The 144,179-nt window shown below is 48.5% G+C and overlaps 1 pseudogene; it reads left to right on the forward strand.

The window, feature by feature from the left end:
- The first annotated feature begins 6,877 nt into the window (after positions 1-6,877).
- LOC138286955 (zinc finger protein 624-like) lies at positions 6,878-77,039 on the forward strand (annotated as a pseudogene).
- Positions 77,040-144,179: the final 67,140 nt, after the last annotated feature.

A 144,179-nucleotide genomic window follows, 5' to 3' on the forward strand; every position in this document is an offset into this window, starting at 1 on the left:
GGCACTGGCCATCATGGGTCTTCCAAGCAGAGATGAAGTGGGCATCATGCAGGGTGCATGTGGGGTGCTGCCCATCATGGCTTTTCCAGCAGAGATGAAGTGAGCATCATGCAGGGTGTGTGTGGGTGCTGCCCATCATTTGTCTTCCAGTAGAGAGGAAGTGAGCATCATGCAGGGTGTGTGTGGGTGCTGCCCATCATGGGTCTTCTAGCAGGGATGGAGTGAGCATCATGCAGGGTGTGTGTGGGTGCTGCCCAACATGGGTCTTCCAGCAGAGATGAAGTGGGCATCATGCAGAGTGTGTGGGTGATGCCCATCATGGGCATTCCAGCAGAGATGGAGTGAGCGGCATCATCGCAGGGTGTATATGTGGTGCTGCCCATCATGTGTCTTCCAGCAGAGATGGCGTGAGTAGCCAGCAGCATCTTGCAGGTTGTATGTGGGGTGCTGCCTCTCATGGGCCTTCCAGTAGAGATGGAGTGAGCAGCATCATGCAGGGTGTGTGTGGGATGCTCGGCACACAGTGGCGCAGGTCACTCCACTAGGAATTTGAAGTTTGCACCACACTAACTTTTAATTTCCTACAAAATATTTGGGATTGTCTGGCATTATCAAATAGGCTAATGACCTTCACTTCCAGGGTTTTGCATCAACTTCGAAGATATTTTTACAGCTTCTCATTACTCAAAAGCAAGGCATTTCTATTGTATTCATGTTTACTTGGACGTCATTGCTTATCTCGCAGTGTCACTTAAAGTGTCACACATTTGGTTGTAGAAAGTCATTCATATGTTCACTGAAATTATAGAAATTTCACTCATCAGCAATCTGGAAACTTGGCACCTATGCCACATCGAGAGCTCCTGTGAGAGGTCAATGCAGCACATGCTTGTCCTGACCAGGCCTCGGCTCACATGCTGGTCCTCACCAGGCCCCGGCTCACATGCTGGTCCTCACCAGGCCCCGGCTCACATGCTGGTCCTGACCAGGCTCCGGCTCACATGCTGGTCCTGGCCAGGCCCCGGCTCATGTCCTGGTCCTCACCAGTCCCGGTTCACATGCTGGTCCTCACCAGGTCCCGGTTCACAGGCCCCAGCTTACTGCCGGTCCTCACCAGGCCCCGGCTTACATGCCGGTCCTCACCATGCCCCGGCTTACATGCCGGTCCTCACCAGGCCCCGGCTTACATGCCGGTCCTCACCAGGCCCCGGTTTACATGCCGGTCCTCACCAGGCCCCGGCTTACGTGCCGGTCCTCGCCAGGCCCCAGCTCACGTGCTGGTCCTCGCCAGGCCCCAGCTCACATCCTGGTCCTCACCAAGTCCTGGATCATTTCCTGGTCCTCACCAGCCCCGAGTCAACATCCTTGTTCTCATCTGGCCTGGGCTTACATCCTGGTCCTCACCAGGCCCCACTCAAATCCTGGTCCTCACCAGGCCTGGGCTCACGTCCTGGACCCCGCAGGCCCTGACTGAGCATCCTGGACCCCCCAGGCCATGGCTCACACCCTGGTAATCACCAGGCCCCAACACATGTCCCGGTCCTCACCAGACCTTAGGTACAGCATCCTTGTCATCACCAGGCCCCGGCACAGCATCCTGGCCTTCCCCAGGACCCGACTCAGCCATGCAAGAGGAATAACAAGTTATGCATCCTGGTCCGTACCAGGGCTTTTGAAGAGAGTGGAAGAAATATCTGCACAGCTTGACAGGGCTGTACTGCTATCTCTTCCATTTCTTTGAAGCGAGAGCCGGCTGTACAGGCTGGTCTTTGCCTGGCTCTTCAGTTGAAAGAGAAAGGCCATATCGTACCTCTCCTGCCTCTCTGAAACTACTGGAGCTCCTAACACTTGTACCTTGGTGAAAGGAAGTGCAAGTGAGTCAGTCCTCAGAAGTCTTTCATCTATGTCTTCTCATGTAGTTTTCCTGATGTCATCTCCCTCTGTAGCCACTGTGTCCATTGTAGAGTGACATCATTTTCTAGAATGTTATGGACATCAGTAGGCTTAAAGGGATGTGATGCCATTTCCAGGGATGTTGAGGAATTAATCTAAGCCACTGGTAATTATTTGGAGCTGCATCCTGGTCCATCATTTTTTGGCCCACCATGCCACCTCAGACAGGAAGCAGATATGTGCTAACCAGGATTAGACTCCTTCCAATAGGAGCAGTGGAGCCTGAAAGGTCAGGCCAGGTCCTTTCTGAACCGGAACATAAGCAACCCAAGACCGGTTTCAGCCTATTTGAGCCTTGACTGTAGGATGTAGCTTGATTCCAATGGTTCAGCAAGTATGGGACCAATGTCTGGGCATACGTGGCATATTTAGCAATACGGAAAATGGTGGGTGGAATGTTTGATTTCATTTCAGCCACTGGTAATTACCCTGGGATGCTTCCCAGCCCAGTCTTTTTGTTCTTGCCCTTCTTTGTACCTTGGCATGCAACCAATTCTAGAGTTTTAGGCAACATTACTTTGCAGTCTGGAACTTGTAGTGTTATTTTTTGCTATTCTGGGCATGGGATTAAAAATCTTGGCTTGCAAAGCTTTTGGAGTAAAATCACAGATTAGTAACATTTTAAACGTTTGCGAGGGGCCTCTGGGCAGTGGTGCACAGCTACACCTTCAATGAGCTTCTGGGTGGGTGCGGCCCACTCTGTTCATGTTTTGTAAGGCAGGTGTGCTCTGTTGCTGTCTTTAGTCTTCCCATTTTGTAGGTGTGAGACTTGCACTTCTGTAGCTCATGCTTTTCGTGTTTTGTATAAATGTGAAGCCAAAAACTCAAGAAGTACATGTTTTGTGAAGGAGACGTACAGTGTTTCTTCTGTTTTGTGTGAAGGAGGCCTCCAAAGCTCCTTCTGTGCTGTACCTCTTTTGCTTGAGGGTTGTGTACACAGTTATTCACCAAGCTCCAGTCACACACTGCCCATTATGCCACACTTCCTAGACCACACCCTAACAGTTCCCCAACATCTTACTTAGTTACTGGTTAGAGTCTGCCTAGACCCACCAGGGCCCTAGTGCACGTCGCATCAATATGCTACACTCCACCCCCCCCTTGTTAAATAAAAGTGGCAGACATCAATTAAATTACATTTCTCCAGTCAGTCTGTGAGAGGCTCGTATTTGTCTACCAACCTGGGTGATCCAGAGCGATTGAGGTTCACCTTTATTGGCCAACTGGAGCACAGGCTTGGGCTGTGGAGCTGGACATAGACATGTTCACTTCCGAGGTACCTTTATGAGCTGGTGAGCGATGAGGCAGGTGTTTGAAGTGTCCTAGTGATGTATTTCCCGGAACGATGTGCTGTCAGGAAGTTTTTTTGTGGCTGTTTAAGGTTGCACAAAAGCTGCTGTCCTCAAGACAGCCTTCTGCCTTCTGCCTCCTGAAGAGATGTGAGAACGTCTCTCAGGCAGAGGACCAAATAAACTGGCAGGATGACCACAGTAGGTGTGCGCCCAAAGAGCGATCTTCAAAGATGAAGTTGCCTTTGAAGGGCAAATGTTGGTCACACATGGAAAAGCTGCTGGCTGGCAACTTGGGCAGAGAGAGAGAAGCCATTATGAAACCGTTTTTTCAATGGTGTTGCTTCCCCTCGGTTGTCACACCTCTGGGCTGTGCTAAGGCGCTCCACACAAGAAGAAAAGGGTCATCTCATGATTGGAGTGGGCTTCATCAGGCGGGAGGGACATTGGTAGTCAATCGGCTAGTTAGTCCCCACATCCCCTAAGGCTAGTAGTAGGCATAAAAGTAGCACGCCTGGCACCCAGACCTTAAATCACATCTGTACTAGAGAGAGGACCGAAGAAAGACCATCCTGCTGTTCTCAGGACCCAGCAAGAAGATGCAACACCAAAGACTGGACTGTGCCTGTGACACCTTGGACTGGCAAAGAAAGGACTGTGTTGGTGGTGGCCCACTTGTTGAACGGTTGTCTACAATATTCAGATAGGATAGGTGACTCCAAGACTCAGTTGCGTTACTCCCTGTTACAGCCACATGGCCATAAAAGCTGAGAAGCCTTCACCCTTGAGAGCCCAGTGCCAAAATGTCTGACAGCCAGTGGATGCAGAGGTGCAGCTTGGTAGGCAGAGTCCTCACCCTCAAAAGTTGCACCTGAGTCTGTTGGACCTGGGTGAGTTGTCAAAGTGTTTGTACCTCACAAGCACTGGCCTGTGCACCTCCTCTGTTTGTACCTCACAAGCACTGGCCTGTAAACCTCCTCTGTTTGTACCTCATAAGCACCTACCTGTGCACCTCCTCTGTTTGTACCTCACAAGCACTGGCCTGTGCACCTCCTCGGTTTGTACCTCACAAGCACCTACCTGTGCACCTCCTCTGTTTGTACCTCACAAGCACTGGCCTGTGCACCTCCTCGGTTTGTACCTCACAAGCACCGACCTGTTCACCTTCTCTGTTTATACCTTTCAAACACCTACCTGTGCAGCTCCTCTGTTTGTACCTCACAAGCACTGGCCTGTGCACCTCCTCTGTTTGTACCTCACAAGCACCTACCTGTGCACATCCTCTGTTTGTACCTCACAAGCACTGGCCTGTGCACCTCCTCGGTTTGTACCTCACAAGCACCTACCTGTGCACCTCCTCTGTTTGTACCTCACAAGCACTGGCCTGTGCACCTCCTCGGTTTGTAGCTCACAATCACCTACCTGTGCACCTCCTCTGTTTGTACCTCACAAGCACTGGCCTGTGCACCTCCTCTGTTTTTACCTCACAAGCACTGGTCTGTGCACCTCCTCGGTTTGTAGCTCACAAGCACCGACCTGTTCTCCTTCTCTGTACCTTTCAAACACCTACCTGTGCAGCGCCTCTACTGGTATCTCATAAGCACCTACCTGTGCACCTCCTCTGATTGTACCTCATAAGCACCTACCCGTGTAGCTCCTCTACTGGTACCTCATAAGCACCTACCTGTGCACCTCCTCTGTTTGTACCTCATAAGCACCTACCCGTGTAGCTCCTCTACTGGTACCTCATAAGCACTGGCCTGTGCACCTCTTCTGTTTGTACCTCATAAGCACCTACCTGTGCACCTCCTCTCTTTGTACCTCATAAGTACCTACCCGTGTAGCTCCTCTACTGGTACCTCATAAGCACCTACCTGTGCACCTCCTCTGTTTGTACCTCATAAGCACCTACCTGTGCACCTCCTCTCTTTGTACCTCACAAGCACCTGTCTGTGCACCTTCTCTGTTTCTATCTCCCATGTGAGCTTCTGAAGTGAAGCTGGTAATCCAGGGCAGACAACCGTGGCCTCTTGACTTACAGGCCATTATTTGACTTCTACTGAACGCTACAGAGTGAGTGCAGACATAGGGGAGCTGAAGGACAGGAAATGAAGTAAACTTGAATATTAGAAATATGGAAATGTAAAAATGCTGCGTCACCTGTGGATAAAGGACATCTCCTCCCGCTCTGCCAAATGCCCATTCAGTCACAAAGTAGCATCCTGGGCCTGAAAGAACATCATTAAGTCAGAAGCAATGTAAAGGTAGAAAAAGGGGGGAAAAGATTATTATGCACACATCTGTTGCAGGGATATGTCAGGTAAATTATTGGTTGTGATGGATTCTCCATAAGGACTAAATGACTGATATCTTTGAATATTAAATAATATGGATCAATCTTTGCCTCTCTGTTTGTATTATCTAAAGAGTGGGCATTACAATGAACCCCTCATTCTGTTTTACATAAAAAGCCCTAGAAGGAGCTGCAGCTAGCAGAACTTTATCTACCTTTGGAAGAACTAAAGACTTTCTTTTTAAGTTGTCTTTGAGGGCCAGAACCAGGCCCTGTAAGCTATGCTAGTTTAAGGGAGATGGGCAGATGTTATAGCTCTTGGAAACCCACGTCACAATGATGCTCCAATCTTCCAGGTTAGAAAAAAACAGAAATGCTTGAACCAAGAGAGCTGTTGAAAGTGTCTAAAGTTGATGTAATGAACAGCAAGGTAAAGATAGGAATTGGCATTTGAGCTGATCCAATGTGAACAGGAAAGCTCTGAAGAGTTACCTTTGTTATATTTTCCCTGAAGAGTTACCTTTGTTATATACCTCTTTAATAGTTAACTTTGTTATCTACTTTCTGAAGAGTTACTGAAATAACGACAGCCCTTCCTGATCCCTCTCTTTTTCCACAGTGTTTTCTTGTTTAAATGAAATTGTGTCCATGTGCATCTGCCTAAAACTGTACCAGTAGCTGTAGGTGCTCCGTAACCTCCCTTTCTTTACAGAGTTGCTCTGTGAACCCTGGTAAATCACCTTCTTTTCAGAATTTAATGAGATGTGACATGTTCAACAGAACATTTAGTTTAATATCCGTGTATGGTGAAATATTTCTTGCTAAGTCTCAAAGATGGTAAAGAATAGATGTTATTTACAACCAGTTAAATATTGCCTATTCACGTTCCATTATGTTTCCATTTAGTATTTGTAAATATCTTTATATCCTACAGAAACAAGCCTTGGATGCAAGAATCATAATGAATAATGAAGATAAACTGCAAATCTGCAAACAACAGTCACCAACAATGAGCTCGGGTATTCAAGAACACATCAGTGAAGTCGGCGACAGAGTGACCTGCACATAAACAGACAGATCCTGGAAAAAGCACTCAAGGGCCGTTGAGTGATTGTAAGAGTCCGAGCTGTGCAACCCGAGATGATCTCTAGAAAATGATGGCAACAACTGTAACAAACCACCTCCTGTATAAATCGGTGTCCAACACCAGCTTTGTTCATGGGATCGGTGTGATGTGGTCACAGCAGTGATCTGTTTTCTAAAGGGATAACAGCCCGTCATTCAGTGCTCAAGGTGTATTGTAAACTCTTTCTGGAGAAAAGCACAACGGAGTGGAGCCAGACAACTGAAGGGTAAATGAAAGAGGAGTACAGTGGACTGTCCCAATTTGCACCAGCCAGAAGGAAGATGAATCTTCACCCTTAAGCGTGCATAACCATAATCCAATCTAAAGGCACAATCACCTACAAAGAACCTTATACATATTATGAAAGTTGCAAGTATTTAATGACTATTGCATGTTATTGTTAAATCAGAAATCAAACGTGCAAATTATCACACACATACAGGACTTGTTCGAATAACATAAGTGGTTTATCAGCCATGTTGGCCCGTCACAAAACACAGTCTTGGGATGTATACAAATATATACCTGACCCACAGACACTAACCAAGAAAGGAAAATCATACACATTTAGTGAGAGCTTTAGTTCTGCATCTCTATTAAAGCACCATCAACGAACACACAGAGGAGAAAAACCATTCAACTGCAGTGAATGTGGGAAGAGCTTTAGTCACTTATCAACCCTACAATGTCAACAAACCCACACATCAGAAAAAACATTCAAGTGCAGTGAATGTGGGAAGAACTTTAGTCACTCAGCACACCTAATATAGCATCAACGAACACACATAGGGGAAAAGCCATTCAAGTGCGGTGAATGTGTAAAGAGCTTTAGTCGATTACAAAACCTACAAACACATCAGCGAACTCACACAGGGGAAAAACCATATGACTGCAATCAATGTGGAAGTAGTTTTGGTCGTTCCTCAACATTAAGGAATCATCAGCGAACACACACGGGAGAAAAACCATACAAGTGCAGTGAATGTGTGATGAGCTTTCGTCAGTTATCAAACCTCCAAACACATCTGCGAACACACACTGGGGAAAGACCATACCCTCAATGAATGTGGAAGTAAGTTTAGTGATTCCTCAAATCTAAGGATTCATCAGCGAACACACACAGGGGAAAAACCATTCAAGTGCAGTGAATGTGGAAGTGGTTTTGTTGACTCTTCAGGATTAAGGATTCATCAGCTAAAACACACAGGGGAAAAGACATTTAGGTGCAGTGAATGTGTGAAGAGCTTTAGTCGATTAGTAGAACTACAGAGACAACAACGAACACACACAGGGGAAAAACCATACAGTTGCAGTGAATGTGGGAGTCATTTTAGTGATTCCTCAAATCTCAGGATTCATCAGCGAACACACACAGGTGAAAAACCATACCTTTGCAATGAATGTGGGAGTAGTTTTAGTGAATCCTCAAATCTAAGGATTCATCAGCGATCACACACAGGGGAAAAACCATTCAAGTGCAGTGAATGTGTGAAGAGCTCTAGTCAATTATCAAACCTCCAAACACATCAGCGAACACACACGGGGGAGAAACCATTCAAGTGCAGTGAAAACCGAACTCCACAACTCCATAATGGCTACCCTGAATACTGGGAAGTTTGGTATCAAACTTCTCAGAATAATAAACCCACACTGATGCCAGTGTTGGATTTGCACACAGAGTGTATCTTAGAAGATGCCCCCTGTATTTTACCCAATCCTTCAGTACAGGACTGACTGTTCTGTGCCAGCCTGCCACTTAGATGAGTTTCTGCCCCCCTGGGGTGAGAGCATTTGTGCTCTCTGAGGACCGAAACAAAACCTGCACTGGGTGGAGGTGCTTAACACCTCCCCCCTGCAGGAACTGTAACACCTAGCAGTGGGCCTCAAAGGCTCAGGCTTCGTGTTACAATGCCCCAGGGCACTCCAGCTAGTGGAGATGCCCACCCCCTGGACACAGCCCCCAATTTTGGCACAAGTCCAGAGGAGATAATGAGAAAAACAAGGAGGAGTCACCTACCAGTCACAACAGTCCCTAAGGTGCCCTGGGCTGAGGTGACCCCTGCCTTTAGAAATCCTCGATTTTGGTTTTGGAGGATTCCCCCAATAGGAATAGGGATGTGCTCCCCTCCCCTCAGGGAGGAGGCACAAAGAGGGTGTAGCCACTGTAGAAGGCTGGTCTGGCTTGTAGTGGGTACCAAAGGTACTTACACCTTGTGCCAGGTCCAGTTATCCCTTATTAGTAGAATAGAGGTGTTTCTAGCAGCTTAGACTGATAGAAGGTAGCTATGGCAAAGCAGCTTAGGCTGAACTAGAAGGCATGCAAAGCTCCTACTATACCACTTATATCATATGCACAATATCATAAGAAAACACAATACACAGAGTTACTACACATAAATGTACTTTATTTTTATGACTATCCCACAAGTATCTCAGTGAGTACCCTCAGTAGGAAGGTAAGTAATATACACAAGTTATATGCACACAAACCAAAAATAGGTAAGTAAGAGTCAGAAAAGTAATGCAAACAGTGTAGAATTACAATAGGTTGCAATAGGTGAACATTGGTCTAGGGGCAACACAAACCATATACTCCAAAAGTGGAATGCGAATCACGAATGGACCCCAGACCTATGGGAGCTTGTAGAGGGTTGTTGGGACTGTAAGAAAACAGTCAGGGTGTCTAAGATACCTCACCCCAAGACCCTGAAAAGTAGGAGTAAAGTACACCTACTACCCCAAAAGAACACAATAGTCGTGATAGGGGGATTCTGCAAGAACAACAAACACCAGCAGTGCACTGAAAACGGATTCCTGGACCTGAGGTCCTGCAAAGGAAGGGGACCAAGTCCAATAGTCGCGCTGCAGGATGGAGTGCTGGGGACCCAGGCTAGCCTGTGCATGAAGGAGATCCTGGAAGAGTGCACAGAAGCCGGAGCAGCTGCAAATCACGCAGTACACAGGTTTGCAGTCTAGCGTGGGGAAGCAAGGACTTACCTCCACCAAACTTGGACCGAAGAGTCATTTGACTGTGGGAGTCACTTGGATAGAGTTCCTGTGTTCCGGGGACCCAGGGGACCAGTGATGCAGTCTTTTGGTGCCTCCGTTAGCAGGGGGAAGATTAGGTCGACCCACAGGAGATTTCTTCTGTGCTTCTGGTGCAGGTTGAAGGCAGGCGACCCCCAGAGCATGCACCACCAGGAAACAGTCGAGAAAGCCAGAAGGATTAGGCGCTACAATGTTGCTGGTAGTCGTCTTGCTACTTTGTTGCGGTTTTGCAGGCGTCCTGGAGCAGTCAGCGGTCGATCCTTGGTAGAAGTCGAAGAGGGAGATGCAGAGGAACTCTGGTGAGCTCTTGCACTCGTTATCTGAAGAATTCCCCAAAGCAGAGACCCTAAATAGCCAGAAAAGGAGGTTTGGCTACCAAGAAAGGAGGACTGGCTACCAAAAAAGGTAAGAGCCTATCAGAGGGGTCTTTGACGTCACCTGCTGGCACTGGCCACTCAGAGCAGTCCAGTGTGCCCCCAACACCTCTGTTTCCAAGATAGCAGAGGTCTCGGACACACTGGAGGACCTCTGGGCACCTCCCCTGAGAGGTACTGGTCAGGGGAGGGGTCACTCCCCTTTCCTTTGTCCAGTTTCGCACCAGAGCAGGGCTGGGGGATCCCTGAACCGGTGTAGACTGGCTTATGCAGAGATGGGCACCATCTGTGCCCATCAAAGCATTTCCAGAGGCTGGGGGAGACTACTCCTCCCAAGCCCTTCCCACCTATTTCCAAGGGGAGAGGGTGTAACACCCTCTCTCAGAGGAAATTCTTTGTTCTGCCTTCCTGGGCCAGGGCTGCCTGGACCCCAGGAGGGCAGAAACCTGTCTGAGGGGTTGGCAGCAGCAGCAGCTGCAGTGGAAACCCCAGAAAGGCTGTTTGGCCGTACCCGGGTTCTGTGCTAGAGACCCGGGGGATCATGGAATTGTCCCCCCAATACCAGAATGGTATTGGGGGGACAATTCCATGATCTTAGACATGTTACATGGCCATGTTCGGAGTTACCATTGTGACGCTAAACATAGGTAGTGACCTATGTATAGTGCACATGTGTAATGGTGTCCCCGCACTCACAAAGTCTGGGGAAATTGCCCTGAACGATGTGGGGGCACTTTGGCTAGTGCCAGGGTGCCCACACACTAAGTAACTTGGCACCCAACCTTCACTAAGTGAAGGTTAGACATATAGGTGACTTATAAGTTACTTATGTACATGGTTGTGAAATAACATGGACATTATTTCACTCAGGCTGCAGTGGCAGGCCTGTGTAAGAATTTTCAGAGCTCCCTATGGGTGGCAAAAGAAATGCTGCAGCCCATAGGGATCTCCTGGAACCCCAATACCCTGGGTACCTCAGTACCATATACAAGGGGATTATCTGGGTGTACCAGTGTGCCAATGAGAATTGGTAAATTTAGTCACTAGCCTGCAGTGACAAATTTGGAAAGCAGAGAGAGCATAAACACTGAGGTTCTGGATAGCAGAGCCTCAGTGATACAGTTAGGCACCACACAGGGAACACATACAGGGCACATACTATGAGCACTGGGGTCCTGCCTGGCAGGATCCCAGTGACACAAGGACTAAAACAACATACATACAGTGAAATATGGGGGTAACATGCCAGGCAAGATGGTACTTTCCTACAGCCACCCTCCAGGACAGTAGCCATTGGCTACTGCCCCCCAGACCTAAACTCACCCCTAAATTTAGTTTTATGGGTGACCCTGAACCCAGGAAATCAGATTCCTGCAACCTACACAAAGAATAAGGACTGCTGACCTGAAAGCCCTGCAGAGACGATGGAGACAACAACTGACTTGGCCCCAACCCTACCGGCCTGTCTCCAGACTCAAAGAACCTGCACAGCGATGCATCCGACAGGGACCAGTGACCTCTGAGGACTCAGAGGACTGCCCTGAAACTGAAGGACCAAGAAACTCCCGAGAACAGCGGAACTGTTCACCAGCAGCAACATCTTTGCAAACAAAGAAACAACTTTTAAAGAACTCACTCTTCCCGCCGGAAGCGTGAGACTTCACACTCTGCACCCAACGCCCCCAGCTCAAGTTCCAGAGAACCAACACCTCAGAGAGGACTCCCAGGCAGCTGCGACTTCGTGAGTAACCTGAGACGACCCCCCCTGCACCCTCACAGCAATGTCTGCAGAGAGGATCCAGAGGCTCCCTCTGACCGCGACTGCCAGGTAACAAAGAACCCGACGCCTGGACCAAGCACTGCACCCGCAGCCCCCAGGACCGAAAGGAACCAACCTCCAGTGCAGGAGTGACCAGCAGGCGGCCCTCTTCCTAGCCCAGTCGGTGGCTGGGCCGAAAAGCCCCCTGTGCCCTGCCTGCATCGCCTAAGTGATCCCCGGGTCCCTCCATTGCTTTCAATAGCAAACCCGATAACAACTTTGCACACTGCACCCAGCCGCCCCTTTGCCGCTGAGGGTGTGTTTTGTGTGCTTGTTTGTGTCCCCCCCCCAGTGCTCTACAAAACCCCCCTGGTCTGCTCCCCGAGGATGCACCCTATGTACTTGAATACTCCATGACTCTCATTCACCCGTACACCACACAGGCTACACGCAAATGAACATACACAACATGCATTGGAATGTTAGCACCAGGACCTGGGTTACAGCACAGAAACAGAACTTTACACAAGTGGGCCAGTAGGCCTCCATTGCAGTGACTCAGATAAAAAGGGCTGTTCACCACTACAATTTCACAACCAAGGGTACACTGCCACCACCCCTCTACATGCTAAACCTATGACAGACATCTACTAACACATGAGGGCATGCTTGAGTTGCCCCTCCAGATACAGGGCAGTTCCTGGATCTCATTTATGTGAAGGAATAGGGCCAGGCCTTCCCTCACACACTAGATTATTGTGAAATTGGAGCAAAATCTGTTCTTCGTTTTAGCACACTAGCACAACTATGATGTTGTCTTGTGCAGGCGACCTGCCATACAAGTGCTCTAAGTGACTGTAGTAAGTTGCTAATGAAGCAGGGCTAAATGCTGGTGGGTACAGGGATCTCTATGGTACATCTTTAGACATGAATGACTATTGCCGCAAAGACTAGGTCTTGACACTACCAGTGGTTGGTGACAGCTGATTAGATAAATCTGTGCAGTGTCATGACTGGGATTAGGGTCCCTCTGTTTAAGTATCTGCACAGTTATAAGGTGCTTCATAGGGTTAGCCTTAGTATTGGAATGGGAGTGTCCCCGGCATGGAGTCCAGTCATGTTCCCCTCCCCTGAGTGCCTAGGTGGGCGTATCTTGCATCCTGGTTTTTGATTATCACATAAATACTGTGCCAGGAACTTTCAACTAACCCTACAGACAGTGTCAGCTGTTCAGCCACCAGTGTGGTCGTATGTACTACAGTTTTCTAAGACCTACAATCTTTTCTTGCGTTGGGTCATATCTTGACTGCACAGCTTGCTCAGACTTTATTTTTGTGGTATTCCTGATGGTACCTGCTCCACCTATATGTATTTTCATTTCAGGTGCTGCAGGGAGGTGTGTAAAAGATATTAGGGTTATTGGAGAGAGCCTCATACTAGCCCAGCGTCTCCTAAGGTGCTGCAGGGAGGTGTGTAAAAGATATTAGGGTTATTGGAGAGAGCCTCATACTAGCCCAGCGTCTCCTAAGGTGCTGCAGGGAGGTGTGTAAAAGATATTAGGGTTACTGGAGAGAGCCTCATACTAGCCCAGCGTCTCCTAAGGTGCTGCAGGGAGGTGTGTAAAAGATATTAGGGTTATTAGAGAGTGCCTCATGCTCACCCAGCGTCTCCTAAGGTGCTGCGGGGGGGGGGTGTAAAAGATATTAGGGTTACTGGAGAGAGCCTCATACTAACCCAGCGTCTCCTAAGGTGCTGCAGGGAGGTGTGTAAAAGATATTAGGGTTATTGGAGAGTGCCTCATACTAGCCCAGCGTCTCCTAAGGTGCTGCAGGGAGGTGTGTAAAAGATATTAGGGTTATTAGAGAGAGCCTCATACTAGCCCAGCGTCTCCTAAGGTGCTGCAGGGAGGTGTGTAAAAGATATTAGGGTTATTGGAGAGAGCCTCATACTAGCCCAGCGTCTCCTAAGGTGCTGCAGGGAGGTGTGTAAAAGATATTAGGGTTACTGGAGAGAGCCTCATACTAGCCCAGCGGTCTCCTAAGGTGCTGCAGGGAGGTGTGTAAAAGATATTAGGGTTACTGGAGAGAGCCTCATACTAGCCCAGCGTCTCCTAAGGTGCTGCAGGGAGGTGTGTAAAAGATATTAGGGTTATTGGAGAGTGCCTCATACTAGCCCAGAGTCTCCTAAGGTGCTGCAGGGAGGTGTGTAAAAGATATTAGGGTTATTGGAGAGAGCCTCATACTAGCCCAGCGTCTCCTAAGGTGCTGCAGGGAGGTGTGTAAAAGATATTAGGGTTATTAGAGAGTGCCTCATGCTCACCCAGCAGTCTCCTACAGGTCCTTTTGGGGAGGTTTAGAATAGGTTGTGTTTGATGGAGAGTGTCTACTGTTCACCTACCCATCTCATGCAGGTGCTGCTGGACGTCGAATAGGGTGTGTTAGATTTAAAGGTGCAGCTAGCCTCTGTCATGTCGGCTCTCATTATACTAATGAGGCGGCTCGTTATCGGCTGCTGCATCATCTGATTTGTGGGGAACTGAGTTCAATCCCAAACCATGCGACAACTGTCGGCCTAATCCATTTCATTCCAGGTAGCAGTGCCTCACCTATGCCCAAGAACAAGGGTGATCTGTGGCAATCGAGCGCATGACGTTGTGACTTTTCAGGGAAATTGTGGTGGATCAGATCTCATCCTTTTCTCTCAGTTACATTCGTCTCACACATGCAAAGACAAATAGAAGCAGGGAATGGTTCGATAAGATTTATTGAATCAGCTGCGTCTTAGATAAAATGTCAGCATAAAGTTTTAGCACTCCATCCATCATCCTTTTGTGTTGCTAAAGTTGCCCTAAGTGGGAAAACTATGCCCAGACGTGGGTCCCAGGCTCACTGTGCCACTAAATTCAAGCTAGCTTGGCTTATGAAGGGTGTTTTGTGATGTTGCCTTGTGCGCCCTAAGTGGCTATGGTATGCCCAGACGTGGGTCCCTTGCTTGCTGCGCCACTGGATTCAATCTAGTCTGGCTGAAAAAAGGTGATACCCTGAAACCGGTCCCAGGATGCTTGTTTCCTGTCCAGGGAGGTCTTGGCCTAGCAGTTCGTGCCAGACTGTTCCCATGGGGAACAGGGTCAAGACTGATTAGCATGTGGCTGGGTTCATGACTTGGCGAGCAAAATAACGATGGATTAGACCCAGATCTGTGACTGAGGGTGAATGTTTAAAAAGTTTCAGCACTCCGTCTGTAGGAAGTTGGCTCTGTATATACTATGTCAAAGTGAGAGATAGTGTGCACAGAGTCCAAGGGTTCCCCTTAGAGGTTGATAGTGGCAAAATCAGATAATTCTAATGCTCTGTTTTGTGGTAGTGTGGTCGGGCAGTAGGCTTATCAGAGGGTAGTGTTAAGCATTTGTTGTACACACACAAGAAATAAATGAGGAACACACACTCAAAGACTTAACTCCAGGCCAATAGTTTTTATATAGAAAATATATTTTCTTAATTTATTTTAGAACCACAAGATTTGAAGTAAATACATAAAATGTAAGGTACCTCACACGGGTAAGTGGAGAACTTTGAATTAAAGCAGTAATATACACAGTATAGGTTAAAATGGCAATAAGCTATTTTAAAAGTGGACACTGCAAAAATTATCAGTTCCTGGCGGAGGTACGTATTGTTAGGTTTCTCACGTAAGTAAAGTACTTACACAGTCAGTCTCCTGGGCATAGGCAGCACCAAAGTCATCGCACCGGCAGCTCAGGGCCGGTTCGGTGCCGAGGTCCAAGGAGGGCCCAAAGCACACAGGCGCTGACTGTCCTGAAGCTGGAGGGAGGAGACCTGACAGTGAAGGGAAGAACGAGGGGAAAGGGCTCCCTTTAACCGCTGGATTAACACCTTTTGCTTCAAGGGCCTGCAGATTAGTCTTCTTGAGCACTGATTATTAGCAGTTTGTGGAAGTGAAAGGTGGAACTCTGTTGTCTCACAGTGTGAAGGATCCTTTAGCGGAGGCTGGCCTTGTGTCAGTCTCCTGTCACTGATCTGCTCGCTGCTGATAGCCAGGTGCAGAAAACGTACACCCCTTTGTGCCTCTGGTGTGGGTGATCTAACCTGGAACGACCCTGGTGTGAGGAGCATCACTTTAAACAAAAGCTGTGTTTGAAAGACAGCCTGGAGAGGACACATGAACGAAAAACCAAACTAAACATGCTGTGAGAGTGCAGAGAATTCACATCCTTTGTCTGCTTTGGCTCTACAAAGTGGAAGGTGCTGACCCACTTGTTGTTCCAGGTGCAAGTTTGTTCCAAATGCTTCTTGACTGAGGAAGAGAGTAATCCATAGAATACTTATTGGACTACTGTGCAACTAGTGCCTGCCTGACAGAGAACTTCACAGAGGTGGGGGACTTCATCTTGCGTCTGACCTGGAAGGAAGAGCTATTGTCTTGTGCTGAAGCACCTACAGACTATCCTGCTTCCTGAAAAACAGAAGCTGTGATCATTCAGAGTGAGCAAAAGCAGCTGACCCCATACATGAGGGTCCATCTACCCGCAGAGAAATTTCCATGCTCCAAGGACGCGAGTACCGGCTATTCTGCTTGAGCGGCCTATATTGTGGCATGGTACTGAGGTGGAGCCTGAGAAGATCATGCATCTGCTATCAGGAAGCTGTGCCTGAGGGGCCTCTCCCGTTGCACTGTCTTGAAGTTGTGCCCAAGTGGACTGCGCAGCTGTGAACCTAAAATTATGCCAAGTAGAATGAAATGCTGCAAATCCTCGGAGTTGTGCCAAAGCTGAGTGCATCACTGTGATGACTGAACTTAAACAAATTACACCACTGTCCCGTAATAGAGAGCTGAGTTGGGTTGCTCCACAGGCAAAGATGTGCCCTGTTGCATTTTGTGACCTCTGATCCCTTAGCGCTCTGTCCAACTCATCCAAAGCCAAGAAGAGGGTCTGTCACCAGAGAGACACCTTCAACGTGCTTCACCCTCTGGGCAGCAGGCTGTGCTGCTGTTCCTGCAGAGTTGATGCGAGTGCCACAGCACTCACAGGCTGTGAGTCTCTTAACAGAATAGGGATAGAAAGCCAGATGCATGCCCTTGGTCCCTGCTGTGGCCAGCACTTTCACTGAGCTTTGAATTGGTGAGATATTAGAACATTTGGGACTGAGGCAAGTAACTGGGTGCAGGAACTCCAGAGAGGGGGTAGCACTGCACCTGTGCCTGATATCTGCACCTGGTCATACCACACTCTAACCTAGGGGAAGGGGAGAGAGTGAGGGTCAATAGGGAGAGCTGGATTGCCAATCCTAGGATACAGTGACCTTCTACCAGTGAGAGGGGCAACATTGAGTTTTTTGAGTGTATTACTGAACTCTCCTTTTGCAAAAGACAAGTACTCTTTTGGACACTCATTTATGCACTGCTGGGTGATTGTTGAGTTCTGAGCTTGAATTGTCCCCAAACTACCTCCCTGAGAAGCCTGTGAATAATTGATATCGCAACATCTGAGAGCCAAGAGCTGAAACGGATGTTCTTGGCCCAACTGCAGTGGCATAGTAGGACGTATCCTGGGATGTCAGAGGCAAAAGATCCAGGCCCCACAGCTAAAGTCTAATAGCCCCTGCTTGTCCCATGGACCCCTAAACAGAGTCTGACATTTGGCAGCTAGCGGTGTGGAAGCCTCCAACGCCAATTCCAACTTTCAACCACAGAGTAATAAGTTCAACCTTTAGGCTTTAATACCTACCACTACATCCCAGCTGCAAGGTTAGTTTGGGTAGACCTGGACACCCTGTCCCGAGGTCAGTTTAGGGATCTTTGTTGGGAGGAAGGGTGGCAAGCTACAATGAACAAGGGCAAGCAGTGTTTGTGAGTTTCATAGGAGATCAGTTAGAGATTAGACGGTACAAACTGTGATGGACTACAGGAAGGGTACCATGATAGGGAACCTCAATGTAAATGTTGGAGCACCAGGCTCGGTTAGCCCTTTAGCACCGTTTATCTCCAGACTCACCCAAGGGTGTCCTCAAATTAGCTTTTCAGTGTTTTCCAAAGGTAATATTCTCCACTGATTTCTAGTGTACCATTGACACCAACTCAATACGTTATTCCCTTGGGTGTGTTAAGTCTAGCTAAGACCCTGCACTTGCAGTTGGGTCTCCAGGCGAATAGGGCTGAAAAAGAGGAAAAGACCAGGGATTTGAAGAGATAGATGCTGAGATTAGCTCACCAGGAACAAGTGGAAAGACGGAGGACGATACAGGAGGAATTGGCTCATGAGGAGAGCAGTAATGAGCATGATGGGTGGGAAATGAACATACAGGAAAAGAAGAATTTGAGGGTGAGAGAGAGAAGCTCAGGATAGCAGCGAAGACAGCTACATCTGGGAACAATGATTCCACCTCCAACTCTACCACGTTACTTTCCAAGGTACCAAAAGAGCTTGATCACTCACATGTGGATTGACGAGATATTTTGGAATGATTTGTGTGCTTTGGGATTGCTAGTAAGGCTCAGGCTTTGAATGATGTGTCAAAGGCAGCTACTCTCATGAGTTGGTGCCCATGGAAGGTACCATAGTAGTTGGAAGGATGACAGTGACTGAGAAAATGAATTATGAATGAATGGAAGAGTCTCTAATTAGAAGGTTTGGGCTGAAGCCAGCTCAGTACCTACAAAGGTTTAAAGATAGGGACAGAGCAACTAGTGTAGCATTCGGGACCTGGATTCATGGTGTGTTGTCTGATTGCAGTGAGTGGGTGAGAGTGATTGAGGCCAAAGGTTTTTATTCCCTTAACCTGTTAATTGTAACAAAGAAAGACCCAGGGAAGACTGCTTTATCCCAATTAGGTAATAACGGATAGATCTAACAGGGAGGAACCTAGAAGAGGTTGCAGTGTTGACTGACAAGTGTTCAGTTACCAGGGTTTACTAAAGGGTGGCCAGTATGGCTTTAAGACAAAGGGAAAGAATAATTTCCAACAGAACTTTTTCCAGACCTGAAGGTAGGGGCCAGGGCACATCTCAAGGTTTCATAGATGGAGAGAATGGAGCAGGAGTTGGGTTTCAAGTCGGGAATAGTACTAAGAGAAGCGTGCAAAGGATTTTTTTTCCAAACTCAAAGTGATTACTTAAAGTGTCACAAGAATGGGCATTAAAAGGGAGACGGTCAGGTGAAAAACCTTCCACCAGCTGTACCCATCATAGCAGGTGTATTGGCTTTGAGTGAAGGGACTTCACAGGATGCTGTTGCAGTGAACCTAGTGACTATAGCTTTTTGAGTTAGGAACCCAGATGTCTTGAAGTACAACCACTCAACCATGATGGGGTTTGTGCTGGAAGCTAGTGGAAATGGGGGGAGTTCTCCTGCCTGAATAGAGCGCAAAAACTATTGAAAACCATAACAGTTTCTCCTGATGACAAAGTATCGGGAACATTTTAAAAATGTTGTTAACACTAAAATAAATATTAATAAATTGTTTACATTAAATATTATTGTAAAATAAATTTATATATTTGTACCAAAATAAAACAAATCCTGCAGCAGTATTAATTTTGAAATACATCTTTAGTTTGTGGAAATATAATAAATTAAATTAAAATTGTTTTCTGAATTTTAAATTAAAAATAAATTCCCACCTAAAAAAAAATGCCTATGCATTAATGGTTATTAAAAGAGTTGTGCAGAATTATTTTTAATACAAATTATTGTTACATTAATCTTGGAACTCAAAATTGTCTATTAAATATGTACAATTGGTATTTTTTTAACATTAATGTATATGTATTTAAATTGTTAACTATTTCAAATAATGTAATTTCATTTTAACATTATTTCTTATGGGGTTTTATTTTAATTCAATTTAACTTCAATGGGAGCGTGTTGTAGTACCAATGGTTGGCCATGTGTAGTGCTGGACTTACTACTGTTTTTATTTTGTAGTAGCTTACACTTGCATTTGGTGAATACCAAAATGTAGTAAAGCTACTCAAAAGTGTAACTTACCTTTGTGAATTAGAACAAATACCGACTGGGATGATGGCCTGCTACATAGCGAGCTGTTGAATCCCGAGTAAGGTGCTAGTAAGAGGCTAGTGGTTTCACTTGTGCAGAGTAATTTCCTGCAGGAACTAGTCCACAAAGAGCCCTTGGATGGACACTTAGGCATTAGAGAGACCCAGGATGGGTTGGGCACTCCGTTCTATGACCTGGAATACTCAAGAACAAAGAGAGATTCTGCAAAACATGAAGGTAAAATCAAAGCACCATTGGTGCCTCCAGCACATCTAGGTATTTGGTTTGAGTGGGTGGAGAAGAACATTGTTGGTCCATATTAATCGCCCACCCTCAGCATCAACACATTTTGAATGTGGTGGATCATGCCTCTACCATCCAGAGGTGGTGCCTTTGACTAGTACAACTCCAAAGGTGATATCTAACTGTCTTCTACGCATTTTTCTAGGGTTGGATTTTCTAAGACTACAGTATGATTTCTGACCAGGGAACCAATTTCATCTCCTCTTATATGAAAGAGAAGAGGGAACAAGCTGGTGTGACATATTACTGTTCAACTATACACCTTCCACAGACCAGTGAGTTCAGTTCAGTTTATTGTAAAGTGCATAGTTAATTAAAGCTGCTGCACCAATAGAGAAAAACAAATTGTCAGGTGCTAAATAGGGGTGGGTGGTAAACTCTGCTGCTCCGTTGGAGTTAGTTGAGTTTTGCCCACTCCGCTCTCCAAACGGAGCACAGAGTTTTGGAAACACTCCACCAACCGCCTTGTGACAGAGTATTTCACTCATGTGTGGATTGGCAATGTTAAATTGGCAAATGAGAAAATCAAGCACTAGACCTCCTCCCGGCAAGATTTCTCAACGTGGGTGGTCTCAGCTCACGTAGAGAAAGCTGCCACTCACGTCGAGAAAGCTGCCACTTGAGTAGAGAATCTACTCAAGTGGCAGAAAGAAGTAGCACCTTCTGGTGCGCCATGTGATGCAGTTCACACTGATTTTACAGCCTAAACAAGATCCTGGTGCTAAAAATCAGTGCAAGCAGCTCACAAACTAGATCTCCACCACTCACAGAACTCTGTGGAATGTCACAGAGTTTTTAGGTAACTCAGTGAAACTCTGTGAGTACCGCACAGGCCTAGTGCTTAACGTTTTCTCTTGCATTTAATTAAGAAAGCTTTTGTTACAAATGTGGGTACTGGTTGGCTAGGGTATGCACCTCAGCCACGTAGAACCCACCACTCTAATCAGGGCGAGTAAGTTACACACTAAAGATAACCTGGCTCACCCCCTGGTAGCTTGGCACAGAGGTCATGTGTAAAGCCTTTGTGCAACACACTCACAGCAGTGACACAATAAATACACCACAAAAGAGACTCCAAACAGGGTTATATAAAAATAGATAATTTATATTGTGCAGGTAACATGGAACAACCATAATGAATAAGCACTGTGCATAAACTTAGGACAAAATGGCACAGGTGTGGACTATTATGTACACTATGCAGACACTAAAATAGTCCCTGTTATCCTGGCCAATACAAGGTGAAAGTAGCATACATAGCACTGGAGCTTCCACGCACCTACTATGGGTGATAGGGTACCCTTGATTCACCCTTTGTGTCATAGGAGCAAGAAACACCTTCCCTCGTCTGTGGTACTGAGGTCATCCGCTCAACTCCCAAGCCTCAATGATGCAGTGTATGCCGGCTCTCTTCCAGGCCCTCTGCTGCGGTAGGGCAGGAACTCCCTGACTGGTAGGTCCCAAGCTGGGCCAGGGTTTGTGGAGGACAGCTCCTGTGGGCACCCTCGAGCTCACGGTGTGCAGTGTAGGCAAGGCTTCCCTAGCTATGCAGTGTTCCAGCCCTCGGCCGGATCAGCAATCCACCACACAAGGATCACGGATGTCTGAAGCCTGGGCAGACTCCTTACTTGGGATTCCTGGGCTGCTACAACTGTGGGCGGGGAGATGGTACCACGGGGACGACACCTCTTCCAGTACTCTAGAACTTTGTGGTCCCCTTGCTGGAGAAGCACTAGATCTGCACACAGCACCAGGGAAGTCGGGTGTCAGCACTCCGCACGCGTTAATAACAGGAAAAGCACCAAGCGAAAATAAGGCCCTTGCTAAGCGCTTTAAAATTTACTCAACTCATGTAGAAGGAAGGAAGATGTGCTCCCTATGCACTAGGGAATAGCGAAGCACTCACTGTGCTTTAGATTTTGGAAAAAGGCTGTGGAAATAACAGTGCTCCCCACACACTAGTTTTGGGGAATATGGGCTGGACTCCGAGGTCTACAGCCCTTTCTGGGGCAGCCCATCCCAGGAGAATACTTGGTGGCACAAGGAGAGCAGACCGGCCTTCACATCCACACCAGCACACCAGTGGTAGTTCCTCCTGCAGCTCAGCAGTAAACAAGCAGCAGGGCAACACAGCTTTATTGGTCAGCAATAGTGGCGGTGTCTCCTAGTAGTCAAACAGTGCCTGGGGACACCACACTCACTAAGCGGGTGGTAGAAGGGCAACACACTGAAAAACAATCAAAGGAGTCCTTTATGCCACCCAGCAGCATCAGTTAGAAGGGCAACCACAGAACAGCAGTCCAGATGAGTCCCTTGTGCAGTCCAGCAGTCCTTCTGGCAGAGGTTCAGTCCCAGTTTCAAAGTGCTCTAAAAATCATTGGGTGAGAGCCCATGTACTTATACTCTAGGTGCCCAGCTTCTAGAAGTAGGAAGAAAATACCAGCCAGATCTGACCAGTTACAAGAATTTCCTTTCTTCCCTGCTCTGGCTCCAGACATCAGTAGGAGGTAAACAAGCCATTTGTGTGAGGGCAGGACACAGCTTCTTTAAGTGTAAAGTGTGAACAACCCTCCCTGTCTTCTAGCCCAGGAAGACCATTAGTATGTAGATGAATGCAGATGTAACCCTGTCAGACCTAACCCTTCCTGATGGATGTCTGTCTGGAGAATCTGCACAAAGTGGAGCTGTCACTCTGCCCCAGACGTGGATTGGAGTCAAGTTGCAAAGCAGTAGAGTTATAAGCACAGAGAAATGCCCACTTTCTAAAAGTAGCATTTCTAAAATAGTAATGTAAAATCCACGTACACCAGTTAGCAGGATTTCTCACTACCATTCCAAACATACCAAACATGCCCATGCTACTCCTTACAGATCAGACATTACCACTTAGACATATACAAGGGAATTTCCAACACAAACCTATCAGAGGGGCAGCTCTCACAGTACTGAAAAATTAAATAGGTTGTCTGTCACTGCTAAGACATGTAAAACATAAAAGTATATGTCCTATCTATTACATAGACAGCACCCTGCTCATAAGGCTACCTAGGGCCTACCTTAGGGGTGATTTCTGTGTAATTAAAACGGAGTTTACGCCTTGGCAAGTAGTTAAATTGGCTGAGTCGATGTGGCAGTAACATGCGCATGCAGGCACTGCAGTGGCAGGCCTGAGACAGGTTTGAAAGGCTACTTCTGTGGGTGGTGCAATCTGGGCTGCAGGCCCACTAGTAGAATTTAATTTACAGGAACTGGGTTTATGTTATACCATTTTACAAGGGACTTACAGGTAAATTAAATACGCCAAACAGGCATAAGCCAGTTATACCAAGTTTTAGAGGAGAGTGCACATGCACTTAAGCAGTGATCAGCAGTAGTAAAGTGCCCAGAGTCCCAAAACCAACAAAAAGAGGGTCAGAAAAATAGGAGGAGAAAGGCAAAATGTTTGGGGACAACCCTGCAGAAAGGGTCATTTCCAACAGCTTTGAAATAAATATAGCATCATAAAATGCTATATTGATGTAACTTCTTGGGCTGTTGTAGGTGTGCTCTTGAAATAAAACATATTATGGTATCGTCCCTCTTTGTATAGGTTATTGAGGTGGCTGTGTTGGTGTTATGGCTGAGCTTCACCGCTTCTGCCAGTGTGAGCTATGTTCAGCTGAGCTTCAGTTCTAGGTTTGCTAAAGTGTAGGTACCTGTCCCTGATTCAATACAGACTGAGTAGCAGCAAATAGTCTTAAGCAACGGGTGGCCCGGAAGCCCCGTTGTTACAGTATCTTTGACAGGGCAAAGTGCATAAAGTGACCGTCCTCATCAGCCCTTGATGTCCAAGAATGCAGAAGTGACCTTGCTTGGATCTCTCCTGTCATGCACTGTATTTGCTTACTGGGAGATTCCAGAGAAGGGTGTTGGCTTCAGTCCCTTTGAACCTGGGCGTGGGCACCCTGTGTGTGTCCCAACTACCTCGATCAGAGAAGAGTGGGAAGGAATGTCGAATCACAACAAAAGGATGTGTTGGACTATGTGACTGGCTGCAGGAATACATTGGAAAGCATTCAAGCTATCCAGGAGCTAATGAAGGATATGGCAAGAAAGCAGCAGTGTATGGGCATCAGGAGTGTCTGGAGGTTTTGGTGCTGAAACCCATTTCTAGCAAATCTTTGTATGATAAGTGGTGTGGACCACGCAAGATAGTGCAGAGAGCATCTCATGTGAACTGCTTGGTGGCCACCGGTATCACACGGGAACCTGGAAGGGTGTTTCATGGGAGTCTGCTGAAGCCTTTCCTTGGGATTAAAGCACAGTAAACATTACGGCTCTAGCAGAGTCATTTGAAGAAGATACTGAGTGTCTTCCATGGTTTGCTGCATAGTGACATAAGGGAGGGATCTGTGGAAGGGGTGCCGCACGCCCCTGAGTTTATATCTCACCAATAAAGAGAGTGTCGGGTGGTGCTGGGATGATTTTTCCTCTTGTTCTCATTGACATGAGGATTGCTACCAGTCTGTGTTGGTAAGATTGGCGCAGGAGACATTCTGACTTATTGCATGTCAGACCGAGTCCAGGAATGGAGCTTCCTGGAGCCTCACATTAGTGAGACATAAGAACACTTGAGACTGAGATAAGTAACTGAGTGCATGAAGTTTAGTGAGTGGTGGGGGGGCGACGTAGCACTGCTTCTGCACCTGATACCTGCACATAACAGGCTCACACTCTAGATCAGGGGATAGAGTGGGGGTGGATAGGAGGGCTTACTGATCTCAGGATACAGGTTCTTTGCACCAGTGATGTGTGCGTACCTGCATAGTAGCTGTATGTTGTAGAGTGTACTATTACGTTTTCTGAGTTTTTTCTTTCTACAGGAGCCAAGCACTGGGCTGGACAACAACAATCAGTTTCTATGCTTGAAGCACCCCACACTGTCTCCCTAAGAAGCCTGTGACTGCTGGCCTACACTACTGCTGAGAGTGAACTGCTGACGGTGTTCTACTTGACTCAGGTTCTAGAGCCACAGGAGGACAGACCCTGGGTCACCAGAGGCGAACAATCCCAGCCCCCACATTGGGGGCTCAGTGGCCCTGCGTGCTCCGTGCCCCTCGCCCCCACATTGGAGGCTCAGTGGCCCTGCGTGCTCCGTGGCCCTCACCCCCAGCCCCCACATTGGAGGCTCAGTGGCCCTGCTTGCTCCTGCCCCTCACCCGCAGAATGAGGTCTGATGATTAGTGAAGCATTCGCTGCATTCCCCCTCCACCTGCGCTGCTCCTTAGACCACCCAGGTCAAGCAGTCTAGAGTGTAACTTGGCCAGAGCAGCATTTTAACAAAATTCATTGCACACACAGTGGGGCAGCTGTGAGGACGTTTTCCACGGTGGCCAGCAGTGTTTGACAAGTATCCCTGCATCTGGACAGATCAATTGAAGATAAACAAATGACTGTGAACTACAGATGTAGTAGTAGGGATGCTGTGCCCTGTACCATGTAGTGGCTCCTGGTGAGGCAAAAAAGAAGAAAATAAAGATCTCCACCTGCCCAATCTTAGAAAAATAATGGCCACCACTGTCCTCATGGAATTGGCAGAAGCAAGCATGGTAGACCCCTGAGAGCGTGGAGGATGTTGATCCATCTGGAGGTTTTCTACGGTGTGCCATGCTTTGGAGGGTCATATTGTGTAGCTCCCAACTTGTGGGGGGTGCAGCTAGGAAACGTAAAGTGGGATGAGAGCTGAGCCCTATTGCAGGGACAGAGCCATGAAACTTGGTGCAACAAGGAGAGTTGGGGACAAAAGAGCACAGGCTTGTTGGACAGGCCACTCTATCACTCCCCGCAACTGCCCGTGCAGTACAGCGTGTGGCTCCAGTGGCAGTGCCACGGTTCCATCTGTGTTCCCATGTGAGATGGAGGCATGTGAGGAGGCCAGCCTGTGGTAGGCCCTCTTAGGCAGCAGATAGATTAGAGCAGAAGAGTTGCCTTTGCTTACTTTTATTGGAGGGGACTCTGTTACCATTGCGATGGAGTACCGTTTGTACCAAACTATAAATCATGCCCAGAGGCACTTAAACTTTGGGTGCATGGAGGTACTTTAAGGAGCCCTGACATCTGACTCAGTAAGGCTGGTGCATCTCTGATTCCGAGGTGGTCAGTGGTGGGAATCTACACAAGATACATTCTACAACTTAACCCAGAGGGGAAAACAAGAGATGAAGGCTTGAATGGTGCATTGAGCACATTTGAAACAGATTCATAATTTTCTTCAGTGAGTGAAATGGCCTCTCTCGGAGGCAACACAGTGGCGCTGAAGTGAGCTGCATTTAGAAAACTCTGAGTCCAAGATAACAAATTCACTGATGGGCTCGCGGTACACGTCTTCTATCGGGGGAAGAGTGCCACCTCTAATTAGAGGAGTCACAACCCTACAATGATGATGGTGGGATAGAGAATGTCAGGATCTAATAAATCAAAAGAGAAAGTATGTAAGGGGCAACAGTGTCTAGATCTGGCACTTTAACTAAAGGACACAGAAAAAACATGTTGCAAACTAGGGAGGGGCAAGATCAAGAGAAGGATTCCCTTGGGATCCTACTTCAGGAGATGAGAAAAGTGAAGAGGAAGCTGTAGGTTCACGGAAAGGATGAAGCGACCCGTTGATCACATCTGGCAGACGAGACGGTGACTTACGAGACAAGTCTTCATGAAGTCAAGAGTTGATGATCTGGAGCAGACGGCAGAGGAGATCCTCAACCAGGATGTTTCTTCTGCTGTGTGGTTTTTTTTTCATTTCTTTATTGATTTTTAGCTTTAAAGCAACATAAGGATAAGGCTAATTCTTAAAAGTGCCATCCTTGCCCTCAGAGAGTATCACAGTGACATTACACTTCTCTTTAAAGAGCACGGCCATCACATTTATCCGCACTTCACTATTAACCCTTCTGTATCTCTAGTGCTGACTTCAGTAAGATACACAATTTGAACAAGAATGGTTATAAAATGTAACAGTATCATGTCAAGAATGTAGTATTCACAGCAAACACGGGAGTAGTCAAGAAAGGAGGGAAGAGGAAAAACAGAAAACAGAGACCGTAGAAAGGAGAAAAGGAATTGGCTCTATGAAGGTGTCTGAGGTGGGTAGTCGAGGAGAGGTCCCTCTTTACACCCTGAAATACCTCCTCTTTCTCATTTCACTTGCTGGAGCCATAGCATATCTGCATATAGCCTCTATCAGGCCCATCAATGAAATATAACAAGAGACAATAACATGAAACAGAGCATGGAGTATTATCAGGAACAGTGACAACAACATGGACCGATGTCCCATCCTCGGGGACGCTCACCTCTCAGATCCCACACATGCAGAACCCTGTGCTATGGTCCCTGGTGCATTTTGTTGGCCCATTGTCAGCAGCTCTCAGCTTTTGTTGATTTTGGGGTCATCGAGTGCGGCCATTAATGGTCATTACCTGATGGATCTGGGGGTGTAAGAATGGGCCCCAAACTCTATCAGACACTGTGATGCGGGCTTGTGCTTTGTATCTGTTCCTTTCATACCTGGTGTAAAGAGTCCCTTGATCCTTCTTGGTGGGTGTGCCTGAGTTGCATCTATATTTTTGCCACCATGAAGGACATGGATATCATGGTCGCCGGTGTGAAGTGGCTTCACGTGGGCTTGAAGTGTTGTGTAGTATTGCTAGCCTGGCCAGTCCTACCAATGCACAAAGGCTGGTGTTGTGCAATGCAAGGCAAACTACTTTGTGTTGAGTCGTGGGCAGGACCACAACATATGGCTAAATGTCACAGCCAGAAAAGTTGCATTTCCAGCATTTGTCATGTGGAATGAGCCATGCTATTTAAAGTTTATAATTGTGTTTTAAAACATGCACATTTGAGCCTGGCTTCCCTAATTTCTCAGTCCTGGGTCTGCATTGAGCCTGACCAGTTGTTGTCATTATCATCTATGTGAATATGCCTTGGCTGTGAGCCGTGTGATGGTGTTATGGGGCCGGACACAGTCTGGCTCTCAGACGGTGCTGTGTGCTGTGTACCTCCATTGCTGGGAGTATGGTAGACCACAGTCAGTCTGTAAAACCTCATACTGTCTGGGCGTGTTTCCTTCATATAGGGCAACCAGTGTCTTGATCCCACAACTATCCCCTATTGTCCATTTCATCTGTTCCAGTCCAATTGTGACGTCACCGTTCGACCATATAGATGCGCTTAGATGCAAGTCGCTGTTCATCCTGACGAAAAGTGCTAGCGTTGAGACTATCTACAACACAAACCAAGGTCAGCCTTTTAACTTAGATATTACAGCCTGACCTTGTGACCTCACAGCCTTTGCTGCCCTTGAATGTGACCTTGATAGAAACTCTGATGGCATCCTGGGCTAATCCATCTCGAGCTCCACCTCTAAGTTCTCCTGTAGCTATGGCATATGCCCTTACCTAGTGATGCGTCCTTTCTAACCAAGCACTCAAATTCAAAGAATTTGTTCACAAAAATTACCTCACACATCTACCAGTAAGTTGAATCTAAACACATTAACTAATGTGCCTCCGGACCGACAATCAATCCTTTTGAAAAGGAGTCTGTTTGTCGACCGTCCTGGCCTTATGCTACCTAAATGTACTTTTTTTGTCAGACAGATTGGCCTTATGCTCCCTAAATTCTGTTTGTCTGCTAGGGTGACACACACATACCCTCCGGGTACATGACCAGCGAGATCTCGCCAGCCAACTGAAGAATTTTGAAATTCAAATTTAGAAATGCCTTTGTTCAGACGAATCAAGACGGATGATGTGTATCTTTATATATCTTTAGAGCTGGATTGTGTCAACACACACCATGAGCACCATTGGAGTGACCTGGCGCTATGTTCGCCACAGGGTTTTTTAGGGACGTGCAAGCACCCCTGATGCATACACAATTTGATGGTCCCAGGCATTTTGGTGAAAAGATTGATTCTATTCTGGAACGCTTCAAATATAGCTCTGATGTGGCATGCTCCTTGGTTTGACCTCTCCGGCTTCTCAGTTCCACTAGTTTTATTAGAAAGTTAGAAGATACCAGATTTCTTCTACAGACAGAGACTGCCCTAGAAACCTATGAGGCAGCCATCCCAGCCCTTTAGTGGTTCAAGACAACCCGCTGGTAGCAGACGCCATCCACATCCCAAGAACAGCAGCCTTCTCTCTCACACACTGCAAGAATGGCCAACCCGCTATGATTGCTGACTTTGGCCCAGGCTCTTTCCACTCTTGATCAGGGAGATTGGTTTGTAGCCTTGGACTTACAGGGCATGTTTACATGTCCTGCAGTCCCACAGACGTTACCTTTGATTTGTGGTGGGGCTGGAGCACTTCCATTTTGTCATTCTACCCTTCAGCCTCACCTGTCTCCCTTGGTTTTTTACGGAGGTGATGATGGTGTTTGTGGTCTATCTTCCATGATGACTGGTTGCTGCAGGTGGGCTCCAGGCAGTCCCATGTGGTCTACTTCCAGACAAAGGTTCATCCTTCTTTAATCTCTGGGACTTTCCATCAGTAAGCCACAATCCCCCCTGACACCTGTACAGAGGATTCCCTTCAAAGTGGCCAGGCTTGACATGGTGGGGTTCAATTCTCTCCTCAGTGGACCCAGGATATTTAGGCTAGGATCCCAATGTTTTGTGCTCAATCCTGGTTCCGGCACTGGCAGTTGAGAGGCTTCTTGGATGTTTGCCTCAGGCATCCCACTGGTCCCACATGTTCACTGGCATGTGCAAGCCTTAAAATGGAACCTTCATGGTCAGTGGGCCCAAATCCATGGCTGCTTATCAGACAGCATGTGTATCTCGTTGGAGACAGCTGAGGACCTTTAGCTGTGGCGGGTGGACACCACCCTGTTCTGTGCAGACCGTTCTCCATACCCCTAGAGTTCAGAGCAGTGAGAAATGCATAGTCTCACACATGGGGTGGTCTTCTGGAAGAAGTGTGGACCAGGGGTCTGTGGTCGGCAGTGGAGCAGAAACTCCATATCAGCCTCTTTGTGCTCCACACCATTCGATTGGCTCCCACGTCTTCTTCCCATCTATTAAGGGGCCAGTTCAGGTTCTGACAAAGAACACAACCATCATGTGGTACTGAACAAGCAGGGCAGTGCAGGTTGTGCACCCTGTGTGTGAAGCACCAAGACTTTGGAAAAGCCTTGTCAAGAGGTTGTCAACGTTTCCTATAGCGAGAACTACTTTTGATGATTGATGATTGAAGACCCCCCTGAGCTGCTGAATATGTGGATTAGATGAGGGTACTGTAGAAAGCTGGCCTAGTGTGTGGTGAGCCCCTGTGGTGTTATCACCTCATACCAGGTATCCTTTATTAGTGTAGTGTAGGCACTGCCTAGGAAGCAAGTGCTCTCTAGAGGTAGCTATGGATGAGCAGCCAAGACTTATCTAGGAGACATCCAAAGATTATGCAATACCACTACATTCACACAGCACTTACCCACTTGAAAGAACGACACAGTGATACAAAAATAAAGGGACTTTATTATAGTATCACAAACACTAAAATAGTACTTCGGCAATACCTCACCTGGAGGTAAATAAACACACTAGAATAAACACATTAGAAATTAGTAAATAGTATAACAAGCAATATGCATTGGTAAGAGCAATATCAAACATTGAGGGCCCTTTGGTGGAGATGGCAAATCATATACTAAGAAAGTGGAATATGAAAGACAGTCCCCCACCCAAGAATGTGGAATCAGGAGAATGGAGCTGGAGGAACTAGGAACCCCAAAAGGTGAGTACCAGGGTGCCCCCCCCAGCGACTAGGAGAGGAGAGGTAAGTACATGGTTTTCCCCAAATCCAACAGGAGGACTTTGGAAAAGGATTGTGCAAGACCCAGACAAGACTGGAAGAACCCAGAGGTGGATCCTGACAGAAGAGAACCTGAAAAGAAAGGGGACCAAGTCCAGTTCATGATAGGGTGTCTGGTTGTGGCAGGAGCCACTACCCACCCTTCTGTGGATGCAGGACCAGGGTGACGGTGAACGAAGAAGATCAGCAGTGCAGCACAGGAGCAGACGTGATGCAAGTGATGTCCCACATTGGCGGTCATAATGCAGTTGGTCAGTGGTGCTGGAAAACCACCAACAAGCCTTGGCAATACAAGAGTCAGAGACGAAGTTTTTGCAAGGCTGAAGAGGACCAGCTCGGTTCAGGGGATTCAACCCTAGGAGGAGAGTCTGGGGTGAAACTCAGCAGCTGGGAGAATCACAAGAAGAGGAGGCAGCCCCCACAGACCACCCATTGGCAGCAGGTACAGGAGTCGCTGTGAAGCCTACTCAGCACACCTGAAGAGTAGTCCCCCGTCGCTGGAGCAGCAGGCAGGAGACTGTGCCTTGCAGGAAGGAGTGCTGGGGTCCGGGTCTATACGGAGTCTGAAGATCCTCTGGAGGAGGAGCAAGCAAGCCTTGGTAGCTGCAAGAGTCGCGATGCACAGGGGTACAGTCCTGTAAGTACAGGCAAGGGCTTACTTTCTCCCAAGTTTGACAGCTGGTCGAGAGAATCAAGGGGACCCCTCCACACCACTTCCTGTGATGCAGGATCCATGCAGTTCCGGAGGAGAGAGGATCCACGCAGCCAGTCATTTTTGCAGTTTCTGCCTGTGAATGCAGGGGAGTAACTCCTTCACTCTAAGAGAGATTCTTTCTTACTTCTTGTGCAGGCTGAAGACTCATCGCCGTCAGAGGATGCACAGCTGGGGAAATGTTGCAGTTGCTGCAAGGAGCTGGAGAATCAATGTTGGAGAGCGGAGTCATTGCTGAAGTTGTAGATTGTTGGTTCCTGAAGGTTCCAGTTGCAGTCCAGTGGCTAGAAGTTGAAGCAAACGATGCAGAGGAGTCATGCTGGAATCTTGCATGTCGAATCTGAGGACCCTTCCAAGAGGGAGACCTAAATAGCCCAGGAAGGGGGACTGGTCACCTATCAGGAGGGGGCTGTGATGTCACCTACCTGACCTGGCCACTCAAATCCTCTGAGGGGCCTCTGCCCACCTTGGATTCAAGATGGCAGAATCAAGTGGCCACCTGGAGGAGCTCTGGGCACCACCCCTCTGGTGGTGATGGACAGGGGAGTGGTCACTCCCCTTTCTATTGTCCAGTTCCGTACCAGAGCAGGGACCGGGGGTCTCCGGTCTGGTGCAAACCGGTTAATGCATGTACGGCACCAAATGTGCCCTTCAAAGCATACCGGGGGCTTGGGGAGGCTACCCCTTCCAAACCATGTGACACCTATTTCCAAGGGAGAGGGTGTTACCTCCTTCTCCCACTGGAAATCCTTTGTTCTGCCTTCCTCTGCTTGAGCTGGTCAAGTAGCAGGAGGGCAGAAACCTGCCTGAGGGGTGGCAGCAGCACGGGCTGCACGAAAACCCAGAGAAGACTAGTAGGAGTAATGCTGGGATCCTCTAAGAAGCCCCCAGGGTGCATAAAACCATGCAACCAATACTGGATATCAAACTTGTACAGGTTCGGTGTTACCATTATGTAGCTGGGCACAGGTAGTAGTGACCTGTGCTCAGCAAATTGGTAAAATGGCTTCCCTGCTCTTACAAAGTCCAGTGTAATGGAGCTGGGGTTCATAGGGGCACCTCTGCTCATGTAGGGGTGCCCTCACACAGGTACCTGCACCCTTCCCTCTGGGCTAAGAGGGCTACCATAGGGGTGACCTACAGTGACCTGGTGCAGTGACCCATAGTGAAAGGGTGGATGCACCTTTTCACACAGGCTGCAATGGCAGGCCTGCACCCACATTTTGCATGTGCTCCCATGAGTGGCATAATACATGCTGCAGCCCATGGGGAACCCCTGGTACCCCAATATCCTGGGTACCTAAGTACCATATACTAGGGACTTACCTGGGGGCACCACTATGCCAATTGTGGGGTGTGCAAAGTCCCAAGCAACCACATTTAGAGTGAGAGGGCACAGTCCATGGGGTCCTGGTTAGCAGGATTCCAGTGAACACAGTCAAAACCCACAGAAAGTAGGCAAAAAGTGTGAGTAACCATGCCAAATAGAGGGTATTTTCATACAGGTACATAAAGATCAAGACAATCAGTATTTGTAAAGCACTGCTACTCACCCAAGAGGGTCTCAAGGCGCTGGGGTGGGGGCATGTCTCATCCGAAGAGCCATGTCTTGAGGTTCTTCTTGAAGATGGTGAGCGACCCGCTTTGCCTGAGGTGCAGTGGGAGGTTGTTCCAGATCTTCGCTGCAGTGTAGGTGGAAGATCGTCCTCAAGCGGTGGTTTTGTGGATGCAAGGGATGGTGGCCAGGGCCATCTGTGCAGAGCGGAGGGATCTGGCAGCGGTGTGGAAGGAGACGCTGTGGTTCAGGTAGGCTGGTTCTGCGTTGTGTATGACCTTGTACGTGTGGGTGAGAAGCTTGAAGGTGATTCACTTCTCAACTGGTAGCTAGTGGAGGGTCCTCAGGTGTTGGGAGATGTGTTCTCGGCGAGGGAGGTCCAAAATGAGTCTGAGCAGTCCTCCTCCAGACAGCATTGTGAGAAAACCGGGAGACGCCCAAACGTCTCCAGCTGGACCCTAGTGCCCACCGGTGACCTTGACATACCTGTAAAAGGAGACATTGTTAAAAGCATTACCTGATTTTATGTGCATTTTCAAATTATTTTCTCCATTGATTCCTATTTTGTGTAATTACGCACAGAAAGACTATTTTTATTAAAACTTCAAAAATTCAAAATTTAAAAAGTACTTACTCAAATTTGATGATCTTAGTTTTAACATTTTTATAGAAATCTGAAGTATTTTTGTAAATCGGTCTCGAGTTATTCGTTTGAGAGTGTGGTCTCATTTATTGATACTGTGAGTACAACAAATGCTTTGCACTTCTCCAAGATTAGCCTTACTGCTCGACCAAGCTAACACAAAAATTAGAGCATTAGGCGGTCTAGTTTTAACCTCTGTAAACCAACATGTGGTTGCCCTGACTCTCTGCACAGTGTGTCTAGCTTTGCACGCTACATAGAGGGCCAGCCTCCTACAAGTATACAGCATTAAAGGCACAAGAGCTGCATTTCAAAAGGTTTGCCTGTGGTATCCCAAAGGAGTGGTTTTGTCTTTTTGTTGTTCTTCTGTGAATCACCTTTAATAGCTGAATGTCTCACTTGGTTTGTATTTTCTTTGCCATGCATTGCAAGTGATAATGTTTGCATCTTGAGAGCGAGGGCCAGAAAGATTTCCACAATCCGGTTAGTGGTCCTGAAGTACTTTGGTTGATGCCCACAAACAAGCAAATCAGAAAGTTATTTTTTAACCATCATCATCATCATAACCTCTAGATCATAAAACTACATCACACAGAAATCACATAAAAAACACTTTAAAAAGTCAGACTATAAATAATGAAGTAAAATACAATAAAATAGTATATACAATATGCATATATTAGGGATTCCGGGCCTACTTGGCAGACATGGCACAAATCATCTGCAGCACACTTCCCTTGGCATTTGCTACTGAACACTTTAGTAGGTAGGGATTCATATCTAAACTGTAGGTACAACTTCTATGCTAAGTGATGGCATATTGCATCAATAGTCTGCTTGTATTGCGCACATGGTTTGATATCAGTAGTAGCTAATGATAACGTTCCCTTACAACTCATCGCATTTTCCACGGATACAAACTCCCAATAGCTTTCTTTAATCCTGGTTCTATGGATACGTAATTTCTTAGGGGAGGTGCAGTAGAGCTCAAACCCCAAACTCTGGTGTAGATCCTTTATAACTCATGACCAGGGGATCTTTCCAGCACGCTGGGGTACCATGAGATCTCTCAGGCCCACTCCGTAAGGTTCTGAAGCCGGAGTGGACCACAATCAATGCCAAAAGGCATGAAGTCTAGAGTCGATTTTTTAGGAGATCCTTCTTTGGGCCAGGTCTAAATAAACAGGGGTCAGTGGAGTGCCCACAGGTAGGTTTAATAGGGATCTTAGAAACTATGCTCAGCTGTAGTTAGGCCGTGTGTGTTCAAATGTCCCACAGCTCAGCCCCATACAAGACTGACCCCATAGCCTTAGTGTTATTAATATCAAGCTGGAGCCACCCTTCTAAATGTTGTCCTTCTAGGTATCTTGGTTATGCACGCAGTCTGCTGGATTAAGTCGTGTGTGCCTTTTCTAGTTGCGGTGCCTAGCACAAATTAGGTGTAAACCTTATTCTAGATAGTCAAATTTTGCTACCACATCTATAGGGGCGTCACCCACTAATGGGTCACCTTCCATTTGGAGAAGAACATACACGTTGTCTTGGAGTTATTAGCATCAAGCCCTGCTCCTTACAGAATGCATGGAAGGTGTTTAATAGCTGCTGCAACCCCTGTGGTGTCTTGGATATCAACTCGGTATCATCTGCGAAGAGAAGGGCAGATACACTCTTCCCTCCTAATTTGGGCACATCTCTACTCTTGAACTCTATTGCTCCATTAATGTATAAAGTGAACAGGGTGGGTGCAAGAACACACCCCTGTGTGACCCCACGATCCATCTGAATAGCTTCTGTCAAATGCCCCCTTATGCCCCATACCCCCTCCCCCGTCTTACTTGGGCACAGTTTCCATCACGCAACCCCACAACATACCCCAGGGGACCAAGTCAAAGGCAGATTATAAATCATTGAAGACAAGAAAGAGTTTGCCCTTGTAGATTATCACCTCTTGCCAGTAAATACAGATAAAGCAAAATACCTGGTCTGTGGTGCTTACATTGGCTCTAAAACCAGCCTGCAAATCGGACAGGACATCCACTTCACTAATCCAATCCTGAAGATGTGCCAATACCTGTTTACAGAAATTTGAAGGGACTCAATCAGGCTTATTGGCCTGTAATTCCCAGGGTCCAACTGATTCCCCATCTGTAATATAGGGATGATTGCTGCTTTTTTCCATGAAGGAGGGATATCCATACCAGAGCCTGTCTTTTTTAACATACATTTCACCCCTCACAGACACCTTTAGCAATATTACATTTTGTGAGACACAATCAGGCTTCATAGCTCCTACAAATAAACATATACCTGCAGCCACCTTCAGATGGTGTACCTGCCAAACAATCATAAAACATAGATTAAGGAAGAAGAGATTGATTTAAGAAGCTAAGCACTCTTGAAGAAAGGATAATAAAAACGAAAAAAAGGAGATTGTGGTGTAGTTCCCTTCCTTCTCCAGCTCAGTTAACTGAGGCCTCATCATATATGTGTGTGGTGTAGTTCCCTTTCTTCTCCCGCCGAGTCAGCTGAGGTTTTATCATCTCCATGTGTGGCGTAGTTCCCTTTCTTCCCGCTGAGTTAACTGAGGGTAAATTATCTCTCAAAGAAGAAGTAAATGTTAGACAGACGCCAAGGACCACAGCACATGCAGTAAGACCTGTGCATTCCACATCTCCAGGGTGCGGCGTCACATTGTCTGCGACACAACATGGCGAGGAAGAATGAGAGTGGGGTGTCTGATGGGTTCTCTAGATTTGACTTATGTGCACTTAATGAAATACATACGTCGCTTCCCGTTGTCACCTTTCCGTAAATACACTCCAATCCTATACATCAATGTTTAGAAGATGATAATGTGAAATTAAGCTGTTAATACTTTTCTACAGCAGCAACCACACACCAGGGAGGGCAGGACAAACACAACACGAAGCAATAGAAATCCCCAAAGCAGCAAAATGTACCTTGAGGAGCAAATTGGGCTGCTCAGTATATGGACTTTGAAGAATGCACGATGCAGGATTGCATAGCTGCCAAGGTTTCAGATTGGTTATGTGTCACCTTTTCATAGATTCAGTGTACTTATGAGTGACATTCATCAACCAAATGTGACTCTTTCTCATGAGCAAAATCAAGCATTGAAGTCTGAGGAGACAAATAAATATTAGAAATTACACCTATTTGAGCAACAAGAAACTCTAAGAGATCTTGAAACTGCTGCAAAGCACCAGAAATAGAAGAGCAATGACCTGCTTTGCAGCAGCCCTATTAACCCTCTGCGCTATATTATCATGAGTGAAAACTGCAACTAGACACAAGCTGATCTCGCTCCAACAGGAACACTATTAACCAGCGTTATCTTGACATTATTATTGTTGCCTGAAAACTCCTGGGCACAGAAGGACTTCTGCATAACTATCATGTGGGTTTAAACCCATGTTATTTATACAAAGCATCTTCTACCCCCTCAGCTCAGAACCAGGTGCAGTGGGGCAGAAGTTCCACAATTAACAAAAGGATCTCTGTGAGAAAAGCAGCATCTCACAGCTATCCTCATAAAATACAGTTCTGAAAATATGAGGGGTTCATGTTCTTTGCAGCAGGCATATTAACCCTCTGCACTACTTTATGATGAGTGAAAACTGCCACTAAACTAAATGCTGATCTTGCTCTAGAAGGAATATTATTCACCGGAGTTACCTTGACATCTCTATTGTTGCCTGAAAACTGCTGGACACACAAGGAATTCAGCCCCACTGTTTTTTGACCCATGTTAGTTGTACTAAGTACATCCCTCAGCTCTCAAGTACCATGAAAAAGATCTCTTTTGAGAAAAGTAACTCACAGGTATCCGACTTCATAAAATACAGTTTTGAGAATATGCAACATGGTATAAGTTCTTTGCAGGAGAAATATAACCTTTTGCACTAGTATACTATCGCAAATGTAAAATGGCAAACTCTGATCTTATCAGGAACATTTATATGCACCGCATTAATTTTTGGCACTTACCAAGTCTGTCTCTGAGTCACAGTGATGCTGCTGGAAAATTAAAGTCTGCTGCTGATGGGTCGCTGAAGTGTCTCTGACTCTGTGAGTCTGTCACGCTCCCTGGCTGCAGAGAGCTGCTGGAATAAATTCTCATGAGTAGTGACGTTGGTGAGAAGAGCTTAAATAGTGGTGTGGCACCTGCTCTCAGAGTTATGCTGGCCTTTGACTGCACTCAACCCCAGAGGACCCACACATGGTACGAGGCTGGCAGCGGCACAAGTCGAGGTCAAACACCATCATCTTGTCCTGTAATTAACTCCGGCACCAGGCCGCACCGTCTTCAGAAGCCCGCTGTGGTGGGTGCGATGACAGATCAGGCGTCACCTCTGGCCCCCAAAGCTCCTCTTGTTTTAGTCCCTATCACCCCATTCTCAGCCCCCCTTTGGTTGGTAAGCGGGTTGCTGTGCGGAGGTGGGGCGCCAGTGGGTTGGAACTGGAAGCACCTTCTTTGGAGACCGGCGTGGGCATGATGACAGAGCAGACTGGCTCCGTGGGTGACTCCAAGGCTCACAATGCTCCTGTCGTCCCTGGCGCAAGGAACTGACTGTGCAGCCCTCACTGAGCATTCAGATACTGCGCTAATGTAATTAAATGCAGCTCCGATGGCCATGGCCACCCTGCTTCACCCTGACACAGCCTGCAGTGGGCAAAGTGTTAAAATGCATAACTAATGAGTGATGCGGACCACCATATGAAAACGCGTTAGTCTCACTCCTGATGCGTGGTACTCGCCAGGGCTGAGAGTATCGCTCAGAGACTCACACGTGGCAATCAAATGTAACTCATTGAAACATTGAAATAATGGGAATGTCCCACGTAAGCATAATGAAAACTTAGCTGCTATGTAGCTGCACACTAAAAAATTGCAAATATAAACATAAATCACCGTAAAATGTGTTCAAGAGCTGCCTTTATGATCCATGACTCATAGTTAAAGTAAACAATGTTAAAAATGAAAACAAAAAATCTATACAAAGCCTTATTGAAGAATCATATCCGGGCCTTTGAAAAATCTCAAAACATGGTCAAAGGTGGTGACCCTAATAAGAGCCTGTATGAAGGAGTCCAACAGTTTCTAGTGGTGAAATACCCCCTTGGACCTTCAGACCCGGCACCGCTCACTCATGTTCACGACACCATCCGCTGAGAGAGAAATGCCTGTGTGGGTCAAACCTGATGATTCTGTCCCATGTGTGAGTACAATCTACTTCTTTCTTTGTTTCAAGAGCGAACCTTTGAAGGGAGGGAGGAGGCAACAAAGCAGCAGAGAAATGGAAAACTTAATTTGGGGTAAAGGATTTGGAATATTGTTTGAGGATCCTCATCCCTAATAAAGAATTACCCCCATAAATAGGAACATCAGAAAAACTCTTTCCAGTTTAAATGCAGCAGCTGCTAGATTTCTTTTTATTTAATAAAACCCAAGGAGACATTTCCAATTCCCTGGTGGAGCCTGGAGGCGGCTGTTCTGTCAGCGGCCACCAGAGGGCGCTCCTCACCTGCTGATAAAATCCACTGAGCACATTGTATGAAAGGGAGAAGGGTTTCCTCTACCGGGTCAGCGGCGGCAGAGACAGCACCAGCAGCGCATGCTGACGTCACTTCCGGCCTCTCCCTCTGTGTCCAGCCTGCTGCAGAGGAGGAAGGACCCCCTGTCTGTCTGTGCAGTTATCTTCATCTTCAGACCCTCACAGACCCCCCCCCGCCAAACCCCAAATCTGCACCTGCCCCCCCCCCCAGCCCCAGGAGGAGGCGAGAGCCTGGGAAATGTCTGCACAGGTTTCTGCTCAGGTAGGAGATTGTCAGCACCTTCTGCTGTGTTTGTAGAAATAGACTGAATAACCCTGGAGGAAATCTCTGCCAGGAGCCGGGCTGAGCTGGGCTCTTCTATCCGGGGACCTCTGGGGGCTTTCCTTCCAGCCCTGGGGGTGTTTGTGGTCATCATTTGTGTTAAAGAGGGGATCTGTGCACTGCATCTTACTGCACTGTGAGGAATCTGTGCACATTGCATCTTACTACACTATGAGGAATCTGTACACACTGCACTGCATCTCACTACACTGAGGGATCTGTGCACTGCATCTTACTGCACTGTGAGGAATCTATGCTCGTTGCATCTTACTGCACTGTGAGGAATCTGTGCACTACACTGCATCTTTCTGCACTTTGAGGAATCTGCACTGCATTGCATCTTACTGCACTGTGAGGAATCTGTGCACTGCATCTAACTGTACAGAGGAATCTGTGCCACTGCACCTACTGCACTGTGAGGAATGCGTACACTGCACTACATCGTCATGCACTGTAAGGAATCTGTGCACTGCACTGCATCTTACTGCTCTTTGATGAATCTGTTCACAGCACTGCGTTTAACTATACTATGAGGGCCATAACAGGAGGAAATCTGTGTACAGTGCATTGCTGTTTACCACATTATCAGAGACATTTACGGAGGAAAACCGGGCACACTGCACTGCCTTTTAACAACATAGTGAGGGGTGTTTACAAAAGAGAATGTCTGTGTGCAAAACCCTGTTCATTACTACATTTTGAGAGGTACCTACAGATCTGTAAGGTGAGCTGATGTTTACTCACATTAAAAGGAGTGATTAGAGTAGAGAACAACTGTGCACTGCTTTTTACTCACACTACGAGGGGCATTTACTGTGGAAACATTTATGAACTGAATCCGTTTTTTCAGACACTGAAGGGGTTTGAATTAAATGATGGAATCTCTGCACATTGCACTGCATTTGCCTCACAAAGTAAGTAATGTTAACAGACGACAACCACCTTTTTACTTTACTTCACTTTGAGGCTTTTGCAGGAGAATGAATCTTTCCACCTGGCGCTGCTCTTTACTGTAACACTGGAAGATAAGTTAAGACATGAATAATCTGTTAGATATTGATTTGTTCTGAAAGACAGTCTTTCTATAACACAAATTACCTATTACCAAACTGCTAACTATGGGAGATTCACTTTTTATATTTATATAAACAGTAGACTGCCGGCTTCTGGAGATTCACTTTGTATATTTATATGAACAGTAGATTGTAGCTTCTGGAAATTCACTTTGTATATTTATATAAACATTAGACTGCCAGCTTCTGGAGATTCACTTTGTATATTTATATAAACAGTAGACAGCTAACTTCCGGAGGTTCACTTTGTATATTTATATAAACAGTAGACTGCTAGCTTCCAGAGAGTCACTTTGTACATTTATATATACAGGAGACCGCCAGCTTCTGGAGATTCACCTTGTATATTTATAAAAACAGTAGACTGCTAACTTCTGAGGATTCACTTTGTATATTTATATAAAAAGTAGACTGCCAGCTTCTGGAAAGTAACTTTGTATATTTATATAAAGAGCAGACTGACAGCTTCTGGAGACTAACTTTGTTTATTTATATAAACAGGAGACTGCCAGCTTCCAGGGATTCACTTTGTATATTTATATAAACAGTAAACGGCTAGCTTCTGAGGATTCACTCTGTAAATTTATACAAATAGTAGATTGTAGCTTCTGGAGATTCACTTTGTATATTTATTTAAACAGTAGACTGCCAGCTTCCGGAGATTCACTTTGTGTATTTATATCAACAGTAGACTGCCAGGGGGGCGTGGCTTGGTGCACGCGAAGATGGCCGCCATTTAAGCAAGCTTTGCAAATTAAAACTCCTATAATCCGGCGATATCCTGCCCTATGACATGTGCGCGAAACGCTGAGTGCGCGACTGCTGTGCGGGACCCTGTGGGGGCTCGTAAACAGCCTGGGAGGCCCCGTCGGGAGAGGAGGTGCATTGCATCCTGGGAGCGAAGCGGTGTGTGAGCCTGTGCTGCTGGCAGAGGGGCTGTGATCGGCAGAGCAGGCAGGGGGAAGCCAACAGCGAGAAGAGGAGAGTCCCGGGGCTGGGGGATGAGAATTTGAAGGGGCTAGGCTGGACCCACGGGGGAGGCACTAAGCGTGTTGCGGCCTGGGAGGAGTAGAGGACTTGAAGAGGCCTGTGAGACAAGTGCAATGTCCTGGCTGCCGGGAGAGAGCTGTGAGCAGGGCGACCATCTAGGGTAAGCAGAGAGGAGAGCAAGCCCGAAATGGGGACAGAGGGGAGTGATGTGCTTGCGCCCCCTCGTCTGGGTGCTGCTGACGGGCACTATTGCTAGTGGATGAAAGGTGCAGTGAGGGAGACTAGAAGTCCTACGTCCGGGCCTCCCTGGAAAGAACAGTCTGTAACGAAGGGGCCTATAGGGGGGTGCACGATTGACTGCGGCCTCCACAGCGAAGAAACTTCAAAATAGAAGAGTAAGCATGGAGGCTCATGAGAGTCTGAAAGACGTAGGAGGCAAATGGGGGCAAATAGTCGTCACGGAGAGGCGGGACAGAGGTCCGCTTTGCCATAGATCATGGTGAAGCCGAAAACCCACGGCCACCAGCAATCGAACAAAATGGACAACTATGCAATAACCAAGCAAGCCTCGACCTCGTCGGGGTAAGACTCAGCTGAACTTGGTGCAACGGAACCTTCGCTGGGAGCTATAATGGCAGCAATCTCAGAACTCAAGTCCGCCCTGGAGCCTAAGTTGGACACAGTGATGGTGGATGTCTCCCTGCTGCGCGCAGATCTACAGAAGATGGCGGACAAGATGTCCATAGCAGAATCCGACATACAGACACTTAGGCCAACCTCCAAGAGCTTGGAAGAACAAGTGCGAACCCTTACTGCGCAACGTGCAACAATGTGAACCAGGCTGGAGGACCAGGAAGGCAGCGCAAGACAGAGCAATATCAGGGTAGTCGGAGTACCGGAAGGTGCAGAGGGAGCAAGTGTGGACTTCTTTTTGGAAGATCTTATATTAAAAATCCTCTGCCCCAAGAGACTGTCGAACTTCTTCTCGGTGGAGAGGGTGCATTGGACACTGGGCTGACCCCGAGACCGGGGGCACCTCCAACAACAATCATTGCCAGAATTTTCAACCACCGAGATCGGGATGCCATTCTACAGGTGGCTCACACCCATGGGGACCTGCACTACGAAAATGTGATTATTAGGTTCTTTCCGGACTACACACTTCAAGTGCAGACACAGCGCCACAGCTTTGACGAAGTTAAAAAAGCACTGCATGCCAAGGAACTCAAATATATGATGCTCTTTCTGGCAAGGCTCCGGGTGCTAGCGGAGGGCAAATCCTCTTATTTTACTTCGCCAGCAGACGCGTGGGACTGGATCGAAGGCTGACGTCAGAGAGTCCAGTGAATCCGGGAGAAAGGGGAAGGAGAGCCCACGTGAACTCAATGACAAGCTAGCTCTCCCGGACCGCCCCAAGACCAGGGTGATCTGGGGAAACGGAGAGAGACAGACCACCAGGCTTAGATACCGAGGACAGCGGGCAGGATGCTGCAAAGTAAACTGACTGATTAAACCGAGAGGATAAGATTTATCTGGCCACCGTTTAGCATATCTGAGCTGGGCCAGCCAGCCTTTAACACATTTCATGTTACATTTGCTGAGACAGGCACTCTGCAAGTTGGGGGGTGGGCAGTTCTGAGCCTACTATGCAGGGTAGTAAGGAGGGGAGGATTGAGTTTGGGAACTGGGGGGGTTAGCTATTTCACAATTGTTAATGTTTATCTACTGGTACTCAGGAGAAAAGTAATAGCCTTGGCAGGGAGGTTTAGGAAGGAGATTAGTCTACAGGGACCACTGGTAATGAGTCGCGAATACACTGGATCCACCATGATAGACACTAAGGTGTTGCCACTAAAGGTCATGACGTGGAACGTAAATGGCATCGGCAATAAAAATAAACGCACTCTAGTCCTACAGTACATCAAGAGACATACACCAGATGTAGTTTTCAGTAGTTACATGTTGGCACACTCCGGCTTCACGGCCGCTTCGAGAGTCGCGGGAATCCTACTACGGAAGGCAGTGGCGTTTATTCCCAGTCCCATATGGACCGACCCACTGGGCAGGTTTGTGGCCCGATCTAGAACTTGCCACGGGTGGGTCATCAACTTGTGCTCTGTATACATTCCCCCTCTGCTGCACTCAGATACTTTTCCGGCCCTTGCGGCACTGCTGCTGCAGCTGCCCCCGGGGACTTTAATTTTAGGGGGGACATGATGATACAATAGACCCGATGCTGGAACGGTCAACTCAGATGGGAGGGGCTGGGGGAGAGACCTTACTGAAATCCTTTACATACTCAATGGGTCTAACAGATCTGTGGAGAGCCCATAACCCAGGTGCAAAGCAATATACCTACTTGTCTGCATGTCACCAAAGCTTCTCACGCCTCGATTATCTATTCACACACCACTCCTGGGTAGGTAGCTTCCACGGGACGACACATCTGGGAGGGGAATTTCCGATCATTCTCCGTTGGAGGCTATGTTAAGGGGAGCCTCGTGGGACTTAACACAGATGTCCAGACTCAACCCGTGGTGGTAAAAAGAGGAAGGGTCCTCCGACCAGGAAGGGGCAAAGCGATATTTCTCTGAAAACTGTGGGACAGTACATTCGGCTAGTACTCTCTGGGAAGCATTTAAGATGGTACTCATGGGGCATGCCCAGGCATTGGTAGAGGGCCACAAAAAGGAGCGACATAGTAGGTATGTGGCTCTGTAAGGGGAGGTTTCCGACCCAGAAGCGGCAACACTTGAGGGAGGGGTAGTTGACCCACACAAGTGTCACAGGCTCCGACATAAACAAAAAGAAACGCAAGACTTGGGAACCAATGAGGCATGGGCCCATGAACAAACTATGCAAAGGCGGATCTATGAAGTCGAAGACAAAGCAAGTGAGCTATTCGCGTGGCTAGAAAAAAGGGATAGCAGCAGGAACTGGGTTGCAGAGATCTGTGATGAAGGGGGAATAAGGTGCTCAAAGAGTGAAGACATAGTAGAGTCCTTTGCCACCTATTATGAACGTATATACTCTTCCCAGACAACCACTATCTGAGAGGATGTGAGGAACTATTGCAAGATCTCCAGCTGGAGGAGTTGTCAAGGTCCAATAGGGAGCTGTTAGATCAGGAACTGACAGTGGAAGAAGTGCAACATGCGTTTGGGGAGATTGCATCTTGCAAGGCAGTAGGCCCTATTGGACTCCCAGTGGAGCTCTTTAGGGGCATGAGAGATATTCTTGCTCCCCATATGCTGTAAATGTTTCAGGCAGCTAGGAAGGAGGAAGTTCTTCCAGAGGACCAGAGACTCGCCACCATTGTGGTCCTACATAAAGAGGGCACGCCCCCGACATTCTGTGGCTCTGACCGTCCCATCTCCCTTTTGAACCCAGAAGTCAAGGTTTTAGCAAAGATTCTGGTCAACAGACTGCGTCCCTACATGACTAAACTAATACATAAGGATCAAACTGGTTTTATATTAATATAAACAGAAGACTGCTACCTTCCGGATATTCACTTTGTATATTTATATAAACAGAAGACTGCTAGCTTCCGGATATTCAATTTGTATATTTATATAAACAGTAGACTGCTAGCTTCCAGAGATTCACTTTCTATATTGATATAAAGAATAGATTGTAGCTTCTGGAGACTCACTTTGTATATTTATATAAAGAGCAGACTGCCATCATCTGGAGACTAATTTAGTATATTTACATAGAAAGGAGACTGCTAGCTTCCAGAGATTCACTTTATATATTTATATAAACAGTAAACGGCTAGCTTCCGGAGATTCACTTTGTATATTTATATAAACACTAGACTGCCAGGTCTGGAGATTCACTTTATATATTTATGTAAACAGTAGACTGCCAGCTTCCAGAGAGTCACTTTGTATATATATTTAAACAGGACTAACGTCTTGAGATTCACTTTGTATATTTATATGAACAGTAGACTGCCGGCTTCCGTAGATTCACTTTGTATATGTATATAAACAGTATACTGCTAACGTCTGATGATTCACTTTGTGTATTTATATAAACAGTAGACGGCCGGCTTCTGGTGATTCACTTTGTATATTTATATAAAGAGCAGACTGCTAGCTTCTGGAGAGAAACTTTGTATATTTATATAAAGAGGAGACCGACAGCTTCTGGAGTCTTAGTTTGTAAAATCTACTCGACCACTCGCAATGGCGAGTCTTATTTGATCAGGTCAAGCTATTTTTAGGACTTACTCGCCGCTCCTGGCGAGTTGACAGAGAACAGGTGTTCTGTTCAGTTGAAAAGTGGAGGAACAATAAAAGGTGTCTTTAAGTCTTGTTCTTCTGTCACATTTGCTCTGTGTTCATGCACAGAGGTCAAAGCCAGATTGTCTTACAATGAATTTTCCTTTTGACTGCAGCGTTCCAGGACTTTGTAAGCTGAACTGTGTGACCTGCTGTTTAAAGTGTAAAAAAAAGGATATAGGGTTTTAGGTTTTTCCTAACGCACAACATTTAAACTTTCAACTGTGCAAACATTTCAAAATATATTTCAGTAGTTGTGAAAGCCCATTTTTTATATTTCTGTGTGATGAAAATATATTTTAATAGGATGAAAACATACCAGAATACTTTACAGATTGTTAATACACTATATAGTTTATCAGTGAAGCTGCAAGTTAATGTGATGGTTTTTGGACATTTCTGGGACATTTACTGTGTGCATATGACAGTTTGCTACCACATCATGGTTTAGTAATATATTTATTAAAAGTGAGTGTTTAAACAAACTGAGAAACACTCCTGCCCTTATGGCAATGCTTTTAGTAACCTAAAAGTCATGGGTCATGTGTCTCCTATATGTGGGCTAGATTCTTGTGATGCATGCAGCAAACTTTAGTCTACTTAAACAAAATAGTTTCTTATACTGCAGAAATGCTGAACGCACATATTTGAAGGTGTAATCATATGTGAGAATGAAGAAAAAGGCGACTCTAAACTATTGAGGAGTCTGTGCACACTGCACTGTATTTTATGGCACTATGAAAAATCATTGTATGCTGCACTGCATTTTACTGCACTGAGGTACATGTGCTACTGCACTGCACCTTACTGTACTATTAGGAATCTGTACGCACTGCATCTTACTGCACTATGAGAAATCTGTGAACACAGCATCTTGCTGGACTGTGAGGAAAGTGTGCACACTGCACTGCCTCCTACTGCACTATGAGGCATCTGTGAGACATATATACACACTGCATCTTACTGCACTGAGGAATCTGAGCAGACTGCACTGCATATTACTGCACTGAGGTACATGTGCCACTGCACTGCATCTTACTGTACTATGAGGAATCTGTAGGCACTGCATCTTACTGCACTATGAGAAATCTGTGAACAGAGCATCTAGCTGGACTGTGAGGAAAGTGTGCACACTGCACTGCCTCCTACTGCACTATGAGGCATCTATGCACAATGCACTGTGAGACATATATACACACTGCATCTTACTGCACTGAGGAATCTGTGCATGCTACACTTTATCTTTCTGTACAGTGAGGAGTCTGTGCACACTGCACTGCATCTTACTGCACTGAGGTACATGTGCGACGGCACTGCATCCTACTGTACTATGAGGAATCTGTACGCAGTGAATCTTACTGCATTATGAGAAATCTGTGAACACAGCATGTTACTGGACTGTGAGGAAAGTGTGCACACTGCACTGCCTCCTACTGCACTATGAGGCATCTGTGCACAATGCACTGTGAGACATATATACACATTGCATCTTACTGCACTGAGTAATCTGTAATTCCTAAACTTTATCTTTCTGTACAGTGAGGAATCTGTGCACACTGCACTGCATCTTACTGCACTGTGAGGAATCTGTGCTCCTGGCATTGTATCTTACTGCACTATGAGAAATCTGCATGCCACACTGCATCTTCCTGCACTATCAGAAATCTGTGCACCTCACTGCATTCCACTGCTCTATGAGGAATCTGTGTGCACTGCATATTACTGTACTATAAAGACTCTGTGCCCACTGCACTGTATCTTACTGCACTATAAAGAATCTGTGCACACTGCACGGCATGTTACTGCACGGAGGGATCTGTGCACTGCTTTTTACTGTACTATCTATTCATACTTTACTGTAGTACAAATGATGTGAAAACGGTACTTCGTTTTACTACTGTAAATAGTGCACTGAGAAACCTGTGCACACTGCACTGCTTTCTACCACACCCCATGTAGTATTTTTCAGAGGAAATGTACACACTGTGCAACTTTGTCCTGTTTTGTTTTGCACACTGACAGACTGCACTGCTTTTTAATAACCTATGAAGGGGATTTAAAAAGCGGAGGCTTGTGTACACTGTGCTGCTGTCTGCTACACTGCGAGGGGTGTTTGCAACGCACAGGAAGTCTGCACACTGCACCATTTGTACTACACTGCCGGGGTGTTTAGAAAGAGAAAGACCATGCGCACTGCACGGCTTTTTACTCAGAGTGTGAGGACTCTCCCACCTGCTCTGCTTCCTGTGACACTATGAAGGGTGTTTACAAAAGCGACACTTACTCTGTCACGGGAGCCCTGTATTGTATGCTGTGTGTTTGTGTGTATAATTGTAGTAGCTGTGGCTTGTTAATAAACACTGTACTCTTTATCCCAGCCCAGGGCATCTTACTGCGGAGATGCTGCGCGGTTCCTTTAGTGGCAGCAGCAGCATGGCGTGTCTACCAGGGACGTCCTAAGCCAGGGTCAGTTCACAGCTAAACATGGATGATGGAAACAGCCCGGCGAGCGAGGCTTTGAGTAAAGAGGCCGCTGTGATGCACAGAGTGAATTACAGAGTCTCTTACGGCGCAGGAATCTCCGGCAGGAATCGGCTGGTCCACGGTGATCCTGATTGGCTGCTGACAGCGGCCGTCATGACTGAGGAAGAGACACTGAGGGCTTTAGATGCTGGTCTTGGAGCAGGAGCGTTCTTCACTTGTGGACAGGTGTTACATGGTTGCACGTGTTTCCTTTGGCATCAGTAAGTAAACATGGCCACCAGTATCGCTGCCGTGTCATTCGCACCGGAGCACTGATGTCATCATGTGCAGAACACAACCCTCGGAGAGCTGCTTTACTTAATCCAACCTGCCCTTGTCATTGGGTGTGTGTGTATCACCCACACGTGGTGTGGATACCATGGGCACATTATATGTGTATCACCCAATGTGTATCACCCACACGTGGTGTAGATACCACGGGCACATTATATGTGTATCACCCACACGTGGTGTAGATACCGCGGGCACATTATATGTGTATCACCGACACGTGGTGTAGATACCGCGGGCACATTATATGTGTATCACCCACACTTGGTGTAGATGCAGTCGCCGCCCGCCATGCAGTTACCGCCGAATGACCGCACCGCGGTCAAAAAACCGCGGCGGCCATTCTGGCATTCCCGCTGGGCCGGCGGGCGACTGTAGGAGGCTGGACTGGCTTGTAGTGAGTACCAAGGGGTACTTGCACTTTGCACCAGGCCCAGTTATCCCTTATCAGTGTATAGGGTGTCTAGCAGCATAGGCTGATAGATAATGGTAGCTTAGCAGAGCAGCTTAGGCTGAACTAGGAGACGAGTGAAGCTCCTACAGTACCACAAGTGTCACTTGCACAATATCATAAGGAAACACAATACACAGTTATACTAAAAATAAAGGTACTTTATTTTTATGACAATATGCCAAAATATCTTAGAGTGTACCCTCAGTATGAGGATAGCAAATATACACAAGATATATGTACACAATAACAAAAATATGCAGTATAGTCTTAGAAAACAGTGCAAACAATGTATAGTTACAATAGGATGCAATGGGGACACATAGGGATAGGTGCAACACAAACCATATACTCCAAAAGTGGAATGCGAACCACGAATGGACCCCAAACCTAGGTGACCTTGTAGAGGGTCGCTGGGACTATTAGAAAATAGTGAGGGTTAGAAAAATAGCCCACCCCAAGACCCTGAAAAGTGAGTGCAAAGTGCACTAAAGTTCCCCCAAAGACATAGAAGTTGTGATAGGGGAATTCTGCAGGAAAGACACAAACCAGCAATGCAACAACAACGATGGATTTCCAGTCGAGGGTACCTGTGGAACAAGGGGACCAAGTCCAAAAGTCACAAGCAAGTCGGAGATGGGCAGATGCCCAGGAAATGCCAGCTGTGGGTGCAAAGGAGCTGCTACTGGACAGTAGAAGCTTAGGTTTCTGCAGGAACGACAAGGGCTAGAGACTTCCCCTTTGGAGGAAGGATCCCTCACGCCGTGGAGAGTCGCGCCGAAAGACCGCCAACAAGCCTTGCTAGCTGCAAATCGTACGGTTAGTGTTTTTGGATGCTGCTGTGGCCCAGGAGGGACCAGGATGTCGCAAATTGCGTCAGGAGACAGAGGGGACGTCGAGCAAGACAAGGAGCCCTCTCAGCAGCAGGTAGCACCCGGAGAAGTGCCAGAAACAGGCACTACGAGGATGCGTGAAACGGTGCTCACCCGAAGTTGCACAAAGGAGTCCCACGTCGCCGGAGACCAACTTAGAAAGTCGTGCAATGCAGGTTAGAGTGCAGTGGACCCAGGCTTGGCTGCGCACAAAGGATTTCCGCCGGAAGTGCACAGAGGCCGGAGTAGCTGCAAAAGTCGCGGTTCCCAGCAATGCAGTCTGGCGTGGGGAGGCAAGGACTTACCTCCACCAAACTTGGACTGAAGAGTCACTGGACTGTGGGGGTCACTTGGACAGAGTTGCTGGATTCGAGGGACCTCGCTCGTCGTGCTGAGAGGAGACCCAAGGGACCGGTAATGCAGCTTTTTGGTGCCTGCGGTTGCAGGGGGAAGATTCCGTCGACCCACGGGAGATTTCTGCGGAGCTTCTAGTGCAGAGAGGAGGCAGACTACCCCCACAGCATGCACCACCAGGAAAACAGTTGAGAAGGCGGCAGGATCAGCGTTACAGAGTTGCAGTAGTCGTCTTAGCTACTTTGTTGCAGTTTTGCAGGCTTCCAGCGCAGTCAGCAGTCGATTCCTTGGCAGAAGGTGAAGAGAGAGATGCAGAGGAACTCGGATGAGCTCTTGCATTCGTTATCTAAAGTTTCCCCAGAGACAGAGACCCTAAATAGCCAGAAAAGAGGGTTTGGCTACCTAGGAGAGAGGATAGGCTAGCAACACCTGAAGGAGCCTATCAGAAGGAGTCTCTGACGTCACCTGGTGGCACTGGCCATTCAGAGCAGTCGAGTGTGCCAGCAGCACCTCTGTTTCCAAGATGGCAGAGGTCTGGAGCACACTGGAGGAGCTCTGGACACCTCCCAGGGGAGGTGCAGGTCAGGGGAGTGGTCACTCCCCTTTCCTTTGTCCAGTTTCGCGCCAGAGCAGGGCTAAGGGGTCCCTGAACCGGTGTAGACTGGCTTATGCAGAAATGGGCACCAAATGTGCCCATGAAAGCATTTCCAGAGGCTGGGGGAGGCTACTCCTCCCCTGCCTTCACACCATTTTCCAAAGGGAGAGGGTGTAACACCCTGTCTCAGAGGAAGTCCTTTGTTCTGCCATCCTGGGACAAGCCTGGCTTGACCCCAGGAGGGCAGAAACCTGTCTGAGGGGTTGGCAGCAGCTGCAGTGAAACCCCAGGAAAGGCAGTTTGGCAGTACCAGGGTCTGTGCTACAGACCACTGGGATCATGGGATTGTGCCAACTATGCCAGGATGGCATAGAGGGGGCAATTCCATGATCATAGACATGTTACATGGCCATATTCGGAGTTACCATTGTGAAGCTACATATAGGTAGTGACCTATATGTAGTGCACGCGTGTAATGGTGTCCCCGCACTCACAAAGTCCGGGGAATTGGCCCTGAACAATGTGGGGGCACCTTGGCTAGTGCCAGGGTGCCCTCACACTAAGTAACTTTGCACCTAACCTTTACCAGGTAAAGGTTAGACATATAGGTGACTTATAAGTTACTTAAGTGCAGTGTAAAATGGCTGTGAAATAACGTGGACGTTATTTCACTCAGGCTGCAGTGGCAGGCCTGTGTAAGAATTGTCAGAGCTCCCTATGGGTGGCAAAAGAAATGCTGCAGCCCATAGGGATCTCCTGGAACCCCAATACCCTGGGTACCTCAGTACCATATACTAGGGATTTATAAGGGTGTTCCAGTAAGCCAATGTAAATTGGTAAAATTGGTCACTAGCCTGTTAGTGACAATTTGAAAGAAATGAGAGAGCATAACCACTGAGGTTCTGGTTAGCAGAGCCTCAGTGAGACAGTTAGGCACCACACAGGGAACACATACATATAGGCCACAAACTTATGAGCACTGGGGTCCTGACTAGCAGGGTCCCAGTGACACATAACAAACATACTGAAAACATAGGGTTTTCACTATGAGCACTGGGCCCTGGCTAGCAGGATCCCAGTGAGACAGTGAAAACACCCTGACATACACTCTCAAACATGCCAAAAGTGGGGGTAACAAGGCTAGAAAGAGGCTACTTTCTCACAGCGACCGCCAAAGGATCGCCCGCCGGCCCAGTGGGAAAGCCCCTGCAGCAAGGAAGCCGGCTCCGAATGGAGCCGGCGGAGTTGCAGGGGTGCGACGGGTGCAATTGCACCCGTCGCGATTTTCACTGTCTGCTAAGCAGACAGTGAAAATCTTTGTGGGGCCCTGTTAGGGGGCCCCTGCACTGCCCTTGCCAGTGGCATGGGCAGTGCAGGGGTCCCAGGGGCCCCACGACACCCGTTCCCTCCATCCTGTTCCTGGCGGCTTTTACCGCCAGGTACAGGCTGGCGGGAAGGGGGTCGGAATCCCCATGGCGGCGCTGCAAGCAGCGCCGCCATGGAGGATTCCCTGGGCCAGGGGTATTCCGGCGGGAAACCGCCGGATCCCCTTTTCTGACCGCGGTTTTACCGCCGCGGTCAGAATAGCCCAGGAAGCACCGCCAGCCTGTTGGCGATGCTTCCGTTGCCCGTGGCCCTGGCGGTTTGAAACCGCCAGGGTCAGAATGAGGGCCTATATGTGCATCACCCACATGTGGTGTAGATACCGTGGGCACATTATATGTGTATCCCCCACACGTGGAGTAGATACCGCGGGCACATTATATGTGTATAACCCACACGTGGTGTAGATTCCATGGGCACAATATATGCGTATCCCCCACACGTGGTGTAGATACCGTGAGCACATTATATGTGCATCACCCACACGTGGTGTAGATACCGTGGGCGTGGGCACATTATATGTGCATCACCCACACGTGGTGTAGATAACGTGGGCACATTATATTTGGTGAAAGTCTACGCACACCTAGAAGGGAAGCCATCAGGAGAGTTTTCCATTCAGTGTCGCCTCTATTGCCATCAAGTTGTCTTCATCAATCTGTGTCTGAGATTTGGCAGCAACCTTAAATGTCATAGTTAAGTCGGCAGCACTGATCCCTATAGTGTGAATTCCTTCACTTTTACAGGCCATGGCAAGGTGCACATGGACCAAAGGACGCTTGTCCTGGAGGGCAGCCACCTTTCCACACAGCTGTTTAGTGGTGATTGATTTACCTTCCAAAATGCCGGTGCAGCACATCCACATTGTAACCGTGCACTCAGAATGCTGAATCCAACAGTATTATTGTGGGAACTGACAGGTCAGCTTCCTGAAGGCAAGGAAGAGGGCACTGGTCTCAGCTATGTGTGCCGTGAAGCCCCCAAACGTTTAGTGAGTATGCAGCGCTTTGAAGTCCCCACCCTCAGATACTCTCTGCCCTACAGCGCAAGCCACAAACTAACATTGCCACTTACAGCTACGGGCTCTTTGTGGTTTTGGGACTGTGATGCAAGTACTAAGCTTAACTAAAGAATACAGTTGGAAATATTTAAAGTCATTTTATATTTTTCCTAAACTATATTCAGTCCAATATTGTTAACATTTTCGCACGCATGTATACATTCAAATTTCTGTACTCTAAAATAATTCTAGGTATATAATCTGGGGGGAATGTTCAAAGTTGAGCGGCATGGCACTCTCACCCACTGATACTGTAAATGAGCGTTTAAATCTCGCTTTGCCTCTGGCTTGAACGGCTATTAAACTTGAACCTTTGGCTCACTCTTCAGAGGAATCACACGCGGTGCAGTCTTTATTAGCATGTAATATGTCAGGTGGTGATGCCACCTTAAAAGTAAGGAGAAACAAACCCCCCTCCCCCCACTTGAGTCATCTCCTGTATCAGTGCACAGTCAGTGTTGATGACTCTTTACTCTGTTGAAGTTTTGCGTCCCTTTTCTGGGTATACTTTGCCCATCTCTCAATGGTATCTTTCCATGTCCAGGAGTCCTACGCCCAAACCTCTTTGGGCACGTTCGACCTCTATTGTCTCTGTTCAGGATTGATAGAAGTAAGTCCCACATTTTAGTACATTTGGGCGATTCATTTTTCCAGTCATACACAACTTTTTAATTGGCTATCATCTGTCACGGTCCCTGAAGCCAAACTTCCACAGTTGGGGCCAGGGTTCTTCCCCATAACCCGAAATCTGTTTGCGTGGCAGTCAACAATAATTGAGAGAATCGCTTCCCCTTACAGGAATGGAGTGGGTATGTGCCCTCTATCGAAACCCCCAGAATGAAAGAAACTGTCAAAGTTTATCCCCTTAACTTTTCCTATAATTGATAGTATTGATGTTCCAAAATCTTCAAGTTTGGCACATGAACAAAGGATATGCAGCATGGTATCTGGGCTTCCACAGTGTCTCTAGCAAGATCTCAAGTGTAATCTAACTGGGGCCCAGTGCCGTATGTATACAATTTTATGAAGTGTGCCTCTGCCCTGTGTATGTTGTGCAGAATTATTGGAATGGAAGATTACAGCATCCGAGTGTCCCTTGACTAGTTGAATATCTAGGTCTCTTTCCCAGCCGGCTTAGTAAGTGTTTACAAGATTTGGGGGGTTCAAGTAGAGTAGGGTATAGAGCCTAGAAATTAGAGGGTTTGTTGGTTCGAGAGTTTGAAGGAAACACTGAAAGGTTGTGAATGGATGTATGGCTGCCTCCTTTACTTACAGCTGAGAGACCCAATGTTTAAGTTTTTAGTAATTATATATTTCTTTCTCCAGCATACAGGAGGCAGCTGTAATGTCCTAAAATGATTGGATTACTCTATTGTGGTAGAAATCACAGAGCCAATAGCATCCTCTGGTTTTCAAGTTTTAGAGGCACTGCCTCTCGAGGGCCAGAGAAAAATCTGTGCTAACCACAACATGAGTCATTGGTGAAGGGCGGGTGGTAAATCCCTTATTCTAGTTGAATGGTCCCAGATGTTCAAAGTAATTCTAATGATTCACGAAATGTATAAGTTACGGCATCTCAGTTGATTTTGATGTTGAGTTCTGCCAGGGGGCTTTTTGTAAGATTTTGATCTAATGTTCACCAGACTGTATTCTTGTCTCCTCTGAGCCATTCTTTGATATGTGATATTTGTGCTGCTTGACATCTGAACTAATTCCAGGTAGTTTATGTTCGCTGTGCTCTGTGTGAACAGCAGACAAGCAGCGGTGCACCCCCAGAAATGCCACTTTCCCTTGGATGCTTCTAAGAAGTATTGAAGTGACAGTGCAAAAATTAACAGTTAATTTCATGCTCAAATCATCTGTGGAGTAGCTCCATGTTCTTGTATTTACATGAGTACCTTCAATAGTAACACTGCCTATGCTAACAAATACCGTTCCCCATGTAGTACTGTCCTCTCCGGCAGTACCATACCAAGAACACATACATAGTGAAAATCCTATGCTTGTCTTGGGTGACCCCTGACCTGCTTTTAAGGTCAGAGCTCGCTCCACACACAGCGCAGCTCCACCAGACTGTGCCCATGCCCTGTACCCCGCCCTCGCTGCTGCCGCGGTTTCGAGGCCCTCCACCACCCTCAGGCACCTGCCTCTGCCTCATCCCTGGTGTCGAGTGGGTTTCCATAAGTATTGTGTGTTGTTTTGTATCTGTGTTTGTTTTTGTGCCATTTTCTGTGCTTGTTTAGCCTTTTTTCATTCTTTGTGCCTTTGCACCCCTTCTGTCCGTTGTCAGCTCTTCTAAGCTGTTCTTTTCCCACCACTGTGTCCCTGCGGCCCCCCCTCGCGCCCCCATTTGCCAACCACTCCCGCCTCCAAGCTGGTCCTCCCTCCCACCTCCCCTTCTCAATGGTGGCCGCTGCGCAGTGCTCAGAGTGACCCCTGGTCTGCTTTTAAGGTCAGAGCTCGCTTCACATGCTGCGCAGCTCCACCAGACTGTGCCTGTGCCCTCTACACCACCCTCGTTGCTGCCGCGAGTTTGAGGCCCTCCACCACCTGCAGGCACCCGCATGCGCTTCATCCCTGGTGTCTAGTGGGTTTCTGTAAGTATTGTGTGTTGGTTTGTATCTGTCTTTGTTTTTGTGCCATTTTCTGCGCTTGTTTAGCTTTTTTCCTTTGTTTCCCTTACTTTGTGCCATTTTCTGTGCTTGTTTAGCCTTTTGTCCTTCTTTGTGCCTTTGCGCCCCTTTGGCCCGTTTTTGGCTCTTCTAAGCTGTTCTGTTCCCCCACTGCGTCCCTACGGCCCCACCCTCCTCACACCCCCATTCGGCCACCGCTCCCACCTCCCAGCTGCTCCTCCCTCCCAACCATGCCAAGAAACAGGGTACGTTCCTATCCCCACCCCCAAAACGAGGGACAAGAAGGATAACCTTGCCAAGATGAGTCTTCCTTGTCTAAGTGGAAATATCTGGAGAGTCCATCTGCATTGGAGTGGTTACTCCCAGGTCTATGTTCCACCGTAAAATCCATACCCTGTAGGGAAATGGACCACCTCAAGAATTTGGATTTTCTCCTTTCATCTGCTTAAGCCATAAGAGAGGTTTGCGGTCTGTTTGAACAATGAAGTGAGTACCAAAGAGGTATGACCCAGACCATAGCAAAGGCATCCCTCTCTATGGCTGACCAATGCTTTTCTCAGGGGGTCAACCTTCAGCTGATAAGAGCTACTGGTTGATCTTGGCCCTCTTAGTTTAGGCTCTTTAGAACAGATGCAGAACACAAAGCCTTTTGAAGTTCCTCAAAAGCATTTTGACAGCTGGCTGTCCATAATACCTTCTTGTGCAATTTTTTGAAGGTGAGGTCATTAAGAGGGGCAACAATGGAGCCATAGTTCTTAATGAACCTCCTGTAATACCCAGTGAGACCTAGAAAGGCTCTGACCTGGGTCTGGGAGGTAGGGGGAGTCTAATCCAAAATGGTTTGAATTTTCTTTTGTAGTGGCTGAGTCTGTGCCCCACCTATTAGGTATCCCAGATTAACCACTTTCCCCTGCCCTATCTGGCACTTTGAAGTCTTGATAGTATGGCCTGCTTTTTGCAGAGCCTCCAAAACGTTCCATAAGTGGACCAGGTGGAGCTACAGACAGCTATGTCATCTGGATATGCTGCACTAAAGGCTTCCAGACCTTGGAGGTCTGTTTTCACCAACCTCTGAAATGTGGCAGGTGCATTCTTCAGACGAAAGGGTATTACTGTGAATTGGTAGTGCCCTCCATTGGTTGAAAATGCTGTCTTTGGTTTAGCATCTTCTAACAACTTAATCTGCCAATAGCCTGCAGTAAGGTCAAAAGTGCTGAGATACTTGGCAGATGCCAGTGTATCTATGAGCTCATCTGCCCTGGGGATTAGATGAGCATCTGTCTTGGTTACTGTATTGAGCCCCCAATAGTCAATACAATACCTCATCTCTCTTCCAGGGGCTATCCGAGTGCTCAGTGACTCCCAGGTCAAGCATATTTTGCACCTCTGCTTTGATGCAATCCCTTACATGATCAGGTTGCCTGTAAATTGTATTTCTGACAGGCAGAGTGTCCCCTATATCAATGGTGTGTTCACATCATGTGGTTTGACCAGGGGTAAGGGAAACAGTTCTGAGAACTGTCCCAGACGTTTTCTGCAGTCTTCCTTTTGAGACTGAGAAAGGCAATCTGCTAAGACCACCCTCTCAACTGAACTATCAGCTGCAGAATTAGAAAAGAGGTCAGGGAGAGGATCACTCTCTTCTTCCTGTCCCTCACCAGTGGCCATGAGCAGGTTTAAGTCAGCTCTCTCATAGTAGGGCTTTAGGCGGTTCAGATGAAGTACTCTGAGAGGATTTCTTGGAGTGGCCTCACCCTTTTTCTCCACTATGATGTGAGGTCTACTCCCTTTGTCTTTTGTCTTGGAGTACTCTTGGTGCCACAGGTTCCAGGACCCACACTTTCTGCCCTGGTTGGTACACTGTCAAGACAGCCTTCTGGTCATGCCATTGCTTTTGCAATTCTTGGCTTGCCTGGAGGTTCTTACTGCCCTTCTTCATATATGCAGCCATCCTTGATCTGAGGCCAAGTACATAGTCCACTATATCTTGTTTAGGGGGCTTCAGGGGTTACTCCCAACCCTCCTTGACAAGAGGTAATGGACCCCTAACAGGGTGACCAAAAAGGAGTTCAAAGGGGCTGTAGCCCAATCCTTTTTGGGTACCTCCCTGAAGGCAAAGAGAAGGCATGGTAAGAAGACATCCCATCTACTCCTGAGTTTTTGAGAGAGCCCCATAATCATGCCTTTGAGTGGTTTATTAACATGCTCAACGAACCCATTTGTTTGGGGATGGTAAGGAGCAGTAAATTTGTATGTTACATCACACTCTTTCCACATTGCTTTCAAGTACGCAGGCATGAAGTTGCTACGTCTGTCTTATACAACCTCTTCTGAGAAACACACCCTGGAAAAGATTCCCAGTAGGGCTTTGGCTACTGCAGGAGCTGTAGTGGTCCTAGGAGGTATGGCTTCTGGATATCTGGTGGCATGGTGGTCTACCACTACCAGTATGAATCTGCTTCGAGAAGCTGTGGGAGGGTCAAGGGCACAAACAATGTCAACCCATACCTTTCAGAGGGTAACCCAACCACTGGCAGTGGGATTAAGGGGGCCTTTGGAGTGACACCTGTCTTGCCATTGGCTTGACAAGTAACACAGGAGCGACATAACTTCTTGGTATCTTCTGACATGTGAGGCCAGTGAAAGTGAGGGACCAGTCAGTCCCATGTTTTAGTTTGCCCTAGTTGTCCAGCAAGGGGAATGTTATATGCCAAAGTCTTCAAAGACTCTCTGTATTGCAGAGGGATGACCAATCTTCTGGTGGCACCAGGTTTGGGTTACCTTGTTTCTGAATACATGAGATTGTTTTCCCAGTACACCCTGTGGGTGCCACTGACATCCCCTGTTTCTTCTTTGACAGCTTGCTGTCTCAAACCCTCAAATGTGGGGCAGGTTTGCTGTGCCACACTTAAATCCTCCCTGGCACGACCCCCTGCATCTAAGAGTGCAGCTGTGTCAGCTTGAACTTCTTCAGGTGTAGGTTCTGTCCAAGGAATTGACTCCTCCTGCTCAAAGGTGGAATCAGTGGAGGGAGGGATAGGGGATATTTTCTTACCCTTCCTAACTGTGCTCTTGGGAAGCTCCTAGTCCATAGTTTCAGGATCCAGGTTTCCCTGTTCCCTTTGCCTTTTGGCCTGACCCCTTGTTAAAGCAGATATGCCCAGCCCAGGAATGCCCAGCATGGCTGCATGGGTCTCCAACTCCACTTCAGCCCAAGCTGAAGTCTCCAAGTCGTTCCCCGATAGACACTCTACTGGTAGGTCTATGGACACTACAACTTGTTTAGGACCATTAAACCCCACCCCACCTCCCACTTGAGATCAACAACAGGCATGGGGTGGCTCACAGTATTGTGGGTGTGAGTCACCAAGTAGGTGTTGCTCAGGAGCCACCAGTTTTTCAGTCACCATGGTGACACTGGTTTAGGAGGCTGGCCTGGCTTATAGTGGGTACCTTATGGTACTTATACCTTGTGCCAGGTCCAGTTATCCTTTTTTAGTAGATTAGTAGTGTTCTAGCAGCTTAGGCTGATAGATGTAGCTATAGCAGAGCAGCTTAGGCTGAACTAGGAGGCATGCAAAGCTCCTACTATACTGCCTATATCATATAGCACTATATCACAAGAAAACACAATACTCAGAGTTACTAAAAATAAAGGTACTTTATTTTAGTGACAATATGCCAAAAGTATCTCAGAGGATATACTCCCTTAGGAGGTAAGTAAAATATACAAAATATACACACCAACCAAAACTCAGGTAAGTAAACAGTGAGAAAAGTAGTGCAAACACTGTAGAACACAATAGAATGCAATAGGAGACAATAGGCTTAGGGGCAACACAAACCATATACTCCAAAAGTGGAATGCGAATCACGAATGGACCCCAGGCCTAGTGTAGTGTGTAGAAGGTCACTGGGAGTGTAGGAAAACACTAAGGTGGTCATTACAACCCTGGCGGTCGGTGTTAAAGCGGCGGTAAAATATTTGCAATTACGACCGTGGCGGAAACCGCCAACAAAGACAGCCACTTTAACACTCCGACCGCCACGACGGTATAAACAAACAGCTTGGTGGTCACTGCCAACAGACAGGCGGAAGACAATGTACCGCCTACACTATTATGCCAATCCGCCACCTTTTCCGGGGTAGATTCACCGCGGATAAAAACACGGCGGAAACAGGAATCCCGAAGGAAAAACGCTCACCTCTAAACACCACACAGGACGCCATGGATCCGGAACTCCAAATTCTACCTGCAATAGTCTTCCTGCTCCTCTACCAGGAGCACGAACGCCGGCGGTGAAGACCACGGTGAGTACTGCACCTACGACACAGGGGAGGGGGAGGGAAAAAACAGGGACACACACACGCAACATCCCCACCCACTACAAGGGGCACTGGCCAACTTCTGATGCTTCACAGGTGGGGGACTGTCTGTGCTGTGGCTCCATGCCACACTGGCTGCCCAGGTGGCCGGTGCACTCCAGATTCCGGTGACTACAGGCACCACTGGTTCCGGAGATGTTGTGGCTGAGGTTCTAGTTCAGGACCTAGGAGACGGACGGGGCGGGGGAGGTGTGGTAAAGAGGTCAAGGTTGGACAGGAAAAGTTTTTTGGACACACTGGGAAGGGTAGCTGGAGGGGGTTTGGGAGTGGAGGAAGAGGTGGTGGTTGTAGGAGGTGTATGTTTGGTGACTTTGGGTGAAGGCGCTGGAGGCTGTCGTGAGGTGGATGACTGTTGGGTGGGTGTGTGCCTGCGTTTGTGTATCTTGGGAGGGGGCGTCACAGACACACTGGGAGAGGACACAGGGGACGTGTGAATGGTAGTGGGGGTGGTAACTGCACGTGAGCGGGGTGTGGTGGTGGGTGTGCTGGAGAGGGATGTAGTGGCTGTAGAGGTAGTGCATGCAGGTGTGAGTGTAGACGAGACTGGGAGGTAGGAGGGAGACGAGGAGGGGGACACAGTGGAGGCAGTGGATGTTGGTGTGTCTGCATGTGTGTGATGCTTGCGTGAGTGCCTGTGGGATGTGTGGTGCTTATGTTTGCCTGAGCTTCCCTTGGGTGTTGAGGTGTGTGCATGGTGGTCTGTAGGTGTGCTTGGGATAGGCTGAGGTACAGGGGATTGGGTCGGGATGGAGGAAGTTGGAGGGGGAGGCTTGAGACAGGGACAATGGCTGCCATCAGTGCTGAGGCCAGAGTCTGAAAAGCTTGCTGAAGGGCCGCCTGACCAGAATGAATGCCCTCCAGGAATGCATTAGTTTGTTGCAACTTCCTCTCTACAACCTGGATGGCATTCAAAATGGTAGACTGCCCAACAGTGAGGGACCTGAGGAGGTCAATGGCCTCCACACTGAGGGCAGCAGGGGTGACTGGGGCAGGGCCTCAGGTGCCTGGGGAGAAGGTGATGCCCACCCTCCTGGGTGAGCGGGCACGGGGCAAAGGCTGAGGGGCTGCTGGGAGGGCGGTGCTGGTAGGGGGGTGGCGGCTGTACCTGTAGATGCAGGGGGCACAGATGTTGCCGCCACCACAAGGGAGCTCCCATCAGAGGACGAGTCTGTGTCGCTGGTGTCAGCTCCTGTCCCCGCCGTGGAGCTCTCCTCGCCCTCCGTCCCACTGGTGAATATCAGTCTCCGTAGTGTCGCCCTCCAGGGCCATGTGGGATGCAGCTCCCTTGTGCTCCGGTGCCACTGCTCCTCCGCCCTAATGATGCTAATGCACACAAGAACAGGGAGATCACAAAAAGGGGGGGGGGAGACACAAGAAAGACATGTTAAGTGTATGCATTACCGCTACCGTTGGCGGACACGACAGACACAGAAGCCCCTTGCACTATGCCGCGCTCTTGGGCTCCACTGTTTCATTCCTGGGAAATGGCCTACAAGGCTATGGATGATATCTGCACACATAGATGATACAGGGGCATGACTAGATGTAGTTGTCACTCTACAGAGGTGGCTGGGGTGCCACATGGCCTGCCTTATGGAGGGGCCTTGCCTACGGAACTCGCCGTGGCCTAGGGAAACCCACAGCCCACCCAGACCCCTCCACTGCACGCAAAGTCAGCAGAATGAGAGTGTACTCACCCCCTTGTGGCTGCTGTGATGCCCTCAAGCGCCATCCAACTCCGGGTAGGCCACTGCCAGGATCCTGAACATCAGGGGGGTCATGGTGCGACGGGCACCCCTCCCACGTTGGAAGGCCATCCCCAGCTGAGCCTCTGCCATCTTCTTGCTCCAGCAGCAAATGTCCTCCCATCTTTTCCGGCAGTGGGTGCTCCGTCTGTGGTAGACCCCCAGGGTCCGGACGTCCTTGGCGATGGCACGCCAAATATCTTTTTTCTGGTGGGCGTTGACCTACATGAAATGTACAGGTGAAAAAGAGAAGTTATTACCAACTGCACCGTCAAAGTGATTGGCCCCCATCCCTAGCCTTGCCATGTGGCACATGCATTCATTGTCTTTCATGCACGCAGCACTCTCCCCCCTTCCTTCTTACATGCAGCCCTCTCCACACAGGCATAGCCCATTCAACATGTTCCCTGTGTACTTAGCTGTTTATCTGGAGGACCGTAGAGTAGCGTGTACTGGGGAGGACCCCATCAACGAGCTTCTCCAACACCTCCGATGTGAAGGCAGGGGCCCTTTCCCCAAACACTCGAGCCATTGTCTCTTCCAGACCGAGGTCACAGCAGCACTTGCAGTGTAGGTCCTCTTCTGTCGAAGATCAGGTATCGAGTGATTGAAAAGATAGAAAATGGCGGTCACGTCCGCGGCGGTGCGTCGCGTCACGTCACCGCCGGCGTACATCGTCATTGGCTCCTGGGACCCATAGAGTCCAATGTTAACCAATGCAGCATTGCGCCGCGGTCTTCGACCGCCTACCGCGACGGTGTACAACGCCAGCGCAGTTACCTCACATCCCATTGTCCCACTTTACAGGTCAGGCATCCGCCATTTCAGGGCCCCACATGGCTTCATTTCCAATTGCGTCACACATACCTAGGCCTAGACTCAACACACATACAGGCCACCTTTTGTGTATGATTGGTGTTCTGGGTAAACTGTGGGTATGTACCTCTGAGTTGTTTGACTCTGTGCTTGCTATTGTCCTTCATAGGCACTGTCCGCTGGGACATGTGAGGAGATGGCGGCATCCTCCGGTGTACCCACCGTTGGTGGACCTGTCGACAATGGAGGAGCGACATTTGATTATCACATACAGGCTTGACCGTGCCACAATCCAGGAACTGTGTACCCAGTTGGAGCTAGACCTGATGTCAGTAATCCGCCATCCCACAGGAATCCCCCCTCAAGTGCAGGTGCTCTCATTGCTCCATTTCTTTGCAAGTGGGTCTTTTCAAACAAAAGTGGCCATAGCATCAGGGATGTCCCAGCCTATGTTTTCCAACGTATTGTCCAGAGTGTTGTCTGCTCTTCTGAAACACATGCGGAGCTACATCGTTTTCCCTCAGGTGGAGGATTTGCCTACAGTGAAAGGTGATTTCTATGCCCTGGGACACATCCCCAACATCATAGGTGCCATTGATGGGACCCATGTGGCTTTGGTCCCCCCCCCACAGGAGTAAACAGTTGTACAGAAACCGGAAGAGTTATCATTCTATGAATGCTAATGAATATAGGGGGTGCACCACTCCACGACGTACAGCAGCCACAGTAGGCCAGATAAGTCCAATGGCTGTAGAAATTATAATAATACGAAGCTTCTCTCAGTTGTCTTCAGACGATGTTTTATTTCTGACGTAACATGGAATACAAAAGGAAAAAAGCAGCCAACGCGTTTCGCCCCATGCAAATGGGCTTCCTCAGGGCAAAAATGTATTCCCGATGGCGCAAAGGTGATTGTACAACGTGTAACTAATACAAGGCATATAGTGAGCCAAAATTGTATTCCTAATGAAGCAAAGGTGATTATACACAATGTAACTCACACAAGGCATATATAGAGCATGTGTGATATAGTGAAAATGATAATTCAACAAATAACCAAGAGGCCGGAGGTCACGTCAGTGAGACCGGTATGTATAAAGCGTAACGGGCCCAGCCGTGTGCCGCCCGTTCCGCTGCTCATGTGCTCTTATCATTCTATGAATGTACAGATGGTATGTTTGGCAGACCAGTACATCTAGTCATCTACATCTGTGAATGCCAAGTTCCCTAGCTCAGTGCATGACGCCTACATCCTGCGGAATTGCAGCATCCCTTATGTGATGGGTCAACTCCAGAGGCACCGTATGTGGCTATTAGGTGAGCACCTGGAGGCAAGTCAGCTGGGAATAGTTGTCTGGGTCTGGGGATATACCTCCAGGTTAGTGCGTGTCTAACAGTTGTCCCTCACCATTTGCAGATGACTCTGGTTACCCCAACCTGTCATGGCTACTGACCCCAGTGAGGAATCCCAGGACAAGGGCAGAGGAACGCTACAATGAGGCCCATGGGTGAACTAGGAGGCTGATCAAGCGGACCTTCGGCCTCCTGAAGGCCAGGTTCAGGTGCCTCCATATGAAAGGTGGATCCCTATTCTACTCACCAAAGAAGGTGTGCCAGATCATCGTGGCCTGTTGTATGCTTCATAACTTGGCTTTGCGACGACAGGTGCCTTTTCTGCAGGAGGATGGTCCAGATGGCGGTGTTGTTGCAGCTGTGGAGCCTGTGGACAGTGAAGACGAGGAAGCAGAGGAAGAAGACATGAACAACAGGGACTCAATGATCCAGCAATATTTCCAGTGAGACACAGGTAAGAGTACAGACCTGCCTACTACATGTACTTTAACACTACTACCTCTCTACTGTGTGTCATTTTCACCCAGTGTATGGTCACTGTGTTGTCACTTTACCTTACGATTTCACAGATGTGGGTCCCACTGTGTGACATCTGCTTAGATTCCTCATGGACTAGAGCTGTGTGACATAGGTATGTTGACATTACAATTGAAAGAGTATTTTGTCACTGTAATTGCTAATACACTATTTCGAAATCACAGGCAAACTCCAGATTGTTTTGTGCTTTAAGTGTGTTTATTTAAGTGCTCAATATTGGAGGGGGGAGTGAAATGGTGAGGGGTGATGGTGGAGGAATGTCCATGGCAGAGTCCAGTCTATTAATCTCACAGGTGCATTGCCCAAATGGGCATAGGAAGTGTAGCTGGGGCAGTTAAAGTATGGACAGCGTGACAAAGTGGGACAGTAGGATGACAATCAGGGTGGTCTCATTTCTTGGAGGGGGTCTTGGCATCGTGCTCTGTCTTTATCCTGGATCTCAGGGACCGTTTGCGGGGTGGTTCTCCCTCTGCAGGGGGTTGGGTGCTGGTGTGGTGGTCCTGTGGCAGGGCGTCCTGTCCACTAGCGCCGGCGGAGGTGGTGGGCAGTTCATCGTCCATGCTAGTGTCAGGGGCCCTTTGTAGTGCCACAGTGTCCCTCCTGGTATTGAGGACTTCCTTCAGCACCCCTATGATGGTGCCCAGGGTGGAATTGATGGTTCTGAGTTCCTCCCTGAAGCCCATATACTGTTCCTCCTGCAGGCGCTGGGTCTCCTGAAACTTGGCCAGTACCGTTGCCATCGTTTCCTGGGAGTGGTGGTAGGCTCCCATGATGGAGAAGAGGGCCTCGTGGAGAGTGGGTTCCCTGGGCCTCTCCGCCCCCTGTCGCACAGTAGCCCTCCCAGTTACCCAGTGTTCCTGGGCCTCCGTCCCCTGGACCGAGTGCCCACTACCACTGCCCCCAGGTCCCTGTTGTTGTTGGGGTGGTGGGTTAGCCTGGGTTCCCTGTAGTGATGGACACACTGCTGATTGGCGTGTCCTGGGGACGGAGGTATGGGCCCGCTGGATGGGTGCTATGCTGGTGTTTCCAGATGGGGGAAGCTCTGTAGTGACCTGTGACTGGGTGTGGGAAACCGACTGTCCCGAGGTCCCCGATGGGCCGGGCTGGTCATCTAGATCCAGTTGGACAGAGCTGCTGTCATCACTGTGGGCCTCTTCTGTGGGTGGAGTGGACATGTCTGGACCTTCCTGTCTGGTGACGTTGGGTAGGGGTCCTGCAGGGGTGTAAAAGCATGATTATTGCATCTGTGTGTGTCATGGTGTGCAATGGGTGGGTGACCCCCAGTGCTTGCATTCCTGTGTGGGACCTTGTGTGAGGATGGTTTAGGGGGTTGTATGGGTATGTGCAGTGGGCATGCTTTAGTGATGGGTGTCCATGCTCTGTTGTTGCATGCATTGCTTGGTGTTGGGATGTGTGGTTTGTGATGTTGGGACATATGTGAGGAGTTGGGTGATGGGGGTGAGGGTGGGGGTATGTGCTGGCATGCAGGTTGGGTGGGGGATGTAATAATTAAGATTTGTCTTACCAGAGTCCATTCCTCCACCTACTCCTGAGAGGCCCTCAGGATGCAGTATCGCCAAGACCTGCTCCTCCCATGTTGTTAGTTGTGGGTGAGAAGGTGGGGGTCCGCCGCCAGTCCGCTGAACCGCCTGGTGGTGTCTTGAGACCATGGAACGCACCTTCCCCCGTAGGTCGTTCCACCTCTTCCTGATGTCCTCCCGATTTCTTAGGTGCTGTCCCACTGCGTTGACCCTGTCCACTATTCTTTGCCATAGCTCCATCTTCCTTGCTATTGAGGTGTGCTGCAACTGTGCTCCGAATAGCTGTGGCTCTACCTGAACGATTTCCTCCACCATGGCCCTGAGCTCCTCCTCCGAGAACGTGGGGTGTCTTTTCCGTGCCATGGGGTGGTGTAGGTGATTTGTGGGGTGGAGTGTGTGGTGTTAAGTGTGCTGATATGTAGTGGTGTGTTGTGTGAGGTGCGTGGAGGTTCTGTGGGTGATGGTGTTGTGTGCCTGTGGATGCTGTTGTTCTTGCTGGTGCTATCTCTCTCTGGCCTTCTTTCAGAATTTTTGGTCGTGGGGGTTTGTGGGTGATGTGGGTGTGTGTTTTATATTGTAATGGGTGTGTGGGAGTGGTGTGTGTATGTGTATCAGGTGTGTGTATTTGGAATTGTCCAATGTGGCTGTGTTTTGTAAGAGTGTGTGTATTTTGAGCGCAGCTTTGTGTACCGCCAATGGAATACCGCGGTTGAAAGACTGCTGCATGGATTCGTGTGTCGTGATAGTGTGGGCGTATTTCTGTTGGCGTTACGGTGGAGGTTTTGTTTTCACCAGTTTATCACTGACCTTTGGTGTGGCGGACTTGTGTGGGTGTCTGAATTTTGGCGGATTCCGAAATGTGGGTCATAATAGCTGTGGCGGAATTCCGCTTGCGCGGCGGTGTGTTGGTGGTCTTCTGCACAGCGGTAAGCAGCATTTACCGCCAAAGTTGTAATGACCGCCTCAGGGTGTCCAAGGTACCCCACCCCAAGACCCTGAAAAGTAGGAGTAAAGTTACCCTACAACCCCAGAAAAACAGTAACGTTGAGATAGGGAATTGTGCAAAGACAACAACTGACTGCAAAGCACTGAAGAGGGATTCCTGGACCTGAGGACCTGTAAAGGAAGGGCACCAAGTCCAAGAGTCACGCAAGTGTCCGGGGGGGCAGGATCCCACTAAACCCCTGATGAAGGTGCAAAAGGGCTGCCTCTGGGTGGAAGAAGCTGAAGATTCTGCAACAACGGAAGGTGCCAGGAACTTCTCCTTTGGTCAGAAGATGTCCCCCGGCGTGCTGGAGGATGCAGAGTTGTTTCCATGCAGAAAGACCGCAAACAAGCCTTGCTAGATGCAAGAGTCACGGTTGAAGGTTGTGGGTGCTGCCAGGGCCCAGGAAGGACCAGGAGGTTTCCCCTTGGAGGAGGAGACAGAGGGGGTGCTCAGCAACACGGAGAGCCCACGCAGAAGCAGGCAGCACCCGCAGAAGCACCTGACCAGGCGTTCAGAAGATCTGAGCACGACGGTCGACTCAGCACAACAAAAGAGGGTCCCAGGAAGTCAGAGTCCAACTCAGCGAGTTGGGTAATGCAGGACGGAGTGCTGGGGACCTGGGCTAGGCTGTGCACAAAGGAAGTCTTGTAAAAGTGCACAGAAGCCTGAGCGGCTGCAGTTCACGCAGTACACAGGATTACCGTCTGGCATGGGGAGGCAAGGACTTACCTCCACCAAATTTGTACAGAAGGGCCCCTGGACTGTCGGGACACTTGGATCCAGCTCCTGTGTTCCAGGGCCCACACTCGTCAAGATGAGAGGGGACCCAGAGGAACAGTGATGCAGAAGTTTGGTGCCTGCGTTGGCAGGGGGAAGATTCCGTCGACCCACATGGACCTCACTGGAGAAGTGTGGCACAATGGTTAGAGCGGCAGACCCTGAAGCAGAGATCTGGCTCAAGACCAGGGTTCAAGTCCCGCTTCGGCAGGTCTTGGGCTCAATTCCCTTAGACCAGATAATTCTCACCTCGGTGCCTAATCTAATTCATGGGTCCCACTCTGCAACTCTGGGCAATAGCTTGCTTAATCTCCACAAGGGCCCCAAAAGCGCTTGGATGCCTGGATTCACCCTGGGGGTGCCCAGGAGTGGACACCTCACAGGGAAAAGCCAGGAGGGGTTCCATAGCGGTATGAGTACAGCGCCTTGAGACCCTAACGGGTGAGTTTCGCGCTATACAAGTGCAAAGTTTACAGTTTACATGAGATTTCTTCTTGGCTTCCAGTGCTTCCGATGCCACTGGATTCAAGCTAGCCTGGCTGATGACGGGTGAAACCCCAAAACCGGTCCCAGGATTCTTGTTTCCAGTCCAGGGAAGACCTGGCCTGGCAGTTCAGGCTGGACTGTTCCCATGGGGAACAGGGTCAAGACTGATTTGCATATGGCTGGGTCCAAACTGAAATGGCATGGGCAGCAAAAAAACAATGGATTTAGGCCCAGATCTCTGTACTGGAGGTGAATGTTTGACATTGTTCAGCATTCCGTCCATCACTTGTTCTTTTTGCATTTTTTGCCCTAGGTGGGAAGGGTATGCCCAAACGTGGGTCCCGCGCCTCCCATGCCACTGGATTCAAGCTTGCCTGGCTGATGAGGGTTGAAACCCCGTAACCGGTACCAGGATGCTTGTTTCCAGTCCAGGGAAGACCTGTCCTGGCAGTTCGGGCTGGACTATTCCCATGGGGAACAGGGACAAGACTGATTTTCATATGGTTGGGTCCAAACTGGAATGGCATGGGCAGCAAAAAAACAATGGATTTAGGCCCAGATCTCTGTACTGGGGGTGAATGTTTGACATTGTTCAGCATTCTGTCCATCACTTATTCTTTTTGCATTTTTTGCCCTAAGTGGGAAGGGTATGTCCAGATGTGGGTCCTGTGCTTCCCATGCCACTGGATTCAAGCTAGCCTGGCTGATGAGGGTTGAAACCCCGAAACCGGTCCCAGGATGCCTGTTTCCAGTCCAGGGAAGACCTGGCCTGGCAGATCGGGCTAGACTGTTCCCATGGGGGACAGGGTCAAAACTGATTTGCATATGGCTGGGTCCAAACTGGAAAGGCATGGCCAGCAAAAAAAACGATGGATTTAGGCCCATATCTCTGTACTGGGTGTGAATATTTGACATTGTTCAGCATTCCGTCCATCACTTGTTCTTTTTGCTGAACAATATGGGGGCACCTTGGCTAGTGCCAGAGTGCCCTCACACTAAGTAACTTTGCACCTAACCTTCACTAAGTGAGGGTTAGACATATAGGTGACTTATAAGTTACTTAAGTGCAGTGTAAAATGGCTGTGAAATAACGTTGGCGTTATTTCACTCAGGCTGCAGTGGCAGTCCTGTGTAAGAATTGTCTGAGCTCCCTATGGGTGGCAAAAGAAATGCTGCAGCCTAAAGTGATCTCCTGGAACCCCAATACCCTGTGTACCTATGTACCATATACTAGGGAATTATAAGGGTGTTCCAGTGTGGCAATTAGAATTGGTAAAATTAGTCACTAGCCTGCAGTGACTGTTAAAAGCAGAGAGAGCATAAACACTGAGGTTCTGGTTAGCAGTGCTTCAGTGATACAGTTAGGCACCACACAAGGAACACATACAGGGCACACATTTTGAGCACTGGGGTCCTGGCTAGCAGGATCCCAGTGACACAGGCAAAAACAAACATACATACAGTAAAAATGGGGTAACATGCCAGGCAAGATGGTACTTTCCTACAACTGGCTCCTGTGTCTCTAGGCCTGAATCTGAACACCACTTATTAGGGGTTGTTGCTTGTACTTATCCATATTAAGGGGACAAGCAACAAGGGTGGCAAGGTCAATGTCACCATCAGAGACTAAAACAGACTCAGTGTTTCCCCTAAATAAAACAAGCCCCACTACATTTCCCAGAGTGAGCCCTGCAGAACCCTTGGACTGACTATTTGTGGTATTAGTTTTCCCACCACCACTGTTATTGCTACAGGCACCAGTTGTAGCAGTGTGGGTAGTAGTGGTGGGAGGTTTGGTGCTTTTCTTAGGACAAGAATTATCTCCTGTCCTATGGTCTTTGTTTCTACAAAGTAGAACCAAGGCTTTTTATTCTGATTGTGATGAGAATAGGATTTAGACCCACCCCAGAAGAGTTTTGTCGGCCTGATGAAGACTCTTTACTTTTATCTTTGTCTCCACTTTTGTCATTAGACTTACCATCCTTCTTCTTGCCCTTGTCACCCCCGTATAAGCTTTTCTGCTCACTCTTGTTCTGACCCATTTGTCTGCCTTCTTTCCCAATTCTTGGTGAGAGGTCAGCTCTGAGTCTATCAAGTACTGGTGCAACAAGTCAGACACACTATTATTCAAAATATGCTCTCCCAGTAACAGATTATACAAGCTCTCATAGTCAGACACTTTGCTGCCATGTAACCAGCCTTCTAAATCTTTAACAGAACAGTCCACAAAGTCAACCCAATCCTGTGAGGCCTCTTTTCTGGTCTCCTTGAACTTGATTCTGTATTCTTCAATGGTGAGACCAAAACCCTCTGAGTGCTGTTTTTAGAATATTGTAGCTGTCTGCATCTTCCTCTCTGACAGTGATAAGTCAATCCTTCCCCTTGTCAGAGAAGGACAACCAGAGAATAGCAGCCCACTGCCTTTGAGGGACCCTATGAACTTTACATGCCCTCTCAAGTACAGCAAACCACTTGTAGATGTCATCCCCCACCTTGTATGAGGGAACACTTTTGTGCAAGTTTCTGGAATCTATGGAGTCCTCCCTGACTCTATAATCCCTGAAACTGCTGCTGCCACCATGGGGTGCTAACCCCAACCCCTGCCTCTCCCTCTCCACTGCCAAGGCCTCCCTATCTAGTGCTAGCTGTTGCTGCTGCAGCCTCAGCCTGGCCTCCTGCAGTCTCAGCTTTCTGGTTGGTTAGCAGACTGACATCAGACAGCAAATGGGCGTAACCGTGTCAAGAGAGAGGGTACTTTCCTGACACTATCAGGTCATTATCCGACTTTTGCCGAACCCTGCAGAGTGAGTGAGCAGACATAGGGGAGTAGGGGAGCTGAAGGACAGGAAATTAGGTAACTTGAATATAAGAAATATGGAAAGGTAGAAATGCTGCATCACCTGTGGACAACTCACACCTCCTCCCGCTGTGCCAAATGCCCATCCAGTCACAAAGGAGCTTCCTGGGCCCCAAACGGACAACATAAAGTCAGGTACCATGTAAAGGTAGAAAAGGGGAAACAAGATTAATATGCACACATCTGTTGCAGGAATTTGTGAGGTAAATTATTGGTTTGGATGGATTCTGTATAAGGACTAAATGACTGATATCTTAAAATATTTAATGATATGAATCAATGTTTGTTTGCCTTATCTGTGCGTATAATGTAAAGGTCGGGCATTACAATGAACCCCTCATTCTGTTTTACAAAAAGGCCCTGGAAGGAGCTGCATCTTACAGACCTTTGCCTACTTTAGGACAAACTAAAGACTTGCTTTTTAAGTTGTCTTTAAGGGCCAGAACAAGCCCTGTAAACTGTACTAGTTTTAGGCAGATGGGCAGATGTCACGGCGAGAGGTAAGCCACCTCAACTCACCATAGTCTTCCAGGTTAGAAAAAAACTGAAATGCTTGAACCCGGGGAGCTGTTGAAAGTGTCAAAAGTGACTTAATGAACAGCAAGGTACAGACAGGAGTTGGCATTGAGCTGATCCAATGTGAACAGGTAAGCATTCAGAAGTGTGTGGAGTTACTTTTATTATATACTTCCTGAAGAGTTTCCTTTGTTATATACTTCCTGAAGAGTTACTGAAATAACAGCAGCCCAGCCTGATCCTGCTCTTTTCCCACAATCAGTTCTTGTTTAAATGTGCATCTCCCTAAAACTGTACCAGTAGCATGTGAAACATTCCTTGCTAAGTTTCAAAGAAGGTAAAGAAGAGATGTCATTTACAACCAGTTAAATATTCTGCATTCAGATTCCATAATGTTTCTGTTTAGTAATTTTAAATCTCTTTACACCCAACAGAAAGGAAGCCTTGAATGCATGGAATTATTATGAATAACGAAGATAAATTATTATGAATAACGAAGATAAAACTGCAAACCGGCAAAAAACTGTCACCAACAATGAGCTCTGGTATTCAGGAAACATCAGTGCAGTCAGCGACAGAAGAACCTACACATAAACTGACAGATCCTGGAAGAAGCAGTCAAGGGCAGTTCAGTGGATGTAAGAGTCTGATCTGTTCAACTCCAACCACAAGACGAAGAAATGCCCTCTAGGAAATTAAGGCAACAACAATAAGAAACCACCTCCTATATAAACAGGTGTCCAACACCAGCTTTGATCATGGGATCAATATGATGAGGTTACAGCAGTGCTTCGTGTTCTAAAGCGATAACAGACCATCATTCACTGCTCTAGGTGTATTGTAAACTCTTTCTGGCCAAACCGCAGCAACCACAGAAAAGCACAACGGAGCGGAGCCAGACAACTAAAGGGTTAAGAAAGGAGAAGTTTTGTTATCTGCAATACAACAGAGCGTCCCAATTTGCACCGGCCAGAAGGAAGATGAAGCATGCATAACCATAATCCAATCAAAAGGCACAGTCACCTACAAAGAAACCTTATACATACTATGAGTGTGACACGTATTTAGTGGCTATTGAACGTTATTGTTAATTCAGAAACCAAACGTGCAAGTGCTTTATCAGCCATATGGCTCATCAGGAAGCACAGACTTTGGCTATAGACAAATATATACCCGACCCACAGACACTAACCAAGAAAAACAAATCATGCACATTTAATGAGAGCTTTAGTTTCTCATCTCAATTAAAGCACCATCAGCAAACTCACACAGAAAAAAAAACATTCAACTCCAGTGAATGTGTGAAGAGCATCAGTCAATTACCAGAATTACAGAGGCATCAGCAAACACAGACAGGGGAAAAACCATACAAGTGCAGTGAATGCGTGAAGAGCTTTAGTCGACTATCAGACCTAAAACAGCATCAACGAACACACACTGGGGAAAGACCATTCAAGTGCAGTGAATGTATAAAGAACTTTATTCAATTATCACACCTCCAAGTACATCAGCGAACACACACAGGGGAAAAACCATATAATTGCACTGAATGTGGAAGTAATTTTAGTCTTTATGCAACATTAAGGAAGCATCAGAAAACACACACAGGAGAAAAGCCATTTAAGTGCAGTGAATGTGTGAAGAGCTTTTGTCACTTATCAGACCTACAGAGACATTGGCGAACACACACAGGGGAAAAGCCGTTTAGTTGCAGTGAATGTGTTAAGAGCTTTAGTCGGTTATCAGACCTACAAGGTCACCTGCGAACACACACAGGGGAAAAGCCATACGATTGCAGTGAATGTCTGAAGAGCTTTAGTCAATTATCGAACCTAAAAAGACATCAGCGCACACACACGGGGGCAAAACCCTTAACATTGCAGTGAATGTGGCAGTAGTTTTAGTGACCCTTCAGCATTAAAGAATCATCAGCGAACGCACACAGTAGCAAGAACATTGAAGTGCAGTAAATTATATGAAGAGATAGGTCACTTATCAGGCCTACAAAGACCTCAACGAATACACACAGAGAAAAAAACATAAAGGTGCAGTGAATGTATGGAGAGGCTCAGTTGATTATCAAACCTACGAAGACATCAGCAAATACACAGAGGAAAAAGCAATACTATCACGATCAATGTGGAAGTAGGTTTAGGAACTTGCCAACATTAAGGGTTCGTCAGCGAACACTGATAGGGGAACAGCCTTTCAATTGCTCTTAATGTATGAAGAGCTTTAGTTTACCAGGCCTACAAATATATCAAGGAACACATACACGGGAACATCCATTCAAGTGCACTGAATGTGTGAAGAACTTTAGTCAAATGTGGAAATAGTTTTAGTGACTTTTCAACATTAAGGATTCATCGGTGGGCACACACTGGAGAGAAGCCTTTCAGGTGCAGTGAACGTGTGAATTCCGTAGGTCAGTTATTAAACCTACAGATACATCAATGAATACACACAGAGGAAATACAATAACATTGCAATGAATGTCAGAAGGGCTTTTGTCAATTATCAGCTCTCCTAAGTCATCAGCGAACACACAGGGGGAAAACATAGAAGTGCACCGAAAGTGTGAAGAGCTTTTGTCAACTTTCAATCCTACACAGTCCTCAGCGAACACACACCTTCATTAACTCGCATGGAAGTTATCCTAGAGGTGCAACAAATCCGGAAGGAATGAAGAACATTAACAGTAATATTGAACCATCTGAGGACATAAACAGGAACAAAAAAGTGCAGTTATTTTGACATGAAGGAATTATACAGGAAGATAAAATGACAATTATGTGGGACATTCAAATACCAGATGATAGAAGACCCGACTAGTCAGAAAAGAAAAAACACAAATATCAATACTTGTAGAATTATACAAGTGTCTGTTCTCAGTGATTGTTCACTTTTGTACACAGCAAAACAACATGATATATCAGGAAACACACTGGCTCAAATTAAAGAAACATTGTTGGTTTTTATTCAGTTGCAAAGAAAAACATCCAATCACACCTGTTCATGCTACCAGTAAAAGTAGCACTGTGAACAATACTGGGACTTACAAGGGTATTTTCAGCTAACTTGAGGGGATAGTGATAAAACCTATATTCCCAACACACTCAGACTGAGTCCCTGCAAGAAGAACTAACTTAAAAATCACATGCTGGTGAATGTTCACAGCTGATCGTGGTGTTTGGTCGTTTTCATACAACATTGATGGTTTTGTGACAGCAACCAGAGAACAGTGTCCAAAAGCACAAGACGTGAAAGGAGCAGAATGTGAGCTGTAACTCTCAGTATGATGATGTGTGCCTGGAACGACTCCATGAATGGGCCTGAGACCTTTATCGCAACTGGGATCTGGAGCTTTGTGGAGGCAACCGGCATCGAGCAACTAGAAGCTCCAAGGAGCAGTCTCTCAGCACCTTGGGGCTCGTTGTGCAGCAGCCCTTACAAGTCCTGAAATCGCGGTTCAGCTTAGGGCACCAAAAGTAAACCAGATGGGGGTCTGTCAGGGCTTAAACTCCATTGGTCTTTTGGGGGGCATCCTATCACAGTAGGAGACAAAGACTTGACAAAATCACAGAAAAAATTAGTCAAAAATTGACTGGAGGAAATTCTTTCCGGATCTTTGCTGACTGACAGAGAAATTAAAGAACTGATGTTGATGCACTGGAGTGGCACCTTTATAGGCACCGTGCATGTCACTTCCTCTGTAGGTACAGAGCCGAACAGCGCCACCTACTGGCTCTCAGTGTTACTGCTCGAAAGTTTCTTTGATCAGTCTGACGTCTGGGGATTACTCTAAGGCAGGTGTCTAGAACTAGTCGATCGGGCACTACCAGTAACTCGCAGACACCTTTAGAGTAGCTTACAGCCTTAAGTTAATTTTTAAATAAGCACTACAATAAGTAAGTGTTGGGTTTTCCTTAAACCCCTTAGCTGCTGGGCCTTTCCCTCCGCCCAGTGCAGAGCCCTTTTTTGGCTATTTGGGGTAGTCCGCACTTAGGCCTTCATAATTTTGTGGCCATATAAGCTATTGTAGGAGGCTGGCCTGGTTTGTAGTGGGTACCTTGGGTACTTACACCTTATACCAGGTCCAGTTATCCCTTATTAGTGAAATGTAGTAGTGTTCTAGCAGCTTAGGCTGATAGAGGTAGCTATAGCAGAGCAGCTTAGGCTGAACTAGGAGATATGCAAAGCTCCTGCAATACCACTATAGTTACGCAGTCACGTAATACATAATAAAAGACAATACTCATTGTTACCAAAAATAAAGGTACTTTATTTTAGTAACACAAGGCCAAAAATATCTTAGCGGCAATACTCCTTCTGGAGCAAAGTATTATATACAATATATACACTGGAGACCAAAATCTGGTAAGTAAATAGTCATAGAATAGTGCAAACAGTAGAACATATAATAGAATACAATAGGCCTAGGGGCAACACAAACCATATACTAAGAAAGTGGAATGCGAATCATGAATTCCCCCCTAGGCAAGTGTAGTGTGTAGAGGGGCACTGGGTGTGTAAGATAACACCAAAGTTAAGTAAAATACCCCACCTCAGAGCCCAGGAAAGTAGGAGTAAAATACTGCACGTTTCCTCAGGACACACTACAAGTCGTGATAAGAGTTACTGCAAGAACCAAGCAAGACTGCAAGCAACAGATGGTGGATTCCTAGACCTGAAGACCTGTGAAGAGAGGTGGTGCAAAAGAGGATTCTCTGGTTAGAAGTCTGCAAAAGAGCACCAAAGAAGATGGCTGCAGGTTCCTGCGTGGTGCAGGTGGTGTCCCACGTCGAGAAGTTGGATGCAGGCTGTTTGTATCGCTGGATTCGTCCAGCAAGCCTTGGTTCAAGCAAGGTCACTGTTTGCATCAAAATGGCGCTGCCTGGACCCAGGAGTGACCTGGGGACCTCAATCTGGACTGGAGAGGTAGAGGGGGCCCAAACACTGGAGAGAGCCCACAGATGACCAGGCAACACCCACGGGAGACCCAGGACACGGGGACAAAGAAGATGCAAATTGCGGTTGGTGCAGCACAACAAAAGAAGGTACCACGTCGCCGGAGAACAACTCAGCAAGTTGTGCAGTGCATGATGGAGTGTTGGGGACCTGGACTACACAGTGCATGAAGGATTCTTGCAAAAAGTGCACAGAAGCCCAGGGAGCTAGAGATGACGCGGTGCACAGGGGTACTGTCGCAAACCGGGAAGGTAATCTTTTACCTCCTTCAAATTTGGACAGCTGGATCTTAGGACAGTCTGGGTCGTGTTGGTCCACCACCTGTGTTCTAGGGAGCATGCTCGTCATCATGAGAGGAGTCCCAGAGAACTGGCTGTTGTCTTGGAAGGTGCCTGCAGGGGCAGGAAGTGACTCCGTCACTCAACGGGCGATTCCTTCGGTTCTTCTGGTACAGGGTGAAGACAGGGAGTCCTCAGAGCATGCACACCTTGGAAACTGTTGCAAATGCTGGCTGAAGTTGCAGGTCACAGGAGTCGTCCTGGATACTTCGTTGCAGTTACAGCGGTTCCTGGAGCAGTCTGCGGTTGATCCGACGGTCAGAAGCTGAAGCAGAGGATGCAGAGGATTCATGGAGGAGTCTTGCAAGCTGAATCTCAAGAGACACCCACAGGAGAGACACTAAATAGCCCTGAGAGGGGGATTGGCTGCCTACCCAGGTATGCACCTATAAGGAGGGTCTCTGACGTCACCTGCTGGCCTTGCTGCTCGGAGATCTCCAGAGTGTCCCCACACCTTGGAAAACAAGAAGGCGAATGGCAGGGACACACTAGGGGAGCTCTGGGCACTGGACAGGGGAGTGGTCACTTCCCTTTCCTTTGTCCAGTTTCGCGCCTGTGCAGGGGCTGGGGGTCCCTGAACCGGTGTAGTCTGGCTTATGCAAGGAGGGCACCATCTTTGCTCTTCAAAGCATTTTCAGAGACTCTGGGAGGCTACCCCTCCCAAGCCTGTAAAACCCATTTCCAAAGGGAGAGGATGTAACAACCTCCTCCCAAAGGAAATGCATTGTTCTGCCTCTCTTGGACTGAGCTGCTCAGCCCCAGGAAGGCAGAACCGTGCCTTTGAGGTGGCAGCAGCGATAGCTGCTGTGCAAGCCTCAGAGAGCTGGTTTGGTTGTACTGGGGGTCCATGGTGGAGCCCCCAGGATGAATGGGATTGCCCCGCAAAACCATATTTGGAATGGGGGGTTAATTCCATTATCTTAGACACCTTACATGGCCATATTCGGAGTTACCATTGTGAAGCTACATAAAGGTATTGACCTACATGTAGTGCACCCATGTAATGGTATCCCCGCACTTACAAAGCCCGGGGAATTGGCCCTGGACAGCGCGGGGGCACCTTTGCTAGTACAAGGGTGCCTTCACACCTAGTAACTTTGCACCTAGCCTTCAGTAAATGAAGGTTAGACATGTAGGTGATTTATAAGTTACTTAAGTGCAGTGAAAATGGCTGTGAAATAGGGTGTGCACATTTCACGCAGGCTGCAGTGGCAGTCCTGGAAAAGGGTTTGTCTGAGCTCCTCATGGGTGGCAAAAGAAATGCTGCAGCCCGTTAGCATCTTCTGGAACCCCAATGCCCTGGGTACCTAGGTACCAAATGCAAGGAACTTATAAGGGGGTCCAGTGTGCCAATTGGAATTGGAATATGGAGTCACTAAACTATAGTGACTAATTTGGAAGCAGAGAGAGCATAAGCACTGGAGTTCTGGTTAGCAGAAGTTAAGTGACACAGTTAAGCACTACTGACAACACACACATTAGGCCACAAATTATGAGCACTGGGGTCCTGGCCAGCAGGATCCCATTGAGACAGGCAAAACATACTGACATCAGAAATTGGGGGTAATATGCCAAGAAAGTTGGTACTTTCCTACAGCTATCCATGCCAAATGTGCGTCCTTTTTTTCCCAACATCCTAGGGATTCTTAAGGTACCCAGAGTTTCTGGGTTCCCCTGGAGAAGACCAAGAAATCAACCAAAATACAGCTGAATTTTTTTTTTCTTCAGAAAAATGGGAAACAATGGCTGCAGAAGAAAGCAGGTGTTTTTTCCCCTGAAAATGGCATCAACAAAGGTTTTGTGGTGCTAAAATCACCAACTTCCCAGCTTTCAGGAACAGGCAGACTTGAATCAGAAAACCACATTTTCAACACAATGTTGGCATTTTACTGGGACATGCCCCATTTTTACTATTTTCTGTGACAGAAATGGGTGTGAAACCTATTCTGGATCCTGGACAGCTAAACATTACTGAAAAGTAGAAATAATTCTGAATTCAGCAAGGGGTCATTTGTGTAGATCCTACAATGTTTTCCTATAGAAAATAACAGCTGAAATAAAAAAGTATTAAAATTTAGGTGAAAAAAACAGCCATTTCTCTCCATGTTTTACTCTGTAACTTTTTCCTGCGATGTCAGATTTTCAAAACCAATACCCTGTCACATCTGCTGGAATATGCTGTTTGCGGGGATAAAAAGGGCTTGTAGGTTCATCAAGAACCCTAGGTACCCAGAGCCAATAAATGAATTGCACCTTGCAATGGGTTTTCATTGTATACCGGGTATAAAGCAATTCATTTGGTGAAATATAAAGAGTGAAAAATAGGTATCAAAGAAACTTTTGAATTTCCAAAATGGGCACAAGATAAGGTGTTAAAAAGCAGTGATTATTTGCACATCTCTGAATTCGGGGGTGCCCATATTAGCATGTGAATTACATGGCATTTCTCAAATACACTTCTTTACTACACACTGTCTTACTTTTGGAAGGAGAAAATGTAGAGAAAAACAATGGGCAGTAACACTTGTTTTTCTATTCTGTGTTCCTCCATGTCTCCCGATAAAAATGGTACCTCACTCGTGTGGGTAGGCGTAGTGCCCATGACAGGAGACGCCCCAAAAAGCAACATGGACACCACATTTTCTGAAAGAAAACTGAGCTGTTTTTTGCAAAGTGCCTAACTGTGGATTTTGGCCTCTAGCCCAGCCAGCACCTAGGGAAACCTACCAAACCTGTGCATTTTTTAAAACTAGACACCTAGGGGAATCCAGGATGGGGTGACTTGTGGGGCTCTCACCAGGTCTTGTTACCCAGAATCCTTTGTAAACCTCAAAATGTGGCAAAACAAACACTTTTTCCTCACATTTTGGTGATAGAAAGTTCTGGAATATGAGAGGAGTCACAAATTTCCTTCCACACAGCATTCCCCCAAGCCTCCGATAGAAATGATGGTACCGCACTAGTGTGGGTAGGTCTAGTGCCCGCGACAGGAAATGCCCCAAAACACAACATGGACACATCACATTTTCCGAAAAAAACTGACCTGTTTTTTGCAAAGTGACTAGCTGTGGATTTTAGCCTTTAGCTCAGCCGGCACCTAGGAAAAGCTAGCAAACCTATACATTTTTGAAAACTAGACACCTAGCGGAATTCAGAATGGTGTGACTCGTGGGACTCTCATCAGGTTCTGTTACCCAGAATCCTTTGCAAACTTCAAAATGTGGCAAAAAAACACTTTTTCCTCACATATAGGTGATGGAAAGTTCTGGAATCTGAGGAGAACCACAAACTTCCTTCTACCCAGCGTTCCCCCATGTCTCTCAAAATAAATGGTACCTCACTTGTGTGAGTAGGCCTAGTGCCCACAGACGAAAATTCCCCAAAACACAACATAGACACATTACATTTTCCTAAAGAAAACCAGTTTTTTGCAAAGTGCCTAGCTGTGGATTTTGGCCTCTGCCTCAGCCAGCACCAGGGGAAATGTGGTGATGTCAGTGGCTGTAGCGTCTGGGAGCAACATGGAACTTCATGACATCTTGTGTTTATGATGTCAGGGAATTCCATGTTTCTTCGTTGGCAGTTATTGACTCTGTGCCCCTTCTACATGGATGTTGATGCTGTTGCACTTCAATAAAAACATAAAAGAACATTTCTGGAGTTCGTCTTTACAGGAAACCTAGACAACCTATACATTTATGGAAAGTAGACACCTAGGGGAATCCATAATCGGGTGATTTGTGGGGCTCTCACCAGGTTCTCTTACCCAGAATCCTTTGCAAACCTCAAAATTTGGCAAAAAAACACTTTTTCCTCACGTTTTGGTGATAGAAAGTTCTGGAATCTAAGAGGAGCCACACATTTCCCTCCAAGCAGCACTCCCCCAAGTCTCCAGATAAAAATGGTACCTCACTTGTGTGGGTAGGCCTAGTGCCCGCGACAGGAAATGCCACAATACACAACATGGACATGTCACATTTTCCTAAAGAAAACTGAGCTGTTTTTGGCAAAGTGCCTAACTGTGGATTTTGACCTCTAGCCCAGCCGGCACCTAGGAAAACCTACCAAACCTGTGCATTTTTTTAAAATTAGACACCTAGGGGAATTCAGAATGTGGTGACTTGTGGGGCTCTCATCAGGTTCTGTTACCCAGAATCCTGTGCAAACCTCAAAATTTGGCAAAAAAAACCCACTTCTTCCTCACATTTCAGTGATGGAAAGTTCTGGATTCTGAGGGGAGCCACAAATTTCCTTCTACCCAGCGTTCCCCAAGATCTCCCGATAAAAATGGTACCTCACTTGTGTGGGTAGGCTAGTGCCCGCAACAGGAATGGATCACACAAGGGTCAATGGTAGTCCTTGCACGAGGGCTACTGCTAACCCTGGAGTGATCCATTCCTGATGCAGGCACTAGGCACAGTGGAGTTGCGTTTTTATCAGGACAAGTGGAGAAACATTGGGTGGTAGGAATTTTTTGGATCCCTACACATTCCTGTCGTTTCTGTAATGAAAAAACAAGGAAAAATAGTGTTTTTAATCAATGTTTCACTTTTGCAGGATATTCTGGGTGAGAAAACTTTGTGAAATCCAAACATGCCACACTTCAATGGACTGCCTCCGGTGTCTAGTTTTCAGAAACGTCTGGGTTTAGTAGCTTTCCCTATATGGCCGCCAAGCCCAGGACCAAATATTCAGGTGACTGTCTTACAAAACAAGGTTGTTTTGTGGTAGGTAATTTTGATGTCTCCACAATCCGTTTTGGGTACTTCCCTGTTGTGGTCACTTGTCCACCCACTAAAGTGAGGCAATGTTTTTCTCTGGAGACTTAGTGGAACGCTGGGTGGTCGAAAATTTGTGGCTGCCTGCAGATTCCAGGACTTACCCTTACTGAAATGCAAGGCAAAAGTGTTTTTTAAGCAAATTTAGTGATTTTAAGGGGATTCTGGGCAAAGGAAAACTGGTGAGAGCAACGCAAGTCCTGCACCCTTGGACTTCCCTGTTACTAGTATGTTAAAGTTAATCCACCACTCACACTGGTTGGTTTTAGCACCTCCAGAAATTATGGTTTCAAAGCATGAATACTTATCAAAGTATCTGGATATTGAAACCAAGCCTTCTGAAGGTGGGCCACAAACCAGTGTCTAGGCACCAACCTCTTTATGGTCCATTCACACACCATTCACGCACGACAAACAACCCTTTCATACCGCCGGCCATGGGCCCAATCCAACCAATCACTGCACTCACATTAACTTATCGCTGCCAGACAAGGGCCCATCGCATTCATACGCCACAGGACAGAATACATTGGACTGCTTTTTACCACCTGTCAAGTAACCGCCTCCTTCTTCCTGAACATTACCGAAGGCATGCGTAACAAACCTTTACTAATGACTCCCATGACCGCCATCCGAGGCTCAGGAAGACATGTTTTTCATGCGCCTTTAGTGCACTCACTGTGCTAAAACCAACTCCTTCCAGTTTGTGAATGCAAATTGTGAGTGTCCGAGTATGCCATACAAAGCGATTCCTCAAACTGAGCAAGCATATCTACCTTTGAAACTAAGGCAGACATGCTGAGGAATTCTCCTGATGTTCCCTAAAGAGAAGGTCATAGGCTATGAAAAAGGATAGTGTTTGGCACACAAGGGAGTCCATGAGAACGTAGCATTTGTCCCAGCCAACATGATATGCAGTGCTGTGACTGTAATGCACTTATCATACAGCAAATTGAACATCTACTAAGTTCTGATGGAGGATGAACATGAAAAGCAGGTCAAACACTGAACCATACTTGTCATTGTCCTTCAGTGCTTGGATGGCATCAATGGTTTTGAATCCATAGGTGTAGATGATGTACATCTGTACTACCTTTACTATCTGCCTTCTACCTGTGCAATATCCCTGTGAAGGCACACCTACCATAAGCTTTCCTTGCCCATTCATCTCCCTGTCCTCATCAGTCCTGACTAATCATGTGTAATTGCCAAGTGAACCTATGCTAGTTTGTGGGTGCACGTTGGGGGTTTCCTAGTATGCCTTGGTAGGCCTATCCCTCGAAATGAGCGAGTATATCTACCTTTGAAACTAAGGCAGACATGCTGGTGAAGAAATCCTAAGGTCTCTAAAGTAAAAAGTCAAACAAATATCCTGTGGGACTCATTCACCAACACTTCTACTTTTGCTTTGAAAGTGAAGCTAGAAATTGAGTTTGCATACTTTCAAACAAGTAGAAATGTTGGTGAATATGTCCGATAGGACATTTGTTTGACTTATTACCCTTACTCTGGTTCTCGTTGGTCCTTGTGTAGCATATATAAGTTCCCTAACAAGTACCTCATAATTTAGTCATGCCTTTAACATTTTGCCAAACATGGTACTCCGTGATGATGTGGCATATATTCTGTCCATAGTATGTGCAGCATGGGACTATAATGCACGTTAATGGAACAGACAACCTACCATGTTCTGACAGTGGATATAGGTGTCAAGCAGGCCATAAGGAAGTCCATGATGAAGTAGATGAAGTAGAATTCTGTGGCTGCTTGCCTAACGAAGCAGTAGCCCATGGATGTTCGGTATCCATGCACAGACAGTGAAAGAATTACCCAACGACAGCTCCACCTCAGTCGATTTCCCAGAACTTTGCTTTAGTATGATACAATGTAAAGCAAGTAGGGACACAGAGGCCTGGTTGAGATGGGCACTGGGGACAGTAATACAGACTCTCCTGCCTCTTTCCATGCTTCGAGCACACTTTACAGCTATAACACGGACGATCCTTTTTGGGTGGTTTAGGAATGCGATCAGCAAAGTGTCGCTCCTGCAGCCTTGCCACATCCTCCTGGACATATGAGGTGGAGGCTGCTACTTCTTCTGTAACAGCAGTGAGGCTTTCTATTACAGACAACTGGAAGTCAAGTAAAGTCATGAGTCTTCCTGTGGTTGTCTGATGGTAAACAACATTTTCATTGTATGTTGCCATCTGGATCAGGTGGGTAAACAGTTTCTTATACCAAGTGCAAGGTTTACGACACGCATTGTATGGTTGAAGAACCTGCTCATTCTTGTCCACTCCGCCCATGTACTTATTGTAATCAAGTATACAGCTGGGCTTGTGGACTTCAGCCATCTGACCCCAAACCGTGATGGAGGAAGTGTCTCATGAATTGTAGTGAGCATGTATACGTCACGCCTATCCAAGAACTTGCCTGAGAGCACTTCTTTGGAACAAAATACAGTACTTTGGGATTTCTGGAGCTTCTTGCCAACAAGCTCCTGCGGGAATCTTTTGCTGTAACAACGAATTGTACCGCAGGCCACAGTGCCAGCTTTGTAGAGCTCACTGAACAGCTCTACTTCTGTATATAAAGTGTCCACACAAAGGTTATAACCTTTGTGAAGGAGTGTCTGGACAAGTTCCCATACAATCCTACCTGTGACCCCTAATGCAGGAGGGCAACCTACATGGTTTAGGGTAGAGTCCTTCCCTTTATACACTATCAAGCTGTACACATAGCCAGAAGAGCTTTCACACAGCATGTACAGCTTAATGCCATAGCGAGTTCTTTTGCTCGCAATGTACTGTCTGAGCAGCAGCCATCCGACAGGCTGAATTTTGAACAACCTGTCATGGTCTGGATGGTCCCGGGGCAATGCAGCAGAATTGTCACTGAAATGCAGCAGAATTGTCACTGAAATGCAGCAAGCGCTGCAGTAGTAAAAAACAATCTCTGCTCATGTATGGTGCGAAGATGGGGGTTACCCAAACCGTGCAAGTCGTCCAGTAGGACTGCAAGGTGGGTTTGTGTACAAATCCCATTTTGAGCGTAAGGTGAAGTGGGAGTCCACTGGCATGCCTTAGAACGGGGCCCTCGAGTGCCTCCATACTTCCTCAGAAATTGGCCTGCACGCAAATTTGTTAGCTGAACAATTTCCTAAAGAAAGTCAACATCCAAAAATAGATGGATGTAGTCGACTGGCAAAAGATTGGCCGTATCGACTTTACATCCAGCGTCACCAGTAAAAGGTGGAATTTGGGGCTGAACTAAACAGTGGGGTTGCCAAGAGAGCACTCTCTGTGTGCTTGTGGCCGCATGCACCTGCTCTCAGGGTTCAGCTAACCTGATGTTGTCCCGCTGCACAGACTGTGCTTGTGAATTGACAGCCCGGCTGTCGTCATCATCTCCTTCAGAATCACTGGAAGAGGCGTCGATGGATGGGACTCCGCTGACTGAAAAATCACTCTCAGATTCTGCCCCATTGTCCTCTCCCTCAGATGCTGTCTCAGTCTATGATCCTGCCTCAGACCTATCCTCCATAACCTGAGTTAGGGCTTGAGCAGCAGTCATCTAACGAGACGTCATCTCTGCTACTAGCTAAACTGTCCCTCTAAAGTACTAGCCTACATAGAAGGCAGATAGAGCCACAAAATTGCTCGTGGGTGTGTGTGATGTGTCCAATAGGAAATGTTGTCACCTTACCTTCGCTTCTTCTCCGATTCAGCGGATTCTCTGAAGACACTGAAAAAATAAAAAAAGACACACTATTACTTCACCTTACCACATACCCATCATCACAGCCTTTAGCGCTGGTGGCACCCAGTGCGACAGTCAGTTTTGGTGCTCTGCCTCCCATGACCTCCTCTTCTAATTCCCGAAGTACCACCCAGCAAAAGTGCCCGTCATATCTCCATAGCCCCCTCCACATACATACTGGCTTTACTAATTGACTCTGCTAAATACATATATCCCTTTATATCCTTTGCAGCAGGAAAATAAACCATCCGCGCTACTTTATGGCATCAAAACTGACACTAGACAAAAGACAGATCTCTTTCTTTCTTTCTTTCTTTCTTTCTTTCTTTCTTTCTTTCTTTCTTTCTTTCTTTCTTTCTTTCTTTCTTTCTTTCTTTCTCTTTCCCTCTCTCTCTCTCTCTCTCTCTCTCTCTCTCTCTCTCTCTCTCTCACTATATATATATATATATATATATATAAATATATATCACTTTTATATATGTGTGGTTTCACTGGGGAGCAGATTGTGGCTCCCAGAAAACAACACATGTAAAAAAAAAAAATATATATATATATATATATACACACACACATATCTATAGAGATTTGTCTAAAAAAAAAATATATATATATATATATACATATGTATATGTTTATATATCAAAACAAATCCCTTTCAGGGTTAGAGTGACACATAAATTATGCAAAACAAATAGAGAACTCTGGGTAGTTCCCACGTTTAGGTGGAGAGCAGCTCTAGTAAGGAGCACCCTGCAACACCAGCGACACTCTAGATTTGCTCACCTCAACTGTCTGTTTATCTAGCAAAGTTTTTCAGCATTGGATCAGCACAGTGCTATCCACGCCGAGCTAGATAGTGAAAAAGGGCCATATGTACGAACACATTTTCCCATTGACACAGAATGGGCAAAACTGCTTGCTACATCTGGCCCAAAGTCTTTTGCCATTTTTTTTGTATATATATATATATATATATATCATATGATACATATATAAAGAAATACTGGCTCTCTATATCACTTTTTTTTTTTTTTATACATGTGTGCTTTCCCTGGGGCCGATCGTGGCAGAGCACACATGTATAAAAAAACAAAATGCCCACATAGGGGGTCAGCCCAAGGGCTGACCCCCAACATTTTCTTTTTTTTCAAAAAATATTCTCGGGGTGGGGGAAACTATTGTGTTAAAATTACCCCCAGGGGTCGGCCGGTGTAGGAAGGGCCGATCCTGCCATTTTTTTAAAAACATTTATTATCGCCCCCCAGAAGAACCCCAACGTATTTATTTTTATATTTATGCCCAAAGGTAAAGGGCCAGCCCATTTACCTAGGGGCCGACTCCCCCAAAAAAGATCCCTGGTGCCTAGGGACATTTTCTGACCCTGGATCGCAGCCGCGCTGACTCTCCCCTTTCCATCGATGCCTCCCTGGCATCTGGGGAGGCAGTTTTGGCCTTTTTTTACTCACTGGAGTAGAGAGAGGATGCTTACCTGCTCCTCTGCTGCTCGGGTGGGGAAAAACCGGTGTGCTGACGTCTCAGAAGGGCGGGCGGGTGGGTCGGTTGACAGGGAAGTTTATATATAAATTAAAGAAAAATTTTTCTATGAAGCATTAAGGGCCTAACGGCCCGCCAAAGTCCCGTGTCGGGAAGACCACCAATGTGGTCTTTCCTCCGCGGTAGATATCACAAGTTTCCCGCTGGCCCAGCAGGACACTCACCACAACATTGACGCCGGCTGGTAATGGATCCGGTGGCCGTGTTAGAGTGCGTTGAGTGCAAAAGCACGCGTCTCAGTTTTTACTGCCCGTAATTCGTAAATTGCGCAGTCAAAAGCGCGACGGGGCTGCACATGGGGGCCCCTGCACTACCCATGCCAAGTGGACTGCCATGCAAAGGCTGGCAGAAATGCAAGTTGTAATCCCCAGTGATGCTCCGGTGGCGCTAGCAGCTCTTAAATATGCCCCATAGCTTTGTAAACAATTTCATGACGAAGAGCCTTTCGAAAACAATTCCATTGCAAAATGAGCCACTGGGTCAGACAGTAATCTGAAGAAAGAAAGTCAGGAGGAACGGTGATTTAAAAAACAGTAAGATATATTTATTCTTCAACCGGTTATCAAAAAAAAAGGCCAGGAATGTATGAAAACAAAGTAGTTTCCCTGAGATTCTCTAATGGGGGTTCAATCCAAGGATACATCGCTCCAGTCTCCAACTGTCTTATGCGGGATAGGGCATGTGATCCAATCCCAGACAGATATGATAGTCCTTCGCAAGCAGCAGCGATTTCTGTGCATCCTGAAGTGTTTGTAAATGGAGATGAGCACTGATTAAACTTTACTTATGGCTGGGCACCTTCCTTCAGCCTAAACCCCAACTTTCATTGTAGACTCCAGGAGGCTAAACTGCCCTCAACCTTCAGTGTGTGGAGAGTGACCCCTCATAAGTCAACAAGGCTATGCTGTGCAAAGTACAACTGAATATTACATCCTTTACAATCACCCGCTTAAGTTGGGTATGAGTACATGTCCATAGTGAAATCCACAAGTTTGTTTGGCAAGCACAATCATATCACTGACATAAGCCTTCCCCAGATATGAAGTAACATTAAAGGTGCAACCACATTAAACAATCTTAAAAACCACTTTCAGGATGGCCTCAGGTGCCACATGCCCCATATCACAGTTTTCACTTTATGTGAAATTAACACTGGGTTGGTTCATTTACCACTATTCAGGCACCAAAACTAGATAATGTACCATTACCCCATCTGAAACAGCCACAAATCCATTTAATGGGCTTGTCCCGTCTAGTATTGTAAAGGAAGTTGAGCCAAAGCTACCATCCCAGAACGCTTAACCCACATCTAGCACTGGACGAGAGGTGCCTCTTCTGCACAATGGAACCAAAAACTGAACTTCCACTAATGAAGTGAAAAAGAGAAGATGGGCGCCAGCCATGACATAAGTACTAATCTCAGCTAAAAATGTGAAGAATTTAGGAGTCATTTGGTTCATGACACAAATAAATATATCTGTAGAGTAAACCAACTTCAAACTTACTCTACAACTACTTCCAACTAACTTACTCTACAAGGTTCAAGCACTCCTTCAAACAGAATAGCATGTAAAACTAAAGATCATAATGTGGCCTACATGGAACTACCCAAAGGGCTCATGTGAACTACTTGGGATTACAGACAGACCCCAAGGATGTACATGAGCTATCAAAATAGCTTCTGTGCTCTACCCGGGGCCTTCAAAAGAGTTCACATCATCTACCTGTGACTATGTAAAGAGGGACTTGTGATCTGTCCAAAGAGCTCAAGTGATCTACACGGGGCTGTCCAAAGAGCATAAAAGATCTTCACTAGATTACCGAAACATAAATTAGATATGATCTACACAGGGCTAAGCAAAGACCTTGTGTAATCTACATGACTAATAAAATTATGCAATTGACAGAGTACGGTGGACACAAAATCAGCCAGCAAAGTTGACCACCAACTAAATCTGCCAGCAAAGTTCACAATCAACTGAAGTCGCAATAGGACTATGCACCAAAACAAATTGTCCTGGAACAAGGGCCGGGAAGGCAATTAAGACAAATGACCACATAACTCGGAGCAGGAACCTCGAGTCAGCCAAAGTTTGAGTATATAAATAACACTTCGGAGCAAATACCAGTGAATGCTGGACCCAAAGCTCTGGAATACCCACAGTCCACAACATAGTACACAACTGAACTAACTATCCTTTCGGAAAATGTTGGAACACCAACGGTGCTGTCCCCGAGCACTGGAAAAACACTTTCTTTTAAAATGACTGACAACTGCTATTGGTTATCTAACAACAACTTCAGCATACAAATCTTTCACCCAGTGCATACCCAGAAAAATGTAGTCTCCACCACTTTATTCAAGGAGGATGGCTTGGACACGGTTCTGATTTCGAGGTGTTAGAAAATATGGGCCCAATTTACAAAGGTGCATTTAGACCAAAAGTCTAAATTTAGACTAAAAGTGCAGCGCCAGTTTTCTTGCAGCCCTTAGCTCCCCCCTAACACCACAATGTGTGCGCCATGTGGTAGTCAGGGGACTAGCGTCAGAATTGTTTACGCTAGTGTGGCGCTTTTCAGGATTAGTGTCAGAAATTGTGACACTAATCCTGCAAAGCATCCAGAGACCCATTGTAAGCAATGGAACCCTCCTTTTAACGCCTGCTCTGAGCAGTGTGGATTCTTTCAATCAATCAATCAATAAAAAAAATGTATATAGCGTGCTACTCACCCGTGAGGGTCCCAAGGCGCTGGGGGGGGGGGGTTACTGTTCGAACAGCCATGTCTTGAGGTTTTTTCTGAAGAGTAGGAGGTCTTTGGTTTTGCGGAGGTTGATGGGGAGGGAGTTCCAGGTTGTGGGGGCGAGGTAGGAGAAGGCCCTGCTTCCTGTGGTGGTTCGATGGATGCGGGGGACTGTAGCTAGTGCGAGGTTGGCTGATCAGAGGTTGCGGGTGGGAGTGTGGAAGTTCACTCTTTCGTTGAGGTCGGTCGGGCCGGTGTTGTGGAGGGATTTGTGTGCGTGGATGAGGATCTTGAAAGTGATTCTCTTGTCTATGGGGAGCCAGTGAAGAGATTTGAGGTGTGGTGAGATTCGTTCGTGGCGGGGGAGGCCAAGGACAAGGCGTGCAGGTGTGTTCTGGATTCTCTGGAGTTTGCGTTTGAGTTTGAGTGTGGTGCCGCGTAGAGGGCGTTACCGTAGTCAAGTCTGCTGCTGATGAGTGCATGGGTGACTGTCTTCCTGGTCTCTGGGGGAATCCATTTGAAGGATTTTTTTAGAGTGCAGAGTGTGTGGAAGCAGGAGGAGGTTAGTGCATTGATTTGTTGTGTCATGGAGAGGGAGGGGTCCAGGATGATGCCGGGGTTGCATGCGTGGTTTGCGGGGGTGGGTTCTGGGCCTAGGGCGGTGGGCCACAAGTAGTCGTCCCATATGGTTTTGTTGGGGCTAAAGATGATGATCTCGGTTTTGTTGGAGTTAAGCTTGAGGTGGTTAGTTGTCATCCAGTTGGCGGTGTCGAGGAGAGCAGCCTGTAGTTTGGTTGTGGCGGTGGTGGGGTTGCGGGTGAGGGAGAGGATGAGTTGGGTGTCATCTGCGTAGGAGAGGATAGTGATTCCGTGTGGTCGGAGGATGTTGGCTAGGGGGATCATGTAAATGTTGAAGAGTGTGGGGCTGAGGGAGGACCCTTGGGTGACTCCGCAGATGATCTTGGTAGCGGTGGAGTGGAAAGGTGGAAGGCGGACTCTCTGGGTCCGATCGGTGAGGAAGGAGGTGAGCCAGTCTAAGGCTTTGTGGCGAATTCCTATGTTGTGGAGGCGTGTCCAGAGTGTGTGGTGGCAGACAGTGTCAAAGGCTGGGGAGAGGTCTAGGAGGGTGAGTGTGACTGTGTAGCCTTTGTCGACTTTGGTCCTAATGTCGTCAGTGCATGCGATGGGGGCGGTTTCCGTGCTGTGGTTCTTGCGGAACCCGGATTGTGAGGGGTCAAGAGTGTTGTTTCCTTTGAGGAAGTGGGATAGGCGGGCGTTGACTAGTTTCTCTGCAACCTTGGCGGGGAAAGGGAGGAGGGAGATGGGGCGATAGTTGGAGAGGATCTCCGGGTCGACTTTTTTTTTTTTTAGGAGAGCAGTGATTTCTGCTTGCTTCCATGGGTCTGGGTAGGTAGCGGAGTCAAATGAGGAGTTGATTATGTCACAGAGTATGGGGGCAATGGTTGGGCTTGCTTTGTTGTAAATGCGATGTGGACAGGGGTCGGAGGGGGATCCGGAGTGGATGGAGTTCATGTTTTTTTCGGTTTCTTCGTGTGTGGTGGGGGCCCAGGTGGTGAGTGTGGTGGGGCGGTCGTGAGTGGGGGTTGAGTTGGGTGAGTGAGGGGTGTGTGTGGTGGGTGTGTGTGGTATGAAGCTGTTGTGGATGTCCAGGATTTTGTGGTGGAAGTGGTTGGGTAGGGCTTCACATAGGGGCTGTGTGTGTGGGGTCTATGTTGCTGACTTTGGGTTTGGCAAGCTCTTTGATGATGGTGAAGAGTTCTTTGCTGTTTTGAGAGTTGTTGTCCAGGTGTGTCTTATAGTGATCTCTTTTGGAGGTGCGTATGAGTTGGTGATGGGTGCGGATGGTGGCTTTGGTGATGTTATAAATCTGACTCATACACAAATCTCTTCCCACTCTCTGCAGGAAAAGCATTTCTTAATTTCACTATTGTGGATTTTCAAGTGGTTTAAGTGTTGTTGAGAGAGTAAAGTTATTTCCACATTCAGTGCAGAGAAAGGGCTTCTTATCATTTTGAATTCTCTGGTCTTGTTGAAAGTCTAATTTAAATACAAAGGCCCTCATTATGAACACGGCGGTGTTTACCGCTGTGTTCAGTCTGGCGGTCATTTCACTGACCGCCAGCCCCCCTGGGACCCCGCCGGCCGCATAAAGAACATTCTGCTGAGCCGGCGGGCGGAAACATTGTTTCCGTCCGCCGGCTCAGCAGAATGCCTGACCGGGACATTGCCCGCGGCTCCACATGGAGCTGCCGTCAATGCCTCTGTGCGGTGGGTGCAGCTCCACCCATTGCGCAGATCACTGCCTGTAAATCGGGCAGTGACCTGCGTGATGGGGCACTGCACAGAGGCCTATGCACTGCCCACGCCAAGTGCATGGGCAGTGCAGGGGCCTCCAGGGGGACCCAGAGCACCCCTTCCACCAGCCTTTCCCTGGCGGGGGACCCTCCAGGGAAAGGCTGGTGGCTGTAGGGATCATTATCCGAGGGGCAGCAGCGCTGCCCTGTCAGATGATGATTCCTTCCACCATCAGGCTGCCTGTCAGAGGCAGCCTGGCGGTGGAGGAGGACCGCCTATGGTGGCCCTCCCTGTGTTGATTATATGGCGGTTCAGACCACCATGCCGGCCCCGGTGAACTGTAGCTGCTCCTCACGTATGTATCACCAGTACTTGTGTACCAGTGCACTGCACCTGCTGCTCGTGTATCACCAGTACTTGTGTCACGTGCACTGCACCTACTCCTCATGTAAGTATCACCAGTACTTGTGTCCCAGTGTACTACACATGCTGCTCATGTATCACCAGTACTTGTGTCACGGTGCACTGCACCTACTGCTCATGTAAGTATCACCAGTACTTGTGTCCTGGTGCACTGCACCTGCTGCTCATGTATCACCAGTACTCGTGCTCGTGTATCACCAGTACTTGTGTCCCAGTACACTGCACCTGCTGCTCATATATCACCAGGACTTGTGTACCAGTGCACTGCACCTGCTGCTCATGTAAGTATCACCAGTACTTGTGTCCCAGTGTACTACACCTGCTGCTCATGTAAGTATCACCAGTACTTGTGCCCGCACCTGCTGCTCATGTATCACCAGTACTTGTGTCCCAGTGCACTGCACCTGCTGCTCATGTAAGTATCACCAGTACTTGTGTCCTGGTGCACTGCACATGCTGCTCATGTATCACCAGTACTTGTGTTCCGGGGCATCGCACCTGCTGCTCATGTAAGTATCAGCAGTACTTGTGCCCCGGTGAACTGCAGCTACTCCTCAAGTAAGTATCACCAGTACTCGTGTACCAGTGCACTGCACCTGCTGCTCGTGTATCACCAGTACTTGTGTCACGGTGCACTGCACCTACTCCTCATGTAAGTATCACCAGTACTTGTGTCCCAGTGTACTACACCACCTGCTCATGTAAATATCACCAGTACTTGTGCCACACACCTGCTGCTCATGTATCACCATTACTTGTGTCCCGGTGCACTGCACTTGCCGCTCATGTATCACCAGTACCTGTTGTAGGAGGCTGGCCTGGCTTATAGTGGGTACCAAGGGTACTTACACTCTGTGCCAGGTCCAGTTATCTCTTATTAGTGTAGAAGAGGTGTTTCTAGCAGCTTAGGCTGATAGAAGGTAGCTATGGAAGAGCAGCTTAGGCTGAACTAGGAGACATGTAAAGCTCCTACTATACCACTGGTGTCATATGCACAATATCATAAAAAAACACAATACACAGATATACTAAAAATAAAGGTACTTTATTTTTATGACAATATGCCAAAAGTATCTCGGTGAGTACCCTCAGTATGAGGATGCCAAATATACACAAGATATATGTACACAATACCAAAATTATGCAGTAATAGCAAAAGGAAGTAATGCAAGCAGTGTAAAGTTACAATAGATTGCAATAGGAGCACATAGGTATAGGGGCAACACAAACCATATACTCCAAAAGTGGAATGTGAACCACGAATGCACCCCAAACCTATGTGAGCTTGTAGAGGGTCGCTGGGACTGTAAGAAAACAGTGAGGGTTAAAAAAATAGCCCACCCCAAGACCCTGTAAGGTAGGTGTAAAGTGCACCTACAACCCCCAGAGAGCACAGAAGTCGTGATAGGGGGATTCTGCAAGGAAAACAAACACCAGCAATGCAACAACAGTGGATTTCCGGACCTTGGTACCTGCAAGAGAAGAGGACCAAGTCCAAGAGTCGCGACAATGTCGAGAGCGGGCAGGAGCCCAAGAAATGCCAGCTGAGGGTGCAAGGAGGCTGCCACCTGTTGGAAGAAGCTTGCTGTTCTGCAAGAACAAAGGGGACTAGGAGCTTCCTCTTTGGAGAATGGATGTCCCGCGTCGTGAAGAAGCTTGCAGAGGTGTTTCCACGCAGAAAGACCGCAAACAAGCCTTGCTAGCTGCAAGGGTCACGGTTAGGGTTTTTGGATGCTGCTGTGGTCCAGGAGGGACCAGGATGTCGCTACTTGGATGATGAGACAGAGGGGGGCACCCAGCAAGTCAGGGAGCCCTCACAGAAGCAGGCAGCACCCGCAGAAGTACCCGGACAGGCACTTAGAAGAGGAGTGAACCGGAGTCCACCCGAAGTCACAAAAGGGAGTCCCACGACGCCGGAGGACAACTCAGAAGGTTGTGCACTGCAGGTTAGAGTGTCGGGGACCCAGGCTTGGCTGTGCACGAAGGAAATCCTGGAAGAGTGCACAGGAGCCGGAGCAGCTGCAAATCACGCGGTACCCAACAATGCAGTCTAGCGTGGGGAGGCAAGGACTTACCTCCACCAAAGTTGGACTGAAGAGTCACTGGACTGTGGGAGCTACTTGGACAGGGTTGCTGAGTTCCAGGGACCACGCTCGTCATGCTGAGAGGGGACCCAGAGGACCGGTGATGCAGTCTTTTGTTGCCTGCGGATGCAGGGGGAAGATTCCGTTGACCCACGGGAGATTTCTTCAGAGCTCCTGGTGCAAGAAGGAGGCAGGCTACCCCCAGAGCATGCACCACCTGGAAACAGTCGAGAAAGCCGTCAGGATGAAGCGATACAAGGTTGCTAGTAGTCGTCTGGCTACTTTGTTGCGGTTTTGCAGGCGTCCTGAGCAGTCAGCGGTTGATCCTTTGGCAAAAGGTGAAGAGGGAGATGCAGAGGAACTCTGATGAGCTCTTGCATTCGTTATCTAAAGAATTCCCCAAAGCAGAGACCCTAAATAGCCAGAAAAGGAGGTTTGGCTACCAACAAAGGAGGATTGGCTACCAAGACAGGTAAGAGCCTATCAGAAGGAGTCTCTGACGTCACCTGCTGGCACTGGCCACTCAGATCAGTCCAGTGTGCCAGCAACAACTCTGTTTCCAATATGGCAGAGGTCTGGGGCACACTGGAGGAGCTCTGGGCACCTCCCCTAGGAGGTGCAGGTCAGGGGAGTGGTCACTCCCCTTTCCTTTGTCCAGTTTCGCGCCAGAGCAGGGCTGGGGGATCCCTGAACCGGTGTAGACTGGCATATGCAGAGATGGGCAGCATCTGTGCCCATCAGAGCATTTCCAGAGGCTGGGGGAGGCTACTCCTCCCCAGCCATCACACCTATTTCCAAAGGTAACACCCTCTCTCAGAGGAAATCCTTTGTTCTGCCTTCCTGGGCTAGGGCTGCCTGGACCCCAGGGGGGCAGAAACCTGTCTGAGGGGTTGGCAGCAGCAGCAGCGGCAGCTGCAGTGCAAACCCTGAAAAGGCAGTTTGGCAGTACCCGGGTTCGGTGCTAGAGACCCGAGGGATCATGGAATTTTCCCCCCAATACCAGAATGATATTGGGGTGACAATTCCATGATCTTAGACATGTTACATGGCCATGTTCGGAGTTACCATTGTGACGCTATACATAGGTAGTGACCTATGTATAGTGCACTTGTGTTCCGGTGCACTGCACCTGCTGCTTATGTAAGTAGCACAAGTACTTTGTTCCAGTGCACTGCACCTGCTGCTCGTGTATCACCAGTACTTGTGTCCGAATGCAGTGCACCTGCTGCTCGTGCAAGTATCACCATTACTTGTGTCCCGGTGCACCGCACCTGCTGCTCGTGTATCTCCAGTACTTGTGTCCTGTGCACTGCACCTGCTGCTCATGTTTCACCAGTACTTGTGTGCTGGTGCACTACATCTGCTGCTCGTGTAAGTATCACCAGTACTTGTGTCCTGGTGCACTACACTTGCTGCTTATGTAAATAGTACCAGTACTTGTTTCCAGCTCCACTGCACCTGCTGCTCATGTATCACCAGTACTTGTGTCCCGCTGCACTGCACCTGCTGCTCGTGTAGGTATCACCAGTACTTGTGTCCAGGTGCACTACACTTGCTGCTTATGTAAGTAGCACCAGTACTTGGGTACCAGTGCACTGCACCTGCTGCAGCTCCCTGAGTAGACCTCTGGTGTTGTGGGACCTCTCTTTGCAGTGTTGAGAGGACCGTGGTGTTCAGACTTCTTGAACCCGTGTTCAAGGACTCCTGCGGGTGCTTTCCTCCTTCCAGTGGGCTCTCTGCGTTGCTGAGGGCCCCCTCGTTCTCCCCTCCTGAGTGACAACATCCTGGTCCTTCCTGGGCCCGGCAGCACCCTTTTTGTTCAACCACAACTCTTATGTGTAGCAAGGCTTGTTTGCAGTATTTTGCCAAGGGAACCACCCTGTATCCACCAGCACGCTGTGGGACATCTTCTGCACAAAGCAGAACCTCCTACCTCACTAGTTGGTGCAAAACCAGCATCTTCTTCCAACTGGAGGCAGCCATTTTGCACCTTCATCCAGGGTTTAGTGGGCTCCTACCCAGCCCCCCGGACACTTTAGCAACTCTTGGATGTGGTCACCTTCCTTTACAGGTCTTCAGGTCCAGGAATCCGTCTTCAGTGCTTTGCAGTCTGGTTCAGTCTTTGCAAAATTCTTTATCACAACTTTAGTTTGTTTTTGGGGAAATAGTTGTACTTTACTCCTGCTTTCCTGGGTCCTGGGGTGGGGTCTCCTCTACACCCTTGGTGTTTTCTTACACTCCCAGCGACACACTACACACTCCACTTGCCTAGGGGTGTATTTGTGGTTTGCATTCCACTTACTTAGTATATGGTTGGTTTTTGCCCCTAGGCTCATTGCATTCTATTGTGTTCTACAGTGTTTGCACTACTTTCTGACTGTTTTACCTACCTGATTTTGTTATTTGTGTATATTTTGTGTATGTTACTTACCTCCCAAGGAAGTTTATCCACTGAGATATTTTTGGTATATTGTCACTAAAATAAAGTACCTTTATTTTTAGTAACTCTGAGTATTGTGATTCTTATGATATAGTGCTATATGATATAAGTGGTATAGTAGTAGCTTTGCATGTCTCCTAGTTCAGCCTAAGCTGCTCTGCTATAGCTAGCTCTATCAGCCTAAGCTGCTAGAACACTACTAATCTACTAATAAGGGATAACTGGACATGGTATACGGTGTAAGTACCATTGGTACCCATTACAAACCAGGTCAGCCTCCTACACTAACCCTGCTGCTTGCTGTAAGGTCCGTATTTTATTCCACTGGTTTCCTTTCCGTAACTACATTTCAAAAAGTGTCCGAACGGCTCCTCCAAACTGAAACTTGGATGAAAGTGTGAATACTCATTCATCCAAAAATGTTAGTTGGGCAGTATTGTTGATGCTGGTCTGCTGGATGTGTTTCTCGGATGTTAAATGTTTTTACGCCCATCTGCCACCTGCTTGATCACAGTGATCAGTTGTATGAAAGATTTTCTGTCATTAGCTCACTTCCCTGCTGATGTCATTCTTATGGCACGCTGCATTGTTTGCAAAGCAAGCAGGAATTCGATTATTTCCTGCAAGGCTTGAAAGGCATAGCTGTGTGTGTTGTCTCCCATGATGGCAGAGACAGAGCACTGGGCCTGTCTAGTCAAGAGGCAATACTCAACATTGCAAAGATCGAAATGTCTTTTGTTGCCTCTAAATAAAAACAATTATTTATCATTATTTCGCTGAAATTGATTAAACAAGAAGCACTAAAACATATGCAGCCCAGTTCTTTCCTGGTGTTTACCACATTTAGCGCCTTCCTTCTTTCTTTAATTGGAAAATACTAGCAAGCTGGACCCGGGGTGCATATGTTATGTAAGTAAGGCAGTGTCCCCCAAAGTTATGTGCCCGAAGCTGGACCCGGGATGCATATGTTATGTAGCCTGACTCCTGACAACCACTGGACTCCGCTGTTCTGGGTCATCATGTTGGAAATGGGCAGGCACCTCAGGTGGTGTGGGGTTGGGGGCGGACACTCATTGGGAGGGGACTTCCTGCCCACTGGTTCTGGAGAGGGCTGCCCGCCCACTGGTTATTGATGGTGCTCCTTGGCCTCTGGTTTGGGATGCTGCTCCATGGCCTCTGGTTCGGGATGCTGCTCCATGGCCTTTGATTCTGGATGGGGCTCCTTGGGCATAGTTTTGAGTGAGGCCCTCCTTGGCCCTAGATTTTAGTGTGGGCTCCTTTGCCTTGGGTTTGGTTGAGGCCTCCTAGGCCTTGGATTTGGTTGGGGCCTCCTTGGCCTTGGATTTTGGTGGGGCCTCCTTGGCCTTGATTTTGGTTGAGGCCTCCTTGGCGAGGGATTTGGTTGTGCCTCCTTGTCCTGGGATTTTGGTGGGTCCTCCTTGCCCCTAGATTTTGTAGGTGGCCCCATGGCCTTGCCAGTCTGTTTGGGAGGGGGCAGCACTTTAGTCCTTCGTTTTGGTGGGGAGGACTGTCCTTGGTGCGGGGGCTGGCGTCGCACTCATGTGCCCCTTAGTGGCAGCTGGAGACTTTGGGGGTTGAGCTGTGTCAGGCTGGGTGCATGAGGTACTGGGCTGGGGTGGTGGGACCTTCCTCTTGCAGGCAGGTGGGGAGGAGAGGTCAAGGCAGGCAAGGTAAAACTTCTTAGGACAATGGGGTGGGATTTCGGCGGACGGATGGGAGTGGAGGTCGAGGGAGTGGTTGTAGGAGGAAAAGGTGTGCTAGACTTGGGTGCAGGTGCATGGACAGTGTGCATGTGTGAGGTGGATGGCTGTTGGGGGTCTGACTGCGAGTGTGTGTGTGTGTCTCTGGAGTGTAGGTAGACAGGGTGGGGGAGGACAAGCAGGACATGTGGATGGATGTTGTGGTGGTGTCTGCAAGTAAGGTGGGTGTGCTGCATTAGGTGGTAGTGGTGGTGACTGTTCATGTGGTGTGGGGGGTGCATGTCTGTGGTGACTGTGGGCAAGGCTGTGCAGGTGGCAGGTTCTGGGGCTGTTGATGATGTGCATGCAGGTGTGAGTGAGTATGTGACTGTTCAGTAGGAGGAGGGGGACACAGTGGAGGCAGTGGATGATGTTGTGTGTGCATCTGTGTGTTGGCTATGTGAGTGCTTGTGGACTGACGTGTGCTGCCTGTGTTTGTCTGTGCGAGTCTTGTGTGTTGTTTTTGGGTGTATGCCTCTCAGAATGTGTGCGTGGGATGGGTTGGGGTGAGGAGACTGGGACTGGGTAGTGGTACTTGGAGGGGGGATGGATGAAACAGGAACACTGGCTGCCATCAGTGAAGAGGCCAGAGCCTGAAACGATTTCTGTAGTGCCGCCAAGCTCCCGTGAATGTTTTGCATTGCATTGTTGCATCTGGGATGCTAGCCCCTGGATGGCATTCACTATGGTTGACTACCCTACAGTGATGTATCTCAGGAGGTCAATAGCCTCCTCACTGAGGACTGGGGAGGACCTGAGGTGCCTGGGGCGAAGGAGATGCCCACACTCCTGGGTGTGTGGGCATGGGCAACTCGGTGGGGGGCTTCTGGGTGGGTGGTGCTGGTACAGGGGTGGCGGTAGAACCTGTAGCTGAGGTGGTCCCAGAGGGGTCCACCACCACCAGGGAGCTCCCATCAGAGGACGAATCAGAGTCAGTGGTGTCACCTCCTGTCCCCGCCGTGGTGCTCCCCTCGCCCTCCGTCCTACTGAGTCCCATGGGCTGGAGCTCCCTAGCTCGCTGGTGCCCCCGCTTCTTTGCCAGATGATGTTAACGCACACAAGGGTAGGTAGACAAAAGGAGAGAGAAGGGGAGAGAGAGAGAGGGAGCGCAGTGTCAATCTCAGCACCAACAGCACAGATGGCAAACACATCACTGTCACACACTGAGACTGAGAATGGGCAGTATGGACCACAATGGCATACCATTGGCTAATCACTACAGGAGGTAGACGCCAAAGACTGCAAGCTACACACCAACTGGGACCAGCTAAGCCATGCCTGAGATGGGAAGCCACCTACCTAGCTATCTAGTACATGCTTTCCAGCCTATTAACCTGAGCTGGACCACGCAGCAATGTCTGAACTGGCATATTGGGGCATTCACTGACTAGTACCCTGCATCCAAATCCCATGCCAGGCAACAGAGTTGGTTGACAAACACACTTTACTCACCCCCTTGTGGCTGCTGTGATGCCCTCAAGCGCCCATCTAGCTCTTGGTAAGCCACCACCAGTATGCGGACCATCAGGGCGGGCATGTTCTAATGGGTACCTCTCCCTTGTTGGGAGGCCGTCCCCAGCTGGGCCTCCGCAGTCTTACGTGCCCAGTGTACTGTTTCCTGCAGTGGGTGCTCTGCCTGCAATAGACCCCCAGGGTCTGCACGTACTTGGTGATGGCACGCCACAACCCCTTCTTCTGATGGATGCTGACCTGCAGAGGAAACACAAAAGGTGGGACACCATGAACCAGACAATCCAGCCTGTTACACATATGGCCCACAAAAAGCATTATCCCCTCATCAGGCACACACATGACCCGTACACCTGTATTAGTGCTGCCAGCAGCCATACCCTCCCCCTATCTGACACACTGCCACCAGACACACATCTCCATGCAGCCATGTCACGTACAAAGTATCATGGAGTACTCACCTGTTGGTCTGGAGGTCCATACAACTGCCCATACTGGAGTAGGACCCCATCCACAGGCTCTTCAACTCCTCCGACGTGAAGGCTGGGGCCCTTTCCCCTGTTGCATGAGCCATGGCGGATTCCAAACACAGGTCACAGCAGCACACGCAGTGAAGATCTCGTCCTGTGGAAAGTCAGGAATCAAGTGAAGTGGTAGAAAGGAAATGGCGGTCACGTCAGGGGCGGTGAACACCGTCACAGCCGGCGTTGATCATCATTGGTTCCCATTCTCCACCCCTTGTGGACTTGGCTACACTGGAGGACTGGCACATCATACTCACCTATCGTCTGCACAGGGCCACAATCACAGAGCTGTGTGAACAATTGGAGCCTGATCTGATACCTGTTATCCGTAGCACCACAGCAATCCCCCCTCTTGTGCAGCTACTCTAAGTGCTCCATTTCCTGGCAACTGGCTCTTTCCAGGTGACAATGGGCTTGGCTGCAGGGATGTCACAACCAATGTTCTCTATTGTGCTAGCAAGGGTACTGGATGCCTTGCTCAAATACAAGTGCAGCTACATCGCATTTCCCCAGGTAGATGAATTACCTGATGTGAAGGCTGGATTCTATGCAATGGGACATATACCACATTTTATTGGGGCCATTGACGTGACCCATATTGCCTTAGTCTCCCCCGGGCCAATGAGCAAGTGTACAGGAATCAGAAGAGTTTCTACTTACTTGTCCATATGGTGTGCCTTGCTGACCAGTCCATCTCCCACGTCATTACCAATTATCTAGGGCCGGTGCATGATGCCTATGTCCTGTGGAATAGCAGTGTCCCACAGCTGATGGCACAACTACAGAGGCACAGAGTGTGCCTAATAGGTGAGCATGAGTCTCCACCCGATGTATGTGAGTGTATGCCTTCCGGAGTCATTTCCCATGCTATTGTGCAGGGCTAATGTGTGTCCCTTACTTCTTGCAGGTAATTCCGGCTACCCATACCTGTCCTGGATCCTGACCCCTGTTAGGAATCCGAGAACAGGGGCTGAGAATAGGTACAATGATGCTCATGGGCGTACCAGCAGGATTGTCGAAAGGACCTTCGGTCTCCTGGAGGCTAGGTTTCAGATGCCTCCATTTGACAGGTGGATCCCTATGCTATGCCCCTGAGAAGGTCTGCAGAATTGTTGTGTGCTGCATGTTGCACAGTTTGGCCCTCAGACGCCATGTGCCCTATCTGCAGGAGGAGGGGGTGACAATGCAGCTGTGGCAGATGTGGACAGTGAGGAGGAGGAAGAGGAGGAGGATGTGGACATCAGGTCACATTTGATCCTGTAGTACCTTCGATGACAACCAAGTAAGACTGTTGGACTATACATCTCTACATTTTAGTGTTGTGCTGTGTGACTGTAGCATGATGCAAGTCATTACCTTTGCATCCCACCTGACTGTCACCTATATGTTCCCTTATTGCAGATGTTGGTGTTGTTCTAACACTGTACTGCTGTGATGTGTACAGACTGCTGAGACACATTTGTGGGATGGATCAACAAGTTACTGGACATTTACACAGGATTATGCAGTTCATTATAGTTCAATGCATTGTACATTACCTGTAGATAAAGGACTATTGCTCAAGTTGTGTCCAAGGGTGTTTATTGGAAATTTGTATACAATGGGAAGTGCAATAGAGTGGGGTGATGGTTAGGAATAGTCCAGTGTACTGGGCCAGTCTGTTTGTAGCACAGGTCCAGTGTCCAAGTACCAGAGGAAGGGGAGCAATGGCAGTTCATAGTGGACAAGGTGACACAGTGAAACACAAGGGGGACATTCAGAAGGGGCTCATCTCTTGGCTGTGGTCTTTTTCTTGGCAAGTGTCTTTGGTGTCTGTCTGGGTCGCAGGGACCGTTTGAGGGGTGGTTCACCTGCAGCAGGGGGAGGGGTGCTGGTTGCCTGTGGGTCCTGTAGCAGGGCCTCCTGTCCACTAGCTGCAGGAGATGTGGAGGGCTGGTCAGTACACTGGCTAGTGGAAGGGGCCTGCTGGTGTGCTGTGTACTCCCGCATGATGTTGGCCGTGTCACCCAGCACCCCTGCAATGGAGACTATGGTGGTGTTCAGGGCCTGCAATTCTTGTTTGATCACCTGGTGGTGTTCCCCCTGGTACATCTGGTTCTCCTGCATGATGTTGATCACCTGACCCATCTTGTCCTAGGATTTGTGATAGGCCCCAAGGACATTAGTGAGTGCCTCCTCAGGACATTAGTGAGTGCCTCCTTGGCAGTGTGTTCCCTGGGCCTGTCCTCCCCCTGGTGCACAGCTGTCCTCTGACGTCCCTGACCCCCTGTGCCTGTGTCCCCTGAACCGTGTGCCCACTGCCATTGACCCCTGGACCCTCATTGTCCTGCCTGTGAGGTGTGGACTGGGGTCCCTGGGCACACTGCTGATTGACGTGTCCTGGGGACTGAGGTCTGGGGACGTTGGGTGTGTGCTGTGGTGTTGGATACTGCAGGGGGAGGCTCTGTGGTGGGCTGGGTGTGGGATAGAGTAGCCAACTGACCAGTGATCCCTGATGGGACAGGGAGTTCATCCAGATCCAGAAGTCCAGAGTTGCTGTCATCACTGGGGGAATCTACTGGTGGAGGACTGGTCAGCAGCGGCACCTCCTTGACGCTGAGATTGGCTGGGGCATCTGTGGGGATGTAAGTGGTGTATTATGCTACATGTCTGTGACAGGTACTGCATCACTAGCTTCCACAGTGTCATTGCTTTTGCCCTGACACCTTTGTTTGTGTAAGATGATGGATTGTGGGATAGTTAGTTTTCCATGCTGTGCATGCATTGGTGGTGGGTGTACATGCAGGGCTGGAAGGGATGTGCATGCAGTGGGTATGGCATGCAGGGCTTGGCATATGGGTTTGTTGTTTGTGGTGGTGCACTGAGTGGGATGGAGTGGGGTGAGGGGTCGGGATGGCATGCAGGTAAGGGGGAGGATTGGTAGTAAATTTTGACTTACCAGTGTCTAGTCCTCCTGCATCTCCAGTGAGTCCCTCAGGATTGCCAAGACTTGCTCCTCCCATCCTGTCAGCTGTTGGGAAGGAGGCAGGGGTCCACCGTCAGTCCTCATGATGGCGAGCTGGTGCCTTGCTGCAATGGACAGCACTTTCCCCCGTAGGTCGTTCCAACTCTTCCTTATGTCATCCCTTGTGCGTGGGTGTAGTCCCACGGTGTTCACCCTGCCACGATCCTCCGTCATAGCTCCATCTTCCTGGCAATGGAAATCTGCTGGACATGTGCTCCAAACAGCTGTGGTTCTACCCTGACTATTTCCTCAACGATGACCCACAATTCCTCATCAGTGAAACGGGGTGCCTTTGTGGGGACATGAGTGTTGTGTGGTGTGTGTAGGTTGTGCCCTGGGTGATGGGTGCTGTGGTGGTGTGTGTGGTGTGTGGTGCTCGTCGGGTGACTTGGTAGTTGTGATGTGTGTGCAGTTCTCCTTTGGATTGTCGTCACAAATTGTAGCCGTCATGTTGTGTTAGTAAAGAATTGTGGGTGATGTGGGTGTGTATTTTATAGTGCTGTTTCTGGGTGTTTGAGGTGTGTGTATTTGTGTCAGGTGTGGGTTTTGTGTTCTGGCCAATGTTGTTTTGTATTTGCGGGGCCATATCCGCTGCAGCGGTGTTCACCACCAATGGTTTGCCATCTTTGAATGTCCGCTGTGGTGATTCGTGGTTCATAATTTGGAGGGCTTGATATTGGTAGCATAACGGTATGGATAGTAGTTACATCAGTTTATTACGTTCAGTGGGTGTGGCGGATTTGTGGTTGTGGCTGTTTTCTGTCGGTTTTGTGTGTGTGTCTTATAATCTGGAGGATGGAGGTTCACTTCCGCGGCGGTATGGTGGCGGCAGTCACCACGGCAGTAATCAGTTTTTACCACCAATGTCATGAGGAGGGCCTATGTGACCTCAGATGTATCGCTACCCAAAGACCTCAGCACTGCAGAGACAGGAGAGAGAGTTAATGACACACTGCGTGACCTCAGGCATATCACTGCCCAAAGGCCCCAGCACTTCAGAGAGAGGAGAGAGAGTTAATGACGCACTGTGTGATTTCAGGCGTATCACTCACAAGCCCAGATACCCCAGCGCTGCAGAGAGAGGAGGGAGAATTATTTACACACTGTGTGACCTCAGGCATATCACTGCAAAGAGACCTCAGGACTTCAGAGAGGAGAGAACCTTAATGACACACTGTGTGACTTCAGGCGTATCACTGACCAGCCCAGAAAACCCAGCACTGCAGAGGGAGGAAAGAGAATCAATGTCACAGTGTGACCTCAGGCATATCACTGCCCAGAGACCCCAGAACTCCAGAGAGGGGGGAGAGGTAATGACACATTATGTGACCTCAGGCGTATCACTGCCCAGCCCGGAGACCCCAGCACTGCAGACAGAGGAGAGAGAGAGGTAATGACACACTGTGTGACCTATCACATATCACTGCTGTTGGAAATGGTCTTTCTGCAGGGTCACCCCCAAACCTTCCTCCTTCTCTTTTTCTGACTTAATGTTTGCTGGCTTTAGGACTCTGTGAACGTTACCACTGCTAATCAGTGCTAAAGTGCATATGCTCTCTCTTTAAAACATGGTGACATTAGCTCATACTCAATTGACTTGTTTAATTTACTTGTAAGTTCCTAGTCAAGTGTACTTCATGTGCCCAGGGCCTATAAATTAAATGCTACTGGTGGACTGCAGCACTGGTTGTGCCACCCACATAAGTAGCCCCTAACCATGTCTCAGGCCTGCCTCTGCAGTGCCTGTAGGAAAGTACCATCTTGCCTGGCATGTTACCCCCATTTTTCACTGTATATATGTTGTTTTAGTTGTATGTGTCACTGGGACCCTGGTAACCCAGTGCCCCAGTGCTCATAAGTATGCCTGAATGTGTTACCTGTGTAGTGACTAACTGTCTCACTGAGGCTCTGCTAATCAGAACCTCAGTGGTTATGCTCTCTCATTTCTTTCCAAATTGTCACTAACAGGCTAGTGACAATTTTTACCAATTTACATTGGCTTACTGGAACACCCTTATAATTCCCTAGTATATGGTACTGAGGTACCCAGGGTATTGGGGTTCCAGGAGATCCCTATGGGCTGCAGCATTTCTTTTGCCACCCATAGGGAGCTCTGACAATTCTTACACAGGCCTGCCACTGCAGCCTGAGTGAAATAACGTCCACGTTATTTCACAGCCATTTTACACTGCACTTAAGTAACTTATAAGTCACCTATATGTCTAACCTTTACCTGGTAAAGGTTAGGTGCAAAGTTACTTAGTGTGAGGGCACCCTGGCACTAGCCAAGGTGCCCCCACATTGTTCAGAGCCAATTCCCTGAACTTTGTGAGTGCGGGGACACCATTACACGCGTGCACTACATATAGGTCACTACCTATATGTAGCTTCACAATGGTAACTCCGAATATGGCCATGTAACATGTCTATGATCATGGAATTGCCCCCTCTATACCATCCTGGCATAGTTGGCACAATCCCATGATCCCAGTGGTCTGTAGCACAGACCCTGGTACTGCCAAACTGCCCTTCCTGGGGTTTCACTGCAGCTGCTGCTGCTGCCAACCCCTCAGACAGGCATCTGCCCTCCTGGGGTCCAGCCAGGCCTGGCCCAGGATGGCAGAACAAAGAACTTCCTCTGAGAGAGGGTGTGACACCCTCTCCCTTTGGAAAATGGTGTGAAGGCAGGGGAGGAGTAGCCTCCCCCAGCCTCTGGAAATGCTTTGTTGGGCACAGATGTGCCCAATTCTGCATAAGCCAGTCTACACCGGTTCAGGGACCCCTTAGCCCCTGCTCTGGCGCGAAACTGGACAAAGGAAAGGGGAGTGACCACTCCCCTGACCTGCACCTCCCCTGGGAGGTGTCCAGAGCTCCTCCAGTGTGCTCCAGACCTCTGCCATCTTGGAAACAGAGGTGCTGCTGGCACACTGGACTGCTCTGAGTGGCCAGTGCCACCAGGTGACGTCACAGACTCCTTCTGATAGGCTCCTTCAGGTGTTAGTAGCCTATCCTCTCTCCTAGGTAGCCAAACCCTCTTTTCTGGCTATTTAGGGTCTCTGTCTCTGGGGAAACTTTAGATAACGAATGCAAGAGCTCATCCGAGTTCCTCTGCATCTCTCTCTTCACCTTCTGCCAAGGAATCGACTGCTGACCGCGCTGGAAGCCTGCAAACCTGCAACATAGTAGCAAAGACGACTACTGCAACTCTGTAATGCTGATCCTGCCGCCTTCTCGACTGTTTTCCTGCTTGTGCATGCTGTGGGGGTAGTCTGCCTCCTCTCTGCACCAGAAGCTCCGAAGAAATCTCCCGTGGGTCGACGGAATCTTCCCCCTGCAACCGCAGGCACCAAAAAGCTGCATTACCGGTCCCTTGGGTCTCCTCTCAGCACGACGAGCGAGGTCCCTTGAATCCAGCGACTCTGTCCAAGTGACCCCCACAGTCCAGTGACTCTTCAGTCCAAGTTTGGTGGAGGTAAGTCCTTGCCTCACCTCGCTGGGCTGCATTGCTGGGAACCGCGACTTTTGCAGCTACTCCGGCCCCTGTGCACTTCCGGCGGAAATCCTTTGTGCACAGCCAAGCCTGGGTCCACGGCACTCTAACCTGCATTGCACGACTTTCTAAGTTGGTCTCCGGCGACGTGGGACTCCTTTGTGCGACTTCGGGTGAGCACCGTTTCACACATCCTCGTAGTGCCTGTTTCTGGCACTTCTCCGGGTGCTACCTGCTGCTAAGAGGGCTCCTTGTCTTGCTCGACGTCCCCTCTCTCTCCTGGTCCAATTTGCGACCTCCTGGTCCCTCCAGGGCCACAGCAGCGTCCAAAAACGCTAACCGCACGATTTGCAGCTAGCAAGGCTTGTTGGCGTTCTTTCGGCGGGAAAACACTTCTGCACGACTCTCCACGGCGAGAGGGATCCGTCCACCAAAGGGGAAGTCTCTAGCCCTTTTCGTTCCTGCAGAAACCTCAGCTTCTTCTGTCCAGTAGAAGCTTCTTTGCACCCGCAGCTGGCATTTCCTGGGCATTTGCCCATCTCCGACTTGCTTGTGACTTTTGGACTTGGTCCCCTTGTTCCACAGGTACCCTAGATTGGAAATCCACAGTTGTTGCATTGTTGGTTTGTGTCTTTCCTGCATTATTCCTCTATCACGACTTCTTTGTCCTTAGGGGAACTTTGGTGCACTTTGCACTCACTTTTCAGGGTCTTGGGGAGGGTTATTTTTCTAACTCTCACTATTTTCTAATAGTCCCAGCGACCCTCTACAAGGTCACATAGGTTTGGGGTCCATTCGTGGTTCGCATTCCACTTTTGGAGTATATGGTTTGTGTTGCCCCTATCCCTATGTTTCCCCATTGCATCCTATTGTAACTATACATTGTTTGCACTGTTTTCTAAGACTATACTGCATATTTTTGCTATTGTGTATATATATCTTGTGTATATTTCCTATCCTCTCACTGAGGGTACACTCTAAGATACTTTGGCATATTGTCATAAAAATAAAGTACCTTTATTTTTAGTATAACTGTGTATTGTGTTTTCTTATGATATTGTGCATATGACACTAAGTGGTACTGTAGTAGCTTCACACGTCTCCTAGTTCAGCCTCAGCTGCTCTGCTAAACTACCATTATCTGTCAGCCTAAGCTGCTAGACACCCTATACACTAATAAGGGATAACTGGGCCTGGTGCAAGGTGCAAGTACCCCTTGGTACTCACTACAAGCCAGTCCAGCCTCCTACATTGGTTGTGCAGCGGTGGGATAAGTGCTTTGAGACTACTTACCACTCTTGTGATTGTACTTTTCATAAGAGAAAAATATACAAAACAAGGTCAGTGTATATACACATAGCCAAAGTTTTGCATTTCCTCTTTTCACTCTTTTCTAAGTGCTGAAAAGTACTCCTAACTTTCTAAAAAGTTCTAAAAAGTTTAAAAAGTTTTTTTTCTCTGTCTTTCTAAAAGCTCTGACAAACTTTTTATCTTTTACTATCACTTTAACTCTCTCTAAAAATGTCTGGCACAGGCCAAAATGTTGATCTGTCCAAACTTGCATATGACCACCTTAGCTGGAAAGGAGCAAGGAGTCTCTGTGTAGAGAGAGGTTTGAGTGTAGGGAAGAATCCTTCCTTGGAACTGTTACTTAACATGCTTAGAGAACAGGATAAGGTTAGAAGTGCCCCATCTGTTGAAAAAGTAGCTAATGGTTCTCAATCTGATCCAGGGACTCCCCCAGGAAAAGATTCAGGAAAGAAACTTCCTAGCCTGCCCATTACTAGACAGTCTAGCATAGTTGGTAATGATGATGAGCCACACCATATAAATAGTGTTGTCTCACATCATAGCAAAAGCATTTATTCTCACCATACTGGTAGTGATGTTTCTGTTAGGGTGGCTTCTGTAAGGGACAGGTCTCCTTCTGTCCATTCTCACCATACTTCTGTTTCAAGGCATGTCCTTCCCACCCACCTTGATGACAGATTGTTAGAAAGGGAGCTCAATAGATTGAGAGTGGAACAAACCAGACTGAAGCTCAAGAAGCAACAGCTGGATTTGGATAGACAGACTTTAGAAGTAGAGAAGGAGAGACAGAAACTGGGTTTAGAAACCCATGGTGGCAGCAGCAGTATTCCCCATAGTCATCCTGCAAAAGAGCATGATTCCAGGAATCTGCACAAGATAGTTCCCCCTTATAAGGAGGGGGATGACATTAACAAGTGGTTTGCTGCACTTGAGAGGGCCTGTGTTGTACAGGATGTCCCTCAAAGGCAGTGGGCTGCTATCCTATGGCTATCATTTAGTGGAAAAGGTAGGGATAGGCTCCTTACTGTGAAAGAAAATGATGCTAATAATTTCCAAGTTCTTAAGAATGCACTCCTGGATGGTTATGGCTTAACCACTGAACAATACAGGATAAAGTTCAGAGAGACCAAAAAGGAGTCTTCACAAGACTGGGTTGATTTCATTGACCATTCAGTGAAGGCCTTGGAGGGGTGGTTACATGGCAGTAAAGTTACTGATTATGACAGCCTGTATAACTTGATCCTGAGAGAGCATATTCTTAATAATTGTGTGTCTGATTTGTTGCACCAGTACTTGGTGGACTCTGATCTGACCTCTCCCCAAGAATTGGGAAAGAAGGCAGACAAATGGGTCAGAACAAGGGTGAACAGAAAAGTTCATACAGGGGGTGACAAAGATGGCAACAAGAAGAAGGATGGTAAGTCTTCTGACAAGGGTGGGGACAAATCTAAAAATGAGTCTTCATCAGGCCCACAAAAACACTCTGGTGGGGGTGGTGGGCCCAAATCCTCTTTTAATCAGAACAAGGAAAAGAAACCATGGTGCTATTTATGTAAAATAAAAGGCCATTGGACAACAGATCCCAGTTGTCCAAAGAAAGGCACCAAGCCTCCTACCACTACAACCCCTACTGCTACACCTAGTGTCCCTACTAATAGCAGTGGTGGTGGGAGCAAACCTACTAATAGCCAATCCAAGGGAGTAGCTGGGCTCACTATTGGTAACTTAGTTGGGGTTGGCCTTGTTAGGGAGGCCACAGAGGCTGTGTTAGTCTCTGAGGGGGCTATTGATTTAGCCACCTTAGTTGCTTGTCCCCTTAATATGGATAAGTACAAGCAGCTACCCCTAATAAATGGTGTTGAGGTTCAGGCCTACAGGGACACTGGTGCCAGTGTGACTATGGTCATAGAGAAACTGGTCCACCCTGAACAACACCTACTTGGTCACCAGTACCAAGTAACCGATGCTCACAACAACACACTTAGCCACCCCATGGCTGTTGTAAATCTCAACTGGGGGTGGGTTACTGGTCCAAAGAAAGTTGTGGTAGCTTCAGATTTACCTGTAGACTGTCTATTAGGGAATGATTTGGAGACATCAGCTTGGTCAGATGTGGAGTTGGAGGCCCATGCAGCAATGCTGGGCATCCCAGGGCATATTTTTGCTTTGACAAGGGCTCAGGCCAAAAAGCAAAAAGGACAGGGAAGCTTGGATCCTGGAACAATGGACCAAGTGCTCCCTAAAGCTAGGGCTAGTAGAAGCAAACCACTTCCTACTATCCCTCCCTCTACAGTGGATTCTACTTCTGAGGAAGAAGAATTCCCTCCCTGTGCAGAACCTACACCAGAGGAGCTGGAAGCAGACACTGCTGAGCTTTTGGGTGAAGGGGGGCCTGCCAGAGAGGAGCTGAGTGTGGCACAGCAAACCTGTCCCACATTAGAGGGTCTCAGACAGCAAGCTGTCAAACAGGCTAATGGGGATGTCAGTGACTCTCACAGAGTTTACTGGGAGGACAACCTCTTGCACACTGAGCATAGGGATCCTAAACCTGGAGCTGCCAGGAGATTAGTGATTCCTCAGGAGTACAGAAAGTTCCTCCTAACCCTGGCACATGACATTCCCCTAGCTGGGCACCTGGGTCAAATGAAAACTTGGGACAGACTGGTTCCATTGTTTCATTGGCCTAGGATGTCTGAGGACACAATGGAATTTTGTAAGTCCTGTGAAACCTGTCAAGCCAGTGGCAAGACAGGTGGCACCCCAAAGGCACCCCTTATTCCACTGCCTGTGGTTGGGGTTCCCTTTGAAAGGGTAGGGGTTGACATAGTTGGCCCCCTTGACCCTCCTACTGCTTCAGGCAATAGATTTATCTTGGTGGTAGTGGACCATGCCACAAGATATCCTGAAGCTATTCCTTTAAGGACCACTACAGCACCTGCAGTGGCAAAGGCCCTCCTGGGAATATTTTCCAGGGTGGGCTTCCCAAAGGAAGTAGTATCAGATAGGGGAAGCAATTTCATGTCTGCATACTTAAAGGCCATGTGGAAGGAGTGTGGTGTAACATACAAGTTCACAACACCCTATCATCCACAAACAAATGGACTGGTGGAGAGATTTAATAAAACTCTCAAAGGCATGATTATGGGTCTCCCTGAAAAACTCCACAGGAGATGGGATATCCTTCTACCATGCCTCCTTTTTGCCTACAGGGAGGTACCCCAGAAAGGAGTGGGCTTCAGCCCCTTTGAACTTCTTTTTGGACACCCTGTTAGGGGTCCACTCACACTTGTAAAGGAGGGTTGGGAACAACCTTTAAAAGCTCCTAAGCAGGATATTGTGGATTATGTACTTGGCCTCAGATCAAGGATGGCTGAGTACATGAAAAAGGCCAGTAAAAACCTTCAGGCCAGCCAAGAGCTCCAGAAGCAATGGCATGATCAGAAGGCTGTTTTGGTTCAGTACCAACCAGGGCAGAAAGTGTGGGTCTTGGAGCCTGTGGCCCCAAGAGCACTCCAAGATAAATGGAGTGGACCCCACACAATTGTTGAACAAAAGGGTGAAGTCACCTACTTGGTTGACTTAGACACTGCCAGGAGTCCCCTTAGGGTGCTCCATGTCAACCGCCTGAAACCCTACTATGACAGGGCTGATCTCACCCTGCTCATGGCAACAGATGAGGGACAGGAAGAAGACAGTGATCCTCTACCTGATCTCTTCTCTTCCACAGAACAAGATGCTCTTGTGGAAGGTGTAGTTTTGGCTGACTGTCTTACTGCTGAGCAGAAAGACAATTGCATAAATCTCCTAGATCAATTCTCTGAACTCTTCTCTACTGTGCCAGGTACCACTTCTTGGTGTGAGCACACTATAGATATTGGAGACAGCTTGCCTGTCAAAAGTAAGATCTATAGGCAGCCTGACCATGTCAGGGACTGCATAAAGCAAGAGGTCCAGAAAATGTTAGAACTAGGAGTGGTTGAGCACTCTGACAGTCCATGGGCTTCTCCTGTGGTACTGGTACCAAAACCCCTTTCCAAAGATGGAAAGAAGGAAATGCGGTTTTGTGTAGACTATAGAGGTCTCAACTTGGTAACCAAAACTGATGCTCACCCTATACCCAGGGCAGATGAGCTCATAGATACACTGGCATATGCCAAGTATCTAAGCACTTTTGACTTGACTGCAGGGTATTGGCAGATCAAATTGTCAGAAGATGCTAAACCTAAGACTGCATTTTCAACCATTGGAGGACATTACCAGTTTACTGTAATGTCTTTTGGTTTGAAAAATGCACCTGCCACTTTTCAGAGGTTGGTGAACACAGTCCTGCAAGGGCTGGAAGCTTTCAGTGCAGCATATTTGGACGATATAGCTGTCTTTAGCTCCAGCTGGGATGATCACCTGGTCCACCTATGGAAAGTTTTGGAGGCCCTGCAAAAGGCAGGCCTCACTATCAAGGCTTCAAAGTGCCAGATAGGGCAGGGTAAAGTGGTTTATCTGGGACACCTTGTTGGTGGGGAACAGATTGCACCACTACAGGGGAAAATCCAAACAATTATTGATTGGGTTCCCCCTACCACTCAGACTCAGGTGAGAGCCTTCCTAGGCCTCACTGGGTATTACAGGAGGTTCATTAAGAACTATGGCTCCATTGCAGCCCCTCTTAATGACCTCACATCCAAGAAAATGCCTAAAAAGGTATTATGGACAGCAAACTGTCAGAAAGCTTTTGAGGAGCTGAAGCAGGCCATGTGCTCTGCACCTGTCCTGAAAAGCCCTTGTTACTCTAAAAAATTCTATGTCCAAACTGATGCATCTGAATTAGGAGTAGGGGCAGTCCTATCACAACTTAATTCTGAGGGCCAGGATCAACCTGTTGCTTTTATTAGTAGAAGGTTGACCCCTAGAGAAAAGCGTTGTTCTGCCATAGAGAGGGAGGCCTTTGCTGTGGTCTGGGCTCTGAAGAAGTTGAGGCCATACCTGTTTGGCACTCACTTCATTGTTCAGACAGACCACAAACCTCTACTTTGGCTAAAACAAATGAAAGGTGAAAATCCTAAATTGTTGAGGTGGTCCATATCCCTACAGGGAATGGACTATACAGTGGAACATAGACCTGGGAGTAGCCACTCCAATGCAGATGGACTCTCCAGATATTTCCACTTAGACAATGAAGACTCATCAGGTCATGGCTAGTCTTATTGTCCTTCGTTTGGGGGGGTGGGGTTGTGTAGGAAAGTACCATCTTGCCTGGCATGTTACCCCCATTTTTCACTGTATATATGTTGTTTTAGTTGTATGTGTCACTGGGACCCTGGTAACCCAGGGCCCCAGTGCTCATAAGTGTGCCTGAATGTGTTACCTGTGTAGTGACTAACTGTCTCACTGAGGCTCTGCTAATCAGAACCTCAGTGTTTATGCTCTCTCATTTCTTTCCAAATTGTCACTAACAGGCTAGTGACCATTTTTACCAATTTACATTGGCTTACTGGAACACCCTTATAATTCCCTAGTATATGGTACTGAGGTACCCAGGGTATTGGGGTTCCAGGAGATCCCTATGGGCTGCAGCATTTCTTTTGCCACCCATAGGGAGCTCTGACAATTCTTACACAGGCCTGCCACTGCAGCCTGAGTGAAATAACGTCCACGTTATTTCACAGCCATTTTACACTGCACTTAAGTAACTTATAAGTCACCTATATGTCTAACCTTTACCTGGTAAAGGTTAGGTGCAAAGTTACTTAGTGTGAGGGCACCCTGGCACTAGCCAACGTGCCCCCACATTGTTCAGAGCCAATTCCCTGAACTTTGTGAGTGCGGGGACACCATTACACGCATGCGCTACATACAGGTCACTACCTATATGTAGCTTCACAATGGTAACTCCGAATATGGCCATGTAACATGTCTATGATCATGGAATTGCCCCCTCTATGCCATCCTGGCATAGTTGGCACAATCCCATGATCCCAGTGGTCTGTAGCACAGACCCTGGTACTGCCAAACTGCCCTTCCTGGGGTTTCACTGCAGCTGCTGCTGCTGCCAACCCCTCAGACAGGCATCTGCCCTCCTGGGGTCCAGCCAGGCCTGGCCCAGGATGGCAGAACAAAGGACTTCCTCTGAGAGAGGGTGTTACACCCTCTCCCTTTGGAAAATGGTGTGAAGGCAGGGGAGGAGTAGCCTCCCCCAGCCTGTGGAAATGCTTTGTTGGGCACAGAGGTGCCCAATTCTGCATAAGCCAGTCTACACCGGTTCAGGGGACCCCTTAGCCCTGCTCTGGCGCAAAACTGGACAAAGGAAAGGGGAGTGACCACTCCCCTGACCTGCACCTCCCCTGGGAGGTGTCCAGAGCTCCTCCAGTGTGCTCCAGACCTCTGCCATCTTGGAAACAGAGGTGCTGCTGGCACACTGGACTGCTCTGAGTGGCCAGTGCCACCAGGTGACGTCAGAGACTCCTGCTGATAGGCTCCTTCAGGTGTTAGTAGCCTATCCTCTCTCCTAAGTAGCCAAACCCTCTTTTCTGGCTATTTAGGGTCTCTGTCTCTAGGGAAACTTTAGATAACGAATGCAAGAGCTCATCCGAGTTCCTCTGCATCTCTCTCTTCACCTTCTGCCAAGGAATCGACTGCTGACCGCGCTGGAAGCCTGCAAACCTGCAACATAGTAGCAAAGACGACTACTGCAACTCTGTAATGCTGATCCTGCCGCCTTCTCGACTGTTTTCCTGCTTGTGCATGCTGTGGGGGTAGTCTGCCTCCTCTTTGCACCAGAAGCTCCGAAGAACTCTCCCGTGGGTCGACGGAATCTTCCCCCTGCAACCGCAGACACCAAAAAGCTGCATTACCGGTCCCTTGGGTCTCCTCTCAGCACGACGAGCGAGGTCCCTCGAATCCAGCGACTCTGTCCAAGTGACCCCCACAGTCCAGTGACTCTTCAGTCCAAGTTTGGTGGAGGTAAGTCCTTGCCTCACCTCGCTGGGCTGCATTGCTGGGAACCGCGACTTTTGCAGCTACTCCGGCCCCTGTGCACTTCCGGCGGAAATCCTTTGTGCACAGCCAAGCCTGGGTCCACGGCACTCTAACCTGCATTGCACGACTTTCTAAGTTGGTCTCTGGCGACGTGGGACTCCTTTGTGCGACTTCGGGTGAGCACCATTTCACGCATCCTCGTAGTGCCTGTTTCTGGCACTTCTTCGGGTGCTACCTGCTGCTGAGAGGGCTCTTTGTCTTGCTCGACGTCCCCTCTCTCTCCTGGTCCAATTTGCGACCTCCTGGTCCCTCCAGGGCCACAGCAGCGTCCAAAAACGCTAACCGCACGATTTGCAGCTAGCAAGGCTTGTTGGCGTTCTTTCGGCGGGAAAACACTTCTGCACGACTCTCCACGGCGAGAGGGATCCGTCCACCAAAGGGGAAGTCTCTAGCCCTTTTCGTTCCTGCAGAAACCTCAGCTTCTTCTGTCCAGTAGAAGCTTCTTTGCACCCGCAGCTGGCATTTCCTGGGCATTTGCCCATCTCCGACTTGCTTGTGACTTTTGGACTTGGTCCCCTTGTTCCACAGGTACCCTAGATTGGAAATCCACAGTTGTTGCATTGTTGGTTTGTGTCTTTCCTGCATTATTCCTCTAACACGACTTCTTTGTCCTTAGGGGAACTTTAGTGCACTTTGCACTCACTTTTCAGGGTCTTGGGGAGGGTTATTTTTCTAACTCTCACTATTTTCTAATAGTCCCAGCGACCCTCTACAAGGTCACATAGGTTTGGGGTCCATTCGTGGTTCGCATTCCACTTTTGGAGTATATGGTTTGTGTTGCCCCTATCCCTATGTTTCCCCATTGCATCCTATTGTAACTATACATTGTTTGCACTGTTTTCTAAGACTATACTGCATATTTTTGCTATTGTGTATATATATCTTGTGTATATTTCCTATCCTCTCACTGAGGGTACGCTCTAAGATACTTTGGCATATTGTCATAAAAATAAAGTACCTTTATTTTTAGTATAACTGTGTATTGTGTTTTCTTATGATATTGTGCATATGACACTAAGTGGTACTGTAGTAGCTTCACACGTCTCCTAGTTCAGCCTAAGCTGCTCTGCTAAGCTACCATTATCTATCAGCCTAAGCTGCTAGACACCCTATACACTAATAAGGGATAACTGGGCCTGGTGCAAGGTGCAAGTACCCCTTGGTACTCACTACAAGCCAGTCCAGCCTCCTACAGTGCCCCCCACCTCTACAGGTACAGCCGCCACCTCCCCTACCAGCACTGCCCTCCCAGCAGCCCCTCAGCGTTCGCCCTGTGCCCGCTCACCCAGGAGGGTGGGCAACACCTTCGCCCCAGGCACCTCAGGCCCTGCCCCAGTCACCCCTGCTGCCCTCAGTGAGGAGGCCATTGACCTCCTCAGGTCACTCACTGTTGGGCAGTCTACTATTGTGAATGCCATCCAGGGTGTGGAACGAGAGTTGCAAAACGGTAATGCATTCCTGGAGGGCATTCATTCTGGTCAGGCTGTCCTTCAGCGAACCCTGCAATCTCTGGGCTCAGCACTGACGGCAGCCATTGTCCCTGTGTCTAGCCTCCCCCTCCAACCTCCTCCACCCAGACCCAATCCCCTGTACCCCAGCCCATCCCAAGCACACCTACAGACCAGCATGCACACACCTCAACATCCAAGGGAAGCTCTGGCAAACATAGGCACCACACAACCCATAGGCACTCAAACAGGCATCACACTCATGCAGACACACCAACAGCCACTGCCTCCACTGTGTCCCCCTCCTCGTCGTTTGCCTCCTCCCTCCCAGTGTCGTCTACACTCTCACCTGATGCACTACATCTACAGGCACCAGGAATCACACCAGGACACCCAGCACCACAAGCCGCTCACCTGCACTCACCACCTCCACTCAGATTTACACGTCCCCTGTGTCCTCTCCCAGTGTGTCTGTGACGCCCCCACCCAAAGTACACAAACGCCGGCAACCACACACCCAACATCCATCCACCTCACGACAGCCTCCAGTACCTGCACCTGCACCCAAAACACCTAAAGTGACACCTCCTACAGCCACCTCCTCTTCCTCCACTCCCAGACCCCTCCAACTACCCATCCCAGTGTTCGTCAGAAACTGTCCCTCTGTAAAATTGACCTTTTTGCCCCACCACCCTCCCTCCAATTCATCAGTCCTGTCATAGCGCCTCAGCCAAAAAGTCTCCAGTACCAGTGGTGCCTGTTCAAGGTGTGTGGAGTGCACTGGCCAGCAGGGCAGGCAGTGTGACCCGGAGCCAAGGCACTGGCAGCCCACCCCCTGTAAAGGCTCTGAAATTAGAAAGTGGCCGACGGGACTGCGTGAAGACTCCTGGAGGCAAAACAACTCACAGGGGTTCCAGGGGAATTGCAGAGGCAGCTGTGACTCCTCCAAAAGTGGGTAAGGGCCAGAGGAAGTCTGCACAGCCTGGTGTGAGCATCACGGCGGAGAAGGGCGGCATCCTTCCCGGCGGTCGGGACGCCACCGCCAGCACCGTCGCGACTGGTCCGGAGACCACCGCCGGAGTCATAGCCTAGGAGGGCCCAAGTATCGTCACTGGTCAGGAGACCACCGCCGGAGTCATAGCCCAGGAGGGCTCAAGTATCCTCACTGGTCAGGAGACCACCGCCGGAGTCATAGCCCAGGAGGGCCCAAGTATCGTCACTGGTCAGGAGACCACAGCCGGAGTCATAGCCCAGGAGGGCCCAAGTATCGTCACTGGTCAGGAGACCACCGCTGGAGTCATAGCCCAGGAGGTCCCCGGCTGCCACAGCCCCGCTGGGCAATGAGGGAACGTCATGCCACACACCAATGCCCAGTTCAGAGATCGTCATGCCACACACCAATGCCCAGTCCAGAGAACGTCATGCCACACACCAATGCCCAGTCCAGCGAACGTCATGCCACACACCAATGCCCAGTCCAGGGACTGCCATGGCAAAGCACCGCTGAACAGTCCAGGGACCGCCATGGCAAAGCACTGCTGAACAGTCCAGAACCGCCATGGCAAAGCACCACTGAACAGTCCAGAACCGCCATGGCAAAGCACCGCTGAACAGTCCAGGGACCACCATGGCAAAGCACCACTGAACAGTCCAGGGACTGCCATGGCAAAGCACCGCTGAACAGTCCAGAACCGCCATGGCAAAGCACTGCTGAACAGGGCATGCACCGAGGGAGAATGAAAATGCCGCCACTTCACGCATCGTTATCCCATGTGCAGCTGGGACAGTGACGTGACAGAAACTGTCACAGGGAATCTAATCCAGTCTGGGCACCAATCCCCCTACAGAACCAGTGGAGGCTGTTATCGACTTGAGAGACTGTGGCTTTGCACTCCCCAGGATGTCACAGTGGGCAAGCCACCCACTGTAGAGACTTGAGAGACTGTGGCTTTGCACTCCCCAGGATGTCACAGTGGGCAACCCACCTACTGTAGAGACTTGAGAGACTGTGGCTTTGCACTCCCCAGGATGTCACAGTGGGCAAGCCACCCACTGTAGAGACTTGAGAGACTGTGGCTTTGCACTCCCCAGGATGTCACAGTGGGCAAGCCACCCACTGTAGAGACTAGAGAGACTGTGGGTTTTTACTCCCCAGGATACATCAATGGGCATGGAGCCCCTTCGTGGATCTGGCTTTGCCGTCATCCGGCTGAGGTGCCCCCCCTTCCCTTCCCCCTGAGGTCCCTGTAGTATTTCTATCTGATGCCCCGGCAGTGTTCTCTCCGTTTGTGGGCAGGTATCTTTTGTGGGCGTCGCCCATGCATTTTTGGACTAGTGGTGCACGGACATTGATATGTGCATATCTGCACTACTTTTCGTAATGTATATACTTTTGGCTGGTTTAATGATCTATCTGTATATTTTTGAGACATGTATTTTGATACATTACAATGTTTTAACTGATTTTGTTTTGTCTTTGCATTCTTCCGGGGGGGTTGTGGGTTGTTCCTGAGATTTTTGTGAATGCATTGGTGTGTGTGTAGTACTATGCAAGGGTGGGGGGGAGGGTGGGGGTGTTGTGTGTGTGTCCTCCTAACTTTTGCCTCCCCCCTCCCCTATGTCGTAGGTGCAGTACTCACCGTTGTCTTCGCCGGCGCTGGCGTTGCTCTTCGTAGATGAGTAGGAATACAAGGGGTGGTAGGATTTGGAGCTCTGGCTCCATGGAGTCCTCCTTCCTGGTGGGATTTGTTCAGGTGAGCGTTTTCCCATTGCAGCAACTGTTTCCGCTGTGTTTTTATCCACGGTGAATCCGCCCCGGAAAAGGTGGCGGATTGGCGGGTTGTGATACTATGGGCGGTACATTGTCTTCCGCCTCTCTGTTGGCAGTGACCGCCGCGCTCCTTGTCTGTACCGCCGTGGCTTTCAGTGTGTTAAAGTGGCTGTCTTTGTTGGCGGTTTCCGCCAGGGTCATAATTCCCTTTTTTTGTCCGCCAGCCTGTTTGCGGTATTACCGCACCTTTAACACCGTCCGCCAGGGTTGTAATGACCACCTATGTACTTTTTCTACACAACCTCCCCCTCAAAAAAAGGGCAATAATACTAACCTTGCCCAGTTGAGTCTTCATTGTCTAAGTGGAAATATCTGGAGAGTCCGTCTGCACTGGAGTGGGTACTCCCAGGTCTATGTTCCACTGTATACTGCAAGAGGAGGCAAGGTAAAAGGACATCCCACCTCCTTCTGAGTTTCTCAGAGAGTCCCATTATCATGCCTTTGAAGGTTTTATTAAACCTCTCAACTAGTGCATTTGTTAGGGGATGTCCGAAATTTGACAGAAAAATAATCACAGACTGTAGGAAAGTACCATCTTGCCTGGTATGTTACCCCCATATTTCACTGTATATATGTTGTTTTAGTCTATGTGTCACTGGGACCCTGCCAGGCAGGGCCCCAGTGCTCATAAGTATGTGCCCTGTATGTGTTCCCTGTGTGATGCCTAACTGTCTCACTGAGGCTCTGCTAACCAGAACCTCAGTGGTTATGCTCTCTCTGCTTTCCAAATTTGTCACTAACAGGCTAGTGACCAATTTCACCAATTTACATTGGCATACTGGTACACCCATATAATTCCCTAGTATATGGTACTGAGGTACCCAGGGTATTGGGGTTCCAGGAGATCCCTATGGGCTTCAGCATTTCTTTTGCCACCCATAGGGAGCTCTGACAATTCCTACACAGGCCTGCGAGCGCAGCCTGCGTGAAATAACGTCCATGTTATTTCACAGCCATTTACCACTGCACTTAAGTAACTTATAAGTCACCTATATGTATTATATTCACCTGGTGAAGGTTGGGTGCAAAGGTACTTAGTGTGAGGGCACCCTGGCACTATCCAAGGTGCCCCCACATCGTTCAGGGCAAATTCCCCGGATTTTGTGAGTGCGGGGACACCATTACACGCGTGCACTGCACGTGCACTGTAGAGCGTCACAATGGTAACTCCGAACATGGCCATGTAACATGTCTAAGATCATGGAATTGTCACCCCAATGCCAATTCCATGATTCCCCCGAGTCTCTAGCTCAGAACCCGGGTACTGCCAAACTGCCTTTCCGGGGTCTCCACTGCAGCTGCTGCTGCTGCTGGCAAACCCTCAGACAGGTTTCTGCCCTCCTGGGGTCCAGGCAGCCCAGGAAGGGAGAACAAAGGACTTCCTCTGAGAGAGGGTGTAACACCCTCTCCCTTTGGAAATAGGTGTGAAGGCTGGGAGGAGTGGCCTCCCCAGCCTCTGGAAATGCTTTGATGGGCACAGATGGTGCCCATCTCTGCATAAGCCAGTCTACACCGTTTCAGGGATCCCCCAGCCCTGCTCTGGCGCGAAACTGGACAAAGGAAAGGGGAGTGACCACTCCCCTGCACCTCCCAGGGGAGGTGCCCAGAGCTCCTCCAGTGTGTCCCAGACCTCTGCCATCTTGGAAACAGAGGTGTTTGTGGCACACTGGCCTGCTCTGAGTGGCCAGTGCCAGCAGGTGACGTCAGAGGCTCCTTCTGATAGGCTCTTACCTCTCTTGGTAGCCAATCCTCCCTCCTAGGTAGCCAAACCTCCTTTTTTGGCTATTTAGGGTCTCTGCTTTGGGGATCTCACCAGATAACGAATGCAAGAGCTCATCAGAGTTCCTCTGCATCTCCCTCTTCACCTTCTGCCAAAGGATCGACCGCTGACTGCTCAGGACGCCTGCAAAACCGCAACAAAGTAGGAAGAAGACTGCTAGCAACCTTGTATCGCTTCATCCTGACAGCTTTCTCGACTGTTTCCAGGTGGTGCATGCTCTGGGGGTAGCCTGCCTCCTCTCTGCACCAGGAGCTCTGAAGAAATCCCTGTGGGTCGACGGAATCTTCCCCCTGCAACTGCAGGCAACAAAAGACTGCATCACCGGTCCTCTGGGTCCCCTCTCAGCACGACGAGCGTGGTCCATGGAACTCAGCAACTCTGTCCAAGTGGCTCCCACAGTCCAGTGACTCTTCAGTCCAAGTTTGGTGGAGGTAAGTACTTGCCTCCCCACGCTAGACTGCATTGCTGGGTACTGCGTGATTTGCAGCTGCTCCAGCTCCTGTGCACTCTTCTAGGATTTCCTTTGTGCACAGCCAAGCCTGGGTCCCCGACATTCTAACCTGCAGTGCACAACCTTCTGAGTTGTCCTCCAGCATCGTCGGACTCCCTTTTGTTAGTTCGGGTGGACTCTGGTTCACTTTTCTTCTAAGTGCCTGTTCAGGTACTTCTGCGGATGCTGTCTGCTTCTGTGAGGGCTCCCTATGTTGCTGGGCGCCCCCTCTGTCTCCTCACCCAAGTGGCGACATCCTGGTCCCTCCTGGGCCACAGAAGCATCCAAAAATCCTAACCGTGACCCTTGCAGCTAGCAAGGCTTGTTTGCGGTCTTTCTGCGTGGGAACACCTCTGCAAGCTTCTTCACGACGTGGGACATCCACCCTCCAAAGGGGAAGTTCCTAGTCCTCTTCGTTCTTGCAGAACACCAAGCTTCTTCCAACAGGTGGCAGCTTCCTTGCACCCTCAGCTGACATTTCTTGGGCTCCTGCCCACTCTCGACACTGTTGCGACTCTTGGACTTGGTCCCCTTGTCTTACAGGTACTCAGGTCCGTAAATCCACTGTTGTTGCATTGCTGGTGTTTGTTCTTCCTGCAGAATCACCGTATCACGACTTCTGTGCTCTCTGGGGGTTGTAGGTGCACTTTACACCTACTTTTCAGGGTCTTGTGGTGGACTATTTTTCTAACCCTCACTGTTTTCTTACAGTCCCAGGGACCCTCTACAAGCTCACATAGGTTTGGAGTCCATTCGTGGTATGCATTCCACTTTTGGAGTATATGGTTTGTGTTGCCCATATACGTATGTGCTCGTATTGCAATCTACTGTAACTTTACATTGCTTGCATTACTTCCTTTTGCTATTATCTGCTATATCTTATTCTCATACTGAGGGTACTCACTGAGATACTTTTGGCATATTGTCATAAAAATAAAGTACCTTTATTTTTTGTATATCTGTGTATTGTGTTTTCTTATGATATTGTGCATATGACACCAGTGGTATAGTAGGAGCTTTACATGTCTCCTAGTTCAGCCTATGCTGCTTTGTCATAGCTACCTTCTATCAGCCTAAGCTGCTAGAAACACCTCTTCTACACTAATAAGGGATAACTGGACCTGGCACAATGTGTAAGTACCTCTGGTACCCACTACAAGCCAGGCCAGCCTCCTACACAGACCGTTTGGGAAATGGTTAATCTCAGAGACTTGACTATCACGCAAAAAGACTTGGCATGGATGATGGTGACCAGATGTCTGCCGACAAAACTGGCAAAATCTTCACAATCCCCCAGGGAAGGATGTGCAGCAGAATAATCAATGTTACATTTCATATGGAACTGCCAAGAAGCCCAGCATATGTGGAAGACTACGGGCAAAATGATAACGGAACTGCCAGGACAAAAAACTATGACATGTGTTAATCCTGTATGGTTCAAACATGACCTAGGAAGAAAATAAGAAAATAACTTTGTTTGAGAATCATAAATTGCATAAAAGAAGCAATGTGGGTACATAGAAATATATCCATCCTTCAGCATCAACAGCTATTTATGAAAGAATGTAAAAAAATTGTTTTTAACAAAATGTATACATATATGTGTATCCACCTTCAAAGATTTGGTTCAGAATGAGCAAAACAAGCTTGGAAAACTAAAAAATTGTCTGCATGGGTTTTTTAAATTAGTGAGGTTAAAACTCCAAGACTTTACCCTCTGAGGTTGTCCATGGAAGGTTAAATGTACAGCTCCCTTTTGAGGGAACGCTTAAAATGTTAAATTGTGACTTTGTTTTATAAATAAAGTTTATTTTCATTTAAAAAAAGAGTGTGGAAATGATAAAGGAAGGAGTATGCTTCAATGTATCGAGAGCTGCTGCATTCAAAGAACCAACAAGCCAGTGAGGTCCACTTCACTGACCGGTGGACACTAGATACCAAAATCCACACTATGGACCTGCCTGTGCCAAGGTTAGTGGCACTGCGACCCCTCGTGGACGAACTGCATCATTACCCGAGGTAGTGGTTCCCAAACTTCGGACAATCGGAAGGACAGTCCACTCCAGACTGTAACAGGACCAGGAGAAAGCTCCAGTCGAGGGACTTCAGGAACCACCAGGACCTTCCACCAGAGTGTCCTGCTGACTTGCAAGTGACCCTCGATCCGACCTACCTCCTGCTTCCAAGGGCATCTTTACGCACAGCTCTTGGCTCACCGATTCGCTCTGCACCCGGCCGTCCTGCTGTGTTATAAGGGTCCCTCACCCCTTGCGACCTCAACTCTCCTGGACTTACATTTAAACTTACCTGTGCAGTGCTCTTCCAAGTGGCACCCGCAGTGGCCTGGCACCTGCTCCAAAGACCACTTCCTGCTGCTCCCACCAAAACCGGGAGCCGCCCGAACTTCTGCAGCTGACCCATAGTGGCTATTGATGACCTCAACTTACCTGCAAAGGGAGACCTTGGTAATCGCACTGCCTGATTTCATGTGTATTTTTTATGTTTATCCACGATTGATTCCTATGGTGCGTAATTACGTACAAAAACACTAAGGGGCATATTTAAGAGCCATTATAATGTCAAATGAGTGTAATTGTTTTTTCTAATGTGGCATTAGAAGGCCAAAAACAGCGTGTCATATTTACAAAGGGGTGCAATGCATGCATTGCGCCACCTTGTAACCTGTTGCCTACATTATGCCCATGCCAGGCATAATGTATGCAAATGGGGCGTCCCCCCGTGAAGGGGGGGGGCAAGAGTATGGTGCATAGAAAGTTAAGAGATTTCTTTGCATCATTTCTTTCGGCACGTTTAACGCCTGCTCAGGGCAGGCGTTAAAAGGAGGCTTCCATTGGTTACAATGGGCCTCTGGGTGCTTTGCAGGATTAGCAACAAAAGTTTTGACGCTAATCCTGCAAAGCGCCGGACTAGCATAAAACATTCTGATGCTAGTCCCCTAACTACGGACATGGTGCGCCGTATTTTGATTAAACTTCAAAAATCCATACTTACCCGATTTTGATGATCGTGGCCTTAAAATTTGCATTAAAATTGGAAGTATCTTCATAAATTGGTCTCGAGTTATTCTTTTGAGTGTGTCTTGCTTTATTGTTACTGTAACTACAACAAATGCTTTGCACTTCTCCAAGATTATCCTAACTGCTCTACCAAGCTACCATAGAAATTTGAGCATTGGGTGGTCTAGTTATTACCTATATAAAACAACGTGTGGTTGTGAGGACCCTCTACAGTGTGCCTAGCTTTGCACACTACATAGAGCATCCTACAGGTGGTGCAAGGGGCTTGTAAATATGCCCCATTTATTTCAGTAATATTATCCAGGCTGTACGCTTTACAATTGCAGATTATCTCCTTACGTGCATTTGCATTTCATTCAGGCAGTGGCACCATGGCAGGAAGGCTTGTTTAGCTGTCTGCCAGGCTTTGGTTTCACAGCACAGGAGACTAACTGATTGACATTAAACCTATAGGAATTAACTGTCCCGGTACACTTGTCTTTTTACGAAAAGTAAGGGAACTGTTTTTCATAAATCAAAAAAGTATGTGCACGTTGTGCCCCTTCAATGCTGCCCACTTCAACCTCTGCTGCCACCTTCCCAAGAGTAAATATGGCCATTTCTTGTTGTTTTAAATGTCTGCAAAGGCCCAGACATTATACTAAATAGGACAAACAGAGATGGAGGACAGGCGACAGCTAGAGCCAGGGACAACAAACCAGAACCCGAGCAGGAAGAGGAGCTGGAAGAAGAAGAGGCAGAACAAGGTCCCCCACGGGCAGGCAGGAAAAGGACAAGGCAAAGGAAGGAAGATTCCAAAGCCAGAGACGAGGTAGAGGTACTTGGGGTGCCCGGAGGACCTGACCATCCAGACAGCCCTGTAGGAAATAAACCTGTAGCTGTCATGATAGCAGCGACAGAAGCCCCAGAGGAAGAAGCAACGTGGACAGGTGTCCCAGATGTCGCAACAGAGATCTTCATTGAGGATGCTGAAGAAGAAAAGAGGGATGCAAGGACCAGAATGCAGCTCAGCCCCCCAGTAGAGCAGCTCAGGGCCCTCACTCCTAGTAGTGGTTTTTCACCCAGACACTGACAGCTAGCACTGAGACATGGCTATATCATTGCCCACCCTAAACGTCAGGTGTGTGAAGGATCAGGTCAGGAGGATTGGTGGCCCGGAACTGAGATATCTGCTCTCTGCAAGAATGCAGTATTCCATTCGCCCAGTCGTATAGTCAGCTGAAACTGCAGCGGACATATGGGCCATCTTTCTGATCGGGAGAAAACAACTGCAAATCATCTGGAGTCGGCATTATGATTAGTGGGAAGCATTTTAACACAAAGAGGGTTACAGAGCAGGTCAAGGGCAGAGTACTTATCGTGGACGGCTGGTGGCCTTGAAAGTCCCTTTGGCTCATCAATGTCTATGCACCCCAAGAGAAGAATGACCAGCTCAAGAAGTTCAGGGTGCTCCGGATGCCGCTCGTGACCTCTAAGATCGCCATAGTAGAGGTGGATGGATGCACTAGGTCAGACTCCGGATGCATCCAGGCTGTTGGTGGAGATAATAGGTAAGGCATCCCTGTGGGCTGTCATCAGGAGCATTGGGCTCAACACCAGGAACTTCTCCTGGACCAGGCCAGACGGATCTGTGCATTCACTGATTGACTTCCAATTCACCTCCTCAACGGTAACTCCTGGGTGAAGCTCCACGGTCACAGAGCAGTTAGTTTTAGGGGAACTTGCAGGGAAGTTACCCACTGGGCCCAGTCGTGGAAGCAGAACTGCTCTGCTGGAAAATGAGGAGTTAGTGGCGAACCTCAGAATCGTGAGGGGAGGGACATAAGTGACTTCTTTCACTCGACTAGCGAGTGGTGGGAGTGGGTGAAAAACAGGTTATGCAGTTTCTTCTAGGATGCAAGCAGAGCAGCTGCACAGGAAAATAAGAGCGAGTTCAGGAGACTGCAAAGCAGACTGCAGCAACTGTGTGACCTCGACCTCAGGGGATGGGACATGGATGATAACCTGGAGAAAACCAGAAAAGGACACAAGAAAACCAGCAAGACTGTGAGACCGTGTTTAGACTCACATCTGGGAGGGCTGTGAGACCCTGTTTAGACTCACATCTGGGAGGGCTGCGAGAACCTGGTTAGACTCACATGTGAAAAGCCTGCGAGACCCTGTTGTTTAGACTCACGTCAGGAAAGACGGCGAGACCCTGTTGTTTAGATTCACCTCCTGGGAGGATGTGAGACCCTGTTATTTAAACTTACCTCCTGGAAGGCTGCGATACCCTGTTGTTTAGATTCACGTCTTGGAAGGCTGTGAGACTCTGTTGTTTAGAAACCTCTTGGGGAGGGCTGTGAGACCCTGTTGCTTTTACTCACCTCCCCCCGGTAGGGCTGCAAGACCCTGTTTAGACTCACCTCCCGGAAGGCTGTGAGACCCTGTTGTTTAGAGTCACCTCCAGGAAGGCGAGTCCCTGTTGTTTAGGCTTACCTCAGGGAGGGCTGTGAGCCCCTGTTGTTCAGACTCACCTCTGGGAAGGCGAGTCCCTGTTGTTTAGACTCAACCCCCTCTGGGAAGGCTGTGAGACCCTGTTGTTTAGACTCACCTCGGGGAGGCCTGCAAGACCCTGTTGTTTAGACTCACCAGGGGGAGGAGCATGGGTGAGCACAGCTCCTGCACATAGCTGTAGGTGCATGGGATGGTCACAGTGAGCACTGTTCCTGTACATGGGATGAGCACAGCTCCGGCACACAGGTGTAGATGCATGGGATGAGCACAGCTCCTGCAGATAGCTCCTGCACACAGCTGTACCAGCATAGGATGAGCATAGCTCCTGCACATAGCTGTAGGTGCATGGGATGAGCACAGCTCCTGCACATGAGATGACCATTGCTCCTGTACATGGGATGAGCACAGCTCCTGCACACAGGTGCGTGGGATGAGCACAGCTCCTGCACATAGCTGTAGGTGCATGGGATGTGCACAGCTCCTGCACATAGCTGTAGGTGCAATGGATGAGCCCTGCTCCTGCTCATAGCTGTACCTGCATGGGATGAGAACAGCTCCTGCACACAGCTTTAGGTGCATGGGATGAGCACAGCTCATGCACATAGCTGTAGGTGCATGGGATGAGCACAGCTCCTGCACATGAGATGACCATTGCTCCTGTACATGGGATGAGCACAGCTCCTGCACACAAGTGCGTGGGATGAGCACAGCTCCTGCACAGAGCTGTAGCTGCATGGGATGAGCACAGCTCCTGCACATAGCTGTAGGTGCATGGGATGTGCACTGCTCCTGCGCATAGCTGTAGGTGCATGCGATGAGCACAGCTCCTGCACATAGCTGTAGATGCATGCGATGAGCACAGCTCCTGCACATAGCTGTAGGTGCATGCGATGAGCACAGCTCCTGTGCATAGCTGTAGGTGCATGGGATGAGCCCAGCTCCTGCATATAGCTGTAGCTGCATGGGATGAGCACAGCTTCTGCACACAACTCCTGCACATGAGGTGAGCACAGCTCCTGCACCTAACAGTAGGTGCATGGGATGAGGACAGCTCCTGCACATAGCTGTAGGTGCATGTGATGAGAACAGCTCCTGCACATAGCTGTAGGTGCATGTGATGGGCACAGCTCCTGCACATAGCTGTAGGTACATGTGATGAGCACAGCTCCTGCACATAGCTGTAGGTGCAAGGGATATGAACAATTCCTGCACATAGCTGTAGATGCATGGGATGAGCACAGCTCCTGCACATAGCTGTAGGTCCACAGGATGAGCACAGCTCCTGCACACAGCTATAGGTGCAAGGGATGAGCACAGCTCCTGTACACAGCTCAGGAGCATGGGGTGAGCCTAGCTCCTGCACATAGCTATAGGTGCATGGGTTGACCACAGCTTCTCCACACAGGTGTAGATGCATGGGATCAGCAAAGCTTCTGCACACAGCTGCGGGTGCATGGGATAAATACAGCTCCTGCACACAGCTGTTCCTGCATGGGATGAGGACAGCTCCTGCACACAGCCCTGGGTGCATGCGATGAGCACAGCTCCTGCTCCTGCACATGGGATGGAGCACAGCTCCTGCGCATAGCAGTAGGTGCATGGGATGAGAACAGCGCCTGCACATAGCTGTAGGTGGATGGGATGAGCACAGCTCCTGCACACAGCTGTAGGTGCACGGGATAAGCACAGCTTCTGAACAGAGCTGTAGGTGCATGGGATGCGCATAGCTCTTGCACATAGCTGTAGCTGCATGGGATGAGCACTGCTCCTGCACACAAATGCAGGTGCACGGGATGAGCACACGTCCTGCACACAGGTGGAGCTGTGTGCAGGGTGAGCACAGCTCCTGCATACAGCTGTAGGTGCAAGGGATGAGCATAGCTCCTGCACACAGGTGTAGCTGTGTGGGATGAGCACAGCTCCTGCATAGAGCTTTAGGTGCATGGGATTACCACAGTTCCTGCACATAGCTGTAGTTGCATAGGATGAGCACAGCTCCGGCACACAGGTGTAGGTGCATGGGATGAGCACAGCTCCTGCAAATAGCTCCTGCACACAGCTGTACAAGCATAGGATGAGCATAGCTTCTGCACATAGCTGTAGGTGCATGGGATGAGCACAGCTCCTGCACATGAGATGACCATTGCTCCTGTACATGGGATGAGCAGAGCTCCTGCACACAGGTGCGTGGGATGAGCACAGCTCCTGCACAGAGCTGTAGCTGCATGGGTTGAGCACAGCTCCTGCACATAGCTGTAGGTGCATGGGATGTGCACAGCTCCTGCACATAGCTGTAGGTGCATGCGATGAGCACAGCTCCTGCTCATAGCTGTAGGTGCATGGGATAAATACAGCTCCTGTACACAGCTGTACCCGCATGGGATGAGGACAGCTCCTGCACACAGCCCTGGGTGCATGCGATGAGCACAGCTCCTGCTCCTGCACACAGCTCCTGCACATGGGATGGAGCACAGCTCCTGCGCATAGCAGTAGGTGCATGGGATGAGAACAGCTCCAGCACATAGCTGTAGGTGGATGGGATGAGCACAGCTCCTGCACATAGCTGTGGGTGCATGGGATGAGCACAGCTCCTGCACACAGCTGTAGGTGCACGGGATGAGCACAGCTCCTGCATACAGCTGTAGGTGCACGGGATGAGCACAGCTCCTACGCATAGCTTTAGGTGCATGGGATTACCACAGTTCCTGCACATAGCTGTAGTTGCATAGGATGAGCACAGCTCCGGCACACAGGTGTAGATGCATGGGATGAGCACAGCTCCTGCAGATAGCTCCTGCACACAGCTGTACCAGCATAGGATGAGCATAGCTTCTGCACATAGCTGTAGGTGCATGGGATGAGCACAGCTCCTGCACATGAGATGACCATTTCTCCTGTACATGGGATGAGCACAGCTCCTGCACACAGGTGCGTGGGATGAGCACAGCTCCTGCACAGAGCTGTAGCTGCATGGGATGAGCACAGCTCCTGCACATAGCTGTAGGTGCATGGGATGTGCACAGCTCCTGCACATAGCTGTAGGTGCATGCGATGAGCACAGCTCCTGCTCACAGCTGTGGGTGCTTGGGATGAGCACAGCTTCTGCACACAACTCCTGCACATGAGGTGAGCACAGCTCCTGCGCATAACAGTAGGTGCATGGGACATAGCTGTAGGTGCAAGGGATATGAACAATTCCTGCACATAGTTGTAGATGCATGGGATGAGCAGAGCTCCTACACATAGCTGTAGGTGCATGTGATGAGCACAGCTCCTGCACATAGCTGTAGGTGCAAGGGATATGAACAATTCCTGCACATATTTGTAGATGCATGGGATGAGCACAGCTTCTGCACACAACTCCTGAACATGAGGTGAGCACAGCTCCTGCGCATAACAGTAGGTGCATGGGACATAGCTGTAGGTGCAAGGGATATGAACAATTCCTGCACATAGCTGTAGGTCCACAGGATGAGCACAGCTCCTACACACAGCTATAGATGCAAGGGATGAGCACAGCTCCTGTACACAGCTCCGGAGCATGGGGAGAGCCTAGCTCCTGCACATAGCTGTAGGTGCATGGGTTGACCACAGCTTCTCCACACAGGTGTAGATGCCTGGGATCAGCATAGCTCCTGCACGCAGCTGTGGGTGCATGGGATGAATACAGCTCCTGCACACAGCTGTACCTGCATGGGATGAGGACAGCTCCTGCACACAGCTCTGAGTGCATTCGATGAGCACAGCTCCTGCACATGGGATGGAGCACAGCTCCTGCACATAGCAGTAGGTGCAAGGGATGAGAACAGCTCCTGCACATAGCTGTAGGTGCATGGGATGAGCACTGCTCCTGCACATAGTTGTAGGTGCACCGGATAAGCAGAGCTCCTGCACACAGCTGTAGGTGCATGGGATGAGCATAGCTCCTGCATAAGGGGTCAGCACAGCTCCTACACATGGGTTGAGCATAGGTCCTGCACATAGCTGTAGGTGCCTGGGTTGACCACAGCTACTCCACACAGGTGTAGGTGCATGGGATGAGCATAGCTCCTGCACACAGCTGTTGGTGCGTGGGATGAATACAGATCCTGCACACAGCTCTACCTGCATGGGATAAGCACAGCTTCTGCACACAATTGTGGGTGCATTGGATGAGCACAGCTCCTGCACACAGCTCCTGAACATGGGGTGAGCACAGCTCCAGCTGTACCAGCATGGGATGAGCACAGCTCCTGCACATAGCTGTAGGTGCATGGGATGAGCACAGCTCCTGCACATAGCTGTAGGTGCATGGGATGAGCACAGCTCCTGCACACAGGTGCAGGCGCACGAGATGAGCACAGCTCCTGCACACAGCTGTAGGTGCATGAGATGAGCACACCTTCTGAACTTCTTCATCTAAAAGTAGAAGGGCCGACTTGGTACTATGTTGAGCTCTGAAGCCCATTTGGGTAGGATGTAGGAGCTCATGGCTTTCAAGATAGCAGGTTAATTGATAATTAACATGTTTCTCCAAAATCTTAGCCGAGATGGGGAGAAGAGCAATAGGTCTGTAGTTTTATAATAAAGAAGGATTTCGTTTCGGCTTTTTTAGAAGAGGCTTAATGATGGCGTATTTAAAAGATTGAGGAAGGGAGCCCGAGGATAGAGAATAATTCAAAATGTTGGTAAGCGGGGGGACAATGATATCCGATACCCGTAGGAGAATGGATGGAGAGGCGGGGTCCAAGGGGAGAACCAGATTTAATTTTGGAAAGAAAGTTAGCAGTTGTAGCATCTGTAAGAGGTGTAAAAGTGGTTAGTGAGATCCCTGCAGAGGTGGGGTCCGTGACCTGATCATCTGAGGGCTCCTGGAGAGAAGAAGAGGGGAACCCAGAATATGTCTTGGTAACTTTATCCTGAAAGTGAAATGCCAGTAGATTACTGTGATTAATGGAGGCCTCTGTCATAGAGGCAGGCATGGGGGTTGTGGTGAGCGCTTTAAACATTTGAAAAATGTATTTCTGAGGGCAAGAGGAATTCTCTTTTTTGGCACCATAAAAAGTGGACTGGGCAATTTTGATGTTTTGGTAATAAAGTCTAATAGATTGTGTATAGATTTCTCTAGCGTGGAGACTATAGTCCTTTCTCCATATTCTTTCTAACTTTTTACAGTTCTTCCTCAGTTCAAGAAGAAAAGGGGAAAACCAGGGTTTAGGCTTGTGAGAAGATTTTTTCACTCTTGGTTTAACAGGCAGAATAGCATAGAGGGAAGAGGAAATCCATTTATCAAATATATCTGCGGATTCTAAGGCAGGTAGATAGTTGGTCATAAGGAAGGCCCGGAGGGCTTTACGCCACTCATCAAGGACCAACTTTGACCAAATACGTCCAGAAGTTAAAGGACTAGGATGCAAATCCTGCAAGGCATCGTAAGGAAAAGAAAAAGATAGAAGGGAATGATCTGTCCAAGTTAGCGGCAGAGGGGGTAAAACAGTGAGGTCAGCAACATTACTAAATATAAGGCCCAGGGTATGACCCTTAAGGTGAGTGGGACCAGTTACATGTTGAGTTAACTCAAGTGCAGAGAGGTTGATAACGATTTGGCTGAGGGACAATCTACGTTATCAAGACGGATATTGAAATCTCCCAGGATAGTTAAGTTGGAGGATTTGCAAATAATACTGGCTGCAGCCTCAGGTAGAGCATCTAGAAAGCAGGTACCAGGTCCCGGAGGCCGGTAAAGCAAAATTCCAGAAAAGGTGAAAGTAGGGGACAGATGTAAAGAGAATAGCAAGCTCTCACAGTCTGGGATATCAGAGGGCGATGTAACACACTTAATGGTGGTTTTATGAATAATGGCTATGCCGCCACCTCTCATGAGGGGTCTGTCCAAATGTAGAATAGAATATGTGGAAGGCAAGGAATTACAGACATCCACTATAGAGTCATCGCCCAACCAAGTTTCAGTAAGAAATAAGGCATCAGGCAAAAGGTCTTCTAGAAGAGTATAAATATGTAGAGAGTGAGCTGGTAAGGAGCGGCAGTTAAGCAGCAACATTCTGCTGAGTTGAAAAGACGGGGCGTCAGAGGGTGGGGATGGCAAGGCAGTCAAGGAGCAACTCGGGCATAGAAGAGGAGCAAGGGGACCAGCAGTACTATAAAGGGATAAACATGGCCCAGTCGTTCTGAGTGCCTGTAGCTGCGAGGAAGTGTAGACTAACCTATTAGGAATAGAAAAGGCAGCACCTCTGGGCACTTCAGGGCGCAGACGGGCGCCAGCGGTGCGCCCACTGCGCAGCCGGCGGCCGTCCGGCATTAACTACAGCCGTGCGGGGTGACCCGGCCCGACACAAAGAACTGAGCAGCTAGACCGCTCACAAAAATGGCAGTCTCAGATGTCCCGGCTAGGAAGAGGAGAGAAACGGGGCGGCCGGTAGCCTCTGAACACGGACTCCGGCGCTCCCAAAATATAAAAGAAAAATTCTTAGGCCCAGAAACAAAGGTTATACACACACATTAACACAATAACAGCAATGATAAAAAATTGCCAATTAAAACATAAAAAATGGTTGAGTAAAATTGCTCACAAGCAGGATACAGTTGTATGTTATGTGTAGCATTGTGCATAATACATGGGGCAAGCTCACAAGGCATTATGGGGCATATTTAAGAGCCCCTAGCGCCACCGGAGCGCCACTTTTCATGACTCTCCTGTGGCACAATGCCCTGTGCCGTATTTACAAGGTGGCGTTAAGCCAATTTTGGGGGCTTAACGCCACCTTGTAAATACAGCCCCTTCACACACAGCACTTTGCGTGGAAGGGGCGTGCAATGGATATTACTGTGGGCGTGCCACAGCAACACCCATTGCATTTTGATGAGTTTTCGTAAACCTGAGGTAGCGCCAAAATCTAATGCCACCCATTTCTCCTTGTTTTTTGCATTTTGTAGCACACATAGAAACAGCAAATCGTCATTTAAGATTGTTTTTGTGCAGGAAGGTGTTCCAAAAACGATCTCCCCCTCAATGCATCCATCCTTGCACTATGGTGCAAGGGTTGCTGCGTTGGTGCATGGCAGCTAATTTAGCGTCGGCTCAGGGGGAAGCACAGGGTTGTGACGTATTCTAGTAAAATACGGCGCATCCCTGCATTTTTAAAATAATGGTGCGCAACACTGCCAAATTTGGGGACGCACCACGCACCATAATTTTCTATTACATCTGGCCCTTTGTACTTTGATCCCACACCACCTACTTTAGTTCAGGCTCCTTGCTCCTGCCACTGACACCAGGGTGGCATGTAATTTGTCTTCCTATTCATCATGGTGGACATTGTCGCAGTAGTCTAATGTGTGCTCTCACTCTTTTGGTGCTCTGATGCATTGGCACCATGAATGATGGGACTAGTGCAGCAAAGCACAGGTACATTGCATACAATCCTTGTGTTACATTCTCATCTGCCTGTAGCAGGCCCCACACGTGCTAATTGGAAGGGACAGCGCACCATTATGGATTGTCTTCCCCATTAGATTGTTCCGCCCTAAGGGGCATATTTATAAATCCTCGCGCTATATTTACAAAGTGCTTCATTATGCCTGCGCCAGGCATTAGGTATGCGAAGAGGGCGTTCCCTCATTAGGGGGGTGAAAAAATGGCGCAAGATAAGCTAACAGATTTTCTGGCACGTTTAATGCCTGCTCAGGGCAGGCGTTAAAAGGGGGCTTCCATTATTTATAATGGGCCCCTATGTACTCTGCAGGAGTAGCGCCAATATTCTGCAGAGTACATCAATAGCATCAATAAAAATGCATATCTTAGATACGGTGCACACATGGTGGTGGTAGGGGGCGCTAAGGGGCACAAGGAAAGTGGCGCTGCATGAAGTGCAGCGCCACTTTCCTTTAATATGGCCCTAAATTTGGGACATTTCCTTGTACACAACATATCTGCAACAAGCATATGTTGGTGTAAAGATGCTGAATGTGGATCAATGCATGCATTTTGAGACTTTGTTGATGTTGCACAAGGGGAATGTGCAGCTTGGATCCACATGGGTGACTATTTGTATGATGTACAGTGGCATTACGGGCGAGTGGCATTGTGCTGGTAGTGCAACTTTGATGCCACTTGTGCCAGTTCTTACGCATGTAGATGTCCCATTAAGCAGTACACCAACCATTCACACTACACACTCTATCTTGTCAGATGCTGAGATTGCAGCTACTTGTACAGCTGCACAAATGATGTTCACAGACATGCCCCATGTGTTGTGTGAGTTGACGTTTGTGGCCATTCCCAAATGGCGCATGAAGTTGTGTAAGAGTTGTTTTTGGTCCATCCTGTTCAGTTTGCGTTTCACAGGTTGCGCACTTAAGGCCTGATTTTTTTCTCAAGTGGCAGAGTTCAGTGCAGCAGGAAATGGGTTGCATGATGCAGCGCCGGTTTTGAAACGCAGGGATGCGCCATGTTTACTGGAACACAGTACATCCCTGCGATTCCCCTGCGCCTGCGCAGATTTGTTCTCCCTGCACCAACCCAGGCATTGTTGCAGCATGATGAAGGGGTGCCTTGAGGGGACAGACTGTTTATGTGCAGGAAGGTGTCCCTTCCTGCACATGCACAAGCTATTATGGCAAGGTGGCATTTCAATGTGTGCTGCAGGATGCAGCACACATGAGAAGGGCAATGCCACAAGGAGGAAGGAAAACAGTTCGCCTTGTTATGCCATTCTGACACCACCCCTTGGGTGGTATTGACTTCAGTCCCAGTCTCTAATGTACAAATTGTGTTGGATCTGAGGCAACGACAATATGCAATGGGTGTTGTTGTGGCACAGCCACAGGCACACTAATGGCAATGTGCTGCATATTTACATGGTGGTGAAAAGCCATAGTAAGTGGCTTATGTCCACATTGTGATTATGTCGGAGTGCATTGCGCATCCAGAGTGTCACTACAAGTGTGGCTTGGGTGGCGATGGGGCACTTTGATTCAGTGCCTATGTGTCCCGATGCAATCCTTTAGCATGCATTGAGTGTCCTATGTGGCTCCCCCTTCTGCCATTTGTGAGATACCGGATAGTACCTCCTGCATCGTACCCTGCATTTGCAGTAGTTCTTGGTGGTCTGCACTGTCCTGCCCTGCGATTCCAGTGACCAGCTGTAGGAAGGTAGCCTCTTTCTAGCCTTGTTACCCCCACTTTTGGCCTGTTTGTGAGTATATGTCAGGGTGTTTTTACTGTCTCACTGGGATCATCCTAGCCAGGGCCCAGTGCTCATAGTGAAGACCCTATGTTTTCAGTATGTTTGTTATGTGTCACTGGGATCCTGCTAGCCAGACCCCCAGTGCTCATAGTGGAAACCCTATGTTGTCAGTGTGTTTGTTATGTGTCACTGGGATCCTGCTAGCCAGGACCCCAGTGCTCATAAGTTTGTGGCCTATATGTGTTCCCTGTGTGGTGCCTAACTGTATCACTGAGGCTCTGCTAACCAGAACCTCAGTGTTTATGCTCTCTCTGCTTTTAAAATTGTCACTGCAGGCTAGTGACTATTTTCAACAATTCTGATTGGCACACTGGAACACCCTTATAATTCCCTAGTATATGGTACCTATGTACCCAAGGTATTGGGGTTCCAGGAGATCCCTATGGGCTGCAGCATTTCTATTGCCACCCATAGGGAGCTCAGACAATTCTTACACAGGACTGCCACTGCAGCCTGAGTGAAATAACGTCCACGTTATTTCACAGCCATTTTTCACTGCACATAAGTAACTTATAAGTCACCTATATGTCCAACCCTCACTTAGTGAAGGCTAGGTGCAAAGTTACTTAGTGTGAGGGCACCCTGGCACTAACCAAGGTGCCCCCACATGGTTCAGGGCAAATTCCCCGGACTTTGTGAGTGTCAATACCTATGTGTAGCTTCACAATGGTAACTCAGAACATGGCCATGTAACATGTCTAGGATCATGGAATTGTCACCCCAATACCATTCTGGTATTGAGGGGACAAATCCATGCTTCCCCAGGTCTCCAGTATAGAGCCCGGGTACTGCCAAACTAACTTTCCTGGGTTTTCTCTGCAGATACCGCTGCTGCCAACCCTCAGACAGGTTTCTGCCACCCTGGGGTCTGGGCAGCCCAGTCCCAGGAAGGCAGAACAAATGATCTCCTCTGAGAGAGGATGTTACACCCTCTCCCTTTGGAAATAGGTGTGAAGGGCCTGAGAGAAGTAGCCTCTCCTGGCCTCTTGAAATTCTTTGAAGGGCACAGATGGTGCCCTCCTTGCATAAGCCAGTATACACCGGTTCAGGGATCCCCCAGCCCTGCTCTGGCGTGAAACTGGACAAAGAAAAGGGGAGTGACCACTCCCCTGACCAGCACCTCTCAGGGGAGGTGCCCAGAGCTCCTCCAGTGTGTCCCAGACCTCTACCATCTTGGATGCAGGAATGTGAGGGCACAATGGACAGCTCTGTGTGGCCAGTGCCAGCAGGTGACATCAGAGACTCCTCCTGATAGGTGCTTACCTTTCTCTGTAGCCAATCCTCCTCTGAGGGCTATTTAGGGTCTCTCCTGTGGGCATCTCACCAGATAACGAATGCAAGAGCTCACCAGAGCTCCACTGCATTTCCCTCTTTGACTTCTGCCAAGGATCGACCGCTGACTGCTCCAGGACACCTTCAAAACTGCAACAAAGTAGCAAGACGACTACCTGCAGCATTGTAACGCCTCATCCTGCCAACTATCCCAACTGTTTCCTGGTGGTGCACGCTCTGAGGGCTGTTTGCCTTCACCCTGCACTGGAAGACAAGAAGAAATCTCCCGTGGGTCGATGGAATCTTCCCCCTGCTAATGCAGTCACCAAAAGACTGCATCACCGGTCCTCTGGGTCCCCTCTCATCCTGACGAGCGTGGTCCCTGGAACACAGGAGCTGGGTCCAAGTGTCTCCCACAGTCCAGTGACCCTTCTGTCCAAATTTGGTGGAGGTAAGTCCTTGCCTCCCCACGCCAGACAGCAAACCTGTGTACTGCGTGATTTGCAGCTGCTCCAGATTCTGTGCACCTCTCCAAGGATTCCTTTGTGCACAGCCTAGTCTGGGTCCCCAGCACTTCGCCCTGCAGTGCTCAACCCACTGAGTTGGACTCCGACGTCGTGGAACGCTCCTTTTGTGACTCTTAGTTCACAGATGCGGGTGCTGCCTGGTTCTGCAGGGGCTCTATGAGTTGCTGAGCGCCCCCTATGTCTCCTCCTCCAAGGGGCCACATCCTGGTCCTTCCTGGTCCCCAGCAGCACCCAAAAACCCCAACCGTGACTCTTGCAGCTAGCAAGGCTTCTTTGCAGTATTTCTGCCTGGAAACACTTCTGCAACCTCCAGCACGCCGTCTTCCATCCAAAGGAGAAATTCCTAGCCCTTTTCGTTGTTGCAGAATCGTTGGCTTCTTCCATCCGGAGGCAGCCCTCTTGCACCTTCATCCGGGGTTTTCTGGGCTCCTGCCCCCCGGGCTTGGTCCCCTTCTTTTACAGGTCCTCAGGTCCAGGAATCCGTCTTCAGTGTTTTGCTGGTGCTTGTGGTTCTTGCAGAATCCTAATTTTCAGGGTCTTGGGGTGGGGTATTACGGACACCCTTACTGTTTTCTTACAGTCCCAGCGACCCTCTACAACCTCCCATAGGTCTGGGGTCCATTCGTGATTCGCAGTCCACTTTTGGAGTATATGGTTTGTGTTGCCCCTAGACCTATGTCTACCTATTGCATCCTAATGTGATTCTACATTGTTTGCACTACTTTTCTTACTGTTACTTACCTGTTTTGGGTTTGTGTACATATAACTTGTGTATATTACTTACCTCCTAAGTGAGGGTATTCTCTGAGATACTTTTGGCATATTGTCACTAAAATAAAGTACCTTTATTTTTAGTAACTCTGAGTATTGTGTTTTCTTATGATATTGTGCTATATGATATAAGTGGTATAGTAGGAGCTTTGCATGTCTCCTAGTTCAGCCTAAGCTGCTTTGCCATAGCCACCTTCTGTCAGCCTAAGCTGCTAGAAACACCTCAACTCTACTAATAAGGGATAACTGGTCCTGGCCCAGGGTGTAAGTACCAAAAGGTACCCACTATAAGCCAGGCCAGCCTCCTACAGTAAGGGACAAGTAAAGGAACATGAGAGCAGGGAAGGGTCACGTGAAGGAGCGTGAGAGCAGGGAAGGAACAACAGGTGGAGGGCCATGAGAGCAGAGATGGGGCATGTGAAGGTGCATGAGAGCAGTGAAGGTACACGTGAAGTAGCGTGGGAGCGGGGAAGGGACAGGTGAAGGAGCGTGGAAGGGAGACATTAAGTAGCGTGGGAGAGGCGGGGAAGGGACAGGTGAAGAAGCGTGAGAACGGTAAAGGGATAGGTGAAGTATCGTGAGAGCGGGGAAGAGACAGGTGAAGGAGCATGAGAGCGAAGATGGGACACGTGACTGGGTGTGAGAAAGTCGAAGGGACACATGAAGGAGGGTGAGAGCAGGGAAGGGATACGTGATTGAGCGTGAGAGCAGGGAAGGGACTACAGGTGGAGGGGCATGAGAGCGGAGATGGGGCACGTGAAGTAGCATGAGAGCAGTGAAGGGACACGTGAAGTAGCATGGGAGCGGGGAAAGGACCGGTGAAGGAGTGTGAGAGCAGGAAGGGAACACGTGAAGTAGCGTGGGAGCGGAGAAGGGACAGGTGAAGTAGAGTGAGAGCGGTAATGGGATAGGTGAAGTAGCGTGAGAGCGGGGAAGAGACAGGTGAAGGAGCGTGACAGAGTAGATGGGACACGTGATGGGTGGTGAGAGAGTCGAAGGGACACATGAAGGAGCATGAGAGCGGGTAAGGGACACTTGCAGGGGCGTGACAGCAGTGAAGGACAAGTGATAGGGTGTGAGAGTGGGAAAGGGACACCTGAAGGGGCATGAGAGCGAGGAAGGGACACCTGAATCGGTGTGAGAGCGGGAAAGGGACACATGAAGGGGTATGAGAGCGAGGAAAGGACACCTGAAGCGGTGTGAGAGCGGGGAAGGGACACGTGAATGGGCATGAGAGCGGGGAAGTGACTGGCAACGGGACGAGAGAGCAAGTAAGGAACAGCTGGAGGGGCGTGAGAGCTAGTAAGGAACATGTGAAGGTGCGCAAGAGCAGGGAAGGGACAGGCGGAGGGGTGGGCGTGAGAGCTGGGAAAGGACATGTGAAGAGGCAGGCCTGACAGGGACAGGGACACATGAAGGGGTGTGAGAGTGGGGCAGGGACACGTGAAGGGCCGTAACAGCGGGGAAGGGACAGAGGCGTGACAATGGGGAAGGGACAGGTACAGGGGCGTGACAACGGGTAAATAGATGGGCCTAAGAGTGGGGCAGGGACAGGTGGAGGGGCGTGAGAGGAGGGAGGGGACACGTGAAGGGGTGTGAGAGCAGGGCAGGTACACATTAAGGGGCGTGACAATGGGGAAGGGACAGGTGGGAGCGTGAGAGCGGGATAGGAACACATGAAGTGTGAGAGCAGGGAAGAGACAGGTGGAGGGGTGTGAGAGCAGGAAAGGGACACATGAAGGGGTGTGAGATTGGGGCAGGGACAGTTGGAGGGGCGTGAGAGAAAAAAAGGACAGGTGAAGGGCCAGGTGAAGGTGGAGGCCTCTTTGCATGGTAAGCTCCCACTTTTTGCCTGATGTTGATGTGTTCTAGAAGTTGGTAGTGCCCAGGGCCCCTCCTAAACAGGTTCCCTGGGCCAGAGCTCTTTCCCAAAATCTGTTGTGATGCTTGGCACAATTGGGTACACTCTTAAATACTCTTATAAGTCCCTAGTAAATGGGTACTCCAGTACCAAGGGCAAGAGATATTAAGAGTAGTCCCCTGGGGGCAGCAGCATTGATTTTGCCACCCCCAAGGGCCCTGCACCCAGATGCACCCAGCATTGCCATTGCAGGCGGAGTGTACTGGGGCAACCCTAAAAGGACAAACTCGACATGACACACCCTCTGTGTGTCCTGTACACCATACACTGCATATGTTATGGGTAAGTCACCCCTCTAGCAGGCCTTTCAGCCCTAAGGCAGGGTGCTCCATACTATATGTGAGGGCATTGCTGTATGAGGAATATGCCCCCACTGTGTCCTTGCCAAACCTAGGACATAGTGAGTGAACAGGGCAGCCATTTAAATGTACGTACTGGGCACTGGTCAAACGCGAGCCCCTCAACTACATAATAGTCACTCTGCACCCTGGGTTGTTTGGTATCAAACTCAGAATATTAAATCCAAACTGATGCCAGTATTCGATTTAACCCTAAATGTTCCCAGGGGCCACCTTAGAGGTACCCCCTGCAAAAGCTAACCCTAACTGGCAGAGTCACTGCCCAGTAACTGCTGAGTGCCTCAGGGTACTGCCCAGTAACCATTGAGTGCATGAGGACTTGGACAGGACACTCCCCAGTAAACACTGAGTGCCCCAGGAACCAGGGAGGACCCTGCCCAGCAACCTCTGAGTGCACCAGGACTCAGGACACTGCCCAGTAACCACTGAGTGCACAAGGACTCAGGACACTGCCCAGTAACCGCTGAGTGGTGCAGGACACCTATCTAGTAACCAATGAGTGCCCCAGGTCCCGGGCAGGACACTGCCCAGCAACCTCTGAGTGCACAAGGACGCAGGACACTGCCCAGTAACCACTGACTGCCTGAGGACTCAGACAAAACCCTGCCCAATAACAACTTAGTGCCCCAGGACTCAGACAGGGCACTGCCCAGTAAACTGAGTGCCCGAGGACTCAGACAGGACACTGCCCAGCAACCACTGAGTGCTCTAGGACCCATACAGGTCACTGCCCAGTAACTACTGAGTGTCCTAGGACTTGGACAGGACACTGCACAGTAAACACTGAGTGCGCGAGGACTCAGACAGGACAGTGCCCAGTAACCGCTGAGTGGCGCAGGACACCTATCTAGTAACCAATGAGTGCCCCAGGTCACGGACAGGACACTGCCCAGTAACCACTGAGTGCCCCAGGACACTGCCCAGTAACAAATGAGTGCCACAAGATTCAGACAGGACACTGCCCAGTAACCACTGAGTACCCCAGGACACTGCCCAGTAACCACTGAGCACCCAAGAACTCAGACAGGACACTGCCCAGTAACGACTAAGTGCCCCAGGACCTATAGTGGTCACTGCCCAGTAACCACTGACTGCCCTAGGACCTATACAGGTCACTGTACAGTAACCACTGAGTGCCCAAGGACACTGCCCAGTAACAAGGCAGTGAGTGCCCCAGGGCACTGCCCAGTAACCACTGAGATGGACAGGACACTGCCCAGTAACCACTGAGTGCCCGAGGACCCAGACAGGGCACTGCCCAGTAACCATGGAGTGCCTGAGGACTAAGAAAAGACACTGCCCAGTAACCACTGAGTGCCCCAGAATACTGCCCAGTAAACAAAAAGTGGCCCAGGACCTGGACAGGACACTGCCTAGTAACTACTGAGTACCCGAGGACACTGCCAGAAACCACTGAGTGCCCAAGGATTCAGACAGGAAACTGCCCAGTAACCACTGACTGTCCAAGGACTCAGACAGGACAATGCCCAGTAACCGCTGACTGCCCCAGGACCCATACAGGTCACTGCCCAATAACTGAGTGCCCAAAGACACTGTGCAGTAACCACTGAGTGCCCAAGGACCCAGACAGGGCAATGCCCAGTAACCACTGAGTGCCCCAGGATACTGCCCAGTAGTCAAAGAGTGGCCCAGGATCCGGACAGGACACTGA

The sequence above is a fragment of the Pleurodeles waltl genome, chromosome 4_1, assembly GCF_031143425.1.
Source record: "Pleurodeles waltl isolate 20211129_DDA chromosome 4_1, aPleWal1.hap1.20221129, whole genome shotgun sequence".
Lineage (NCBI taxonomy): Eukaryota > Metazoa > Chordata > Amphibia > Caudata > Salamandridae > Pleurodeles > Pleurodeles waltl.